Source organism: Martes martes (genome assembly GCF_963455335.1).
Source record: "Martes martes genome assembly, chromosome: 2".
Classification (NCBI taxonomy): Eukaryota; Metazoa; Chordata; class Mammalia; order Carnivora; family Mustelidae; genus Martes; species Martes martes.
This window is the reverse complement of record NC_137889.1, coordinates 18431691-18575869: the sequence shown is the minus strand read 5'-3', so window position 1 is coordinate 18575869 and position 144179 is coordinate 18431691. Positions and strand designations below refer to the sequence as shown.

General features: G+C 45.3%; 2 protein-coding genes and 1 pseudogene across 3 annotated transcripts; 2 read left to right on the top strand and 1 right to left on the bottom strand.

Moving 5' to 3' along the window:
• Positions 1-74906: 74906 nt before the first annotated feature.
• CLDN23 (claudin 23) lies at positions 74907-76337 on the top strand (the record flags this gene model as incomplete). Its single annotated transcript, XM_080797608.1, has 1 exon — positions 74907-76337. One exon carries the CDS (start codon positions 74907-74909, stop codon positions 75780-75782), a length of 876 nt encoding a protein of 291 aa, XP_080653734.1. The 3' UTR covers positions 75783-76337.
• A 4587-nt stretch (positions 76338-80924) lies between these two features.
• On the bottom strand, positions 80925-122739 carry LOC308338221 (prolow-density lipoprotein receptor-related protein 1-like; the record flags this gene model as incomplete). Its single annotated transcript, XM_080796278.1, has 34 exons — positions 80925-81092; positions 83693-83801; positions 84870-85347; positions 87184-87420; positions 88280-88390; positions 89503-89628; positions 90028-90577; positions 91584-91784; positions 92175-92339; positions 92426-92627; positions 93816-93999; positions 94365-94583; positions 95149-95335; positions 96061-96278; positions 96485-96614; positions 97930-98168; positions 99716-99931; positions 100480-100674; positions 101823-102035; positions 102723-103034; positions 107917-108141; positions 110108-110233; positions 110757-110982; positions 112156-112324; positions 112633-112801; positions 113518-113721; positions 114435-114560; positions 115495-115614; positions 116878-116991; positions 118036-118275; positions 118675-118794; positions 120039-120290; positions 121552-121609; positions 122674-122739. 34 exons carry the CDS (start codon positions 122737-122739, stop codon positions 80925-80927), a joined length of 6675 nt encoding a protein of 2224 aa, XP_080652404.1.
• Positions 122740-127144: 4405 nt separating this feature from the next.
• Positions 127145-132107, top strand: LOC308338220 (large ribosomal subunit protein eL30-like; annotated as a pseudogene). The gene is made up of 2 exons: positions 127145-127490; positions 131954-132107. The product of its transcript is annotated as a large ribosomal subunit protein eL30-like (transcript).
• Positions 132108-144179: the final 12072 nt, after the last annotated feature.

Below are 144179 nucleotides of genomic sequence, written 5' to 3'. Positions count from 1 at the left end.
TTCTTCTCCCCCTCCAACTCCCCCCCTCATTTTTCCTTTCTTCTCCTAATGTCCTCCATGCTATTCCTTATGTTCCCCAAATAAGTGAAATCATATGATAATTGACTTTCTCTGCTTGACTTGTTTCACTCAGCATAATCTCCTCCGGTCCCATCCATGTTGATGCAAAAGCTGGGTATTCATCCTTTCTGATGGCTGAGTAATATTCCATGGTATATATGGACCACATCTTCTTTACCTATCTGTCTGTTGAAAGGCATCTCAACTCCTTCCACAGTTTGGCTATTGTGGACATTACTGCTATGAACATTGCGGTATATGTGGCTCTTCTTCTCACTACTTCTGTATCTTTGGGGTAAATACCCAGTAGTGCAATTGCTGGGTCCTAGGGTAGCTCTATTTTTAATTTTTCGAGGAACCTCCATATTGTTTTCCGAAGTGACTGTACCAGCTTGCATTCTCACCAACAGTGTAAGAGGGTCCCCCCTTCTCCACATCCTCTACAACATTTGTTGTTTTTTACCTTGTCAATTTCTGCCATTCTAACTGGTGTAAGGTGGTATCTCAATGTGGTTTTTTTTATAATTTTTTTTAACAAATCAATGTGGTTTTGATTTGCATTTCCCTGATGGCTAATGATGACGAACATTTTTTCATTTATTGGTTAGCTATTTATAGATCTTCCTTGAAGAATTGTCTGTTCATGTTTTCTGCCCATTTTTTGACTTGATTATTTCGTTTTTTGGGTGTTGAGTTTGAGAAGTTCTTTATAGATCTTGGTTACCAGCCCTCTATCTATAGTGTCATTTGGAAACCACCTTCTCCCATTCTGTGAGTTGCCTCTTTGTTTTGTTGACTATTTCTTTTGCTGTGCAGAAGCTTTTTATCTTGATGAAATCCTAAAAGTTAATTTTCACTTTTGTTTCCCTTGCCTTTGGAGACCTGTCTTGAAAGAAGTTGCTGTGGCGGATGTCGAAGAGGTTACTGTCTATGTTTTCCTCTAGGATTTTGATGGATTCCTATCTCACATTGAGGTTTTTCATTCATTTAGAGTTTATCTTTGTATATGGTGTAAGCAAATGGTCGAGTTTCATTCTTCTGTATATAGTTGTCCAGTGTTCCCAATAGCATTTATTGAAGAGACTGTCTTTTTTCCACTGTATATTTTTTCCTGCTTTGTCGAAGATTATTTGACCATAGAGTTGAGGATCCATATCTGGGCTCTCTATTCTGTTCCATTGGTCTATGTGTCTGTTTTTGTTGTGGTCATATTTTTTAAGGACATGGGAATTTTCACAATGGGTCAGATCCAAGTTCAAAAGTCCGAGGAGGCTGCAGGCCTCATTTCAGGAGGACAGAATTGTCCTCCTTAACTGATGTCTTCCAAACAGTTTAGGTTTTTGACAACAGCCAAACAACTTCTTATTCATGTGAAGCTCTTTCAGTTTACAGAATTTTTCAAATATATTTTCCCCTCTGGATTCCCAAAGCAGTCCTTTGAGAATGGCCATATTGTATTACCTCCAGTTTGTAGATGGAAAGACGGAGGCTCAGAAAGTTGCAGGGCTGACAAGTGACAGAGTTCCCAGCTTTACCATTACCCCTCCCTGTTCTACCATTAGCCACTTCCTCCAGGGATGTGATTCATAAATACCTTCCATTTCCAGTGTGTACTGCCTCTTGAGAGGGTGCATTGTTCATATACAATCTTCCCTATTTGTTCTCAGATTGCCTAGTTACAGTGTCAGTGGGTAGAGAATAGTTATATAACTGTATAATATATAGTTAGACATAAAGCATGATAAGGGTAAGCCCGATCACACCAAATACCACCACCAGCAAACATGTCTGTAACCCCCTTTCTCAGGAAAGTAAGATAGGTGTCAGGAAAAGCACCATTCAGGGGATATCCCTGTGGTCAGGAGAATTTCTAAGACAGCTCTGAGAATCAACAGTCATGAGGAAATGCCAGCTAAAAGAGTTAGAAGCAAAAGCTGAACTTGGCCTCTGTCTGAGGCCTCGAGGAGGTATTTCCCACCTGTACTTATTCTGCTCCACCCTGTGGCTACCTAGGTCAGGCTTCTCAAGCCTCTCTGTGCAGATGAATCATTTAGGGATTTGGTTGAAACATAGACTGGCTCAGTAGGCCTGGGGTGGGGGCTGAGATCTTGCATTTCTAGCAAACTCCCAGGTGACTGATCCTGCTGGTCCAATCCACGCTTTAAGCAGCAGGATCTAGAAAACCACCAACTATTGTGTTGGGACAGAGGTTTCACTTGGTTCTCATTCCATAGGTTGCTCTTCTGTAGCTAAGTCAGTGACGACTCACTTCTGTGTTTCTTCATCAGCATTCGTTCTGGATGATCATGAATATCATTCTTTTATATGACTCTTGATCTTGGCTCTGTATTACAATCACCTGGAGGCTTTTAAAAACTTGATTCCCAGGTCACACATGAGTAAAACTAAATCAAAATCTCTGCGGGTATGATCAGAATATTTAACTTCTCACTAGGAGGGTGAGGGAGGCTGAGAAGATCCCCATAAATCTGGGTCCAAGCTATGCCGCTGATGTTTTTGTCTGGGCCTTTCCTTTGCCTTTGTTAACCTGAAAGTTGGCTGGAAATAATTCTCCCAGAAGCCTATTTGCAAAGAAGTCACCTTCTCTGGAAACAGAGAAGATAATTTCAAGGAGACAACAATGGAAGAAAGTCTGTACAGTAGCTAAAGACTGAATTTTTCCATGATTTGCCTGAGATGTAATTGTATCATAAATTCATTCAGGATTTATCTTTCATTTCTGTATCTTATAGATCTCTTCTTATTTTTTTTTTTTTCTTTAAGAAGGTACAACACTTGAAGACAAAAATCCAACTGATCATCCAGGTAATTAAATAATCACAGCCCTTAGAGGTTCTGGGAGTTGATGGCACCATGAGACAGGAGTTTCAAATACGTGAACCATTAAAAAGAGAAAACCCTTTTTTTTTCTCTGAAGTTGGCTCATTCAAGCAAAACTAAAACAACTGAAACCACCTTATTTTAAAAGAGAAACTGAGATGAAGACAAGTTTTTAAAAATACAAAACATGATATTCAGGGTGCCTGGGTGGGTCAGTAAGTTTAGAGTCTGACTCTTGATTTGGCTCAGGTCATGATCTCAGGGTCATGAGATCAAGCCCCATATGGGGCCCCATACTCAGCATGGAGTCTGCTTTAGATCCTCTCTCTCCCTCTCAGCTTCTTCCCCTGATCCTGCTCTCTCTCTCTTTCTCTCAAAAAAATAAAAATAAAGGGACAACTAGGTAGCTTAGTCGGTTAAGGGCCTGCCTTCGGCTTAGGTCGTGATCCCAGGGTCCTGGGATGGAGTCCCACATTGGGCTCCTTGCTCCGCTGGGAGCCTGCTTCTCCCTCTGCCTGCCTCTCCCCCTGCTTGTGCTCTCTCTCTCTCTCCCTCTCTGACAAATAAATAAATAAAATCTCTAAGTAAATAAATAAATAAAAATAAAATCTTTGGGGAAAAATTATATTCATTCCAGTTTTTTAGTTATTCATTCATCATTTCAAATATCTGTGATTACTGTGATTATAATGCCTTGCAAAAAAACCAATAACAAAAACAAAAAAAAAACAAAAACGAAAAGCTCCTTTTCTACAAATCAATCCATATGTGATACATATTTTAAATCCCTGTAATTCATTTAGAACTTTTTTTTCTTATGATCCTCTAATTTTTTTCATAATGTTCTCATGATATAGGTTGCCAGTTCATTTGTCCTCCTTCAACAGGAAAAAAGCACAAGACATTGACAGGGAAACAGCCACACCCAAGCTGAATAAAATAGCCTCGTCTCAGGAAATTAGAGGAAGGTTCACAGTTCTGAGCCAATGTATTGTTGAGCCCATTGAGCATGTCTAGCAATGACATTCACTTGGTACCTGAAAATTAAGTTTTCGGGATTGCTCCAGAACATGCGCATGCATTTATCCACACAGCCATTCAGAGGGTATTTATTGAGGACCTAATATGTTCCAGACACTGTTCTTAGGTGCAAAATATGGAAGTCATGGCCCTTGGCCTCAAGAACTTAGAGGCCATTGGGAGAATTCAACTTTATAAACAAAGAGCCAGCGTGACACAAAGATGAACTCAGAGGCAGGAGTCAGACAGACGGAGATTTGCATTCCAGCTCTGCCACTTTCTTTCTTAGCTGTGTGATCTTAAGTTATTTACAGCCTCAGTTTCCTCATCTGTATAATCAGGATAATAGTACCTATGTCAGAAGGTTGTTGTGAAGGGTCAGTGATATCTTCCACGTAAGGCTGCTTAGCCCAGCACCAGACATAGACTGAGCAAGCCAGGAGTGTGAAGCCATATACAGCTCAGTGGTAGCTCAAAGAGAACAGATGGGTCTGTCTGGGTGGACAGAGGCACTTCTGTTTCAAGGCCTTAATGAATATAAGTAATACTGTGTTAAAGTCAATTAGCCAAGAACAGAGAGGGGATATATCTAGAGTAGCTCTGTAGCCACAGAACATTCAACTTATGAAGCACAGAGATAGCCAGTTATCTGAGGTGCTGAAATCAGACTCCTGATTAGCCTCAATGTGCAGTCTACATGCAATAAGATTGGATTCGTCCTGTCTCCTTGTCAATATCCTGATGGTATATATTTTCTGACATGCATAACCTGTTAGAAAATAGATATCATAATAAGGGTCTCATCAGAGTGTCATTACTGTCAAATCAGAAAATGCATGTGAAATTCTAAACAGTGAAGCATTGTACAAAATATATGACTGCACTAATTATGGAAGACAAGACAAAGTACTCTCTCCAAGAAGCATGCCAGGCAATCCTGATAGTGGTGGCTAGGAGAGCTTTTCCAGAGCCATCCGGCTGACCTCTGCTCTTCCCTGCCTCCAGTTCCCTACCCCATCCAAATCTGAGTGAAAAAAAATCAGTCTTCCCATCTAGGGGAACTGGGCACAGCTGATGAAGAGAGGCCCTGAGAATAATGAGAAAATTGAGTAAGAAAGAATGAGTCAAGCAAATTCTACAGACTGGTCAGATGTTAGAAACGTCTTAGTATGCTAGGACCCATCCCCCTGGAGAGAATGGGAAAACATGCAAGGCAGATGGCACCTCCATTTGTCTAAGGAAGATGCGTCAAAGATTAGATTAAAAATACACTTGCCCAGGGTCACCTGGGTGACTCAGTTCGTTATGCGTCTGACTCTTAATTTCAGCGCAGGTCCAGATTTCAGGATCCGGAGATGGATCCCCACGTTGGGCTTCCTTTTGGGTGTGGAACATGCTTAAGATTCTCTCTCCTTCTCCTTCTGTCCCTTTCCCTCCCAGTGCACACTCTCTCTCTAAAAAAAAAAAAAAAAGTTAATGAATAAAAATAAAAATATAATTGCCTGAAACTGTAAAATGGGTAAACAATAGACAGAGTAACAGTGAGCTAGGGCAGATGGGAACCCAAACCAAAGACAATATGTTAAAAAGCTCGTACCATGCCCAGACTCAAACACAGATGGAAACCAGAGTATTGACAGCCCCCATGCATGGGCACTGTCACGTTTGCCTGCCCGCCATCTGAATACCTGTGAGGAATCCACCACCATTCAGTGAGTCTTGGTAGGAAGGGAGATCCTAAGATTTGGAGTTTGGAGCAAGGGAAATAAAGCAACAGGAATCTGTTCCCTGCCCCAGTACAGGGATGTCCAGTGGCCAGTGGCGATAACAGCATGTCCTAACCAGCCTACTTCTTTGACTTGGCCTGCACAGACCTTCTGGATGCCAGCTGTCATCTTATCTGACCTGGGGATCTAGCCTGCTGATGGACTCAGATTCCAGGAGCCGCCTGCTTCCTCAGCCTTTCACCAGCACCCCTTCACCTCTAAGGTCCTTTTTAGGCTTTTTTTGTCCTGATCATTACCCTGACCCCATGAAATTTTAATACCACAGGTACTCAGTGTATCTCTTTCTGGTAAACCCAGATGCATAAAGTTGATGTTATTCTCATGTGACCTACATCAGAGCTTTATAGAATTCTGTTAAAATTCAAAAATTTGGAAGAAATTAGTATTTAGAAAATGCCCATAATAGCTACCCTTTCTGTATCTATGCCAAGTATTTTACACATTAGCTAGTTCACTACCCACACCACTCTCTGTACATGTCATTAGCTCTGCTCTACAGATCAGAACCCTCGAGTTCAGGCAGGTCAATAACTGGGACAAGGTTATCCTACTGGTCAGTGGCCAAGAGAGAAGGTAGGTCTTAAACTGCAGTGCAGAGTAAGGCACACTCCCTGCTCACCTCGCCTCAAGGGAAGTTTGCTTTGGAGCTTGAAATGGAGATCTGTTTGCAGAGCAGATAGTTGTTTTAAAAATACTCATTTGTGAGGCGCCTGGGTGGCTCGGTGGGTTGAGCCTCCGACTCTTGATTTTGGCTCAGGTCATGATCTCAGGGACGTGGGATCTAACCTTTGCCGGTTTCTCGCTCCATGGGGCATCTGCTTCTCTCCCTCCCTCTCCCTCTGCCCCTCCTTCCTCTTTCTCTCTTCCTCTCTAATAAATAAATAAATCTTTAAAAAATATTCAGTTGCCTTCCCGTTTACAGTCCCGAGTGTCTTATCTTCCCTTCCAGTCAGCGTGAGATAGGGAAATAGGGTAGGGATGAAATTTCATTCACTAAAGTAGTAGTGCTTGTACCAGCCAAACAGAACAGATCAGGCAGCAGCCAACCACAATAGACCAGCCATCAGCCAATCACAACACTCCAGGCATCAACCAATCACAACGGATGACATCAGCCAATCATAACAATCCAGAGGAGGCATTCAGAAAGAAGAGTACTGGTGGCGCCTGCTGTGCCCTCTCCTACCTTTGCCCCTTCTCCTGAGGGAAAGGCCTGTGTGGAGCACATTTCGGGGGGTTAGGGCAGCAGTTAGTCAGCTACCATTGTGGAAGCATTTTAATATTTACCAGCTGATAGAGTCATACCTGGTGTAAGTGGATGTAGCATTTATATGAGAGTGCTAGGAAAGTTATAGAAGAATGCAAAGAAACTTAAGAGAAAGAAAGTAAATATTCAGGCTCTAACACTCAAAATGGCATTTTGAAGTAAGAAGATAGACTTGAAAACCAAAATCTGTTGGGGGAGATAAGATTTTCTAAATGTCTTCCTCACAAATATGGAGAACCAAGTCTACAGGACTCAGTGGGACTTTGTTTCCTAGTGTAGACAATATCTGGGTTGAAGGACGTCCCCCTAGGGTAGAATGACAGTAAAACTTATTGAGAGGAAAAGAGCCTGCAACCCAACCCCTCTAGAAGGGTTTGAGGAGGAAACAGGAGACAAAAGGAACGCAAGGAAGTCAGGAACCAGAAAATTCATCCACACTTTATTCTTTTCACTTAACCTGGATGGGAGGGGGGCAGATTTAAAAATATTAGTCTGAGTAAAGTGACTCCCAAAAGGAAAGGAGGCTTTCTCTGTTTCCCTCTGCCTTAGCTTTGGCACCTCCAAAACAGTGCAAGAGTCATGCTCAGAAGGCGGCAGTGGAAGAAAGGTAGATAAATAGTTTTGACTCATTGCTTCTGCCTCTTCCCATGGTATAAGGTGACCCATAGGGATCCAGAAATCCCGGGGCTAGAGGACTGGCAGAGGCCTGGCATGAAGGCAGAGAAGATGGTAAAGGCAGCATCTTTTAAGATGTGGAGCAAATATTCAGAAGCGTGGGTGGTGGGTGCAGCTTCTTGTGGAAATGGATGAAGACCGCCCAAAGGAGAACAAGCAGAGGCTGTTTATCAGAGCTTGCTGTCACAGGAAGTCAGTCACCGTCACTTGCTTTTTTGCGGAGCCTGGAAGACAAGTAGATGAATGGGGAGGTTTAATAGTGAGAAGAAAGGGGAAGGCTTCAGGCAGGAAGCATTGGAAGCTGTGAGCATGGAGAAGCTGTGTACAGACTAATCAGAAGGCAGGCATCCTATGCGATTGGCTAAGGGTATGTGTTCGGCTTTCTCTGGTTGGTCCCGAGTTGGAAGCAGAGACAAAAATTAGAGAATCTGTCAGTTATTAATCAAGCTCTGGCCATTTGGGGCTGATTCTTTAGGAATCGTTTTTGGCTTCCTGGATTGTTGTTAGAGATAGCGGTCTGACCTCCTTCAAGTCTGACTCAGAGGGGGCTGGCTTCCTGGGCTGGTGATTGTTTATTGGGGGTTTCCCAGGCAGATCATTCCAGGTGGTGGCTCAGAACTCCTTTTCTCTATAGCCTGGCCTTTGTCCATTTGTGTGTTCTGTTTCTCAACCTCAACCCTAATGGCCGCATAGGACCAGTTATGTCTTATGGTCACGAGTTTGGATGAGGAATAAGCCACCTCTCCCCAGCAGAGATCAGTGAAGATCTAGTGGGACTGGGTAAAACAGAGAACACCCCTCTTCAGCCAATATGCAGACTACAGTGTGGAACAGTGCCTTTTCAGAGAGGTAAGTGCCATAGGGTTAGCAAAATTGTTACAGACTCTGCCCCCCTTCTCTGTGTCCATCCACCTCTGCTCACCACCCCTTTTTAGCCCTCAGGGTCCTGCTGCTTGCCTGCTTCTTTTAGCTCAAAGGAAAGACCCTGATGTTGGCCATTTGTCCTTTATTTCAAATTAGGGTAGTCATTGTCCTTAATTTTTTGTTATCTATGTACTGTTTACAATTTAGTATTTTATAATTATTATTTCATTTAGTTATGAAACAGGAGGTTTTATATAATTTTAAGGCTATGGGTCTTTTTTTTTCAGAGCTCCTGAAATCATAATACACAGGCTCTTAGCTGATTTATTAGGTTGATCCCTATGAAATTGCTGATATTCATTGTTTTTGTTGTGCAGAAGAACAATTTCATAGAGTCCGACCAAAAAATAAACTAGTGTCATGAGTTTTACTCCTAGGAACCAGCTGGGTGGCTACAAAATGCTTTTAAAAAAATTACAAGAACGACTTGAAATTCTTGCCTTTATTTAGGAAAACTGCTGAGATGTTGCGTCCTTCCCCACTTCAAAAATACACCCAGTGGTAACTGATGGTCCCTATTATTTGTTTGAAGTGTGGAGGGAGAAACTAAGAGCACATCCCTCTCTAACGCAGCGTTAAGGACTTAATGATTACAGGGGAACAGTTTTCTGAACCATATTTCACTTCTTTCATTTATCCACTCTGGAGTAGAGACCTTATTTTCGGCCTCAGAGTGATACATTTGAATTTCTCTCCAGGAGGTGATAATGAATAAAATTAAATGTAATCTCCTCTGCAGAGAGTTGGAGAAGGGAAGGCGGAGGGAGACTGGAAACCGTGTTGTTAGCTGGTAAAGAAATATAGACGCCAATATTAAGTAAACCACAAGCAGTTACACGTTCCTCCCTGGCTATCAATTAAGGGGAAGCCAGCACAACTCCCTGAGGTTGAAAAGTGGGCTTGTCATTGATTTTCTAATGTGCTGGTGGAAATTTTGTCAGCCACTGTCAATTTAAAGCCCCATGTAATTACACTTTGTGCAAGAGAGATTCTGATTGTATTTTCTGTGCCGAAGCCTTGTCCCCAAATACCATTTCATGGTAAATCAAAAGAGAGACGGCAGCAGTTGGTATCACAAGGACCACATAAAGCTCCCTGAAGAATTTCCCTTTAATTAATGAATTAGACACTATATCCCTCCGATGGCGGCCATCCGAGTCATTTCTCTTTCCTACTGGAGAGAAAACCTTTCACATGTGGGACAAGTTCAAGGCCGGGGAGTACTGTCAGTGAAATTCCCGAAGCAAAAGAGCTGTCTACGGGGTCACATCACAATTTTTGCTTATAGATAGAGGGGTACTCCACTGACATGATGCTAAAGTTTTGATTCCTCTAGGCTCTGATTATTTTAGAGACGCCACGTAGCACATACGACTATTTCTTACCCTCCCTTGATACTTAAAAGCAGCCTCTGTTGTTAGCTTTTCTTATTTCTCTTATGTTGTAAATCCAGTGGGAGAAGAAGCCACGTGCTCTACCCCAGGGCCCCCATTTTAGTGCTCGCCACAAATACGTATCTGCTGAGTGGTAAGGGGACCTTCATTCACACAAGTGGGCCGCCGAGCAACTCTGAGAACCCAGGAGATACAGCAAGCTAGCCCTGTTGCTGAAAGGTATTGATTTGAACCCTGGATTCAAATTCTAGGCGTTAAAGTTTGATAGTTTTCTCACGATAATGGGGGATTTTGAGAAGCAAGTGGAAAGAAAGCTATTCTATGCGTGGACATTAAAGAGAAGCACGCGGGGGCCAAGGTTAGATGATTTTCAAGTGCAAGAGCCAAAGGAAAGCAGATACCTAACACAGTCTCCTGTGTCCTCCCTCAGAAAGGAGCCCTGGGCTGCTGGCCTTTCCACATCTCTCCCACTCACAATGCCTGCTGTGTACTACAAAACGGATTTTGCTCTGGCCCTTTGGCAAGATCTCTTCTCTCTGAATTCTCTAATAATGTCTCGACAAGGTTTCTGTACACCAAAGAAATATAAAACCAAAGATATCACAGGAAAAGTCAGAAAAACCTCACCCTCAGCTTCACCCCTGGGGGCCAGACATTCAATGTGAGAGTTTGGCCCTAAAAGAAAGAAAGAAAGAAAGAAAGAAAGAAAGAAAGAAAGAAAGAAAGAAAGAAAGAAAGAAAGAAAGAAAGAACATGTAAAGAGAAACAAAACAAACAAAAACAGTCCCTTGATTCTTTGTATTCTTTGTTCCTGTTTGTTCTCTCTTTTTTTGAAATGAAAATTTCACCTTGGAAATTAAGAACAAAGAAAATGGCCAGAAAATGTGAAATTCTCCCTGATTTGCTTCCGGCTCGGGGGCTCCCTGCCCTGCCCATTGCTGCATTTGCCAGATAACCCATTACAGGCATAAAAACCTCCAAACCCTGGCAAATACATCATTCTGAAAGCTGGGGCTTCCCAAGGGTAACATCAGAGATTATCAGTCAGGCAGAAATGTTAACATCCATTTTCCCACCGTTGTGAAGGCTTTTGTTGATGCGTTTTTTTTTTTTTTCCTAATTCTTTGCAGAAAAGGCACAATGCCCTGCATTATGGGAACATTTTATGCAAAGCAGTTAGACTCTGCGAGGCTGCTCTGTGTCAGTCACTGTCCCCCAAGCAAACACCCATTACGGAGGGATTTTCATCTCAGTGCAAAGTCACCGCACAGGGCCCCCACATGAAAGGGTTGACACGGCTTGTTTCCACTCCCAGGTGAAAGGATCAGGCTTTGAGCTGACTGAGCTCTCAGTGGTGGCCCAGCCAAGGGGAGGCTCTCTCCCACAGCAGGAAAGGGAATCTTCCTCCCTCCATTCCTGAGGCTGAAAAGCGGGTCAAGCCCTGGGTCAGTCTAACACTAGGAATCATGGGATTTCTGAGCTGAGAGCAACATCTCATTTTATCTACTTACATCCACAGAAAAGCTGAAGGCTGGAAAGGGGATGGGGCTTGCCCAAGGCCAGGGAACCCATTCATAGTGAATCAGAATCTCTATTTACTGGGCCACATATTGTCTATCTTCATTCATTTCCTTAATAAGTAGAAATACCAGGGCGCCTGAGTGGCTCAGTAGGTTAGGCCTCTGCTTTTGGCTTGGGTAGTGATCTCAGGGTCCTGGGATCAAGCCCCACATCAGGCTCACTGAGCAGGGTTCTGAAGAGCTAATAATGGATAAGATACAACCTATGCCCACAAAAGACACTCACAGTTCAGAAGAGGAGGCAGAAATAAAGAGATAGACACAATGGCAGATGATTGAACAACCTCGGTGCCTCTTGTCAGGGAACTGGTTAAATCAATTGTGGTATATCCATAAAGTAGAGTAATAGGCTGTTGTGAAAACAGTCCTAGGCAGGTCTTTAGTACCGATGTGGAAAGATCTCCAAGTTGTATTGCTGGGTGAAAAAAGCAAAGTCTGTGTTTTTCCAGTGTAAAATGATAGATTCGGATTTTTTTAAAGAAAGATTTATTTACTTATTTGAGAAAGAGCAAGAGTGAGAAAGATCACAGAGGGAAAGGTAGAGAGAGAAGCAGTCTCCCTGCTGAGCAGAGAGCTTGACACAGGGCTCGAGCCCACGACCCTGAGGTCATGACCTGAGCCAAAGATTGACGCTTGACCAGCTGAGCCACCCAGGCGCCCCAATAGGCTTGGATTTTATCAGTGGTTTTCCGAGCCTTTTTTAAAATTATGGTAGGGGCACCTGGGTGGCTCAGTGGGTTAAGCCTCTGCCTTTGGCTCAGGTCATGATCTCAGGGTCCTGGGATCGAGCCCCACATAGGGCTCTCTGCTCAGCAGGGAGCCTGCTTCCCTCTCTCTTTCTCTGCCTGCCTCTCTGCCTACTTATGATCTGTCAAATAAATAAATAAAGTCTTTAAAAAAATTATGGTAAAATAAACATAACATAAATTCACCATTTGAGCCAATTCTAAGTGTACAATTCAGTGGTATGAAGTATATTCACATTATTGTACAACCAACACCACTAGCCATCTCCAGAACTATTTTCATCTTCAAACGAAAACTCTGTACCCATTTAACTTTAATACCCCATTTCCCCTCATTCCAGCCCCTGGTAACCACTGTTCTAGTTTCTGCCTCTATGAATTTTTTTTAAGATTTTATTTATTTATTTATTTATTTAAGAGAAAGAGAAAGAAATTCAAGTGGCAGAGGCCAAGGGGAAGAATTTCAAGCAGACTCTCCAGTGAGTCAGAGCCCAACTCAGAGCTCGATCTCACGACCCTGAGATCATGACCTGAGCTGAAATCAAGAGTCCAGTGCCCTACCAACTGAGCCACCCAGACATCCCTGTCTTTCTGCATGTGGCTACTCTAGGGGCCGTACAGTATGTGTCCTTTTTGACTGGCTTATTTCACTCAACATAATGTCTTCAAGGTTCATCCAAGGTTCGTTGTAGCCTGTGTCAGAACTTCATTCCTTTTTAAGGCTGAGTACTATCTATCGTACACACATACCATGTGTTGCCTACTTATCTGTCAACACTTTGAGTTGCTTCTACCTCTTGACCATTGTGAATAATGCTGTTATGAACACAGATGCACAAATATCTCTTCAAGCCCCTACTCCAGTTTTTTTGGTCATATACCCAGAAGTGGAATTTCTGGATCATATAGTAATTCTATTTTTAACTTTTTGAGGAACCATTATACTGTTTTCCAGAGTGGCTGCACCATTTTACATTCCCACCAACAGTGCACGGGGGTTCCAGTGTCTCTATGTCCTTGCCGACACTTCTTATTCTCTGTGTTTTGTTTTGTCATAGCCACTCTGTGAGGTGATGTTTGTTTGTTTGTTTGTTTGTTTCTTAAAGATTTTATTTATTTGACAGACAGAGATCACAAGTAGGCAGAGAGGCAGGCAGAGAGAGAGAGGGAGGAAGCAGGCTCCCCACGGAGCAGAGAGCCCAATGTGGGACTCAATCCCAGGACCCTGAGACCATGACCTGAGCCGAAAGCAGAGGCTTTAACCCACTGAGCCACCCAGGCGCCCCGTGAGGTGATGTTTTATTGTGGTTTTGATTTGCATTTCCCTAGTGATTAGTGATGTTCAGCATCTTCTCATGTGCTAATTGGCAATTCGTATATCTTCTTTGGTGAAATGTCTGTTCAGGGCCTTTGTCCATATTTTATTTATTTATTATTTTGTTGTTGAACTCCAACCTTTTAAAAATCTGTGGGAGGGGTGCCTGGGTGGCTCAGTCATTGAGGATCTGCCTTTGGCTCAGGTCATGATCCCGGGGTCCTGGGATCGAGCCCCGCATCTGGCTCCCTGCTCAGCGGGAAGCCTGCTTCTTCCTCGCCCACTCCCCCTGCTTATGTTCCATTTCTTTCTGTCTCTCTGTCAAATAAATAGATTAAGTCTTTAAAAATAAGTAAATAAATACATAAAAATAAAAACAAAAAAAATAAAAATCTGTGGAAACTGTTGTCATTAATGAAATTGTTTTTCTAAGCCCAATATACAAAACAGGAAAAGGCAGTGCAACTCTTATTGATTTGGTTACATGCGGAGGGCCTGGAGCTCTGGCCCAGAACTTCCCAAGGGATTCTCATCCCAAGTCTGTCCCTTCTATCCCTCTCGTGCCTGCCTCCAGCAGGATGTGGCCTCTGGGACACCTCCATGCAAAACCTCAGTGCTCACAGAACTGAAAAGGTTTGAAAACCACTAGACTAGATAACCTCTAGGTTATCTCTCAGGTAACAGGCTGTATTTATGTGGAAAACGGCCAAAGTTTAATTAGCATAAAAGGAGAAGCTATTTAAAGTAAGGAAACTTTCACCAATACTTAATTTCAGTGGGGTTGCTGTGATGTTCACTTCCTTCCAGGAAAGCCCTTTAGTTTAACGTGTAGGCCAGACTTATGCAACATGTTTATGAAACTCTCTGGTTGTATTCATGTGTTACCATTCTTGTGGTGAATCTGAATGCTCCTCATGTCCTTTGGAGCACATTGCTTGAGTAAGTCTGTTTGCAAAGTTTTTAAAAAATAAAATGCTACTAGAAATATCCCTGCAGTATGTGGATCACAAATTTTCCTAAATTTCTTCTCCCTTCCCTATATCTACCCTTTCTCCCCTTGCAACGCGACTTTGTGACTCCCTCCATTAAGAAGTAGAGTCTGTTCTTCCATTCCCTATGTCTGGGCTGGCTTTGTCATTTGCTTTGATCAACAGAAAGCGTGGAGACTGTGTTGGATCAGTTCTGAACACCGTTTCTACTCTCATTCTTAGAATCCTATCCAGGGACAGTGAAAACAAGCCTGGCCTTGTCTTTCTGATCATGAAAAACAAGGGGTTATATCACCTGCTGGCCCATGTCACAGCCAGCCAATAGCCACACATGTCACTAAGGCCATCCTAACCAATCCAGCCCCAACGACCCCTCTCACTGACCACAGATATATGAGGGAGCCCAGTAGAGATCAGTAGAATTGCCCAATTGGCCCATGGCCCCATGAGTAAAGATGAATGCTTCTTTTTCTGGGTTGCCAAGATCTTGGGTGTTTTAACACGTCGTGATACCCCACTGATGTTATCACCAACTGTTTCTTACAATAAAACCCAAAGTGACAAAGAAGGTGGTACAAAAGAGATAGCCGTTCTGAGATCCTTTTGGATCCTCTACAACTTAAATCTTTCTCTTAGTACCTTATTCTCCAACAGGTACTTTGCCTTTCACCATGAGAAAGAAAACAACTCTGCAAATCGAGTTCAAGGGCATTTGCACAAACCACAAAAAGGCCTGAAGAAAATGTCTCATTTCAAAATTCTCAGAGGTGGATAGAAGCAAGTAGTCACGGCCACCAAGGAAACATGCGTGGAGGGCCTTGGTCCCCTACCACCCCATGCTTGCACCGGATAAGCCATATTTGTATATGATATCCTTAAGTTTCATCAATGTCATCTGAAGTCATTTCAGAAATGACATGAGTTTGTTTCTGTTTGATTATAAAATGTTAAAAACAAAGCCAAAAAGCAAGCAGAGATGACATTATACCGAATGCCCTTTCCCCATCCTCTAGCAGAAGGCCACAGTTGAATCCCAAAAGCAAAAGGGAGGTGAATCCTGAAATATGTTCTCTCTGTAAGCAAACAAGGGGCTAGCCTTCTTTGCGTCAGGCGTCGCCCTGCAATCATTTCCATAGTTAATTACAGGCCAGCCTTCCCCAGTGTCAGATGGTCACCACAGCTCAGCCTTCTGGCTCCCACCTTCCTAAAGGCTGGGAGGTCTTTTGAGGGAGTAAAGCAGGAAGAAGGAAAATGAGACTAATTTATGCAAATGTATGCCACATAAATCAGATTGTGTCTGCCGGATAGCACAAATCACAGCCTTTCTCACTCTGCACAGAGAGTCCCAGACACCCGTTCTTCCGTTTGGTGGCAGTGTACCTGGGTCACCACCTAGGTTTTGCCACAGTCATTTGTTTCTTTACCTTCAAAGAATAAACAGGCACAATTCAGTCTGACATACAACTTGAATAAGTAAATGCACAAAGGGAGTTTCAGTGCCTGGAATTCATCAGGGCTGCAGAAAGTTAGAACATTTTCAACTTAAGATAAAATGGAATAAGAAGGAATTTTAAAAGGGAAAAGGAGATGAGAGCTTGGCCAACATTGACAAATATCTCAGGGACATGGGAGATCAGGGAAACTCCAAAGAAGTGATCGTGTTTTTGTGAACTTCGCAAGCTCCGCGGCGGCAGAGTAACGGTGATGGAAGCCAAATGAGAAACGCTTTAGGAAGGAGCAGGAATTGAGTGAGTAAAGATAGTGGGCGTGTTTATAGGAAGTTGAGGTAGGAGAGATAAGAAATACAGATGGTAGCTTCAGGGGCAGGAGAGGTCAAGGAAAGGATTGTTCTTGGTGAGCAGAGTAATGAAACGCAGAAGCGTGACTAACCCGGAGTAGCTAGCAGACAGAGATTAGCTGCACCGGAGAGAAAGGAGGCAAAAATACTGTCCCAAAATAGGCAAGAGGAGACAGGATTCAGACTATGTTTAAGATAGAACAGGTAAAACGTATCCTTCAGGGGTTTACATGTGCAACTTTATCTCCACCTTGTCTGCCATAGAACCTAATTGAGCGTATTAGCCATTTCAGCTCAGATCTCTGTCTCTTCGGTTTTAGAGGAGGGCCGATTCAAGATCTCAGCTCAGGTAATTGAATATTAAAGAGTGTCCTTCCTCATCTTCTTCTCTCTTGTCCAGAAGGGATCTGGCTTTCCACTGTCTTGGCACTTCGGCTCCCGCCGCAGGGTAGGTGGGTGTGCCTGGTCCTGGGCATCATCGTGACCTGACACATGCTGCTCGTCCATTCTCCCACATTCCCACAGTTTCTGCTCCTGAGTTCCATCTCCTCCACATTCTCCTTAGCAGGACCTCACGGGGACGTCCGTGCTCAACCACATCCTGGCAGACAGGGGCCACTTATCTGCTACAGTGCATGCCGAAGGGCTATTTTAGGGCCCAGCCACCTCTTCACCACACCTCCAACCACCGTCCGGCCATCGCACACCTATACACATGGAACTCCTCTCTGAGTCTTCTAGAGCTCCCAGCTAATTCCCAGTAAGCTAAGCATTGGACCCTTCTGTCTGGAACCCTTTAAACTTTTCTGGGGTACTCCCCCATCAGCCAGCAGAGTGTTGGGCCACCACTTCTCAGGCAACCTCTAGCTATTAAACCCCAACCATTTCCCTTTCCTCCTCCCTGTTGGGCCAGCTGTGGGCACTTTCATGGCCATTCCCAGTGGAGCAGATGCTGCTGTTTGGGTTTGAGGGAAGATAGAGTCTTAATGCTTTTATTATTTAAAAATATTGAAAATAACTAACTATGAGTTCCACTCAAGAATCTACAGCAGAAACTACTAAATAAACTAAAAGCAGGCTGGAAATAGGCACTGTTTGTTTTTTGTTTTTTTGTTTTTTAAAAAAAGCAGCCAGTATGCTCACTATTGATTCAGTAATCCTGGAGGCCCTCATCCTCTTCTAGAAAGTCATGTCTCTGAGGCATCTCATCCTGTCAACAACTGTAGAGGGTCTGAAATTTTGCTCTCCTTGCAAACTAACAAATTAACCCATCACAGTTTTAGGGATGTTGCAGAAGACATGAGACTTGTGGGTCGGAGACAGAGAACTTTATTACAGCAATACCTGTAATGCTAGAACATTAACATTTTCTTGCTCTGATTTTCTTGCTTTGATTCTCTAAAACTCAAAATCCAGAGTGACATAAAGAGAGCCAGGTATCTCCTTCACATGCAGTGGATTGAGTTACAAGAGAGGAACCCTGAGTTTAGGAAATCGAAATCTTTTATCATAGGCAGTAAGCATGCCTGCGCTTTGTCCTGTAGAGGGACATTATCTCTATCTTTCAAAACTGTTTGCTATACAAACAGCCTAGAAAAGATATTCCAGGACAAATGCAGCCAGTGCCTCTGCTCAGAAACTGTACAGAAAGGCAAGAAACCCATGGTGAGTGTCTCCATGGTGAGTCCCTTCTCTAGTTTTCAGTAACCTATAGAATGTTTACAATTACATAGTTTCATCATTTCACTGAGAACTTGGGAGAAAGAAAGGGCTAAGTATGTATTTGGAATGTCATCTTTATCTCTGAAATCCTGAAATTTGCCTGAATTTTGTTATGAGCATGTTTTGTTCTTATTACAGAAAAGATAAACTTAATTTATTTTAAAAAGAAATTTTTTTTCTTTATGTATATGATAGAGTTTAACATGTTAGGCAGTTTTTACCATTTCTTTCATTCTGTGTACTTATGATTGCATTTTATCCACATGGCCCTAGTGAACATCACCCACCATGTCTATTGCTGTAGATGGAGGGAGAGGATGACAGAAGCTGCCTTTGAGATTAGAAATGTCGAATGAAAATACAGTAGCCTTGCCTCCGTCATACTCATGCTTTGGGAACTAATATGTCAGATATCCCCATTTGGACCAAAGTTCTACAGGAGGAGAAAAGTTTCCTTCAGATAGTAGAAGAGCTGCACTGATTTCCGGAGCCAGAGAAAGACAAATCTCTGCTTTGCTCAAGCTGCCTGAGGCACCTGGGTGGCTCAGTCAGTTAAGCATCTGCCTTTGGCTCCAGTCATGATCCCAGAGTCCAGGGAATGAGCCCGGAGTTGGGTTTCCTGCCCAGTGGGGAGTCTGCTTGTCCCTCTCCCTCTGCTCCTCCCCCAACTTGTGTGCAGTCTCTCTCTCTCTCTCTCTCTCTGTGTGTGTGTCTCTAGCTCACTTTCTCTCTCAAATAAATAAAGTAAATAAATAAATAAGTAAAATCTTTAAAAAAACACTTAAAGAGAAAAAGTGGTTATGTCTCCATCATTTCTGCTGCAACCATCATCAATGACTTCTCCTCCAACATCCTGTTAATGTTAGGTTCTCATAGTTCCCATATCCAGCCCTCTTTTCTTTTCACTCTTTCTTGTTTTAGTTGGCCTTATCTATTCCCAGGAAAACAATTACCTTAAAGATTGCTAGTATACCAATGTAGCTGCTCCCAGAACAAAAGACCCGTATATTGACTTTCCCAAGTCACTCCTAGATCAGGTGATCTATCAGGGTTTAGGTCAGTTTTATGATTTGCTAAAGGTTGTGTCATATAGTCCTCTCTTAGATAAGAGGAATTAACCTTGCATGTATGAACTTTGGCACACAATGGGCCTTTCATAAATATTTATTGAATGAGTGAATGAGCTAGGTAAGAAATAAGGTATGTAGACTGATAATGGTTAATGATCCTGTCTTTATTTGTAGATAGTGCTTTGTTATAATATAATTTGCAATGAACTGTCCTTCATACACAAAAATATCACTGCTCCACTGTTAATGCAGTTCTTTCCTCCCATGCTGGTGATGATTTGTAGTGAGTGATCTACTATCACTCTTTTGGTCTGGTCCTGCTTATAAAATGAATGGCACATACTAGTGGCCCAATAACAGAAGCTTCTACCTCCACGCTTCTTCCTTTCCAAGGTCTCCTTATACCTCTCACTCTCACTCTCCTCACACACACCAGTTCAGTAGAGGATAAGGTAGTCTGGTTAAACAGAATGAAATAACTGTGTCATACAAGGACTGGAATCAGGACCTCATGGGTATAACACTTGTAACCAGTGAAGAGATGACAAATCTTTGTATTTATAAGAGTTAGCTAAATGTTTGGCTTTACATTATGTACAATAACCAAATTATGGAAACAGCCCAAGTGTCTATTGACTGATGAATGGATAAAGAAGATGTGGCTTATATTTACAAAGGAATATTACTCAGCCATAAAAAGAGTGAAATCTTGCCATTTGCGATGACATGGATGGCGCTAGAGAGTATTATGTTAAGCGAAGTAAGTCAGAGAAAGACAAATACCGTGTGATTTCACTCATATGTGGAATTGAAGAAATAAAACAAAGAGCAAAGGGGAAAAAAAGAGAAGTAAACCAAGAAACAAACTCTTAACTATTTATCGACTATAAATTGATAGTTATCAGAGGTGGGTAGGGGGATGAGTGAAATAGGTGTTGGGGATGAAGGAGAGCACTTGCTGTGATGAGCACAGGGGGACATATAAAAGTGCTGAATCACTATATTGTACACCTGAAACTAAGATTACATTTTATGTTAACTAACTGGAATTTAAATAAAAACTTAAAAAGAAAAAAGAAAAGGAAAATTTAAAAAACCAAACTCTATAGACCTGGAGAATAATGGTAGTGGCCAGGGACTTGGGGTGGGGGAAATTGAGAGCTTTGGTCAACGGCTAAAACTTTCAGATTGGAGATGAATGACTTCTGGAGTTCTAACGTACAAAGTGATGGCTGTAGCTAACAATGCTTATAATAAACTTGAAAGCTGTTGAGAGTTTAGATCTGAAATGTTTTCACCAATAAAATAATGGTAAACTATAGAAAAAAGTTCAACTTGAAGGAACATGACTTGGGAAGGGGCTCCCAGAGCTAGACAGGTAAATATTCTAACTTTCTTACTTATAGCATAATTTCTGAGCTTTATACACGTATCAGTTGTAAGGAAAATCTTGAAATATCTCTGCAATCGGCCTCGATTTCCTTAATGTGTATATCATGTAGCACATGGCCGGTGGAGTGGGGTTGGGGGTGGGTTGCGGAGTGCGGAGAATGTAATGAAACTGAACCATGTATGCAATGTTTGCATCTTCTGCCTCAGAGGTCTTTGTCTCTTTTGGCCAAAATTACTTTCAGAAAATATGAGTACCCTGTAGTCAGCTTAAAGTCTTCCTGGAATGTCATGGCTAAAAATGAATTAAATTCCTGGCTAATTTCCTTCAAGACAAGACAATACAAGATGCTATTACACTGCTTGCTTCTGCCTAGAGTTCCTCCTATCTAAAAATAAATAAGCATATTTAACATGAAAGAAATCCTAAGCCTTAAAAAAAAATATTGATTTCACTGGTTACATGAAACTCTCATGTGCATACAACTGGCTATATTTGTCCTCCCGTTGTTGTGGTTTTAGGCACTTCTAGGCATACCAAAGAGACATCTTGCTTAAATTACCCAGGTTCTGTGCTTTTAGGAGACACTGGATTAGGAACAAGGCGCCTGGGCCAGACTCTCCCCTGTCCCTCTGAGCATGTTCCCAGCCTCCAGACAAGCCAGCCACTCCAAATAAATTTCAAGTATTTGAGAAACTAAGTTGGGTTGATCACCGCCTCGTCACTGTTTTGTGCTTAAGCCTTAATTATGAAGTTTATTTTTTCCCACTCCATTTTTCTATATTTTATAGAATAAAAATATAGAAAACATTTTCTGTGTATTTCTACATATTTTTCTACAGTTATATATATTAATGGATTCTCCATTCAATTAATTTGTCATGCATTTTGGGAAGCAAGTTGGTAAATGTATCAAAAGTCATAAACTGTTCATAGGTTTCCTCCCCATAAATCCATGTGTGGAATCTTTCCTCAACAAAGCACCCTAAACATTTAAAACTTCATTACAGTTTTATAGCATTGAAAAGGATCCAAATGTTCAGCAGGAGGGTGCTGATTAAATAAGGCATAATCATATTGACAAAGGGTTTTTAATAATATTGGCAAATGTCTGTTATTCTATTAACTCAAAAGCTGGATGTAAAATCGTATTTTCTGTATAATCATAGTTTTCACAATGCAAGCACAGTCCTGACACGTAGTAAGCACTTTATAAATATTTATGAAATGAATTAAAGAATGAATCAAATTATGTTAAAAAGAAAAGATCCTTGCATAGAGAAAGACTGAAGCAATATTTATACCTTGAAATGGTTGTCTCTAGATGATGGAGTTAGGCATGATTTTTTTTTTCTGTATTTTAAAAGTTACTATAATTTTTTTTAAAGTTAGGATAATTAACACCCAATAGTTTCCTAACAGAAAAAATAAAATTTGTTTTGTAAAAGAAATATGTTCAGGAGCATATTCTGAAAAGTTTAACATATAAGAGGAATTCAACGGTATAATTAGGCTTTCATTATCTAATAACATTTTAGAAATATGGTCTAAAACTTTTCCATCTAAAGTAGTTTTTCAGGGGTGCCTGGGTGGCTCAGTGTGTTAAGCCTCTGCCTTTGGCTCTGGTCATGATCTCAGGGTCCTGGGATCGAGCCCCGATTGGGCTCTCTGCTCAGCGGGGAGCCTGCTTCCCTTCCTCTCTCTCTCTGCCTGCTTCTCTGCCTACTTGTGACCTCTGTCAAAAAAAAAAAAAAAAAATGCTATAATAAAGTAGTATTTCAGATACTAGTTGAGAAATGTCATGCATGACATGACGTCATTTATTTTTTACCATCGTAATCAAACTACCTTTATTGAGTACCTAATTTATCTCAGGTGCCAAGATAACATTGTATACCATTGTTGTGTTGGTCTCAGCCTATTGCTAGCAATGCTGTCAGCTGGGAAGGCCTGAGACACTCCCCTGGGCCCCGTACTACCTGTAGTATAGCAGCACCAACAGACATTCCCTACCAGAGCCAATGTCGTGGCTGGAGTGGCTCTTGTGGTTCTTATCATGATCACAGACACACCTGAGAAAAACCGTCAGGGAACTTTGAAGAACAAGATTTATTACACACAGCCCCTGGAGGGTGGATGGCACACCCAAGGGCCACACAACAAGGTCACAGGTAGAAGAGAACACAGAGCGGGGTTCTGCCTTTATTAGGGTCAAGGGTGAGGTGCTTAGAGTTTCTAGGGTTCACTCTTTATTTGCAAATTTAAAGCAGAAGAGCAGGAATTAGGGAGACGTGGGGGTCACTCAGGTGATCATTTATGCAGGTTACCCAGGGCTTTGAAGCAGGGGGGTTTCATGGAGGCTGAGGGGTTGGGATGACCTGGTTAGTTATCTAGATGTTTTGCTAGTAGCTGTGGCCTACAGCTGGGTGCCTTGGAAATGGATCCTATGGCAATCGCAGTTGTCAGGCATTTATACTACAACCATTTAATTTTAGTTTTATTTTACTCCTTCACTTAAAACATTTTTTAAGCACCTGCTAAATACAAGACACTGTTTTAAACACAGGAATATAAAGATGAATAACAAAGAGTCTTTACCATGAAGGAAACAATAAGGAAGTTTGGCCTTATTCAAGGACAGCAGTGCTGTGCCTGCCAACAGACATTTGTGGGGGCACAAAGGAGGGGTGATCACATCCGGGTCAGCGGTGAGGGTCACAGGAAAGGCTAATGATTGAGCTGAAACTGTAGAATTAAAGCAAAGGCCCCGTTGCCTGCAGGCTGCAGGGAGAGAAGGCAAGCCTGGGACACAGGTCAAGGCTATACGAGGAACGGCCTGGGTTCTTCTTAGAAACCACTGGTCAGGTTTCCCCAGGTTCCCAAAGTTCCTTAATGCAGACATTCTAGACATTTTCCATTTTTCTAATGTATAGATGTTTTTGTATTTTCATGCCATTTTACCAGCAACCTGGTTTTTTACAATCTTTGCTTCTCTCCTAGTAATCCTCTAAGCTTCAAGGCATATTCTTAAATGGCTACAAACACCTGATCTTTTTCAGAATAAAAAGGCCCATAGACACTTGCTTCCATAATGATGGAAAATCTTGACTTTAGGTCTTGCTGACAGGTCGCTGTTAGATATTTAAACCAAGTGGCTTCCTTAAATTAAAGGCCTAGGAGAGAAAAGGGTGGAAGACAAGTGTTTCTGTATATTCTGTCAAACACTAGAGTAGAGCAGACCATCATAACTTCTTGAGACCTGAGTTTATATTGACTACAGAATCTACCTAGCATTCATCCTAGACTCAAGTTCATTTATTAGTGATGAAACCACGCTACCTAACATTTTAAAGAACTATCTGAATGCCAGGCACCCTCCAAAGTTCTTTATACAAATTGCCTCCATTGAACCATCATGCCAACCCCACACAGCAGAAAGGTCTTCCGATCCTCATTTTTTAACCAATGGCTAACTGTGAAAATTCCACTCATGTCAACTATTTTTATTAGTCATTTGCTATCTGCAGTAAACAAAACCAGACATACTGTAACAGTTCTAAAGAAGTGATCTTGTTGTAGTCAGCTCCAATCTTCTGTTTAAATCCTACAGATTCTCCTCAAATTATCAGAATGCACTAACTCTAAGTTAAGCACTTACACAAATATTCTGCCTCCAAATGCACTGTAATAAAAATATTCTTCAATGATCTTTTTAAAATTACTTTTATTAACATATCATGTATTATTTGCCCCGTGCCTGTGCTCATCAGGCTTACACATTTCACAGCACTCCCCATAGCACATACCCTCCCCAATGTCCTTCACCCAATCAATGATCTATCTTAAAAAGACATGGTTCTAAGGAAGTGACTTGAATTTATTTAAGTAAGTGAAAAATGAGGCAGAGGCCATTGCAGAGGGGGTCCCACCGCTCCCGTTTGCAGGGATCTTACCTGGAGGTCATCCAGTCACCAACTCTGGGCTATTTTCAGGAACTGCCAGGTACACAGAGTTCAGGGATCTCCTTCCTATTAACTTGATTATAATGGTTTCCAGGATGACTAAACACACCCAGAATTTAGCTCAGGAAGCAGCTATCGTATTATAAATCATAATACCCACAAGTTTGCCATCTAAATAGACAATGTGTCTAAGTCAAGTATTTCTATGGGATGAATTTTAATAGTACTAAGCAGAATGGAATTTTCAAGGAGTAGAATTCCCTTCTTCTCAGGGTATTACAAACCCTTGAGACCTCCCCCAGCTTTTCCTACAGGTAGATGAAAAAATATACAGCTCTAAGGGTGCTTAAGCCTTATCTGGAGAATTGCAAGTTCAACAGAGAGATAGGAAATTGAGACCCAGGACTGTAGGAGATAGGCTGCTATGGAGTGACTAGCTAACCAACTTTGCTTCTTCTTGATTCTCTTCACAAAACAGTCGTTAACAAAGGAGAATCAGAATCCCTTACTCCTGTAGCAGTGTCCCTCTGGGATACCACACTAACTGGTAGGAGACAGCAGGTGAAAAGCAGGTGTGCAGGCTTCAAACTTGGGCCTGAGAAGGACTTCAAGCAGTTGTCTATTCAAAATCAGAAGCCATTTTTGATGGGCAGGTGGGAAAAAAGAAAAAAGATACTGGTCTTATTTTTTTGGCTTTTTTTAAAAATAGGATATGTGTTCTTGAAGAAGGGGTAAAAAATAATAAAACCCACATGTGTCAGTGAGTGCTTCTTCTCTCCACTTTACCTGCAAGAGAGTCTTTAAAGATGTGTCTGCCATACCTCTAATCAATGAAAACCGAAGACGTTCAATAAAATCTAATTGTGAACTCCTAATAGAACTTTAAAAACATCTTTCCTCTGGGGTGTCTGGGTGGGTCAGTCAGTTGAGCATCCTGCTCTTGATTTCAGCTCAGGTCATGATCTCAGGGTTGTGGGATCAAGCCTCAAGTCAGGCTCTGTGCTCAGTGTGGAGTCTGCTTGAGATTCGCTCCCTCTGCTCCTCCCCCATGCACACATGCACACACACTCTCTCTCTCTCTCTCTCACAAATACATAAATAATTCTTCAAAAATATCTTCCTTTGTATAATTCCATGTAGTAGGCCTATGTTGAATACCAGGCTGATACATTTGCTAGTCAATAATTCATCAATAAAATAATGATCATAGGGGTGCCTGGGTGGCTCAGTGGGTTAAGCCTCTGCCTTCAGCTCAGGTCATGATCTCGGGGTCCTGGGATCGAGCCCCACATCAGGCTCTCTGCTCAGCGGGGAGCCTGCTTCCCCCTCTCTCTCTGCCTGCCTCTCTGCCTACTTGTGGTCTCTGTCTGTCAAATAAATAAATAAAATCTTTAAAAAAATAATAATAATGATCATAGGACTTAAGCTGTCCCTTGATACAGGAGCCGGATGCCTCTTCAGAGCCTGAGGGATTTATTGGTTGATTAGTGAGTTAAGAAAACTGTGGTCAATTCTTCTCTGACTTTTTCACTAAAACATTAAAATGAAGAAAAGTAAATTGGCATTAAAATAAGGCATTTAAAAAAAAAATAAGGCATTTAGGGGCACCTGGGTGGCTCAGTGGGTTAAGCCTCTGCCTTTGGCTCAGGTCATGATCTCAGGGTCCTGGGATCGAGCCCCACATCGGGCTCTCTGCTCGGCGGGGAGCCTGCTTCCCCCTCTCTCTCTGCCTGCCTCCTGTCTACTTGTGATCTCTCTCTCTCTGTCAAATAAACAAAATCTTAAAAAAAAAAAAATAAGACATTTATTTTCTCATCTATTCACTTTGAAAAGGGTTATTTGCATGCTGCATGCCCCTCACAATGAACTTTTATTGAGTAACTATGAGCGAGACATCGCTGGCCTGGGGCCATTAGACGGATCGTGTCAAGGCCCAGTGTGGGAGAGAGCCGGCCAACCACATAGTGATGAGAGAACAGAACAAAGATGCCATGATGAAGGCAAGTGGCAGAGACCATCTTCTACCACAGGGAGCTACGGGACAGCAGGGGCATCACAATGAGGAGGCTTATTCTTACCCCCCAGTTGCTTGTGAGACTTAAGTGATCTGAGAGAGTTTGGGTCAGCTTCCTAGCATCACAGGAAAGGAAAACAGATCTAAGTCTGAAACTCACTGTCGCAAAACTACTCTAGCTTTAATGGCATCTGCAGGTGGTCAGTTTGAGAAAGGAAATGGCTAACTTCCCTCATCAGGAAATGTAAGGGGGCAGTTGCTAGTGCATATATTATAATAAAGCAGGTAGCTGTTGGAAGGTAGGAGAGGGTCAGTAACGTATGTTCCCAACTGAAAAGGCACTTGGAGATGGAAAAACAAAGCGAGCCACTCTACACTGTTAACAGAGTTTTATTCGGTGTCACTGTTGGGTGGACAGAAGATCTATGGCAACTGATTCTCTGCCCAACCAGGACCTCAAGCCACAACTTTTATGGAGCGAGGAGCATAGTGGTGAGGTCACAGGGTAATTATCTAACGTGGCACTGTCTGTGTATCAGTCATTTCTCCTACTAACTTAAAGTGGGCCCTTCTGGGCGCCACTTTAGGGAAGATCAGAACAAGCCTTCCTGTATTCCAGGCAGGGCATATGCTTACCTCCATGGAGCCAGAACACGTAGCCCCGAGGGAGGTCATTGCGTGGGCAGGAACAAGATGGAGGGCCAAAGATGGAGTCTGTGTAGTCAACACTCCCACAGTAGCTTTTTTGGAGACCTTACCTTGTGCTGTATATAATGCTAAACTCTTTACATGAGTTACTTTATTTAACCCCCATAGCAATCCCACAAGGTAGGTACTGTTGTCATTTCCATGGCAGAGATAAGGCAACAGAGCCACAGAGATGTTAATTAATATATCACAACTGGCAGGGTCTCCTTCAGCATCTGCTCTCTAGACCCTCCTGCTGCTCAGCATATTACTAAGAATAATGAATACCTAACGTGATTAAACTAATGGTATCACAAAGCATCTTATATAACCCAAGGGCTTCTAAGCCTCCTCATAGGACTATATTAAGGAGTATTAAATAAAAGAATGTTCTAGTACGATCAGAAAAGGATCTTCAGATGTTCCTAATAATGGAATTTGAATGATGGTCATACTACTAATAATATGTGAAAATATCCAGAGGAAGAAGTCAAGGATTGAGGTGTGATTTACTTTTTCCTTAGACAGCCAAAGTAATCTGACAAAACAAAACCATCCAAACTACAAGTCAAGAGGTCTGACAAGCTCTTCCTGGCTCCTCTAAAATACAATTTTGGCAGCAACTTTTGACAGGACATCAATTCAAATTCATAAATAGAAGGACATGGATTATTACAAAGAGGACGGGGTTGAGCTCAGACATTTCCTACTTACATCTAAAATAACTAAAAAATTGTGATCACTCTTTGAAAAGAGTGGGCTTTTAATTTGTCTCTGTAGGTCCCTCTGCAAGAAAGCAATAGCTAGGGGACTCAACCTGGTTCGGTGCAGAAGTGTTCCCGGTGGAAGGAACGAGGGCACAAGAGGCTGAAGGCAAGAGCGTGCACGAGACTAGAAGCTTCGATCTTAGGGTGAAGCTGGAGGTTAGTGACTGAGAAGGGGCATGGAGAATGCGGGCAGAGGTGGCTGTGCGGGACTTTATCCCTAGGGCAATAAGAAGCTATTGAAGGCTTTCAATCAATGATAAGTGAATCTACTCTTTCCCAGCCGGGCTTAAAAGATTCGTGAAATCATATTTGTAATTTAAACATGAGTATGAAGGAAAAGCAAGGTGTTTCTATCTCTTCTCCCAGATGGTAAGTAACAAAACATCATCCATAAGTTCTTGAGGAAAGAAACACCCGGATCTCCTTTTAATTGTGAAAGTATTCCCGGACGTTTCCTCACAGCAAATCCCAAGAAGCTCAAGTCGCAGATCAAAACTCCACATGCGTTTAACGGCAAATCTCGACATATTTATAAACAGCTCTGGAAGAATTACACTTCCAAACACACTGGTGTTCATAATTCTCCGTAAAGGGGCAAAACCATCACCAGCCTGTGAACTAATTCTTCCAGAACACCTCGAGTCTCCCCAGGTAACAACCACCAAAGGTTCGTGAACCACCCCAAGTGGCGGACTTCCGAGGCACGTGGCAAAAGAGGAACCACAGCCTTGATCCAGGGAAAACTGTAGAAGATACTGAGCTCCTGAGAGAAAAGTGAGAAAATCCACTGTTGGAAAAGACAGAAGATTAAAACCCAGTTCCAGGACCTAGTGGGTCAAGCCACAACATGCCTAGGTAGTCACTACTTTGCCAACAGGGACACACAATAGGTACACATGAATCTTCATCTTTCTTTAATCCCTTTCTAGCCTAAGGACAAAGATGGATGATTATGACCATCTCTCTCTGGAACTTCTAATCACTATGCCTATTCATCCATTCAACAAAATTTATTGAGCTTCTGCTCTGTTCTGGGCGCTCTGTTGGGCACCAGAAAAGAGAAATCAATAAAACCTAATCCCTGCCTTTGAATTGCTCACAGTGAGATGGAAGAAGTAGGCAGGTTTAAAATATACCCATATTTGTACCATAGAGTCAGACCTAACAAGCGCTGGAATATACAAGGCTTTATTTGAAACTCTGAGATCTATGGTATCCCCAGAACCAGGGTCAGAATAAAAAATAAACAGGAATTCCCAGCTGCAAAGTCCTACCAAACAATCCCTTTTACCCAGGACAACAGTTAATCTCGAATAGGAAAACAGGAAGCATCCTATTCAAAAATCCTGGCTGAAGGATGTAGGCTGAATATTCATTAGGATGGGGGGCGGTGGGGGCGGGGAGCAGGAGTGAAAAAACAGCAGGAAGCCAGGAACACCCAGGGCAGGAGAATTTCTCCAACTGCTGAGATGTGTTTCCTAGACAGCCTCCCCCCCGGAGGGATGTTGAAATTCTCCTATTGTGAAACTAAATACTGCAATATAACCAGTTTAGATAATAAACTGTTCTTTAGTCCTTGAATGGTCAGTTCACAAACTCTAGATCCATTTTCACATGAAGGCATGTGACAATAAAAACATCGATTGCTTTCTGTGCTGTCCCCTGAAGTCAGATTAAAGGAGTTTAGAAGCCATATGAAATGATAATTATGATGTCGTGCAGCCAGAGAAGCTAACAAAAAAGAATATACTTTCTTTTTGCCCGGTCTGTTGCTATTATTAAGCTACTGCTTTCCTGCTATTGATAAATGCATCTGGCTCTGCTGAATGGTTGGCGGACAGGTCAGCCTCTGGGGCCAGCTGCCAGAGCGGGGATCATATATGTACAGTAGTGCTATAAACGCCAGACAACGAACAGCTCAAGAAGAATGAATGGTTTTCTTTTTCTCTCTCCTCTCGAAAAAGGAAGGAAGAAATGCATATTGGCTGTGTAATTAACAGTCAGCCTTCTTTCTTCCTTTTTTTTAAGGTTTTATTTATTTATTTGACAGAGATAGAGATCCACAAGTAGGCAGAGAGGCAGGCAGAGAAGGAGGGGAAAGCAGGCTCCCCGCTGAGCAGAGAGCCCCACATGGGGCTCCATCCCAGGACCCTGAGATCATGACCCGAAGGCAGAGGCCCAATCCACTGAGCCACCCAGGCGCCCCTCAGCCTCCTTTCTGAATTGAGAGACCTCATCACTGAATGCAGCTCCTCAAAGGAACAGCTTGGGAAATTTTTAAGGTGACCTAAAAAGGGGGGTTTTAGTTTAAGAACTGAAAAATACTTGCTGGCAACATCTGAGTAGAAGCGAAATGCATTTGGCTGCGCCGCATAAAAGAAATCAATGTTCTCTATTAGCTAAATCTGAGGTCATTTGCGTTTGCTTTCCCAGCCCCTGAGAATTTATAAAATCAGACAACCCAATTCTTTGAGAATGAGTCACCACCTTCTCACCTTCCTACCCCACCTCCCTCCTGCTGCCCGCTCCACCTCCGGCCCACATCCTTTCAGGAGTATGGGAGCTTGGCAGGATGGGCCCTTTGTGTTCCTGCTCTTTCTCCCACATCTTCCTGGGGGAAGGGGCTGGGGCGGGGTGGAGCCAGCTGGTTCCTCAGACTGCCGCTCTCACACCAGAGCCTCTTGTGGGTGTGCAGAGAACACCAGCTCGAGTAAGGGGGCGGAGGGGGGGGAGCGGGGGTGGGGGGGGGAGGAATCCTTAGGGGGCAAATGGCACCTCCCCTTTCTCCCTCCCCCACCCCCCCAACAGCAGCCTGCTGGAGGGCATGGTGGGGGGGTTCTGTAAGATGGGCAAGGCTGGAAAAGGCAATTTTGATTCAGGTTGCAGGAATCCGATTTGACTTGAGAATATAGGTCTTCATGGTTTGTTATTTGCTTGTCTTTCAAGTTGCCCCAGCGTCTTTCCTCCCTACCACTCCACCCGAGCTCCCCACCACCACACACAAGCCCTTCCTTCCCTTTTTTAAAGATTTTATTCATCCATTAGAGAGAGAGACAGAGACAGAGCACAAGCAGGGGGAGTGGCAGGCAGAGGGAGAGACAGGCTCCCCAGACCCTGGGATCATGACCTGAGCCGGAGGCAGATGGCTTAACTGACTGAGCCACCCAGATGCCCCATGTGCCCTTCCTAAAGAAGAAGGGAGGAAGCCTTTAGGAGGAACGGTCAGTGGTCACCTACCCTTATAGCCCAGGGTTCTCTCCCCAGAAAATGAACACACACACAACATGTTTGCAAAAAAACTTCAGCTTTGGGTCTCCCCCAGTCCTTCCCGTGGTCTGCTTCTTCAAGTCAGAAATCTACCTCAGAGCTTCCGGGAGGAGCCGCCAGCCAGCCCCTTCTTTGTGTGACCCTGGCAGGTGACAACCAGGATGTTCCCTGGGGCAGGGCCACCTCCAAAATCTGAACTGCCCTCTCTCCCCACCTCAGACCCAACCGCTTGTGCTGCAGCATGACTTTGCCCTTTATAAAGCACGGCCATATACCTTGTTCCATTGGAACCCTCTGGAACTTGCTGTGGTTTGTCGTTCCATTTAGAGGTGAGACACGGGGGCGTGAATGCATCTTGTCTGAGGTCGTACCCCCAGGGAGAGGGAGCTGGAACTCCCTCTTGACTCCAGGGCTCCCCCCACACCTCACAGCTTATTGTTAGTGTCTCCTATGTTAAACCCCTCATGACCGGGCACTTAAAATGAGAGTCAGATCCAGATACTTGCCTAAGAATTTGGGAACCCAGGAAGTTCCACAATCAGAGTGAAAATCTTTTTTTTTTTTTTTTTAATTTAAAACATTCTTTGGCATTGCAGAGCATGAAAACAAATACTTCAGCATACACTCCCTTCTCTATTGGCAGATTTTCCACAAAGGGGTCCTTCAACATTCTTGTGAGACAGGGCTCAGTATTGCCCTTCAGGGCTCCCCGATTTGCTCCCCATTTGCACTCCATCTCCAAGAACAGGGCATCCAAAATGCCAGAAGCTTAAGGTGGTGGTGAGGAGCATGGGTTGTGAGGTTAGCAGTTGGCAGACAATTAGTATGTTCCCAGAGTTAACTTTTCCCAGCTTCTTAAAAAAAAAAAAAGATTTCACAAGAAAGCCATTTCAAATAAATCATCTCATCTCTCTGAGAGAGTCTGTCCATCTATAAAATAGGCACGACCTACTTGGCCTTTCTGTATAAAGCAGAGGCATAAGGAAGACAAGGAGCTCTCCTGAGGTCAGAAGGCTTCTGAGTTGCTCAGTGATGGCGAGTGCATTAGTGTCGGAAGTCAGCCTTAACCAAAGACCACACACTGAGGGCCCTAAACAAGCAAAATGTATTGTTTCACAGCTCTGTGGAGGCTAGAATTAGAGATCAAGGTTATCAACAAGACCAAGCTCCCTCTGAAGGCACTAGGGAAGGATCCGTTCCAGGCTTTTCTTCTGGCTTCTGGTAGCTCCTTGGCTTACGGCAACGTAACTCCAGTCTTCACGGGGTGTTCTCTGTGTGTGTGTATGTGTGTGTGTGTCTGTCTTCTCACGCGGCACCCTTTTTATAAGGACACTAGTCATACGGGATCAGGGGTCCACCCTGCTCCAGTGTGACCTCCTCTTAACTGATGACATCAACAATGACTCTATTTCCAAATAAGGTCACCAAATAGGTGCTGGGGATCAGGACTTCAACCTATGAATCTGGAGGGTGTACAGCGAACCCTGTGACAGCGAGCGATAGCGCAGTTGCCCGGAGAGGGCAGTCCCCTGTTGAGTGCCCGAGTCTGCTATCAGTAATGGTTCTCATTCGGAGGCTAGAGGAGGGGAAGGAAAAAACAAACAACTTGCACCTGCTCGAAGACTGTATGGCTGTGGACCTGCCAGTGTTGGAGTGAGAGTCCGAGAACTGCCGTGCTGCTTCCCAGTAACCAAGGGGAGGTAACCAAATGCCGCTGTGGGGCCTTACGAGACAGCTGGCTGCGTGGGCTGGTGGCTGCGACGAAGGCGGGACAGAGCGTGACACCAGGAGGGTTGCAGGTCCCGGTGAGAATGTGACACGGGACTTCTGAGGCTCAGGCAGATGGCCCTAGCTCGCTGCCTTCACCACGTGCAGGGGCTGCCCCTCCCCGCACCGGTGCCCTTCGGACGGATTCCCCGAGGCTGACTCACCTCGCTTGCTCGCAAGCCCGCACACTGAAATGTCAGCTTTTTATATCTGCCGAAGGTTCTTGCTTTCCAGCAACAGAAACGCTCCCATTCCTGTCAGGAGCCCAGAAGCTTCACGTGTTAACATGAATCAGAAGGATGCTGAATGAGCTCGGAGTGAAGTCCGGCGAACCCGAAGGATCGCCCTCACCTGACCCACCACGGTCAAGGCCTTCCTGGTGGGGAGCCCCGGGGAGGGTGTCCCCTCTCTCCCTGACGTTCTGGGTGAACGCTGCCGAGCTCTGCCCCTGCTGTCCTCTCTCTGCGCCCCAGGCCGACCCCTCCCTGACGCTCACACGGTCTTTCTCCACCAAGCCTGCAGGAGAGTCTTGTGAGGGTTCCTCCAGGTGTCCCCAGGGGAGCCCAGGGAGGGAAAGGGGACAGGGGGTCCTCAGTAGTCTCCACGGGACTAGTGAGATCCTCTCTCTGTATGCCTGAGAAAATGAAGAAAGCTTCCTCTCTCCCCACCTTCCCCGGACCCCAGTAATACTAGCTCTTTCCAGCAAACCTGCCTCAGTGGGTCATGTACCTGAGGATGAACACAGCTGGCTGGGGGTCTCCTTCAATATCCAGGCAGGCCAGAGGTCAGAGACACTCGAGGGACCACCTCAAACACGGAAATGACAGTTCAGCTGCACCCTCTTCTCCCCCCTAACACACACACACTCTCTCTCTCTCTCTCTCTCTCTCTCTCTCTCTCTCGGCTGGCCTCCAGAAAGGACCTTCAGTATACCAGTTGCCATCTGTTGCAAAGCAGAGGTGTTGGAGCCCCCTACGTGTAACTCGTCACTAAGACTATTCTCCAGAAAGTTTCTGCCTGCCAGGATTTGGAGGAACATCAAGAATTAACTAGGTAATTCTACTCCTAAGAACATACTTATTGAAAATAATTCCATATGCCCACACCACACACACACACATGCACACACACATACACACACACACACACTAAAGTGTTCACTGGAGCTTTTCTTATATAATAGGAAAAATTAAAAACCTAAGTGCTAGCATTAGGAAATGATTTTAAAACATTTGTTTTATCCCCACAATGAAATATGAATTGGCTGATTTAAAAAAAAAAATTCTTGCAGATGTTGCAATGTCTTCGGAAGATGCCCACGAAGTAATTATTAAAAGAAAAGGGTAGGCTATGAGACTGTATTAAAATAACATTCTCTAAAAGGCTAGTGGTATTTATCCTTAAGTTCTGGTATATGAGTATTTTAGTGTCCTTCTTAAGGATCTTTTTTTTTTTCCTTTTTCTTTTTTCTTTTCCTTTAGGCTCTTCTGTATTTTCTAAGTCTTCTATTATAAATAAGTGTTATATTTATAAACAGAGAAAAACAACAATAATGGATGCATAAGAACCTATGTCTTGTTCTTTCCCCGAGACCTTCCCACCCGGTCCCTGGGCCTTGTGTGGTGGAATTTCTCCACTTCTTCCTGTGGCTCCCTAAGAAGTAAACAGGCTGGATCCAATACCTAGCCAAGGTCAACCTTGCTTTTCTTCACTAAGACAAGTCGCTCTGGCTAAATTCCTCTCCTCATTTCTCCTCCCGATACCCTTGACACTCCTGGCTCCAACACAAATGCGGCAAGCAGCAACCTGGTCTTTGCCCCTTAGCCCTGCAAGGTTCCCTTTGTCCTAGCCAGAGCGAAATTTCCCCAGAGAGAGCAAGCAAAGGAGGGAGGGAGAAACAGAGACAAAGAGAAAGGGGGTGGGGGGACAGAAGTTGACTGATCTGGCCTTTGGCCATCTTGGATGGATTTTGTCCAGTTCAGACAGGACGAATGAGGAACACAGGCCCATTCCTTCCCACATGTTTGGAACCCTGGCCCTGAGCCCTGATCCAGCATTCCATTTATCCTTTTTGTGGGCTGAACAGATGAAATTGCTTTAGCTGAAGAAAGTGGCATGAATTTACGTATGTATTAGATTCACAGGATGCATCCATCATACCGACCCTTGGACCAACTGGAATCATGAGCCAAGTACACATTCAAGCAGACATCTGAGTGCCGGGCACTCCTGTCTCGGGGCCAACAGGGTGGGCAGTGCAGCCCCCTCTCCGTGCACATGGGTAGGGGGCTGCAGCACTGGGCCGCTCCCCTTCCTTCCTGTAGCAACGCTCCCGAGATCCCACAGCTGGCAAGAGGAAAGGCTGGTCCCTGGAAACTCCACTTGCCATCTTGCCGCCTCTGTGAGACCCAGGCCCGAGGCTCGTCTCAGAGCTTGGTCATCCCCACATCTCCAGCCAAGCGGACAGTGTGAGACTCGTTAAAATAACCCATCCCAAAGGCAGGTCTTTACGTTCTTCTTTCCTCTCTGCCCACAAACCCTGCACTCCCCGAGCCCTACCCATTTAACAAAGAGCTCGGCCTTGTTTCGTCTCTCACCTGTTCTAAGACATCTTAGGCTGTAATGCCACAGGGTCCTTCTCTGATGAATATTAATATTAAACCTCTCTCCCTCCCAGCACCAGGCTCTCCCCCAGACCTCAGAAGGGAGCCCCCCGCCCCCCGCCACGCAGCCCTTCAATTCCCCATTTTCATACCCCCTCGTCGAAGGCTGCATTCCTCCCTTACCAGACAGAGGCAATGCGTTAACGTGTCCCCACCTGAGACAAAGAAAGGAGCCTTTGTTATACCTGCAAGACCCGAAATATTATCACCATTTAATTACTGCCGTTCTCCCAAGCCAGCTTCTTGGCAGCAGGCACTCCTTCAGTTAAATAGGCTTTTAAGTTTTCCCAGGGAGGCTGCATCAGAGGTAATTTGTGAATAGAGACTAATTTGGGGTGTTGCTGCTGGTATAAGAAGGTGGCTCCAAGGTAACAGAGCCTTACAAGACAAACAGGTGAGAGGTCAGGCATTTCCCTTGGGCACAGATCATCTTTTGGAAAGGGCCACTCCTCTCAGATTCAAGGTCTAGGGCACAAACCGGTGGACTGTATTATTAACTGGCCCAGATTCCAGTTCTTTTTCTTTTTCTTTTCTGTATCCTTCCCTCCCTCTCTCTCTTTGCTCCCAACCCGAGGAGAGCTGGGTCACATTCATTATGCCTGGGGTTGCCGGGAATTGTCTCTGGGTTGTGTGCTGAGGCAGAAGGACAACTTGACTTCAGTCTTCTGGTATGTGCATCAACCAGGAGTGTCTGCTTGACCCTGAAAGGTGTCAGAAGCTGTCAGATTCTAAAACGTCGCTCCGTCTGCAAATAGTATCAAGTGTGCCATACCTGAAAGGACGACATTCCAGGCAAAAATGGCCCAGACTTTGGAAATGGGAACCCTGATTGCGGCGAGCGTTAATGGGACCGTGGGAACTCAGACGCAGCTCACACTGCCAGGACGCTTCTAACTGTATGTGGTTAGGTCGCAGCCCTGCCGTTTCCTTACGACATTCTCTTGGAACATTTCGATTGTGGGTTGCTTTAATGCTCCCAGCTGGAGCAATTCCCCAGTAGTACACAGTTTTGGCCACCTAGATTGGGAAGAAAATCAGCTCAATCAAGTCAATGAGATCACTGACCGTTCCTGAAGTCAGCGGAGTGGGGCTAACACCCATGTGTCCCGTTTTTCTCTCTCCATCTTAATATTATTATTATAATTGGGACATAAACGACATATAACATTGTATAAATGTAAGGTGTACAATGTGTTGACTTCATACATTTGTATATTGCAGTGTGATTAACTACACCCCTTGTACATCACAAAATTATTTTTTGTGGTGAGAACAATTAAGATTTAGAGTCTTAGCAACTTTGAAGTTTATGAAACGGTAATTGACCACTGTAATCCCCATGCCACGCATTAGCGCTTCAGTAATTATTTATTTAAGATTTTATTTATTTATTTGACAGAAAGAGATCACAAGTAGGCAGAGAGGCAGGCGGAGCGGGGAGCAGGCTCCCCGCTGAGCAGAGAGCCCGATGTAGGAATCGATCCCAGGACCCTGGGATCATGACCTGAGCTGAAGGCAGAGGCTTTAACCCACTGAGCCACCCAGGTGCCCCAATTATTTATTAATTGCAAGCTTGTACCCTTAAATGATATCCCCTGGATTCCCCCAACCCCAACCCCACTAACCACCCTTCTGCTCTTTGTTTTTACCAAGTTTACCTTTTTAAAATTCCCCATATAAGTGATATCATATGGTATTTGTGTTTCTCTGTCTGACTTATCTTACTTAACATTATGCCCTCATGGTCCATCCATGTTGTGGCAAATGGCAACATTTCTTTCTTTGTCACGACTGAATAATATTCCATTATGCGTCTTCCAATGAAATATACAGCATCCTAATCTCAAAGTTAAGGATAATTGTAGCTTGCAAGTTCTATCATTAGAAGTCATTCTTAGAGGGGCACCTGAGTGGCTCAACTGGTCAAGCGTCTGCCTTCGGCTCAGGTCATGATCCAAGGGTCTTGGGATCGAGCCCCACATCGGGCTCCCTGCTCAGTGGAGAGCCTGCTTCTCCCTCTCCCTCTGCTGCTCCCCTACTTGTTCTCTCTCCCTCTCTCTCAAATAAATGAATCTTTAAAAAAAGAAGAAGAAATCATTCTTAGAGCACCATTTGCTTCAAAATTCTAGAAAAGCTAATGAAATTATAAAAACAACGAAGAAAACATATGGTGAGGTCAGGGGAAAGCGATCAAATGTGAACTGGGTGAACTCTGCAGACAGAAATTAATGATGATATGACCATAAAAGAAAAAAAAAAAGAGGGAGAAAGAGAATACACATCACCATGATGGCAAAACTTTATTTTTTAAAAAAATGAGATAGGTAGTTATCTCACTATTTTTGCCTCCTTAAAATGCATACATCAAGATTATCTGTCACATGCATTCTTCCATTGTTAGACCCAAAGTGACCATGCTTTGTGAATGCATGTGTTAAATACAGAATAGTGTCCTTTGGAAAGCGTTCAGGTGTAGGTGAGGGTGTGAGCGGATAGACGTAAAGAGACATAGTTTGAGTCAAGAAGGTGATTTAGGCGTGTATGGGACCTTACCAGGAATCGCACCCTGACAGGCTCTGAGGAGAAAAGTGAAGTGGGAGGTTTGGGGCCCCTCTGCTTAGAGAATTGCCCTACTCAGAATCCTGAACGTTTCATTTATTTCGCCCTGACGTCGCCTTCTTGGTTCTGGTGTCGAAAACACCGTGTGGTGGAGGGACTCTCCACGCACCGCCTGGAGAGGGCTCGTGTGTGTTTGTGCTCAGTGGGACGTTCTGATCCCAGCATGTCTGTGTCAGCGTCAGGAGCTTTGCTGGGATCCTGCAGTGTCTACGTGGTCATTCTGTTTTTGAAGAGACGGGCAGCTGCTGGACAACGGTGCCACACCCTGTCATCTCTGGGCAATGCAGGGAACTGTTCTCTAAAGGAAAAACCGGTGCCCTTCTCTGCGTCCCTCTCCTCACACGGAGAACATTGGTTATTGGACCACTCACTCCTTGCCAAAATCTGGGAGAAGTATCTCACACTTACTGTCGTAGATCAGTATCATTGAGCGTGTTCAGCCCACCTTGACAGTTGCTTGTTAGTAACACCTAACCACTTAGGTGTTACCGTCCACATTTTACAAACATAGAATGAGTCTCTAAAAGTTAAACAAAACAGAAAAAAACTTTGTTCCAGGTCACTGGTAAGTAGTGTCAGACCTGAGATTTGGAGCTGTTTTTTTAAGTTTAAAACTCTTTTTTTTTTTTTTAGTTCTTGGGAGAGCAGACAACTTCCTTTTGGCGGTGGCTTGCATCCCTTCTGTTTCAAATGAGGTTGAATGATCTGCGTGTGGATTTAGACATTTACCCACAGATGCCTTTGTGGGGGGCATCCTTGCATCTGCCTGGCCACACGGGGCCTCTAAACACCTTTGCTGAAAGTTTTTATTATTTTCTTCAAATACCCTTTTATAGCACAGCAAAATAGCTGTGCCCTCTCTGAGGCTCGAACTCAGGACCTTCAGATTATGAGACTGACGCGCTGCCCACTGCGCTAAGAGGGCTGTGGGGGTAGCCTTCAACATGAGGAATAATCCCTCTTCAAGTGGTAAACTCCTTAAAGAGAAAGGTATCCACTCATCTATGTAGTTCAATACAATGATTGAGTGGATTTATAAAAGCGTCAAAAATGTTCTTTTCCCACATCTCCTCCCACAGCAGTAGATTCCTAAGTAATCTGGAAGATAACTCAGCAAATGATGCATGTACTTTGGAAAAACAAAAAGACCTCATTATGTTAATTGTAGTCCATAAGCAAAAGAACCAAAATGTGATTCGGCCCATCTAAAAGAGTAGGTGTATAAACATATAAATATTAACAAAAATTAAGCAGTTGTCTACTTTGGTACAACTATCACTTCTTCCTTGGGTATTGGAAACTTATCCATTCTAGAAAAGCCAGAGTCAAGGTGTAGACAGTTGAGTTGAAAAATTATTGAACAAGACTTCTGAGTAAAATAGAGTAACGAATGTACCTATCTGTGGCCACTCCTTCCTGAAGCCTCCTGAAATAACAATAAAAAGATCTTGAAAGGCATAAATGCACAGGACAAAGGGAGAAAGAGAAAGGACAATAGCAATAAACTTGGAAGGTGGAAAATAATGTCATGGAAACTGTGTCTTACTTTGTAGAACCTTCCAGAAACTCAGGAGCTGGTAGCACCAGATACTTCTGAAAGTGGAGGTAAACATGGAGCTAAAGACAGAAAACTGGTCTAGTAAGTTTGTTGAAAAACTAGGGAGGCCCTCGGGTGGCCTTCCCAAAGCCGAACACCAGGCAGAGTCTCCTGCCCTCACCAGGAAAAGACAGGAAGTATATTCTCTAAAGGGTAAAACGAAAAGTCTCTGGACAAGAGACACCAGGTCCACTGAGGGTGGGGAGCCACTCTGGAAATGCAACCACATACCAGGGTAGAACTTCTCTAGCCTTTTCCCCTAGTTGGCTCCCCAAATACAGGAAGTCACGATTGGACTTCTGCTTAAAAGTTCATACTCTGTGGGATATGACCAGCTCAAGAGAGGGAGGAAGAAACAAAGGGTACGAACATCAGGAATCTCCTCCAAGAAAATAGCGCAGCAAAATCACCCTACGAGGAAGACCACCCGTGAGCACAGAGCTCTAGCAATCAGCTGTTTAGTTCCTCATGCATAAACATGAGCAGAAAGTCGAGGATCACCAGACATTTGAGGAAATCATATAAAATAAAATACAAAGACCAAAACAACCTGTATTTTAAAAGAACTTGGAAGAAACAAAGATTTTTTTGGGGTAAGAAAAAAGTATTTAATTAAGATCAATATTCTTGGAGAGATAAGATACATTTGGATCCATAAAGCAAGAATAGATGATATACAAAGTGAACATTTGGGATACATAAATTGCATTTTATTCATACAGTAGAGTTACCTAAGGCAATGAGACTGAATAATTATTGCCATGTGTCATGATGAATCCCACAAACATGATACAGAAATTTAAAAAGCCAGACACACACAAAATATATATTCTGTGATTCCACCTATATAACATTACCACAAAAGGCCACAGGGTTGAGATTCAGCATGATGGTTACTCTAGAGAGAGGGTGCAGAGAAAATCTTTTCAGTTTCCCATACAAAAATAAAAATGAAACAGGTTTTGTACAAAAAACCGGGAGTCAGAGTAATATTGAATTTCTCAACAGCAACTGGAAGCTACAAGATAGTAAGGAAATTCCTTCACATTTCTGAAGGAAAGTGATGTCCATATCCTGCAAATTATCAATTACTTGTGAAGTTACACTGACAATACTTCCAAACATCCAAGGTCTTTCAAGATTTACATTCTTTTACCTTTGTTCAGGCAAGCAACCAGAAGCTCTCAGGAGCTACATACACCAGAAATATACACACAGAAAGAGACAGAAGGGATCCAGGAAATAGATGCGCCAATGGAAGAAAGAAGCAATGAGAAGTCCCAAGATGGTGGCCAAGGGGGAGCGAGCCCAAGGTGACAGGTAAACAGCAAGCCTAGAGAGTCACAGTACAGTGATGTCCTCGAGATTCATTGACCCACCACACAGAAGAGATTTACACAACTAGGGAAAGTTTAAGATTAAACACGTACTAGTGTGTGTATAATTAAATTGCATATGTGTAGTATTGTAACTAATATATTATGCACATTATGAAACAAAATGTAAATAAGAAAGGATGAAATAAAAAGTACAAATAAGAATTCTGTCGTGTTCTTCCCTTGCCCTGGTTAATATCAGACACCCCTCTTGCTTGTACCCCACAGTGCACCCCTCATATAAGTGATAACTTCCTTGTGGTGGGTGATCAGATTAGCCAGGGAAGATGGTGCCTTGAGGAAATGGGCCACAGAGAAGGTAAATGTGGACACCTGGGAGAGAAGACCAAACACTGGCAAATGCCAGCCTCCACTCACTCCAACATGAGGCCCTAGAGCCTCAAAAGACCTGGAACAGAGAATCATAAACTCCCAGAGAAAGCAAATGCTTTTAAGACCATCTCAGTTACAGTGCTCAGTTTACCAAAGAGAACAATCTAACACTTCATAATCTTGCCTAAATCTAGTTCTAAATCCATTTAACATATCTACATTTTATGGATGCCCAAATGAATGTATGAAAAACAAGTAGAAAGAAAAAAAATTTTTTTTTTTTAATTTTCAAGTAATCTCTACACCCAACATGGGGCTTGAACTTATGATCCCGAGATCAAGAGTCATGTGCTCTACCTACTAGGCCAGCCAGGCACCCTGCAAACCTAAAGAAATCTTACGTGTGTTTAATTTCTTGTCCTCATTGTCTTCCACTGCCTAACTGGGCTGCCAACTCTCTTGTTTGCCAGGATCCAGAATATGTGCTTTCTGGATCAATGCCTCTGCAGTTCCTGTACAGGCTCTGAGCTGGAGCTGGGCAGTTTCTTCAGAAAATACCCTCAGGGCTCCTGGGTGGCTCAGTCAGTTAAGTGGCTGCCTTCTGCTTGGGTCATGATACCAGGGTCCTGGGATTGAGCCCCCCATCGGGCTCCTTTCTCTTTGGAAAGCCTGCTTCTCCCTCTCCCCCTGCCTGCTGCTCTGCCTACATGACCTTTCTCCCTCTCTCTCTCTCTGTCAAATAAATAAGTAAAATCTTAAAAAGAGACAAAACATCCCCTGAAATATTTTGAAGAGCTTCACAGAGCCCTTGTTATCTAATAAATAGACCAAAAATCTGACTGCAGGCATGTTTTCCTTTTCTGTTCCATCAAAGGAAAATAAAGATGAAAAGACTTTTTCTAAGTGCTTATGTCTTATTAGGACATTTTTAAAGTAAATAGCTTTAGTCATAAATGTTAGAGGCAATCTGCCTAAAACAGAAGTATATTTAATCGGCTAGATTTAATAAATTCCAATTTACAAATTGAACTCATTGGCCATAATTGCTTGCAACAGTTGGCTGTAAACAGAGAGATTAGCATAATTGTGATTGCCACTCCTATTAGCATTTATAAATATAATTAGAGCCAAGTATTGGGCTGTGCTGGAAAGATGCCACTGAAATTTCTCTTGTGAGGATGTGAGAAGCCCATGTTCCTCCACCAGGAGGCAGCATCATGATTAAGGGATGGATTGGTTCTTTGACCTTTAACCTCTCAGTGTCTCATTTTCCATCAGCAAAACACTGTGTTTAAATACGCATTCAATATGCATTCAGTGTGCATGAAAAGGGGACTGGTTAAGGCATTCCACTCAAGATGGAATAAAAAGGAGAGATTTTGCCTGCTGCCTGAAAGAAACAGACACACAAACAAAAAACAAATTTGGAGAGCTCTACTATTGCCCCAGCTTACTACCTCCAGAGGCTTTCCAAGCTGTGGCATAGGAAGGGGGGCCCAGGCAGAGCCTGGTGGACTCCCCAAGGTGAGGAGATGCAGGTGGGAAGCCAGGGAGACCAGGCAACTGGAGTGCACAGACAGAACACCAGACCAGAGACAGTGGCACCAAGAGAGCATGCTGGTGATCTGGAGGGGGTCCTATCGAGCTTTCAGCAGAGTTCTCATCCTTATGCACATGTGAACCTACTACCTAATGCCCAAGGAAGAAACAATCTGATAGGATCAGGTAAAAGCACCCGGCACTCTCACAGGGCCAAGAACATAGCCTGTTCTTACAGTCAGCCTGGAAAAAATTCAGATTTTTCAGGACACTGGACAGAATACTCATGAAGGTTGTGCCTCAGTAGTGGCAAATATTTAGATCCAAACCAAACACTGACCCAGCTCCACCTCATAAATCAGAAAATAGAGCTCAAACTATTTCCAAGTAATTTAATGACATCCCAAAGCAAAACTCAAGAATGGCTACAGAAAAACCAAATATCATGTATCCAACAAAGGTAATAACACAATGACTGGCATCCAATCAAGGATTACCAGACATTCAAAGTATAAGGAAAATGTAACCCATAGTGAGGAGAACAATCAGTCAATCAAAACTACTCAGAACTGAAATAGATATTAGAATATTAGCTATTAGACAAGAATATTAAACTGTTGTTATAACTGTATTTCAGATATTAAGAAGGTTAAGTATAAACATAAGAATGTTTCCGGATAAGCATACCCAAATTGAACTTCTATGGATGAAGACTGCAGCATCTGAAATGAAAAATAAGCAGACAGGATTAATAGTAGATTAGACTTCGCATAAGAAGACACTTGTAAATTTGAGGGGCACCTGAGTGGCTCAGTCAGGTAAGCATCCAACTCTTGATCTCAACTCAGGTCTTGATCACATGGTTGTGAATTCAAGCCCTGCATTGAAAAAAGAAAGAAGGAAGGAAGAAAAGAAGGAAGGAGGGAGGGGACAGAAGGAAGGAAAGAGGAAAGGGATGGATGGAGGGAGGAAGGAAGGAAAGAAAAAGAGAAATGAAGAAAGAAAAGAAGAAAGGAAGAAAGAATGGGGATGTCAGTAAACTTGAAAATGTGACAATAGAAACTATGCAAAATAAAACCCAAAGAGAAAAAAAAATCTGGAAAAAATGAAGAGTATCAAGTGGCCTAATGTATGTGTAAGTGGAGTTGCCAAAAGAGAGATGATGAAACAAATATTTGAAGAAAAGTCCAAAAATATTCCTAATTTAATTAAAATTATAAACCCACAGATCCAAGTTCAACCAATCCCCAAGCAAAATAAGCATGAAGAAAATTACATCAAGACCTGCCATAATCAAATTGCTGAAGAAACCAGTGATAAATGGAAAATTTAAAGGCATCTAGAGAAAGGGATAAGATAGTACATAAAGAGACACAAAGATAAGGGTGGGAGCAGAGTTTTATCAGAAACAATGTAGGCAAGAAGATATCTTTAAAATATTGAAGGACAAAACTGCCAAAAAAAAGTTTATGCCCAGGGACACCTGGGTGGCTCAGTCAGTTAAGCGTCTGCCTTTGGCCCAGGTCATGATCCTGGGGTCCCTGCTTGGTGGGGGGCCTGTTTCTCCCTCTACCTGCTGTTCCCTCTGCTTGTGCTCTCTCGCTCTCATTCTCTCTTTCTCTCTCTGACAAATAAATAAATAAAACTTTTTTTTTAAAGTTTATGCCCAGCAAGAACATCTTTCAAAAATGAAGGTAAAATAAAGATGTTTTTAGACAGACAAAAACTGAAAGAATTTACCAGCAAACCCACACTACAGAAAATTTTAAAGAAAGTCTTTTGGGCAGAAGCAAAAGAAGACCAGATGAAATCAGTACAGATCTACATAAATGAACAAAAAGCTCCAGAAATGATAAATATATTATTTTTTTCTTATTAAATCTTTTTATATGATTGTTGTTTGTTTAAACAAAAATTCAAACAATGTATTGTGGGGTTTATAATATATGTATAGGTAAAATATATGAGAGCAATAGCATAATAACCAGGAGAGGGAGCTGGAAATTTTCTATTCTAAGGTTTTTACATGCACAAAGTGGTAGATAATCATTTAAAGAAAGACAGTGATAAGTCAGAGTTGTGTACTGTCTTATACACTGTATACACCGTATTTTAGCAGCCATTAAAATAACAAAGCAAATACTTATAGTTAAGAAGCCAACAAAGGAGGGCAGATGGAAGCACAAAAAATCAGTTAATCCAAAAGATGGCCAAAAATAGGACAAAGTGGATGAAGAAGACATCGAACATATAAAAACAAATAACAAGATAATAAACTAAACCTAACTATATCAGTAATCACATTAAATGTAAATTATCTAAACAACTCTAATTAAAAGACAGAGATTGATACATTGAATGAAAAAAACCAAGTTGCAAATGAATGTTATCCATAAGAAATGTGCTTTAAGTATAAAGTATTAAGTGTAAAGATACAGGTCAAAAGTGAAAGGATATGAGATGATACACTATGCTAACACAAGTCAAATGAGATCTGGAGTGGCGATATAAATAACAGAAGCACATAATAATAGAACGACAACTACATGAAACCAAAACTGACAGAAGTACAAAGAGAAATAAACCCAAAATTATAGTCAGAAATTTCAATAATTATCTCTCAATAATTGATAGCACAAGTAAAAAGAAAACCAGCAAGCATATAGAAGATTTAAAAGTCCCTCTTAACTAATTTGATATAATTGACATTTATAAAACACTCCACCTAACAATAGCAAGATCCACATTATTTTTAAGTGTGCATAGATCACTTACTAAAATAGACCATATTCTGGACTATAAAACAAATTACAATAAATTTTTAAATGTTCAAGTTATATAAAGTATATAAATGTTAAAGTTATATAAAGAGTATAAAGTATTCTCCAGTCACAGTGGAATTAAATTTAAAATAACCTGTGGGACGCCTGGGTGGCTCAGTTGGTTAAGCAGCTGCCTTCGGCTCAGGTCATGATCCCAGCGTCCTGGGATCGAGTCCCACATCAGGCTCCTTGCTTGGCGGGGAGCCTGCTTCTACCTCTGCCTCTGCCTGTGCTTGCTCTCTCTCTCTTCCTCTCTCTCTGACAAATAAATAAATAAAATCTTTAAAAAAAAAATTTAAAATAACCTGTGGAAATAATCTCTGGAAAATCACAAATTTTTGTCTAATGGAAACTCAATAGTACACTAACAAATACTAAATGAATTAAAGAAGAAATAAAAAAATATTAGGAAATATTTTCAGTGAAATGAAAAATTTGTGAAATGCTCTTAAAGCAGTTCTTGTGGGAAATTTATGGTACTAAATGCTATATACTTAAATCAATTACCTCAACTTCTACCTTAAAAAACTAGAAAAAAGAAGACCAAATTAAATGCCAATGTATAAGAATCTTTGAGTTTGCTTAACACTTACGGATTTTTTATGATAGCTTCTTTAAAGTCCTTATCAGAAAATTCCAATATTATATCATCTTATCATTGGTGTCTGTTGATTGTCTTTTCCCATGAGTGGAGGTTTCTGTAGTTCTTTATATGTCAAGTAATTTGGGTTCATGTCCTTGGCATTTTGACTATTATGCTATAAGACGCTCTTACTTATATCTGCTAGTTTCATAGTACTTAGAATTCTGGGTTCCTCCCCAGTCTGCCTGCTGATTCATTTTTCAGAGTTCTCAAAGTGCTGTTCTTGCATTCTGTCCAAGTTTTATAATTGATTTCAATAGGAAATAGAGAGATGTGTGTTAATTTCACATGATCGACAGACTTCTAAGATTAGTCCCAAGATCCTTGCCCCTCGTGTAGATGCCCTTCATAATCCCTCCCATCCCCTTGCGTGTGAGCAGAATTCATAAATACGATGGAAGATCACTCCATGATTATGTGACTTTTTTAAAAAATTATTTTGATGTAGTCCTATAGTTCTTTGCATTTTTTTTTTTAAGTAAGCTCTAGGCCCAGCTTGGGGCTTGACCTCACAACCCCAAGATCAAGAGTTTCATGCTCTACCAGCTGAGCTAGGCAAGCTCCCAGATTATGTTATTTTATATAGCAGTAGGGATCTTACAAATGTAATTAAGGTCCCTAATCAGTTGACTTTGAATTCATCAAAAGAGGTGATTAGATCAAAATGTTCCTGATCTAATTAGATGAGCCCTTAAAAGCAGTCAAAGAGGTTCAAAGCCAGGCAGGCTCTCTGGCTAACCTTGAAGATGCAGCTAGAATGCAGCTGAATTCGGCAAAGCTGCAAGGAAATGAATCCTGTCGGCAGCATATGAGCTGAAAAGAAGCCCTCAAGCCTCAGATGAGACCACAACCCCTGCTGTCACTTTATTTTTTTTTTAAGATTTTTTTTTATTTGACAGACAGAGATCACAAGTAGGCAGAGAGGCAGGCAGAGAGAGAGGAGGAAGCAGGATCCCTGCTGAGCAGAGAGCCCGATGTGGGACTCAATCCCAGGACCCCAAGATCATGACCTGAGCCGAAGGCAGAGGCTTAACCCACCGAGCCACCCAGGCACCCCCAGCTGTCACTTTAATTGCAGACTTGTAAGATCCTGAGCAGAGGGCTCAGGTGAACCTTGCCTGGACTTCTGACTTAGAAGAAACTGGGAAATTAACCCAGTCAGCAGCATTGCTTTGAGTCTCTGTGTCGGTGATAATCTGTTACACTACAAAAATCTAATGTACTTTTTCCTACCTGCAGCAGTGTTGGAAACAACGTGCCTGTTCTCTATGAGCAAATGTTATTCCAAAAGCATTGATTACTTCTCAATATGTTTTTAGCTAAGTTCTTTGTTGGGTTTTCTTCCTCTGAATTCCCAGGATAGTATTAGAGAAATATCTCAATATTTCAGATCTGCTCCTTATCAACTTTCTGGCAGAGTTCAGTGCAACAACCCATCTGTGCATGACCATAATCTGCTTTGTTTCTTGCCTTTCCTTTGCTCCTCTTGGCTCATCAAGCTCAATGAGTTTTAGGGAAGATAAGCTAATCTTACTAGATTATTGTATTAATTATTACGACATGAATTACCCAACAGGGACGAATCACAAGCCTGGTATAATTAGTAAACTAGAAGTAGCCACTCCCAGCCACGCATCAGCGGAGTTGTCATGCCAAGTTAAGATCACCATGATCTGACAGATTTTTCCCCCTAAATTTAATAGTTGTCAAAAGAAAAGCATGATCTCCCGGTGATAGATGAGAGGAGTCATACCCATCTAATCCACATACGCGGGGGACATGGGGCACATAGAAACAAGACAGCATTATCTTTTGGGACATTCCTTGAGAAAAAAATCTCTAATCAAATATTTGGAAAATACTAAATACAAACAGACACCTCTTCTAGATTCACAACACTTAGTAAAGACAATCCAAGACTGGTTTAACTTGGTCAATGCCAGCATTTCCCAAATTTATGAATTATGTATTCTGCCCAGGTTTTATAGTTGAGCTCAGTGGGAGGCAAACAGAGGTGTGCATTTAATTCACCTGCTAGGTAGGATCATTTCTTTGGCGCACCAATTAGTCCCTAGAAACTCAAACATTTTTGCATGGAAAATATTTTGGGAAATGTGGACCTATAGATTTAAGTTGATTGTGTTCATTTATCCTGTCCCCTCTTCCTGATGATATTCCACTCTAGGCCAAGTGTTGATAACATGTGAATTGGCGGGAAAAATTCCTAGCGTAACTACTCTCAAATAGAAATTGCTGTCCCCACCTCACTTCAAGCTGCTGTAAAGCACTGATGCTCCAGAGATAAAATGCATCCTCATGGGATGCCTGGGTGGCTCAGTTGTTAAGCGTCTGCCTTCAGCTCAGGTCATGATCCCAGGGCCCTAGGTTGAGCCCCACGTCGGGCTCCCTGATCAGCGGGGATCCTGCTTCTCCCTCTGCCTCCCGCTCCCCCTGCTTGTGTTCATGATCTCTCTCTCTCTCTGACAAATAAGTAAATAAAATCTTAAATTTAAAAAAAAAAAAAGTCGGTTAAAATGCATTCTGTGAAACTCAACACTGTCCCACCAAAGCATTCACCAGACATTTGCTAGGAACGGACTTTGTGCCAGGCTCAGTGCGTTCCTACTACGCCAGCAGGACCCTGGCTTTGCAGGTTCACAGAGGTGTGGCCCCAACTCCCAGAACCCCCAGAGGCTCGGGGGCGGGGGTGGGCAGAGGATGAGCAGTGTGGCTGGAAAGTGACATTCAGCCCCAGTACAGAGACCCTCACAGGAGGTGGTGGGGTGAGAGCTTCCCTGACTCTCAGGCAGGGCCTTGGAGGGGACTGGGTGGGGTAGAGAACCACCCCGCAAAAAAGCAAAGCCAATTTACAACACACACGAGGTTAAATCAACCCCTGAAGGAAATTTCTTCAAATTAAGAGAGAGAGACAAAAAAAAAAAAAAAAAGTCTAGGAAAGAGAGGAATGTCAGAATGGGAAAGAAGGAGTTACTTTGCACACATCTGTTATTTGTGATGTGAATATTCATTAGAGGAGATGGGCTTGCGATTCCATTGTTTTCTGTGAAACAAACCAAGTGCTTTGCCCGCGCTGCTCAAGTTGTGGTCCCCAGACCGGGGACCGGGGTGCTGCTGAGCATGAGCCCTGCACACTGCCATGGCTGTGGGTTCCAGGCTGTGGACCATGCTCCCACTAATCACAAAAATGGCATTTGACTCCTTATCCTTTCAAGTGATGTTTACATGCATTGTTTTGTATTTTTTTCTTTAACAACTCTTATTGTGTCTTAATCCTTATCATCTCCTTGAGTCCAACAGCCATCCCTGGCGAGTGGCAGCATGAGCTGGGAGTGGGAACTTTGGGTGATATTTGTCCTTTCCAGGGTAGAGGTGAAGAAAATGGGTCCAAGATGGCCCTGTTGGTGAATAGCGGAATTGCGATTAGAGCCTCAGGCTTCTGAAAGTTGTAACTGGAAAGCAGGTGTTGTTGGCATTCTGTGCAAGACAGATCGGCTCGGGAAGTTCAAGTGAGTCACCCATGCATGAAACTGTCACCATTGGGGTATCCGGGCAGTTTCTTCTATTCCCGACTCCTTGGCAAAATCTGCTTAGTTGTTCACGATTTGAAGAGCTTCCTGTTACGGCTATAAAGTAAAGAGCTGAATGGTCATGCTAACTTCACCGAAGAGCATGGGTATTATTTGAAAATACTGAAGTTAGTCACCAGGGAGCTGTAGCCCTCACGTGTATCTTTTAGAGCACTTGAGGCAAGGAGTGTCACTGGGGCAGAGCCCACACCTGCCACAACTTTGATCCACAGCTTTTATGCCAAAGCCCCATCTCTTCCCGTCTGATCACAGATAACAGCGGAGCAAGGCAGGGTCCCAGAGCCAGGGCGTCCCTGCCCAATGTAGGAATCCTTTAATGGTCAGGCTTTGCGCTGGGACTCCCCGGCAGCCTGGCCAACACTTTCTCAGGGAGGCGATGCGGACCGAGTGTCCTACCTCCTCCTCTCCTAGTTTCAGAATAATTTTTGTTATCTACAAAAGTTTCACCTTGCTAGGACTTTGTTAGAATTGGTGTTGAACTTGTAAATCAGTTTGGAGATAGTCACATGTTTCCCATATTTGGTCTTCCAATCCATGAATCTGGTATATCTCTCCATTTATTTATACCTTCTTTGCTTTTTTTTTTTTTTTTTTTAAGTAGTTTGCACACCCAGTTTGGGGCCCAACACGGGGCTTGAACTCATGACCCTGAGATCAAGAGTTGCATGCCCAACCAGTTGAACCATCCAGGCACCCCTACTTTCTTTGCTTTTTTATTAGCACTTGTTGTTTTTAGCATACAACTCTTGTACACGTTTTGCTAGATTTCTACCTATTTTTCTGTGTCTTCTTTTTTAGCAAATGATAAATAGTATTGTGTTTTTAATATCAGTGTCCACCTGTTCACGTTTAGTACACAGAAATACGATTGCTTTTCGTTTTGGGGGGGGTTGGTTTTTTTTTATTTTTTTTAAGATTTTATTTATTTGTCAGAGAGAGAGAGAGCGCAAGCACACAAGCAGGCAGAGAGGCAGGCAGAGGTAGAGAGAGAAGCAGGCTCCCCGCCGAGCAAGGAGCCTGATGCAGGACTCGATCCCAGACCCTGAGATCATGACCTGAGCCAAAGGCAGCAGCTTAACCTACTGAGCCACCTAGGCATCCCTACAATTGCTTTTTGTATCATGATCTTCTATCTTGTAACCTTGCCAAATTCACTCATTAGTTGTAGGAGTATTTTGTAGATATGGGGAGATATTCTGTGCTAGACTTTCTAGCAGTATGTTGAATCAGAGTCATGAAAACTAACATTCTTGCTTTGTTGTCTCTTTCTTCCTGGTTTTCCAAATTTTATCATTTTACGATTTCTTTCTTGTCTGGAGAACTTCTTTTAGCTGTTCTTTGCGGGGAAGTCTGAATTTATTTTACAAAAATCAGAGCAGAGCCTTGGCCGTTTCTTCATCGGTTGTCCGTAGCTCCCTCCCTCCTGGAACGGCAGGGATGAATGGTTGGAGGCAATGTTCCAATCCATGAGTCTCCCCAAACCGCAGATGTTTTGAGGTCCTTGATGTAAGGCTTTCTAATTCTTCACAGAAATCTTCCCTACCCCTAACACTTCTGCCCTTCCCCCATCTGCCAAGCCAGAAAATTTCTTGCAACTCCCTGAACACCTGTGGTGGAATGGAGGAGAGAAAGATTACTGGGGAATCTCAGCTCAGGTTACCCCACTGCCAGCATCCTGGGTGTCACGCCCAGCGGCAAACGGCCTCTTGAATCCCCTCTGAAAGCTGGTTGCCCAAAGACGTCAGATCCTAATCTCTGGAGCCCACAAAAGTTCCCTTATATGGCAAGGCTTTGTAGATGCAGTTAAGGATCTTGAGATGGAGAGATGACCGTGGATTATCTGGGTGGGTCTTACATACAAACGCACGTTTCCTTATTAGAGGCGGAGGCAGATTCCACATGCAGGGAGGAAAAGATAATGTGACCATGAGGCAAAGACTGTAGCCATGTGGCCACAGGCCACAAAACACCCCAGAATGGAGGACAATCCTGCCAGACTTCCAGCTGTCTGAACACAAGAGAATCAGCCTCTGTGGGAGCTTTTTGCGGGGGAGCTACGAGGAACTAATAAAGCCTTCCTTTACTTACTGTGCAGAGTCTAGAAGTCCAGTTTGTTTTGTTTGGTTTGGTTTTTTTGTTTGTTTTGTTAAAGATTTTATCTATTTATTTGAGAGAGAGAGCAGGGAGAGGGGCAGAGAGGGAAAAGCAGACTCCGCGCGAAGCACAGATCCCATGCAGGGCTCGATCCCTCAACCCTGAGATCAGGACCTGAGCCGAAATCAAGAGTCAGACACCAGCTGAGCCACCCAGGCGCCCCTAGAAGTCAAGTTGTGAATATAAAAGGAGCTATTGTCAGCTGAAGAAGGAATGATGAGGGGAGGCCTTTGGTGATGTCTCTCACCAAATTTTTTCTTAATACTCTACTTCTAGGGTATATTGCACTATAGCAATAGATAAGTAGAGAAAGCTAAGGCATTCTGGGGCACCTTATCCTGAAAGATAGGTGGGGTTTTGTTTTCATCTTCACAGACAAGTTAGTGGTGGCTTAGAGAGTTTAAGTCACGGAAGCACCCTGATATTTACACCCCCCCCCCCGCGCCCCCACAAGCCATTTCTCAAGCATGATACTCTGTCTCTTTTAAGGAAGCCACAGCAAACTGATAGAGACCCTACTGGTAAATGTCTACCCATTTGCTTTATCCCTTTCCCCCTGCCCCCAATTTGGGGACAAAAGACAGCATCTTGAGATTGTGTATTTTACTCCGTGATATTTGCTGCCACCTGCTGACCGAGGGAAGAATGGCACAGAGTAAAGAAGTGAAAAAGACCCCTGCGCAGCCCTGCCAAGCCACTCTGTGGCCCGTGAGGTGGTCGGAGGCCAAGTCTCAGCGTGTCTGGGCCCTGTGCAGTGTGTAATTAATACTTGCAAGGCAAGTACTGAACTCACGGAGTCACCGTGGGCAGATCCCTGCAGTTCCTTGCCTCTGCTTTCCTGCGGCAACCATATGAGACACACTCGATCCTCACTAACTCTTACTGACACAGGTATGTTCAGATAAATAACCACCATAAACACGAACACACAAAGGCCATCCCATTTACAACTGGGTCTAGGGACAACCACCGCGGCTGGGTTTTTGAGACAACAAAATACCACTTTATTCCAATAGGTGGAGCTACAAGACCATACGAAGCTTTTCCTGGGCCTTGACAAGTATTTCCCAACCCTGGGCAGTTTTCAATCTGGTGGGATCTGGGAACAAGGTTCTAGGGAACCCATCCATCCTCATTTACATGTTCCCCGCATCAGCCGTCCTTTTATGCAGAACTTACTCTTCCACCAAAACCACCCCACTGTGTGTGGATGGGACCTCGGAGTACCAGGCCTTGCCTCCCTCCTGGTTACCCTCACCTTGTACATCTCCCTCTAATCTCAGCCCTAAAATCAGCAGATCATGCTATCAAAATACCAAGACGTTCTACTTCACAGACGCAACTTCTTCCTCAACTCTACTGACCATGACAAACAGACAAATGAAAACAAGGAAAGAAACTAATTTTTATTGAGGACCTGTTGTATTTCTGGCATTTCCACGTGCCATCCACAGACAAATGGATAAACCAAATGAGCTGTATACATATAAGAATACTATTCACAAAAAGGGATGAAATTTTAGGGGTGCCTGGGTGGCTCAGTAGGTGAAGCATCTGCCTTCGGCTCAGGTCATGATCCCAGGGTGCTGGGATCGAGTCCCACGTCGGGCTCCCTGTTCACAGAGGGGCCTGCTTCTCCTCTCCCTCTGCCTGCTGTTCTGTCTACTTGTGCTCTCTCTCTCTTCCTGAGATGACAGACCAAGAGTCATTGACATATGCGTGAGATGGCCTGATGGCCTAGGCAGGGAGGGGAGAGAAGTTTGTCCCAGAGCAGGGTCCTGGAGCACCCTCACACTTAGAAACCCACAAAGAGAAGGAAACTACAGAGACATGAAAAAAGGACTGTGCTGTGAGAGGAATTCCAGACAGCTGGAAGTCTTGGCAGCCTGGAGAAACGTGTTGTCAGAAGGACAGAGGGCTCAGCTCTGAAACACTGCTCTGAGGACAGAAGACTGAACTGAAGATAGCAGATGGAAGTCACTGGTGAACTTCACAGAAGCCATTCTTGTAGAATTCCAGGGACAGAGGACTGACTGGAGTTGGGTGGGGAGGACAGGGATGAGAGAGCAGGCGCAGCAGCAACTCCTTTGAGACTTACCTTGGTGGGAATCCAAGTCCTGGGCCAGTCTCTGAAAGGACATGTAGGAATCAGGGATGAAAGACAGCATGGTAATTGCACGACTGGGTATTTACCCCAAAGATACAGATGTAGTGAAAAGAAGGGCCACCTGTACCCCAATGTTCATAGCAGCAATGGCCACGGTCGCCAAACTGTGGAAAGAACCAAGATGTCCTTCAATGGATGAATGGATAAAGAAGATATGGCCCATATACACTATGGAGTATTATGCCTCCATCAGAAAGGATGAATACCCAACTTTTGTATCAACATGGATGGGACTGGAAAAGATTATGCTGAGTGAAATAAGTCAAGCAGAGAGAGTCAATTATCATATGGTTTCACTTACTTGTGGAGCATAAGGAATAACATGGAGGACATGGGGAGATGGAGAGGAGAAGTGAGATGGGGGAAATCGGACGGGGAGATGAAGCATGAGAGACAAACTGAGGGTTTTGGAGGGTAGGGGGTGGGGGGACAGGTGAGCCTGGTGGTGGGTATTGTGGAGGGCACGTATTGCATGGAGCACTGGGTGTGGTGCATAAACAATGAATTTTGAAACACTGAAAAGAAATAAAATAAAATTAAAAAAAAGAAGAAGAAGAAAAGAAAGACCGCATGGTGCACTATACTATCTCCATTCTTCTCATCAAGTTATACTACAGATATTGTTGTCTTCATTTCAGGCGTGAGAAAACAGAAAGAAAAGTTCATTTCCCACCCGCCAAAATTTTAAAACTAACACACAGCAAATGCTACTGTTATAAAAGACCCGAATTATTTCCGCTAAACCCTGTCACATCCCATCAAAACAGAAAAAAGTAAAGGTTAAGAACCGCTGTTTTCCTGCTCAACACAATGACCCAGTTGAATGCCAAGCAGCACAAATGGCTCTATTTTTTTATCTTCCTGTTATTTGTTGACTTGAAGTCATTCATTAAATACAGAAAGGTTTTGTCACATTTTAATCTCTCTCCGGTGTTTGCCTTGATCAAGCCTGAATTCGGTTTCCAAGCTGGCAGTCCTCCTCCTCATTTCACCTCTCAGATCTGTTGCTGCCGAATACACGGGGGATTCAGAAACGTCACAGTTAACGTCGTCTACAGAAGCATGAAATGAGTTGGTGTGAGCTCAGGGTTTTGCCCCATGCGCCGCCCGCCGCCAGAAGATACAAGCCACTATTGTTTCATTATGAAAGATACATGATCTCAATTTTATACTCAGCAGAAGAGTTGCTGAACTTGGCCAAAGTCTTGAAGTGTACCCATGATGGGGAATTCCACTTCCCGAATTATAAAGCTTTCATGTATCCCACTGTTTCAAGGCTCAATGAGTGGGAAAGAAACTGCTAGCATTCTGAGTTTCCCAATGCTTCAAGGAGACATTCAGAGAAGGACTGAGTTCATTTCCTCTCTTCGCACCGCAACCCTGCAGAGCACAGACCAGAGAGACGACCCAGTGTCTGTGACTTCCCTCTATATGGGAAGATGGGAACAGAATATTGAGAAAGTGGATAAGTACAAACTATGGGTATAAAGGTAAAAACAGAATGTGGAAGATAAGAAAACTGATAGCTCTATACTCTTCAAAATATATATATATATATATATTGTGATGTTAGTAACGTTTATTTTCAAATGGGTTGACGTGTTCTATTCAATTTCATGCTAAATATTGGAACAGTCTATTTCAGCCTTTAAAAATGCATAATTTCTATACATAAAGCAACGCTAAAAATCTAGGGGACTAGAACTTGACAGCAAAATCACCCAAACAGGTGAAAAGAGTCAAAATGTTGGCAGACCCAACCCCAAGGAGACGTTGAGCTAGCTTAAACAAAAGGACCTTTCACCATGAGCCCTATCAGAGCTCTGGGTCATCTATGGAATCTTTTTTTAATTCCTTTTTATTCATTTTACTTTTTAAATTTTAGTTCTAAAATTCAAAAAGTTATGGAGCGCCTGGGTGTCTCAGTGGGTTAAAGCCTCTGCCTTCGGCTCAGGTCACAATCCCAGGGTCCTGGGATCGAACCCCCCATCGGGCTCTCTGCTCAGCAGGGAGCCTGCTTCCTCTTCCTCTCTCTCTGCCTACTTGTGATCTCTGTCTGACAAATAAATAAATAAAATCTTTTAAAAAATTTTTAAAAATTTAGAAGTTAACATACAGTGTTATTAGTTTCAAGTGTACACAATAGTGATCCAGCAATGCTCTACATTACTCAAGTGCTCGTCATGGTATGTGTGCTCTTAATCTCCTTCCCCTAATTAATTCATCCCCCTCACCCACCTCCCCTCTGGTAACCAGCAGTTTGCTTTCCATAGTTAAGAGTCTGTTTCTTGGTTTGTCTCTTTTTTTCTTCATTTGGTTTCTTAAATTCCACATATGAGGGAGATCGTATGGTATTTGCCTTTCTCTGACCGACTTATTTCACTTACCATCATACTCTCTGGATTCACCCATGTCCCTGCAAATGGGAAGGTTTTATTCTTTTTTATGGCTGAATAATATTCCATTGTATATGTGTCTCTTCTTCCGGAGGTGCTATATATTCATCTGTCAGCGGCCATGAGTTTGCATCCCTGTCAACAGTGCAAGAGGCTTCTTTTTTCTCCACATCCTCACCAACACTTGTGGTTTCTTGGTTTGGGGGGGGGGGGTGTTGCTTTTTGTTTTTTTATTTTAGCCATTCTGACAAGTGTGAGGTGATAGCTCATTGTGGTTTTGGTTTGCATTTCCCTGCTGATAAGTGATGTTAAGCATATATATTTTTTTTAATTCCAAAGTACCCAAAAGCAAATTCACCCACTCTCACATCCACAAGCCCTAGCCCTCTACTTTCCCCAACACGCAAGAGTTAGGAGCCCCCACCTTAACTCCTGGTTGTGGTTTTCACCATTCATCCAGACACCAGGCTAAACACCACTCCTACCCTTCCCTCCCCATGTTAATCTTGCTTTTCTCTTCTCCAGTAGGATCGCTTCTGTCCAAGTCTGCCATCTGTCACCTGAAGCATTACAATAAACAGCCTCCTGGCCAGTCTCCCTGACTCCTACTTTTCTCTGTTCTGTTTGAGGTGCCTCAAAACCAACGGGGGCATTTCCCTTGTCTGCAGGTTGAGGGCGCTCCTGAGCATGCGTTAGCCGTCTCCTGGTGCTGCTGGGGCTGCTGCTGCCCATGACATCGCCCACGCACACATTTACACAAACACACATTTGCTGTTTCTCAAGAACCCCTCCGTGGTTTTGCTCCTACCGGTTCCTCTGGCTGACCCCATTTCCCCTTTATCAGCCTGGTGAAGTCGCATCTTCAAAGGACCAGTTCACCCAGCGTCCTCTAGCTGGCTTTCCTCAAACCACCCCCTGCCGCATCCCATCCAGGCAGGGGGCTCGCCGCCCTGTCTGATAGCTGGACATTGTTCCTCCTGAGGACTCCGCAGAATCAATGCGGGCACCTAGGTTGGTGGGGGCGGGGCATGATGGCACTCAAGAAAATCAAAACAACAAGGGGACATCAGTTCTAAATGACAAATATGCAAGCACACTAAACGAAAAGGAAAGGGTCGCTGAAATGAGAAGAATGAAGCGTGTGTCCATACTTATAACTCAGAAATTAGACAAGATGATTTCAGGTCCTTCTTTATTTTCAAGTGGCTCAATGTGACATTTTGTCCAAGTGTACTTTAAGCACTGGAATTGTCCAATGCAGTTTCTTAAAAAGAAAAAAACAAACAAACAAACAAAAAAACCCAGCCATTTATTTCCACATTCACCAGCAACAAGTAATTTGTCAGGTGCTCAGAAAAGAATCTGATTTCCTTAACAGTGTCAACAGTGCAACTTGTGAATGAGGATGTGAGTAAGGCAAGATAAAAAACAATGCTTGAAATATTTTTTTCCCTTTTATCTACAGGGATAAACAGATTAGCTAGACAACAGACTAGAATTTTAAAACTCCCAGGAAACGCATTTCCTTAGTTACATAATGAGACAATGAGAAACACTTGAGTCTGGGCCACATTCCAAAAAATGATACTCAGATACACTGCATCAGGAAGTTCAAGGGCATGTTTTGATGACAGAGGGGAGTGTGCTGAAGCAGATCAGGGTGAATTCATAAGGTCTCCTCTTCCATCTTCTGCCCAGAAGGAAACCAGCTATTCTTGTCAGAAATGCAGATTATCTCCAAAAGCCAAAAGTCACGTTGGGAATTATGTTCACCTGTCCGTTAGGATAAAACTAAGCAGCAGTGTCATATTGAAAAGAAAACAGCAGAAAGGAGAGAACGTGTCAATCCTGAACCCCCTAGTAAAATATTACAAGAGTTGTCCTTTTAACCTAACAGACCTTAGATGGAGTTTCTTGTCAAAAGGATGGTGAAGAATTAGATTGGGGGAAGTCAATTCGAAATGGATTGGAAGATGGGGCGCCTGGGTGGCTCCCTCTGTTAAGTGTCTGAATCTTGATCTCAGCTCCGGTCTTGATCTCAAGGTTGTGAGTTTAGGCCCTGGGTTGGGCTCCATGTGGAGCCTACTTAAAATAAATGAATCAAGTAAATAAAAACAAAACAAAATGGATCAGAAGAAAGGGGTCTACCATAGGCAAAAGTCAAACCAAATCTAGTCTTACTACGGGGCTGGAGAGTGTTCACCATTTTCGAAAACAGGCTTGTGCTTAGCCATTTCTGGTCTTTGGTCCCTCTGTCTCTGCCTGGAATGTCCTTTTCCAACTTTCTCTGGCTCACCTGTCTTATTAACCCTTTATGACCCGGAGCAAAGGCACTCCTGTCATCCTTCCATGCTTACTCCGTGTCCCCAGAAATGGCACTCTTTGCAGACCTTTCTTATACTGTTTCTCTTTCTGTCTCCATAACTGTTTGTGTGTCTCTCTATCCCTCTAAACTGAGCCAGTGTGGTCTGTCACCAGGAATGAATGCTCCGTGAGTGAGCTCAGTGAGCACTCACGAATGTGTGGTGGAAGAGAGAATAAATTAATGCACTAACGGAAACTAAATTTCTGACCCCAAGCCTGCTCACGTCACCCCTCATTTGCCTCCCTAATCCTAGCTTCCAGGAGCCCTCTGTCATAAGGAAATACAATGAAATGATTTCTAAAGTGACTACCACTCTCGGATTCTATGCGCATGTCCTTTGATATCCGTGAACGATTGCCGCGTAATAAACCACCCCGAGAATGAATGATTTGCCCCTTATTCTTTCTCTGCAGTTGCATTGGCTGAGCTCTCTCATGCCAGGGCATTCAGCAGGCTGGATGGAAGCGTGAAGCGAGACTCACATGTCCAGGGTCTTGGTGCAAGCTGGGGGCCTTGGTTCCCTCCCAAGCCGCTCAGCCGCCATCCACTTACTTGGACTCGCTCCTCTGAACACGCGCTGATCAAGCCTCTCTTATGCCCTCCATGCGGGTGTCCATGGGCCTGGGCAAGTCACATGACCAAGCAAGTCACATGACATGAAAGGGCGCTTGTACTTCCCCGCTTGTGGACAAAGTGGCAAAGCTTTGTAGTCACCTTTTTTGGTTGTTTTTTTAGGGATTTTATTTCTAGGTAATCTCTACACCCAACGTGGGACTCGAACTTACAACCTGGAGATCGAGAGTCACAGGCCCCACCCACTGAGCCAGCCAGGCACCCCTGTATATCATTTTTAACACACTGCAACATCACAGAAATACTCATAAGTTAATTTTGTTGCCCCACTATTGCAAATGGAGAATAGGACCTTTTTTCTTTGCTTTCCTTTCTTTCCTTTTTTTGGGGGGGGGCGGTGGGTGTGGGTTGGGGCAGCAAAGCAAGGTTTATTGAGTGATAGCAAAGTGATAGTACACAACTCCCAAGGACAGAGGGGACCCAAGAGGTTTACCCCCGCAGTTTCTAAGTCTAAGGGTTTTATGGGTTTGTTGGTGGGCTGTCTTCATCTGATCAACCCTCCTCCCTGTGCCTGTCATCCAATCAGTTTTTTGTCACCCACCTATCCTATGGCGTAGGGTGGACGGCTCCTTGCAGGGTGGTGTAAAATCCTTTTAAGGGTGGTTTCCTCTTCGGAGGATATAAAGCAGGTTAGAGCATTTAGGAGACAAGGCCCAAAACACAGTGCAAGACCGAGGACAGCCAGGGGTCCTGCGAGAGATAGAGGCCGTCTTAGTGCACTCCCCACCTACTGCGAGGAGGAGAGGTCTGGCCCAAAGGAATGCAATAAGGATCATGATTTTGATGGATATAGAGAAAGTAACATTTAAGAAGACTTCTCTGTATCTTGTCACTTGAAGACTAGTTTGAAGTCCTCTCTGGGTTCAGAGGGAGTTTGGTTCCTTGTTGTTAGGCGCCGTTGGGGATCAGGGTTTGACTCTGGAATGGTGGGTCCAGGCTTCAAATGTAGGCAATTTGATGCTGTGGGAGTGACTAAAATCCCTTTTGCGGGCCTTTGCAGACCAGCTCTCGCAGGTGCTGGCTGACTATCCCACTTGCTGTTGCGCTGGCCCCCAGGCCAAGGGCATTCCCTTTAAAGCTGGGCCACTGAGCAAGGCCCTCTTGAGATTTTTAAAAGCTTTTTCTGACTCTGGATCCCACATGACTAGATGGGTACTGGCTGTCAGGATGTCCTTGATTAACCGATAGAGGAGCCATGCTCTTTCTCCAAATCCCAGGATCCACAAGCGACTGTGTCCTGTTAAACCCAAAAAACCTTTCCGACAAGGGGAAGTTGTGGGGTCCTTAAGGAGTATGGGAACAGGCACGGACCCACCTCGGCCTGATCTGCCCAGACCTGGGACAGAGTATCAGCCTCTACTAAGGGGAGGCCCTTGCTAGTCTGCCCAGGGGCTACCAGGAGGAGAGTGAAGAGCTCTACCCCAGAGAGGGGTGGGGCTCTCAGCATTAGGAAAGGGTGAGAGATAATTGGATCTCCCCAGGTGCATCCCAAAAGGTGAGAAAAAAATGTGACTATCGGGTCCCCCAGTGAAACCCTTAATGACAGCCCTGCGGATGGACAGTTGGCCCAGGGTGGAGCAGAACAGAAAAGGTGGTTCCAGTATCGAGAAGGAAATTGACTGGTTTTCCTTCTATGTCCAGAATTACCTGCCGCCCCCGGTTCCCTGGGGTGAACTGTTTCAAAGAGGCCACCACAGAGAGCCCCGGACCCCATCAGTCCCTACTGGAGGCACTGGCTACCTGAACCCTCACAGCTTGAGGTCCCCAAGGCATTCAGATTTCCAGTGTCCCCCTCCTCAAGCGGGACAAGGGTTACTGGGCCTTGGCTTTTGCCACTGGGGGCATTCTCACTTCGGGTGTCCTGGGTGGCCACAGAGATGGCATTTGGTGGCCGAGCCTTGGGAGGCTAAACTGATGACGGTTTGCAAGACCACAAGCAAACCCTCAGCCTCTGGTCCTCACTCTCCTCTTGGTCCCAACTGCAGAAAACTCACTGGCAGCTCTTTAGAGCTCTTCTAGGGTCCCCTTGGGGCCAAACAGCCAACTTTTGCAGTTTTCTTCCAAATATCTGGGGCCCATTGGGTCTTAGAGAATGATCTTGACCTTGGAAGAACCGGGGAGGTAGCTGTGTATTAATGAGAGCCTCTCTCAATCTTTCTAAGAAAACCGTTGGCTTGTCTTCCTGAGTTTGTGTGGGCAGTTACCATGTTTACCAACAGACCCAAACATCCTTTAACAGCACAAACCAGGGGCGCCTGGGTGTCTCAGTGGGTTAAGCCTCTGCCTTCGGCTCAGGAGGGTCGAGGGTCCTGGGATTGAGTCCCGCATCTGGGCTCTCTGCTCAGTGGGGAGCCTGCTTCCTCTTCTCTCTCCCTCTGCCTGCCCCTCCCCTTACTTGAGATCTCTGTTTGTCAAATAAATAAATAAGATCTTTTTAAAAATAAAAAAAAATGAATAAAAGCACAAACCTGTGTCTTGTTATCAATGCTTTTCCCACTTACTCCTATTTGGAAAAGACCTGGATGTAATCCCGTTGATCACCCAAGCAAAACTTTCTTAACGATTACCCAAGAAAACTTGGAGCTAGACAAGATTAACTGCCATTTTTAAAAAAGATTTTATTTCTTTATTTGACACAGAGAGAGCACAAGCAGGGGGCAGCGGCAGAGGGAGAGGGAGAAGCAGGCTTCCGCTGAGCAAGGAGCCCAATGCAGGGCTGGACGCCACGACCCCAGGATCATGACCTGAGCTGAAGGCAGACAATTAACAACTGAGCCCCCCAGGCACCCCAATTAACTGCCATTTTAACTCGAGTTTATTTGACCTTCAGCTAACTTAGGTAGAATCATTCCTGGTCCGAACCCTAATCAGCTTGGACAGATGAACGGACACTTCGTTTTTTTCTACCAAAGTGGAACTATGCAGTCCATGTCGGGCTGGAGAAGACAGGGAACTTCCCCAAAACAAAGGGAGTTTTGGGAGTTTTGTGGGGTTTTTTTGTTTTTGTTTTTGTTCTTGTTTGTTTGTTTGTTTTTGCTTCCTTCTTCCAACACATCTACCCTCAAATTTAGGTTCTCATCTCATCTCATTGCTTAGCCCTTTCAGGTCAACGTGGAAAACCGACTCTGAATTTATTGGGAATTTACCACTTTTCTGTTGGCTCCTGACTTAAGTACATATTCTTTACCACTGAGGGAAACCTCTTTTTTATTTCACTAAGGGTGTTTGTTGGTATTCGTTTTAGTTATAGTAATACATACTGAACGTGAACAACAAAGAAAGAATCTTTTAGGATGATTATTTCTTTGGGTTCATTAATACAGTGGATTGTATTAGTAGGTTTCCTGCTGTTGAGCGCTCATTCCTTTTTTTATATGGGGCCTCTCTCCCGGCCCCACGGCCTTGGCCGCCAGGGATGTGGGCGGGGCTGGGAGGAGCGACTGTTCTGAGTCTGGAGGGACTGTGGGGTAATCTCAGCCTTCCTCATCTGTTAACGGCCACATCTGTGCTGCCCCAAAGCACAGGGTACGTGCTGAGCTGCCTTGTGCCTTAAGTGTAAAACACATTAGATTTTGAATGCTTAGCACACAAAAAAAGTAGACCCTCATTAATAATGTTATATTGAGTTATCGTATGATCTCCCTAATATGAGAAAGTTGAGAGGCAATGTGGGGAGTTTGGGGGATAGGAAAGGAAAAAATGAAACAAGACGGGATTGGGAGGGAGACAAACCATAAGAGACTCTTAATCTCACAAAACAAATGGAGGGTTGGGGGTGGGGGGGTGAGGGGGGAGGTGTAGGGAGAGGGTGGTTGGGTTATGGACATTGGAGAAGGTATGTGATATGTGAGTGCTGTGAATTGTGTAAACCTGGTGATTCACAGACCTGTACCCCTGGGGCTAATAATACATTGTATGCTAATAAAAAAATTAAAAATTAAAAAAAATAACGTTATATTGAGTATATGTTGAAATGATACTACTTTGAATATATTGGGTTAAATAAAACATGGTATTAAGATTAATTTCACTTGTTTCTGTTTACTTGTGTTTTTTTTGTTTTTTGTTTGTTTTTTAAAGATTTTATTTATTTATTTGACAGAGAGAAAGATCACAAGTAGGCAGAGAGAGGCAGAGAGAGGAAGGGAAGCAGGCTCCCTGCCTAGCAGAGAGCCCGATGTGGGGCTCGATCCCAGGACCCTGGAATCATGACCTGAGCCAAAGGCAGAGGCTTTAACCCACTGAGCCACCCAGGTGCCCCTGTTTACTTGTTTTTAATGTGGCTACTAGAACATTTAAAATTACTTTAACATGTTTAGATACCTTTATACATATATGATCACATATACCTCTCTTATACCGCACCAATCCAGATGAAGACTACTCTTTGGTTACAAATATTTCTAAAAGATTTTGATAGTCTTATTCAAAGATGATTGGACATACCTGTGATAAAAGGTTGCAGGATTGGCCCCAATTTGTTCTCATCTCCACGCCCTGGAAAATCCCTTCCCACGCTCACTCTGGCCTTGGCAGTGTGACTTGGCAAGAGTGAGCAGAGCTTTGCCGAGAGCTGGTGCATTAAGGGCAAAATTCATGCGGTTCAAAATTCACGTACTTTATAGATCTCTCTCTCAAGAAACTTCCTCTTCTTCTAACCATTTATAGATAAGCACCCTTGCCTCCAGGACGTGACTTTTATTGCCCCGGCAATACTCGACTTTTTACAGGTGGTGTGACTAACAAGTAGCCCAGCCAGGATTTGTGAATCCTAGGTCATTCCTTCTCTTGGGAGACTTCCCGCTGACTCACCCTCGGAAGCCAGACTCCTCCCACCAGGATCAGCAGGTGTTCCCCCAGCAAAAGAGGGAGCACATTTCCAGTTAATTAAATCTGTTATTTATGGCAGAGCCAGCCCCCAAGTAACCTCACGACTAGAATTGTTTGTGAATGGCACTCTAGTAAAATCAATTGCCCAAGAAATTTAAAACATATTTATTAAATTTTTAAAAATACTTTATTTATTTATTTATTTATTTATGAGAGAGACAACACAAGTCGGGGGAAGGGGCAAAGGGAGAGGGAGAAGCTCGTTCCCTATGGAGCTGGGAGGCTGACGTGGGGTTTGATCCCAGGACCCTGGGATTACACCTGAGCTGAAGGCAGATGCTAAACCGACTGAGCCACCCAGGCTCAGCCACTTAAAACATATTTAAATCAAAACCATGAATAGCATGTGGCTGGGGTCTGATAATAGCATAGGGTACCAACTGGCCATCCTTCTAAGTATCAAGCAGAAAGTTTCCAGTTCTGATGTGGTCACTTTCTTTTGATCCACTGTCTTCCTCGTTATACGATGATATTTTGTATATCCTGAACAAAGTGTTACTCCAATCTAGATTTTACATTTGTAGAGAAAAAAAAGAATTTACATTTGTAGGGGGGAAAAAGGAATTTACATTGGTATTGTCCAATTATACATAAGCATTCTACTTTCAGACATGTTCTGCTACATTTTCAGTGACTGAGAGAAAATATTTTTAATCCGTTTTAGAGTTTTGTATCAACACTGGCCCGAGCCAACTTCTAAGATTTTTATGCTTCTCCTTCTGCGAAATGAACTGAACTTTTAAAGTCTGTGGGTTTTCAACACTTGAATTTGCTTTACAAAATGACTGACTAAAAACTAAAGATCAATGAAGCAGGAGTTAAGGACTCGGGTGGTCGCTAATGCTGCCTGGGTCTGGAGACTGGATGCACTGGTTTAATGGCCATGGTCACGTGCTGGCTCTTGATCTTATGGCTACGGAACCCTGCATCTACCTAAACGTTGCCTTTTATTTCAAGTCCCACCACATCGTCGTCAACCTGAGCACCTGCTCTCTGCTATGCCCTTGAGACTTACAGCTTCCCATCTTTATTATATTTTGGAAACCCTGCAAAGGCTAATTCGTTCATCTCTGTAACCATCTGGTTGGGTAGAAACTAACTGCTCGGCTTTATAGGTTAAGATTCCGGAAACTGAACCCGCCCAGAGGCAAACAAAGCGGCGGTGCTAGTCTTACACTCACATCAATCAGTCAAAGCAGGACCCAAGTACCTTCCCTCCACAGGTCTGAAAGTCACTTCCCTCCGCACCCCTGAATCCACATCGGGACAGTAAGGAGGCTGAAGCACCTTCTCACGGTCCTGCCAGCCCCCTAGTGTGTTTCCTGCACACACCCTGCGGGGCCTGCCCGGTTCTCTGTGGCTGGTTTTCGTCTGGGTCTTTCTGGTGTGGAGCAGGGTCAGGAGCTGGAGGGCGCCTGGCCAGTCGTTAACATCATGTGCGGATATTGATCCAGTGGAACCGAAAACCTGATAAAATGCCTGGCTGATGGCATCAAGCTTCGCAAACAACTGACGAGTTCTACGAGTTGAACAGGTTCCGCCTCGACTTGCTTCTACAACCCGGAGGTGGAGAAGAAGGCTGGGCTGGGGAGAAAGGGGTCTTTCTCGAAAGCTTCTGCTGAGAAACGGTGCTATGGTACGGCATTCGTCTGCCAGCTACCGGACTAGCCAAATCCCGCACCAGCCGGGAAGGGAGTAATAAGCCCTGTCTGCAGGTTTCCCGGTGATGTGCTTGTGAAATCACTCTCCGGCGGCAGGAAAATAAAACCCCTCTGTGTCTCATCCTCAGGTTGTTTCAGTGAAATCCCCCCTCAGCCTCTATCTGTTGATGGGAAACGGAACTGTGAACAGAGCAAGACGGGACAGAGAACTTTCCAGCACAGTCTACACTGCTTTCTCCTCTTAGTGATGAGGGGCAGGGGTGGAAAATCTACAACCATCCAGACAAGGGGGGTTATCTTCGCTCTGGAAATAAGGAGGACGGTATGTTTTCTTATACTCCTTTTTCATTACCAAGTCCAAAGGATCCATGAGGCAAAACAACTGCTTGCTACATTGAGTACCCTTTACTTTGCCCTGATAAATCCTATGGATTTAGTTCCCTTTAAAGGCACAATACTTTTTATCTTTAGACTAAAATTTCCCCTTTAATCTAACTTAAACTCCCTAATTGAAGCCTATGGACTCGCAGTATAGCCTTTTCGCCTCTTACTGGGTTCAGTGCATTTCCCACACGTATTCGGACGTAGCACAATATGGTAAACACAACATTGGGTCATTCAGAGAATTGTATTACCTGCTTAGCAACCGCAAGAAATTGTATTCAGAGTTCCAGGAAGAAAAGGAGAGAACATGTTTCTTAATATTCATGAGTATAAGCGTTCACCACAATTACGAACATGGTATTATTTTTTTTAAAGATTTTATTTACTTATTTGACAGACAGAGATCACAAGTAGGCAGAGAGGCAGGCAGAGAGAGAGGAAGGGAAGCAGGCTCCCTGCCAAGCAGAGAGCCCGATGCGGGGCTCGATCCCAGGACCCCGAGATCATGACCTGAGCCGAAGGCAGACGCTTAACCCACTGAGCCACCGAGGCGCCCCAAGAATACCATTCTCAAACGGAAAACTATCTCAGTGACCTAGAGAAACCCACCCGTGGCTGGGCAACTGTTTTTGCTCCGCGGTAGGCAGGAATAGACGGGGCTGGAGAGAAGCGGGCTACGGTGGGAGGCAGCCGGAGACTCCTCTCCCCGCCCATACCGTGCAGCCCCATGTTTGCACAGCAGCAGCCTGAGGCTAAGGCAAGAAGGGTTTAAGATTTTATTTATTTGAGAGAGAGAGAGAGAGAGAATGAGCCAGGGGGAGGGGCAGAAGCTGACTTCTCACCGAGCCTGACGCGGGACTCCATCTCAGGACCCTGGGATCATGACCTGAACTGAAAGGCAAACGCTTAACCGACTGAGCCACCCAGGTGCCCGGGTTTGAAGCGTTTAGAAGATAAAAGCTAAGCAAGTTTTGCGGGGTTTTTTGTTGTTGTTGTCTTTGCTTGTTTGTTCATTTTAATGGCATGATCCCTTCTGATATGTATGAGAGGGACGGCAAAGAGGATCTTGCTTTGGATAGGCAACCACCATACAGAACGAAATGGAATAAATTAGGAGCCATACACCATCATATGCACAAAAGGCAAAAGGTGGAAACAAACCAAGTGCCCCCCGACAGATGACCGGATAAGCAAAATGTGGTAACACATACGATGAAATCTTTTTCAGCTTTAAAAAAAGAAAGAAGGGGCACCTGGGTGGCTCAGTGGATTAAGCCTCTGCCTTCAGCTCGGGTCATGATCCCAGGGTCCTGGGATCGAGCCCCACATCGGGCTCTCTGCTCAGCAGGGAGCCTGCTTCCCCCTCTCTCTCTGCCTGCCTCTCTGTCTACTTGATCTCTCTCTCTGTCAAATAAATAAATAAAATCTTTTAAAAAATAAAAATTAAAAAAATTAAAAAAGAAAGAAAATTGTGACAGGTGCTACCATAGGGACTAACAAGGAGGGTATTATGGTAGAAGAAGTCAGTCATGAAAAGACAAATAGTGTATAATTCCACTTACATAAGTTGCACAGAGTAGTCAAATTCAGATTTTTTTTTTTTTTTTTAAGATATATGGTGTGGGGCACCTGGGCGGCTCAGTCAGTTAAGTGTCTCACACTTGATTTCGGCTGAGGTTATGAGCTCTGGGTGGTGTCAGGCTCTGCACTCTGTGAGGAGTCTCTTTCTGTCCCTCTGTCCCTTCCCACCTCTAAAATAAATAAATGAATCTTTTTTTTTTTTTTTAAGATTTTATGTATCTATTCGAGAGTGAGAGAGAGTAAGCACATGCAGGAAGGAGAGGGAGAAGCAGACTCCCCACTGAGGAGGGAGCTTGATGCGGGACTTGATCCCGCTTAACTGACTGAGCCACCCAGGTGCCCCATAAATGACTCTTTGAAAAAATAAAGTGATGTATGCTGTAACTTCATTATGTGTTATTGTGTGGAAATTTTACAGAACTTCTTTAATCAACTTAGTACATATTTACGTACTGCAATGATTGAGTAACTACTATGAGCTAGGAATAGTCTAGGTGCCAAAATACAGCCACAAACAAGACCAGCAAGGTCCCTAGTGTTTGGAATTTAACTATGCAGTGGGAGAAATGGACTATAAATAGGTCAGTACATAATTAATAAAAAATAATTTTTGGTAGTGATAAGTTCCATAAAGGAAATAAATTAGGGTGATGTGATACTGAGCTGACTGAGTGCTCCTTTAAATTAGATATCAAAAGTTATTTTTTATAATGATAAAAAAGTTATTTTTTAAAATAATGTAATACAAAGGCTAGCAAAAACGCTGTCAGGCTCTTTGCCAACGAGGAAAGCTAATGCTATATTGAAGGGACTTAGTTCTAGCTGTTTTAAAATAGAGAAGGAGGGGTGCCTGGGTGGCTCAGTGGGTTAAGCCTCTGCCTTCTGCTCGGGTCATGATCTCAGGGTCCTGGGATTGAGCCCCGCATCTGGCTCTCTGCTCAGCAGGGAGCCTGCCCGCCCCCTGTCCCCCACCCCCAACGGCCTGCCTCTCTGCCTACTTGTGATCTCTGTCAAATAAATAAATAAAATCTTTAAAAAAAAAAAAACAGAGAAGGAAACAAAGAATGATCATAGTTTAATTTTTTATAATCTATTTTTTATTCTATAACCTACTGAATTTGCCATTGAAAGCCTAGCGACAGTGTTTAGGGCCTTCTCTGTGGGGAGTAAAATGTAAGCACCTTGCGGAAGGACACTGAGGACACCTCACAAGAGCGCACTGATGGGGTGGGTCCCTCTGGGCCCCCGGAAGTTTGTCACATGACTTCCAGGATGACGTCAGTGCAGAAGATTGGAACTCTGTGCTCAGTGTTATCTGTGACCAGCCTGTGAGGGCTAACAGGGGACGGAGACTTCGTCCCTTTAGAACTAGCGGCTGCGAGCTCACTATTCATCTGGAAACCCAGGGCACTGTGAATAGGACCTGTCTTCAGAAAAGCAAGCTAGTCCAGGGCCCTGGGATCAGTTTTCACTGACAGGTACGATCTCAGCAACAATCCCTTCCTGCCGCACTAGGATTTGTGCTGTTTCTCACTGAGCCTTACAATGAACTTGGAAGTCCGTGGAACAGGGACAGGGTGATGCAGGTCTGCGGTCAGACGCTACAGAGCGCAATCTTCTCTTTCTCTTGCTACCGTAGAAAGTGACCCCCCCAGGGCTACCCTGCTCTGTCAGAAACGCCTGGAGCTGGCCTATATTTCACTGGTTTCCATGCTGAGAAAAGCAAGCGCTCGTACAACAAACAAACCCGTTCGCAGAGATGCGGTCACCACCTGGTTTGGCCGGGCGGCCGTCTGGGAGACAGGCCTGTGGGTACCGTGTGGAAGAACGCGGCAGAAGGAGACAATCGGGTTGCTAAGTGGCTACTGTGGTCAGGCCCTGAGATGGATTTCGGGCCAGAGCAGAACAAGACAAACATCACCCCTGCCCTCGAAGGCTTTACAGCCTTGCGGGACAACTAGGTGGTTCAAGTAATGAGGAACTGCGGCCGGGGCTGCAGTGAAAGAGAGTGTGCGGCAGGACCTAAGGGGAAACGTGAACTCAGTGCGGGAGACCAAGAAGCCTCCCAGAGAAGAGAGTATTTAAAGCAAAGATGCTTGGGGTCCGGAAAAGGAAGGCAGGATTCCGGAAAAAGAAACAGCATGTCAAAGATCTAGGGATAAAAGGGAGCGCGACACTTTGGGGGGGAAAAAATGAGAAAAAAAAATCCAGGTTTTTGGGGTAATGGTGTGAAAAAGAGGTGGGGGAGGGGAGGTGGGCAGGAGTGGGTAGCTGGGGCTGGGCTGTAGGCAGCCTGAAAAGAGATTAGTGTAAGAGCGCCTGGGTGGCTTGGTTAAGTGTCTGACTCTTAATTTCAGCTCAGGTCATGATCTCAGGGTCTTGAGATCGAGTCCCAAGTCAGGATGCACACTGGGCGTGGAGCCCGTTTCATATTCTCTCTCTCTCTCTGCTCTGCCCACTGCACGTGCTCTCTTTCTCAAAAAAAAAAAAAAAAAATTTTTTTAAGGCAGAGGTTAATGTAAGCACAAGATTCAGTTTCAGTTTTACAACTTCAGTTCTGAGTGCTAATAGAAAGGTACAGAGAACGTGTGGGTATAGGAAGTCACTTAGAAACCAGTCTAGGGGGAAGACGATAGGATGCCCTGGGTTGAGGGAGAGGCGAAAGGGAAGAAGGAGACAGTGCAAGGGCAGGAGACAGATTTAGGAGACAGAACAGAGAGGATTCCCTTCCTCCTCCTCCCAGATCACACCGCCTGGGATTCCTTCATTCCGCACAGGAATCCACCTGGGGAGAGGACTCAGATCCTGTAAAGTCTTCCCCAAGTCTCTCTGGGTTCTAAACCACAGTAAATTAGAGATAATCTGTGAAATGCTGTTCAAAAGCAAAAATGTCCTCTTAGAGCTGAGGGGGGTTTCAAATGTTTTTTGCTACACTGGCTTTGTGTTGCAGACTTCCCTAAACCTAGGAATCCCCTGAGGGCTTGCAAACCCACAGATGCCATCACACTACCCTGGGGAATCCCATTCAGTGGGAATCTGTGTTTTCCCTAAGTGATGGCCCCAGGTCATCTTGAGTTCAGACCAATGAGGGGGCTGCATGAGGGGAAAGCATGCTGATAGTCTCTTGTGGGTGATGTATATTGTGTGATTGCACTCCTACAAAATTCTAGAAAATGCAAACCAATCTATACTGACAGAAAGCAGATCAGTGATTGCCTGGGGATGGGGGGATGGTGGCAGGGGGAGAGGAGAGGGAGGATTACCAAGGGTGGAAAGAAACTTCTGTAGGTGATGGGTGTGGTTACCATCCTGACTGTGGTGATCACTTCGCAGGTGTTATGTATATATCAAAACTTGAATACGTAAGGTGTGCACTGCGTTGTATGTCATTTATACCTCATTAAAAATATAAAGGTCAGTAACTTCCAATATGCAGTCTTAGAGTGTCTTAGATCAAATTTCAGAACACATTCACCAACAACATATTAGCAAGCAGGGACAAAAACCGTCTTTCGATCATCGGTTTCGTAAGTTTGATGAAGTCTCAGTTCTCTCTGTCCATTGAGGGGCTCCAAGAGCATCTGTCAGGAAAGTTCCCTGGAGGCAATATTCTAGAGCAGGATTAGCTAACCCTCTGGCTGGGGTCAAGAGAGATGGGCTTCTCCGAGACAGCCGCTACACACAGGGTAATTTATAAATCACGGCTGGGGCAGCATTCCTGTGGGTATTGGGTATCTAGATTCTAACACTCTGTTCCTGGAGGGCCGGGAATGCCTTGCTCCTATTTCTGGCCAAGTCACAAATCTCAGACAGGAATGACTGCCGCCAGCGAAAGAGCATTAGTAACCGGTACTGTGTTCATTATCAAAGTCTCTGGTAGTGAGTGGAGACAAAGATGGCTGAAGCTTGTAGATTCTGCTTAGGGAGCATGACTTTTTTTTTTTTTTTTTGAAGATTTTATTTATTTATTTGACAGAGAGAGAGATCACAAGCAGGCAGAGAGGCAGGCAGAGAGAGGGGGGAAGCAGGCTCCCCACTGAGCAGAGAGCCCGACACAGGGCTTGATCCCAAGACCCGAGACCATGACCTGAGCCGCAGGCAGAGGCTTAATCCACTGAGCCACCCAGGTGCCCCAAGGAGCATGACTTTTTGACTCAAGGCTCTTGACATGTCATCTACTCACCTATACAGCAACTCAAAAGGGGGGAAGCAATCAAAGGGTGCATCAAAGGATGAATGGATAAACAAAGGAAGGACATTCTGATACATAGTAGAACACAGAGGAACCTTGGGAAGATTATCTAAGTGAAATAAGCCTCATAAATACTATATTATTTCACTTAGATGAAGTATCTCGAGGACCCAAGTTCACAGAGACAGAAAAGGGGGTGGTGGTCGCCAGGGGCTGGAAGCATGAGGGGTGGTGGCGGAATGGGGAGTTATTGGTCAATGGGTTGAGTTTCAGTTTATGAAGATATAAAACTTTGAGAGATGGACATTGGTGATGGTAGCACAACAGCATGGATGTGCTTAATGCCAATGGGCTGTATACTTAAAAATGGCTAAGACAGTAAATTCCATGCCATGTGCATTTTACTACAATTTAAAAAAAAAGTTTTTGATGACAAAGGTATTCCTTTGATTCCTATACCTGGTTATTATTCACTCTAGAATGTTTAAAATTATTTCAAATCAACACTTAACTTTGATTTTTAGAAATAGTTTTCATCTTAACCAATTATAAAGGTAATACACTTCCACTGTAAGAAGTATGGAAAATGAGAAAAATATCGTTAAGAATAATTTTTAGGGACGCCTGGGTGGCTCAGTTGGTTAAGCGGCTGCCGTCTGCTCAGGTCATGATCCCAGCGTGGGATCGAGTCCCACATCGGGCTCCGTGAGTGGCAGGGAGCCTGCTTCTCCCTCTGCCTCTGTCTGCCACTCTGTCTGCCTGTGCTCTCTCTCTCTGACAAATAAATAAAATCTTTATTAAAAAAAAGAATAATTTTTAGAAAAATGTAAAATCATGACTCATTATTAATAAGGGAAGGAGTATGATGTTAGGACCAGTTCAAAGAAGAATGCACATTTACAGGTATACAGCTGAGAAATTTACAAATCAATGTCGAATTGGTCAATATCCATTGGGCAATCATCATTTGGGTTCTACTGACACAAGCTCATTTGCATTTTTTTTTAAAGATTTATTTATTTCTTTTAGAGAGAGAGGGAGGAGAACGTAAGGGGTCAGGGCAGAGGGGGAGAGAGAGAGAAAGAGAGAGACCCAAGCAGACACCCCGCTGAGCGCAGAGCCCCAGGCTGGGCTTGATCCCACAACAGGACATCAGCACCCCAGCGGGAATCCTGAGTCAGAGGCCCAACCCACTGAGCCACCCAGGTGCCCCCCTCATCTGTATCTTTATGAACAAAAGTCACCGACAGTACTATAGGCTTACTATAACTGACGGGTATAAAGCAGCTACAGGACGAGAAACGGACACAGGACCCTATATGGTTAGACACAAGTGAAAAGTGTGCCACACAGGACGCCCAGTAACACTCCTCCTCCTTTTTTTGGCCTCTTCAAACTTTTCCATGGGAATAATAATAATAATAATTAGAATCCTCTGAAACCCTTCATCCCAGAAAAATACTCCCTTTGATTCTTTTGAGCAGGACTGAAACTGCAGTGTGGGGCTTTTGCTCAGCACGCTGAACACGGTTTCTTAGGCCACCGAAGCGCCGCATCCCGGGACGCGCCGCCGGACGGGGGCCCTCGGCGCACACCTGCCCGGCGCATCCCCGGCGGCCCACGGAGGAGCGCTGGCGCCGCCCGCTCAGCCGCCGGTGGCCGAAAGTCAACAGCCCAGAACTGCGAGCGGCCGTCGGACCCGCCGGGAGTGGAGCGGGGAGAGGCGGTTCCTTCCCGGCGGACGGGCGGGGACCGCAGGGACCGCGGCGAACCCGGGTCCGCCGCGCGGGAGGGCGGTGGCGCGGCCCCCGAGCCAGGTGCGGCGGTCCGGGCGGCGCCGCCCACGGGTCCGCCTCCTCCCCCAGCCCAGGGCCGGCCGGGCCGCGGGGCCGCGCGACGAGCAGGGGCGGGGCGACCTTTGCTCGGTCCCGGAGAGCCCGGCGGCGCGGCGGGGTGTGGACGCGGCCCGGAGCCCGCCGCGCGCGAGCTGCCCCTCCGCCTTCGGCTCGCACCCCCCGCCCCTCCCACCCGGGCGGGCTGGGCCCCGCCGGCCGCCCCCGGGCGCCCGCACCTCGGGCCGCAGTCTCGGCCAGACGCGCCAGCGAACCGGTTTCGATTGGGGCCGGCGGCCGCGCGGGAGGCCGGAGCGGCGGGGACGCGCGGAGGGCCGGCGGAGGCGAGCGGCCGAGAGGGGACGGTCCCGCCGACTGGGGCGCGGGCGGCAGGTGCGCGGCCCCCGGGATGCGGACGCCGGCGGTGATGACGCTGGGCATGGTGCTGGCGCCCTGCGGGCTGCTGCTCAACCTGACGGCCACGCTGGCGCCCGGCTGGCGGCTGGTGAAGGGCTTCCTCAACCAGCCGGTGGACGTGGAGCTGTACCAGGGCCTGTGGGACATGTGCCGCGAGCAGAGCAGCCGCGAGCGCCAGTGCAACCAGCCGGACTCGTGGGGCTACTTCGACGCCGAGCCGGTGCGCGTGGCGCGGGCCCTCATGGTCACGTCGCTGGCCACCACGGCCCTGGGGCTGCTGCTGGCGTCGCTGGGCGTGCGCTGCTGGCAGGAGGAGCCGCGCTTCGCGCTGGCCGGCCTCTCCGGCGCGGTGCTCTTCGCCGCGGGCCTGCTCAGCCTCATCCCGGTCTCCTGGTACAACCACTTCTTGGCGGACCGCAGCGTCCTGCCCGCCGACGCCAGCCCGGTCACGCTGCACGTCAGCTACAGCCTGGTGCTGGGCTACCTGGGCAGCTGCCTGCTGCTGCTGGGCGGCTTCTCCCTGGCGCTCAGCTTCGCGCCCTGGTGCGAGGAGCGCTGCCGCCGCCGCCGCAAGGAGCCCGCGGGCGGCCCGCGCCGGCCCAGCATCAGCACGGTGCACGTCGACTGGCCCGAGCCCGCGCTGCCGCCCGCCATCAAGTACTACAGCGACGGCCAGCACCGACCGCGGCCGGCCAACCCCGGCGCCGCCCGCCAGCCCAAGGCCGGCTTCCCCATGCCGCGGCCGCAGCCCGGCGCCTACAGCAACCAGATAGACGTGCTCCGCGGGGAGGACGCCCACTCGCCCCGCGACTCCTTGGGCAGCACCCGGTCCTGCCACGCCTCGCTGCCCTGCGACTCCGACCTGTAGACGGCGCCCCCCTCCTCTCCCAGGCCTGCTCTGGGCCGGTGCTGCGGACACGGAGGACTCGCCCCCGCCACGCCCAGCCTTGAACTTGCCCGGTACCCTGCGGCTGGAAACACCTGACTCGGCGTCCGAAACCCCGGACAGGTTCCCGGAACTGGTTTGGAGGGTGATCTTTCTTTCTTGTGACTTAACCAGACTCTGGGCGATTAGGTCAGCTTGGCTTTGCTTTTCTTTCTGTAAAATTTAGTTTTCCTCCCCAGAGGGATGAGGATCTTCTTCCGGAGTGACGGGATTTTCATACGTGAAGCTGAGGGACATCTAGAAAGGCGCCTTTGCATCGTGTTGACACAGGACCGTGACAAAAAGCCAAAATCAGCAAAGAGAGGCTCAAAAACCATGTTAACACCTTGAAACAGTATCCGGAAATGCCACTGAACTTTACATCAATATAATTTTGTTTGTTTGTTTTTTTCCGTTGTATAACTTATTCTCCTTCAGACTCTCAAGAGACCAATACACTGGTTATGTTTGATTGAAGCTCTTAAAATAAACTTAGAGCCATGCAAACACCAGGGGCTCTTGTGGCTTTTATGGAATAACTTGATTAACTCTTATTTACATTTCTTCAGGTGTACATGGGATTTGTCTTTATTACTTATTTTTGGTGTGAAAGTTGAGGTCACTGCAGTTTCTCTCCTAGAAGCCAGGTGGGATTGAACAGACTTATTGCTCCATTCCTGGGCTACCTCACACTGGACATAGGGGATCATAAATTACATATTTGGTACAGAATAGAACCTGTTAATCACATTAGGTAAAGAACATGGGCATATATCTCTTATTTATAAATAAAAGCTGAACACACGCGTTTCAGTAGACACACAAAAGCTTTTTTGTCTCCAGTACAAACTCGGGGAGTTTGCTCATCATTACTAACGATTTCCTGGCTGCTTGGGCACTGTTTCTGAAATCTAGCACTCAGATCTTTGCCCCTCTTGGCATAAGATTACTAAAAGGAGCCAATGGGCCCCACTCAAATCCCTGATCGCTTTATTTTCAAGTTGGTGCTGTTTTCTGAGCAAAGACACTTCTATTGTTTGAAAAAACTAGAAGCACCAGTTTCCAACATGAAGTGAGACTAGAAATCCTTTCCTCTTGTAAACAGTGGTGCCTAAAATCACAGGTAGGCAGCTCTGCGTTCCACGAAAGGGACTAAATCTCAGGCAGGGCCCACTCTCATTTCAAGCAGTTGATTTTAAGGGTGCCTTTCACTGAGTTGAATTTCATCTTTAAAACCGGCCGGTGGCAGCCCATTCAGTTGAGGGAACGTTCAGTTCAGTAAGCACAGATAACAGCGAGCTACAGCAGAACTAAACAGCACACTCTACTCATTAGCAGTGGAAAGGATAGTACAGATACACTTATATTTTACATCTTTTGGGGACCAAACCTTAAAGTGCAGGCCTATGACTGGGCTATCTCTTTCAAATGCAAATTCTCATTGAGTAGGTCTGGAGCCAGGTCGGAAACTGATTTCTGTATCAGCTCCCAGGAGGGAGCCACAACTGTGATGCCTGTGGTCCCCCCAACTTGGGGCTGCGAGGCTTTCCTGGGAGGGTGCTTCACCCAAATTGCAACCCCAACTGGCGACAGAGAATCAGACCTTTGAGAGCTTGCCGCTCCAGGGAACAGAGCCGGAGGGAGAAGAGGCAAGCTGCTTTCTCAGGGAACACCTCCAAAGGCAGGCATGAGGGCTCTGGGAAGCCAGGACCTAGCCGATTATAAACAAAGATACCGAGTTCCTAGCAAGTACCGAATCTACTGATCTTGCCTGCATAATAATTCCAGATACTTCTCAGGGAGGCCTGGGTAAAAACAAAACTAGGGCTTTGTACGTTTTCACTTTTCCTCCCTGCCCAGCCATTCTGCGGCTTATATCCAGAACACACCCCCTCTGCTGATTGAGGATTTGTTGTCAGGAATGAGAGCTGTGTTGGCCCTAGCAACAGAAATGAAACCGAAACTCCCTTTAGAAAAATGCAAACTGCTTTTTGCTGTGAAAAAAGTCAAGACAGCACGGAAAGGCACTCCTGAGTCAGGCTGGGATCTGTTATGGGCACACGGGTCATTCTGTGCCCAGCAGCACACAGAGACAATGGCTTTGACATTCAAGACCCTGGACCAGGCAGGAGCCTCCAGAGCTGCTGCTGTGGGCGTGAACTTGGCCTAAACTGAAAACCCATGAGCCAGGCAACCTCCCCACAGGGAAGACACTGCGGGGGAACAGCACTGCCCCCTTGCCTCATACCCATCTCCGCCCCTCCTTGCGCCATCACGACCTGTTCGTAACCATCCTGATCACATACGAAGTATGTGTCCCCAATTAATGGGCGAAGTCTTCTCGAGATCACTCAGCTTGTGCCTGCCTGCAGGGACGGAGAAATGTGCGAACACAGAGCAGACACTGTTCACAGGGCTCCTGCTCTGCCTGTTGGCCAGGCTGGCTCTGACTAGCAGCATGCCTTCAATGAGGAGGGGTGAAGATCTGAGCACAGAAGCTGTTGAACATTTGCAGATGCTGTAGGAGGCGCTGTCAAGATGCTTCTAGACCATGCTCTTCTTCACTGCATAGACCATCCAACCAGTGGGTGCGGGGGCACCTGTCGTTTTGTCGGCACATCTGTGGGCACCTTGGAAGACCACTCCAGGCTCTGCCTTTGGGGAATTTACACAATCTAGCATAGCCTGAGAGACACGTACTAGGAAAATGAGGAGAAACAGACCAGCGACAAGGGCTCGAGAAGAGGGTGGTATTTTAGGGAAGGTGGTCAGGAAGGAGGTGATGCTTGAGCAGAGAATGGAAAGAAGGGAGAAGGGCACATTCCAGGCCCAGAGAATATGCAGTGGGCGTGGCACCAGTGTGTTTTGCTTCTACTTGGCTCTAGAACTGGCTGCTAAGGATGGGAAGAAGCTGGCGGTGTCTTTGAATGAGGCTGGGAAAATCCTGCCCTCTGCCCTTTAACAGGCTAAGAGCTTGAGGAGGGAATACAGTCTGGTCTGGCACAAACTCAGTCAATCATGTCTTTAAAAGCCCTGGGATCTTCCTTAGGTGTTATCCTCTTTGGGCTTAAACTCCATTCATGGCTTGGCCAAGGCCTACGTTATCACCATCCCCCCACACACCCTAAATGGCTACTTTCCCCCATCAGCTTCGAGGGGTCCTGTTGGAACATATCACTTACCTGTTCAAGCGTGTCATTTTCTTGATGTACTTTCCTGTTTTACCTCTAAATTGAAAGTAAGGGTATGATGGTTTCTATGTGTATTTGTAGTCCCAGAATGGGTGTTAACACTTGTTTGGGAACCTTTAGAAATTTAATAAGTTACCTCTAAAATCTGTTTCTGTACCCTAAGTGCCTCTTAGCCTTATACACAACTTGTCTTGTACAGAGAGTCATTTGTGACCCGAGGCCACAGGCCCACAGGGTGTGGAGAAGCACGGACGCTGGCGGGGAATGGGTCACAGGACCAACTTTGCGCACTGGGTTACCATTGGCTTGCGAGGACCAGGCCAACACAACCGGTGCCTCCTCTGGTCCTGACATGTCATGGATGAGATTTTCTCCATGTGAGGGGAACAAAATAAGGGACAACATCACGACGTCAAATACAAACTTGTGTGAGGGGCCAGAGAGGGGGAAAAAACACAAACTTGTATGCAATTCTCATCCAATCTTCCCAGTGACCTCCGCGTACATTCCTCTCTCTCCTCACTGCACGCAGTTCAATGACCCCCTCCAGCAAATCTCCATTACAGAGGACTGAACACTGGAAAGCAAGGACCTTTGTCTGAATCAAGGAAAACACAGACAAGGCTTTTGAGGTGGAGTGCGTGAGGGAGACAATGCTGACGAGGGGACTTGCTTCTCCAGGGTTGGCATATGGAGAGGAGGGCTTGAAACAAACAGTAACGACAACTCTACCACCCTCCCTCAGGTCCCCCTGGGCTGTCCAGCACCTCCTCCCTCTGACAGGCAGGTGGACGGAGCCGTGCTCATAAACCAGCCTGAGGTCCACAGAGCCTTTCCAAATGTACTGTCTTGAGAGTGAAGGTTAAGAATTAGATGAGGCTGAGAGGAGAGAAGTAAATGTGAACAGAGAAGGCTGAGGAAGTAGACTGATCTGTAAATTTGGTAAACGATGGCAACAAACTCCGTGTTCTAGTTCCTGGTTTCTCTGGATTTCAAAAAGCCTTCCAGCAGTTAAAATAGTAGGAACCTGGTGCATCCCTCCCAACATCAATGATCTCTCCACCATTGGTTTCCTAAAACGAGTAAGTATCAAGAGTTTAACTGAATTGTTAGCTAGAGACCTAAAAGGTCAAGTTTTACACAGGGCTCTCTGAACCTAAAGCATGAAACTATGAGTTTTTCTAAAGCTCCTTGTCCCTCTCCAGAAGGAAACCCAAACCTACCACCAGGTTACAGATGTTGAGTTTCTACAAAGAAATTCAAATTTGGGGGCACCTGGGTGGCTCAGTGGGTTAAAGCCTCTGCTTTCGGCTCAGATCATGATTTCAGGGTCCTGGGATCAAGCCCCGCATCAGGCTCTCTGCTCAGTGGGGAGCCTGCTTCCTCCTCTCTCTCTCCCTGCCTCTCTGCCTACTTGTGATCTCTGTCAAATAAATGAAATCTTAACAAAAAAAAAAAAATTCAAATTTCACATCTGCTATGGAGTTTACTACTTCATCTATTTAGGTGGAGAGAAATTAAGAAATTAACACCTAATACGGAGATCATCAGTATTACCTTACAGTTAATATGCCTTTGCTCCAAACAGCTAAGTTTAGGTAACTGACATATGAAAGCCAGTTTTGGGCATAGCAGTGGTTAGGGATTGTTATTCTTATGAATGGGTACTTAACATTTATATTTAAGTCTGTCAGTGAAAAGGAGTTCAGAGGTGTCTTGTAAATTCTTGAATTGGGGATGCATAACGATGCATTAAACTGCATTCCAGTGGGATAATACTTAAGCACACATTCCTAGGAGACCAGATAGGAGAAGACATGACTAAGCCCGGGCAGGAGGCAGAGGGAAGGGGTACCTGCGTGACACACAGATTGGGCTACTGTCAGCCACCCTTTCACCTGGAAAAGGAAACGGTGGAGGGGCTGGGGTCTAGCCAGGAGGCGGAGCTTGTGGAGTAGAAGGCGGGGCCGGTGGTACCATACCAGCGCACAGCCTGCGGAAGTTCAAGGTCAACGGAGCTGGCCAGAACTCTAGTCTTGGAAGTCTGCTGGAGGCTTAGGGTCTGCAGGGGGTGAGGCCGACAGCTAAAGTGTGTCCAGACAAAGTGATAATGCCGCTGCATGTCATTCATGCATGTTTTCCAGCCAGACTCTTGTTCGCGTCTTTTTTACTCACTTTTCCACAGATGGAGGCAGAGCCTTGCCAAGGGCCAACTTGGCAGGGAGATGGTTCTTGGGAGCGGTGGCAAGAGAAACCGAAGAGTCACTCCGTGGTGGCGAGGGGTCTTGGGCGCTTCGGTGTGGAAATGGTTTCTCTCAAATACAGCTAAGCGCCCCCAGGAAACTGAATGCTGCTGCGGGCGTCTCCCAGCCTCGGGAAGGGTGGAACCCCCAGCATTTGTTTTTCCTGTCAAGTTGATCTGTACTTGGGAATGTTTATACTTGACTGCAAAGCACAGTCAATTGTATGTTCCATACCCACAGCAACAAGCTTAGGACTGCTCTTTACGCCTTGTAGCCTACACAAACGCGTGCTGCAAGAAACTAACTTAACTATGAATAGTCCAGACAAACAGCCAAGCAAGGAAAGATTTCCAAGACAAGTCATGACTATCATTTGGACTTAGGTTCTCAGCCTCTGGTACTACGCACTAAGCAGTGCACAGGCATTTTTATATCTTCATGTGATGATTCATTGGCTGATGTAGGTTCTCTTAACCCCCTTGTTATCATTGGAGAAACAGTTTCATAATTAAGTGATTAGCCAAGGTTGCCACTGAATTTTAGACAACACTCCTGTTATCCGTCTCCCGTCACAGATTCAGTGCCCTTGATTCCTTACATAAGAGTGTAAAGGAAGATACCATCTAGAGGGCCAAAGGGAGTCTGGGATCTAAGTAGCATCTGAGTTTCCCAGCAGGCTAGAGCTCATTAAGATGAGCCCCAGTCCACACTGATAACACTATGTTGAGGCCCCCAGTTTCTATCTACTTTACTTCAAGCCTTAGACAAATCACTGTCCGAGTTTCTATATCAGTAGAGTAAATCCACCTGCACAGTTGATCCTGGGGCAGACAGGGGTTGGGACACCCACCCACTGTGGTAGAAAATCCACACACGCCTTGACTCCCCCGAAACTTAACAGCTTACTGTTGACCAGAAGCCTTACCCATAACAGTCGGTTAACACATATTTTGTATATTATATGTATTATATACTGTATTCTAATAAAGCTAGAGAAAAGAAAATACTACTAAGAAAATCATGAGAAAACGCATTCACAGTATTATACATACTGATGGAAACCACCTGCGCGTAAGTGGGCCCGTGCAGTTCAAACCTGTGTTGTTCAAGGGTCCACTGTACTTAGTTTTAGAATCAAATGAGAGCATTAAAAAACATTTTTTATAAATTTTCAACAAAAGCGACTACTAACTTTGTAGTAAAACATGTGAGAGGGAATGTTAAAGAACTAATACTTGAACACTTGCTACACTGCAGAAACTTGACCTTTACCTGAGAGGTAAAGATTTAAGAGAGATCATTCCCTTCTGTAAGACAAAGAAGCCAGTTCAGAGCAATTAAGTACCCATCAAAGTTAGTGACAGGACCAGGATTCAAATCCGGAACCTCTGACCAGCACTGGGCCAGTCCCGCTGGGATCAGTCTCCGCAGATGAGCCCTCACCTAAATTACATGGAGCTTGTGCAGAAATCCTACCCCGCCTGTGACTATGCAGTCCTCCAACCTCCACCAACAAAACCAATCCTCCAATTTAAAAAGCAGTTATGTTAATAAGTTGCCATTTTCGCACATAGTTACAGTACGTTACTTACAGACGTTAAAACAGTACACAGTGCAGTGTCTAAACAATTTTTACTGAAATGTTCAGCTCCTTTTTCAGCAGGTTAGTCACTTTGTAAAGTTAACAGTTCCTGTAGGAAAGGAGACCTGAAGTTAGAGAATACACACTATGATAGTTTTTTCTCGGTTTGCTTTGTTTTTAAAGATTTTACTTTTAAGTAATCTCTACACCCAACTTGGGGCTCAAACTCACAAACTTTAGATCAAGAGTCCCGTGCTGCACTGACTGAGCCCGCCAGGTGCCCCTTAATATATAGACACATATGTATTTTAAAAAATTTTTATTTATTGTTTTTTTTTTCTTTAAAGTAAGCTCTATGCCCAATCTGGGCCTTGAATTTATGACTCCGAGATCGGGAGTCACATGCTCCACTGACTGATGTAGGCACCCATGAACACACACTACGTTAAAACAAAGCAAAACACAGAGGTGGCTGAGTGACTGAGAGGTTAGGAGAGATCGCAGAGGGGCATAACTTTAGGGGTAACTCCAACTAGCCCTAATAACATCCCACCCCACCATAGGACTGAGCCCCTGGTGGAAGTTCACCGAAAGCTGAATGTCTTGATTACTATTTCATGCACATTTCACTTTGGTCTGAACTAGAGATTGAACAGAGTCTACAGATAAACCAGTTACTGAACACTCGTTGGATACACATAATAGCATCATTCACAAACCATGAAAAGCGCCGTAAGTTAACGCTGCCTACTCTCACCCAGCTCGGACTTTTCAGAAGGGGCATTCTTTAGCTGTATCTCACAATCTGTTCTCCTCAAAGACACTTCCCAGGCATACCTGCTCATCGTAGGCTTCGTTGACAAAAGTCTCACTGTTCATTAGATTCTCCTCCTCTTGGCCATTGTCTTTATGGCGGGTCGAATTTCTTGATGCTGCTGCACTATTTCTAAGAATCGGAAAAAAAAAAAAAAAAACCAGAGTCAAAAGAGTTGTTCCTTGAGGTTGAAGCTGGGATGGGTCAATGGTTGGAAAGGGCTGACTCATCCCCTATGAAAGGCTATTGTTATGGGTACTATGTTCTGTTTTGTCTTTTGAGTCAATCAAATGGCCCAGAATGGGTGATACTTGAGTCAATTATGTTTTGTTAATAGGCATTCACTTAACTTCCAAAAGAATACAGCTTCTCAATTGGGGGACTCTACTAATTGGGGTCAAGCAGAACGGAATCCAAGGACAAGTTAGTGGCTAGTGGATATTGGAGGAGGTGAGCTAAGAAAGCAGATTAATGTGGTAGAAAGACCTTCGGTGACCATCAAAACCCCACGGGTAGCATTTCAGTCAGTCTTAACATTGGTAATCTGTTAACCAGGGTTCCCTTGGGCAAAGATACACCATTTCTCTCTCCTGGCCTTTTCTTCAATCTGTGAGTGCTGGACAGAGACATAACTTCTCAAACTTCCTTATCTCTGTATTTCTTGATATATAGGCTGCTTAATGTCCCTTCCCAGCATATAAGTGGACCCTAACCAGCACATGTGACCTAATCAGTGTCTTCAGTCCGTGATATTTGTTATAGCAGCCCTGGCGAACTAACCCACCCCCACCTTTTTTCTCCAGTCATTGGCATGAACTTGGCCTTGTTGGCAAAGAACCTCATCATTTCATCCCTGAGATTGTGCCTCTGGGGCTGAGGCAGATTCTAGCTGCATGAATGCCTCCTACCCCTTACAATATCATTTGCCTCAGGTCCCAAAGAGGTGACCTCTGTTGTCTCTCCAGGTCATCTAACAAGTGAGGGCTGCCTCATCCCCGAGATCCTTCCTCAGAGGATCTTAGGGAAAGATCCATACCTCCAACCCCATGAATCCTAGAAGGATCTTAGGGAAAGATCCATACCTCCAACCCCATGAATCCTAGAAGGATCTTAGGGAAAGATCCATACCTCTAACCCCATGAATCCTATAAGCCTTCTTTGGAATGAACTCTCCCATGAGGACATTTGAGAGCTGCTCACCTTTTGAATTTGTGTTCTCTTCTGAAACAGACAAATGCTCCCAGAGCGACTAGCGCGACTGCTAAGACAATGGTTAAGCTGAGGGCGAAGTAGCCAGGGGCAGGTCCACGTGCTGGCTCTTCACACAACTCTCCGCCATATTCCATCGGACAGCGGCACTTTCTCAGCTGGCCTACCATTGTACAGATTCCCCTTCCACTACAGAAATCTGTGCTACAGTGCAGATGTTTTGCTCTCTGTAAGTTCTTGGGCTGGACAAGTTCGCCTTTTTCCTTGGTTTCTGAGTTCTTCCTTTCTCTAGCAGAAACTGGAGGGATTAGTGTTTTTCTGACAGGATAACTCATCCCCTCTGGACCCGGATATCTAGCCTTGGTGGACTTGGGAGCTTGAAAAGGTAGGGAAGCTTCTGGAGTCAACCTTTTTCCAGCCTCTGCATTTTTAGATGTTGGTGTTGAATGGGTTTTATCTGGATACGTACCTACAAAAACAGGTGTGAGTGTGAGTATATACACATATTTGTCAGAAAGGATTTCAGAAGAAGAATTCTAGAAGACTTAACCAGATAAGTTTGAATCTGTGAAGTCACCAAATCATTACCATTACCTTTTGGCCAACCAAAAAACAATTAAAAACATATAAAAAACTGCATATCCTAAGGCACTTAAACTGTTTGGTTCCAGGACCAGTATTTCATACCAATCTATTTTTAAAGGATGACATGTCCAGTTTTAGCCAAGGCAGATTCCCTCAATTACAAAAAAGGTTTTATTCTATAAAGAATAGTATGGTAGATCTAAGTGGTAAATATCTAGAAAGATTTTTAAGATATCTGTAAATATGATAATATGATTTTTTTTTTTTTTTTTTTGTCTAAGTAAACTGTTGGTTTTGCAAGATCTACAAGCTGCAAATCTTCGACCAGATTTGGTGGCAGTAGTGGGCAGGAGGGAGTAGGCAACAGGGTATTTTTTTTTTTTTTTTAAAGATTTTATTTATTTATTTGACAGAGAGAGAGAGAGATCACAAGTAGGTGGAGAGGCAGGCAGAGAGAGAGGAGGAAGCAAGCTCCCTGCTGAGCAGAGAGCCCGATGTGGGCCTTGATCCCAGGACCCCGAGATCATGACCTGAGCTGAAGGCAGAGGATTATCCCACTGAGCCACCCAGGCGCCCCAACAGGGTATTTCTAACCACCAATCTGAAAGTCAGGTTTGCCTGTAAGGTATTTCACCTTATCCTCCATCATTGTTGGCACAAGCATCGTTCCGTGTACAAATCAACATGAGATGCTTGTTGAGGAGTGGAGCTAATTCCTGGTCATCAGGGTGAGAGTGCAAGTGAGGGTACGTTAGGCTTCTGGTGTAGTTCTCAAACCAGATGGGGAAGACAATCCATTTCTTGCTCACTGACCTGCCTCTTAGAGTCACTGTAATGTGAGGTTTTTGAGAAAACCGCCCTCATTCGTGAGACCGTAGAATCAGCTCTGGGAATCAAAATCCATTAACTTTCCTATTTAAGATTGAAATGGAGAGGTCAGTAAGAACTCTTCATCCTAAGATTCCTTTTCCAGTTTGTTCTCTTACTAGTTAGGACAAGTTTCAGTGCTGAGCCCACTGTTGCTTCAGCTCTACAGCCCCCATGACTTGGCTACCACTGGAGTGGTGTAGAATTGGAGCATAGTGGCTACCACAGAATTAGCTACCAAAGAATTAGCTACCACAGTTGCTCAGCTGACCGGACATGACACCTTTCCATGAAGCCCGTATTTGACAGTAAGATTTCTGTAACAACCATCTACTAGCTAGAGTTTAAGAAGTAACCTGACAATGGTATGTACTCATATGGCAGCTTTAGTCACACACTCCTGTATTCCGTAACTCTTTGAGGCAGAAAGTGCTACTTCCACATTAAAAGGGGGGACCCAGACTAAGGTCGAATCATTTCCCCCGCCTCCTCCTCCTGGACCACGCTCACAATGTGATCCATTTAAATGGACAGAATCAGATGTAGTTAAATAGTGTCCTTTCAGACAGCATACAAACTTTGAGCCCTACGGAGCTATCACATCGCCCATACTGAAACTTTCCAGAAGGCATCCATGTAATCTATATCTAACTGCCCATAGTTAGAAGTTTTACGTTGTTCCGTTTAAAAGCGCCGGTGATAAAAGGCAGTGATTGAGAGGATAAAACCTTCAGGGATACTATAGAAGTAGATATTAAGAATTAGGTTGAGATATTAAGGATTATTTTATTAAATATCCAAAGTATGTCATGTATGGTGATAAACAGTGGGGTCCTGGATAGGAATTACTCACAGCGCATCTCGTCAGATCCATCCAGACAGTCAGCATGACCATCACAAACTTGCTCCGTGGAAATGCACTCCCGACCATCCTCACAGGCCCGGGACGGCTCAGAGCACGGGACAGCTTCAACACATTTGCTTTCGTTAGCCAAGTAGTGCCCACTGGGGCATTTACAAGTCGCTCCTTCAGGGTTTGGTAGACACATATGGCTGCACCCTCCATTGTCTTTGGAGCAGCTGTTACTACCTGCGGACCACCCCCCGCCCAAAATAAACCACTTTGATTTAGATGGTTTCATAAGGGTCTTCTGCCAATGTTCTACAAATACACTATCAGAGTTACAGGACCCAGATGTTTTTTCCAGAGTGGACAGCTTTTCAGTTTAACTCCGCTTGGCCAAGCAGGTGCCAAGTGATCAGTGATTCTTCACTGTGAATCACACTGGAGAATTCTAAGAAGGTTCTCTCCGCAAAGCCAAGACTTCAGAAGTTTAAGCTTGACTAGCATTAGTTTACAGAGTTTAGCTTTCCAGAACAAAGCAATGGAGTAGCGTTCGCTTAAGACCAATGTAGTGGTAGGTGTGGTGAACCATTTGAGCTCACATTGTTGGTGTTCCTCTCGCCTAGGAAAAGACTGTATCTATGACTACTTTAACTAAGCCCACCATCGCTCCACTCAAACACTGGAGAAAAGCATCTGAGCACCCCCAAACTGGACTTGCAAGGATGAGTCAACATCACAAGCAGATACACATGACAATAAGTAGAATAAAGATGAGTTCTAGTGCAGAGCTAAAAGATAATTTCAATTATACCACAGTTGTAATTCCACCTACAAGGGAACATAAAATCATACTAAACTCCAGCCCAATATATATACCACTATTTTGTCTCCTAGGAAAGTAACGTGACCAATCTTATACCAGAACTATACTATATATAACTGCATGAAGACAAGAGAGCTACGCAGATCTATAAGAACTTGCCAGAGAAGTACCTTAGTGGGAAACACAAAGCCATTTCAAGGAGATACTGCAGGGCAGAGGATCCCCTTCAAAGGGAAATTCAACAGGCTTCTGTGTTCTCATCACTGCAAAGTTGCTTACCCTGTTGACTAAGTTTACTGTAAACTTTTAAATCCACAATCTTCTGGTCTATTTGGAACCACTGGTCTTCTGAAAGTTCTGCCTTGCTGTACCAAACTTTAGTGATTTGTGCTGAAACAAAAGCCAGTGAACAATCATTAAGAAAAGCAAATTTTAAATTCTTTCGAGAAAAGCGAATTTTAATTTTAAGAAAACTTCTTGTGCAAAGAAAATTGCTCACTGTGAAAACCATCACCCATCCACATATACTCCAGTTGAATAACAAGAGTTTTACAGAAGAGACATGTGTTTTTCTAAATTTTTTTTTCTGGGAAGAAATTTCAAGACAAATAAAAATAGTGCTATGATTTCCTCCAAAATAAAATCAAATGTAAGTTATGTTGAGCATTCATATATGTCCAGAAATACAAAGATGGGTAATTAGGATATGAGACACTTAAATGTAGTCCACGCAAATGATGGGTAATGATTTTAAACATTGTTTTAGAACATATCTGAAAATGGCTTTCTGCAATAAGTGTCACCAGTGGATCTCAAAACAGAGAGCAAAAGTCTCACCACATAGCTAATAAATTAGCACCTCTCGGGGGTAGGATCTACCCAACCTATTTTTGCGATTGTAACGTGGCCAGCCCAACTGGTTAATGGACCAGCATTCGGAAATATTAAAGAGATAGATTTTAAATAAAGTTTTCCGGTTTAACCAAATCTAGACTCTAGCCAGGAACAACATACTAGAACCCTGTTGTTTAGGAAAAACCTCTTTAGATACCAGTAATACCCTGCAAGGACAGAATATTCCGTAGTTCACCTCGTGCTTTCCTATGTATGAGTCAAGTGAGACACGTACTCATTTTATAGGCAAGGTATTCTAGCTACTAAATGAATGAGTAGTTATCCCACCTGGTTCCGATTCCTGGCCCAGTTCTCTCTGTACTCTATCAGAAGGCCCTCTAAAGCAGAGAGCCTCAGATCAAAGCCAGCCATGTCAGGCAGAACAGGATTAAGCACCTTCACATATAAAGAATGACCAAATAAGTCAAAGCTTCCCCAAGTCATAGAATCCCTGTTACACATACATGTTAGATTAGGGAAGTTGCTTAATTAGTCCTTCCAGAAGAACGACCTTGCCAACGATCAGTGCGAGACATTAGCAAATTTGCTTTAGAGACCCAGGAGTAAATTCAGATCACAAAGACAATCAGACATTGAGTAAGACATACCATCATCAGTTGTCATCCAGAACATCATTCCTTGGCCAATGGTAAAGAGGGTAAGGCCCTCAATGCCTCTGCGGTCTACTCTGTAGCCAGAGCCATCTTGTTGAATACTCTCTATGAGGCCTCGCCCTGGAGAGAAAGGCTCAGTTAATCTCACTCAGCCCGCGCAGCTCTACTTCATCCTGCAGCTCTTTGTGTCTTGTCTTGCCTCCCACCAGGAGGACACTGTCTTCTCTGCATTTTCTGAAGGACAGTTCTTCATTTACTCTACTCTAACAGTGATACACCAAAGATTGGGTCATGCACGTTGGTTAAGGTCTCGATTTTATGCCTTCACAAAGGGACAACTGCGTGACTTTGTGGGCTTATATCCTACTCAGAATGGGGTTTATCTGGAAGGTGGTGCCGAATATGTAAACTCAGGCCTAAAACTGTTTGGAGTCATGGCTGAAGAGCAGAAAGCAGAACGTCACTCTTTCTCTCTGGCCGAAGTCCTTTAGGGTGTTAGGGTGTGTTATAATTGCTTACCAGTATCAGCCCAGTAAACTCGGGTTCCTGAATCCGACAAGGTCAGGCCCACAGGGACCTGGGATTTCTGCCACAGCACCTTCCTCCTGCGGCCGTCCATGGAGGCACATTCAATGCTGGACCCACGCCTGCCGTCATCCTGGGCACCCAGGTCCGCAAAGCACATGACTGCAGAGGGCGGGTGGAGCACAATGGAGGCTGGCCGGTAGAGATTTTCACTGACCAGGACAGTGGGATACTGGCCTTTTGAAGAAGCCACATTGATGTGAGGATTCTCACTGTCAATCCAATATATGTTTCCACTCAACCAGTCCACAGCAAGGTTGGTCACTGTTCCCTCCACAGTTAGGATTTTCCTCCAAGAGAGTTTTCCAGATTCTTTGAGCCTCAGTAGCCTGATATCACCGTTATCCAACTCTGAAAGGTAGAGAGCCTTTTCCTGGACTATGTAATCCAGGGATGCAAGCTGGTTCACATTGGTAAAGGGAAGTATCCTACGTTCTGGTAAAGTTGGTTGTCCTAGTAAAGCTTCTAGATTTTTCAGGTAAATCTATGGGAAAAAAATTACATGGATGGCACCAGCGGAATCTAGCATAATTCTTCATCTTGATTTTGCAATAACATCGTAATATTTAGAATAAAGGGAAATCTGAGCTTATCATCTAAAAACAGATAGCCATTATTTCTCTCCCTTCCTGGAGCTTTAAGCACTTAAAAGTCCTTGAATCCACGTGTTTCAAAGATCGACCCCTTTGTTAAATGCCCTCCCCTTTATTTTGTAAATGTTTGAGCTATAATTGACATACAACATTTGTCTAAGTTTACCAGGTTTGTCTAGTTTACTAAGTTTTTCGAAGGTGTACAATGTGTTGCTTGGATACATTTGTATATATGAAAGGCCCTCCCCTTTAAATGAGACTCTATTATTGATATCTTACTTAAACTGAAGTCAACCCTCCATCCCAACATTTGTCATTTTAAAATGCCCAAGTTGTAAATCCTCTACATGGTAGAAGTTATTAGAAATAACTTGTTTGTTGGTATCTCCTAGGACTTAAGAAAGGTTCCCTCATAACTTGTACTTCCCCCTCACCAGGCTAAAACCCAGCTGAGCTGCTGGGACTAGAATTGCTTTATATCATCAGCAAGATGCCTGGACAACTACGCCAGACGAACCACACTCTCAGATCCCTGCCCCGCGCGCTGGCGTACTAGTTCTCAAGGAGTGTCCACATTTCATAGCCACTTCATTTTTGGTCGTGATAGCTCCCAGGACACAGTGAGTACTAAAATTTAAGTTGTATGTGCAGAATATTCCAAAGGGGAGTGGGGCTGGCTGGCTTGGTCAGTAGAACATGTGACTCTTGATCTTGGGGTCGTGAGTTTGAGCCCCACATTGGCTGTAGAGATTACTTAAAAAATAAAAAAAAATTTAAAAAAGAATATTCCAAGGACCAGGACCCCTACTATTATAACTGTTGCCTGGAGAATTCGAATTAGTCTGAAACAGACTGCAGCCCAGGCACAGACATGTGAGTGAGGCTGCGGACCAGTACCTGCATGATAGCTGTGGGCAACGCAAGGAACAGAAATGCAGAATCCTCGAGCGAAATGCAGGTGATGCCGTCGTCTGCGAGCAGGAGGCCAACTGGGCAATGACAGCTTGCCTTGGATCTCGGGCTCAGAAGGCACAAGTGAGAACAGCGGGCGTCCAGACAGGGATTAGGAGCCTTGGGCTGGAGTACTTCATGCATTATCTGCAAGAGAGCAGCTGGATGTCACCAGGCCTTATTTAATCCTCACAAACAGCAAGTGAATAAACCTTGCTTTTTAATCACGATCGAAGGAGGTCACTACAGTCTGTACTTGGGAAGGTCATACAGGTAGCCTTTTCGGGGAGAATTAGGGGGATTTTTTTTTTTTTTTAAGATTTTATTTATGTATTTGACAGAGAAAGACACAGCAAGAGAGGGAACACAAGCAGGGGGAGTGGGAGAGGGAGAAGCAGGCTTCCCGCCGAGCAGGGAGCCTGATGTGGGGCTCGATCCCAACACCCTGAGATCATGACCTGAGCCGAAGGCAGACGCTTAAGGGCTGACACTTAAGGGTGCCCCCAGGGGAGTATTTCTGAAGAGTACACTGGAGACCTTGAGTCCATGAGGCTGTTGGGAACGCTTGATGAGAACAGCCCTGTTCTTGCCTGTCGTCTTCTTCATGCGCTGTACTGTTCTCGTCTTCATCTCAGACCAGTAGACTTCATCTTCAAACACAGCGACCGAAAAGGGGCTCCTGATTTGTGTTAGCTGCAACATCTGAAATGGGGATGATGAGGTTTCTGGGGGGAGTTTTATACAAGGCATAAGACATCTCACACAGCCTGATACCAAGGAATACTTACGCTAACACCAGTACCATCGAGATTAGCAGAGCCAATGCAGTGAAATTTGTCATCAGACCAGAATATCTTCCAGCTCAGCCGGTCGAGAGCTATGCTGGTTGGCCAGCCAAGACCTTGACTGATGAGGACTTTCCTGCCACTACCGTCCATCCCCGCTCGTTCTATTTGAGGTTCTCCTCCGATTTCAGACCAGTACATTAACCTGTGTGGACAAAAGTCAGCTTTAAAGTATTACTTCACAGACAATATCGATTCATTCCTTGAAACACTGATTTCTAGCCCAATTATTTTTTCCTCAAAATTGGTCTATGCCGTAAGTGAAATTGTGAAGTAAAAGAGTTTCCCTGGAAATCTTAGGGTGCACATTCGTCATCATGTGGGGATAAAATATCACGACGGTTATAAGCAGCCAAGGAACATAGTAGTTCCTGGACCTGGAAAATAGGGAAGCAGCCTTTTTCTCCTGGGCTGGAGAGCAGGCTGATTCTATGGGAAGAGGTGTACCTCGGACTTCATTGGTCACAGTCAAGGCCAATAGACGCCTCAGTAACTATTGCCAGTTTCCTGAGGACCATGGTAACAGATTCCTGGTTGAAGGTATTGAAAAGGGGAGAAAGCAGATAGAGGGTACCCAGTCTGGATCGCCATTCAGTCCTAAGTTTTGTTCCATCTTGCTCTTACATTCAGTACACACATGGCCACCCCAATGACGGCTGGGATCTGACAATTAGGAAATGTTGTTTCCAAGTTTCTGGACTTTTCCAGAGAGAAAGGACTCTGGATGGAAGATCCTTGATCCACCCTCACAAGCAATTATTTTCCCCACTACTACCAAGCCCATTAATGTAAATTAAACACTATTCTTGGGTGCCTGGGTGGCTCATTCGGTTAGGCATCTGACTCCTGATTTCAGCTCAGGTCCTGATCCCCAGGTCCTAGGGTCGAGCCCCATGTCAGGCTCTGCACTCTGCTGAAGGATTCTTTCTCTGCTCTTCCCCCACTTGCCCTGTCTCTCTCCCTCTCGCAAATAAATAAATAAATCTTAAAAATAAATAAATAAATAAACACTATCCCTAATTCCATTCTTTTTCCTCCTGCCATTTAAAGCCATAAAAAAAATATACCTCTGAAGGGAGAATTATGTTCACAGAAGAAAGTTTAGGTGAGCCACCAAGTGCAAACACCTATACCTCACTTCACTGAAATAAAGAACTTTTATCAGAAGCTTTTAAGATTACTATACATATGGTTGACCCACATCACCATAAGATTTAAAGTCAAGTCAGATAGGTTTTTTAGTCCTTCTGTGTTGAGTGAACAGCACCAAAGTAGAACTAAAGAGGAATAATGCACGTGAACGACTTGACTGGCGTTTTGAACCTGGACTCACCCATTTAGCGGATCTAAAGCCAAAGACCGTGGCTGAGCCAAGTCATCGCCCAGGACAATCGTGTGCTCGCATCTTCCTCTCCACACAGCAGTCAGCTGAATGGCCGAAATCTGGCCTGCCGTCCCATCCACCCAGTAGAGGTTCCTCCCAATCCAGTCGACCGCTACACAGTCTGACCTCATCCCTGAAGAGAGAGCGGAAACCGTGCCGCATGTGAATCCAGGCTGAATCACGGCTCTTACTAGGTTTCAGATCGTAAGCATCAGACTCGAAAACCATGTTAAGTCATCCTACAACTGGTGCATGCGTCTCCATCAGAGCAATTTCTATTTGCAGAGGAGGCTGACCATTAGAAATAGAGGCCACTGGCTGACTCGCATGGTCTACTGAGGTGACAATGCAGCTTTCCATCTCTAGCCCGCTAGCAGGCCTCAGTCCCTTTTAGTGGAGAAGATTTCACTGAATCAATGTTTAGACTGTTAACGACCATTTCATTCTGCGTGTTATATGTAACTCGTAAGGGCAGGATGAAGTCCACACGGGACATACCCTTCACCACGGTCCCTTTCCTCTTTGTGTCCATACTAATCCACTTAATGCTTTCTGCACCAGGATCCATCCAGAAGACCTTCTGCCCCACTAAGTCATAGTCAATAGCGAAGATCATCACGTTCTTGTCCACAGTGGTCAGAATGTCCTCCTTCAAGCTCCTCAAGCCGTAGAGGAGGAGGTTGAACTCAATCGCCACCAGCAGGATGGGTTCGGTACCTGGCAGATAAGAACTGCGTTCAGCGTGTGGCCTTACGGAGCCTGAACGCTGAGCTCAGCCCTGGCTAAGGAACCAGAGAGCAAAGGAGCCTTTGCCTTCTCGCTGCCAGGGCTGGGGGAGGCCCGGTAGTTCTCCCCTCGATGTGCTGCTTCTGCTAATACCCACCGTTTAAAGACACTTAGAATAAAGGCATGATTAGCATAAACTAGGAAAAAAAGACATTTCTAACTAAGTATTTAGGCTCAGGTGGGCAGGAAAGAACGACTTGTCAAGACTTTTGACACTTATTCTAACTTGAGGTAAGGCTGACCTGTGGCTAGAGGGGCCCGAGTCATGGTTCTGTCATCACCACGGCTTATCTGTAGACACCTTCCTAGATCTAATTCCATCTGAAATACTGCATTTAAAAAGGGGATCTGGAGAATGTTCTAGGCTTGCTCAGCAGACGGGAGCAGGCAGGAGCGTTTAAGACTTGAGAAACAAGGTCTGCATTTGTATTCCTGGGAGAGTCAGGACTTGAAGTTCCTGACCCAGGGCTCAGGAGACGTCAGGGCTCTGGCGTACCTGCTGCTTTACAGGTGTGGCCATCGGGCTCCAGCGAGTAGCCAGGGTGACAGGTGCAGCGGTAGGAGCCCTGGGTGTTGACACAGGTCTGACTGCAAGGCTGACCAGCCGGCTTCTGGCACTCGTCCACATCCTTGCAGACCTGGCCACTGCTCCCCAGCTCGAAGCCTTGCTCACAAGCACATACCTGAAGGGATTTCAAGAACATTGAGACTTCCTGAAGATACTGACACAGAACCTTGATGAAAACGCCTGACTTTGCTATTAAAAGCACATGGCAATGTACTTGATTTCAGCAGCTCGAAATGAAAAGTTCTGAAAACCAACTTTGCTTTAAAGTGTCATTCTCTCGGTCTTATCAATGCCAGTGCACACCTCACACCCTTACTACCACGGTGGGTCCTGAGTTAACGTAGGGGTCCAAGTTCAGCCCAGGACACCTAGAATCCCAGCAGAACCAGTAAGAGGCACGGAGACTGAACTGAACGGGCTGCCTGCCAGTGGAGAGGTTACCATGATCAGACATCAGAACACTGTTTTCTTCTACTTGCCCATCAGAGTCAAGGTCACAAAGTTCAGCCAGCTATTAATGTTAGACCAGAACATGGGCAGTCCTCGATTTAAGGGCAGGTCGCATTCCAAATACACATACGGAAGACAAGTCCATAAAAATGTCGGGCTTAGTCCCAAGTGTCACCCCGAGCTCACACAGCAGAGTTTCTGGAGGCTGGGTGGTCAAGTTCTAGGAGACGTGACACAGGGGAGGAACCTGACAGGACTCAGCAGGAGCCAGGAGGGGCTCGGTGGACACGAGAGGACAGGTCAGGACAGCTCAGCCACGTAAGACTGAGGGTTTCACGAGCAGTCAGGGACCGACCGATGAGCATCCCCCCGTCACTAGACTCAGTTTACGGCTGCCGGCGAGCAGTAGCGGCATGAACTCACAGGCCCTTGCGGGGACCGGTAGCAGGCGTGGGAACACCGCGCCCGGCTGCATGCTGACGACAGGCACATTCCACCTTCATCGGAGCCGTCCGCACAGTCCTCCTTCCCGTCACACAGCAGGCGGAGGTCGAGGCAGCCGAGGGAGCGGCACTGGAACTCAGAGCCCGGGCACTTCTCGGGGCGGCCTCAAGAGGATGATTTTCTACTGTTATATCATCTGCTCCCTGCCGCCCCGAACATCCCTTCCACGGCAAGGATGTGCCAATCAAGACACCCCCGTCCTGTCAGGGCCAGTGGCACTTGCTGGCTGAGCTGGCCTCTCGTGCCAAGAGGAAGCAAGCGGTCGGTGCCCCTGGAAGCCCCCTCCCTCAGGGGGAGCCCCCGCACTTACACCCGGCCTCGTCGCTGCCGTCCTCACAATCGCTCTGCCCGTCACAGCGCCACGCGTCGGGCACACACTGGTCTCCGCTGGCGCAGGACCACTGCCTGGAGCCACAGTGAAGCTTCTCGGGTTCACAGTCCTGAGGAGACAGTGACTTGGTCAGCGACACCAGCGCTCAGAGCCCAGGACGGGGTTCTTGGAGGGAGAACGAGCCTGGCTTATAAGACAATGCCTGAGTCCCTTTTGCAAGGAGGCCAGAGAAGCCCCAAGACTCCGAAAAACATTTTCAGCAGGTATTTAAGTGAAGAGATCTAGGTAAAGCGAACCTGGCTGTGAAGAGAAAAGAAAGGTCTTACTTTGTCAAATCGGGGCATCTTCATGTAAGAAATCTAAGAATAAGGGCACCTGGGTGGCTCAGTGGGTTAAGCCTTTGCCTTCAGCTCAGGTCATGATCTCAGGGTCCTGGGATCGAGCCCCGCATCGGGCTCTCTGCTCAGTGGGGAGCCTGCTTCCCCCTCCCCCTCTGCCTGCCTCTCTGCCTACTTGTGATCTCTCTTGCTCTCTGTCAAATAAATAAAAAAATCTTAAAAAAAAAAGAAAGAAAGAAAAGAAATTGAGGAATAAGAATGTGCTCTAGAAACTTTTCTTTAGAATTCCTTTGCCATTTGGGGTCACCTGGGTGGCTCAGCTGGTGAAGCGTCTCCCTTCAGCTCAGATCCTGATCTCAGGGTCCTGGGATCAAGTCCCGCTTCATGCTCCCTGCTCAGTGGTGAGTCTGCTTCTCCCTCTGCCTCTCCCTTTTCCCCTGCTCTTGCTTTCAAATAAATAAATAAGATCTTTAAGAAAAAAAAAAGAAGAAGAATTCCTTCACCATTTCCAAAACCACCCCTAGCCCATTGACATCCCGGCCTCCCTTGCACCTCCCCTGACGTGGACACTGGGCTTTGGGGCAGCACATGCTAGAAGAGGGGAGGGGACATCTGTGCCTCTGCTAACAGCCCTGAACCTTTACAGGCATTCTCACCCTCTCAGGAGCCATGAGGCCTATCTCCTACCCATTTGACAGATAAGGAAGTAGAACATGAGGGAGTAAGTGCTTTCTTCGGGTCAAACGCAAGCAGCAGGATTCAAGCCAGAGTGCACCTCCCACAACGTGGCAGGGTTGTGGCTGCTCAGTGACGGGGAGGCAGAGCCTTGGAGCAGGTCTCTGGGGGGACATTCATACCACAGCCATGAAGACCCAACACTTGCAAACCTACAATAAAAACCTCTTAAACATCTGCCTTTCGACAAGAGATCTTCTCACTCCAGACACCCTGATGTCATGATGAGTGGCTCTCTGGGCAGGAGGGATGAGAGCCTTCTTTGTTCTTGGGTTTTCTCACATTTTCTATGGGAAGACACATGTTCCGGTTGTGAGAGGAAATCAGTTTTTCTGGAGAAGGGTGCCCTACCTTCTCGTCGGTCCCATCTTCACAGTCAAAGTCACGGTCACAGAGCCATGCCACGGGCACACACTCTCCACTGCCCCGGCACTTCACCTCCCCTGATGGACACTGCAGCGGCCAGGCCACAGAGCAGCCGTCCTCATCCGAGTGGTCCAGGCAGTCTCGGTTCCCGTCGCAGTGCAGAGAGTGTGAGATGCACTGGCCGTTCTCGCATTGATATTCAAAGGCGCTGCACTTCACCTGAACTGGAAAACAAAGCTTTGGGTAAGAAGTCAGCCAGATGTGGAAGCCATTTGAGGGCACGTGGAGTGGTTTGAAGACTCCCCAGTTTTCTGCTGTCACCTGGGGAACTAACCCCAGCCCTCAAGCTGGTTGAATAGTCTTAGGCTAGAAAAGTCCTACTAAATAGCTCAGAAGAACCCTGTCTCGGAAAATGAGGGCTGGGGGCCAGGCGGGGGACACATACGGAAGGACACTAGGATAGGTTGAGGAACAGGACTCTTCTCCGGGACCTAACTGTCATCCATGAGGAGAGAAAGTCTCTCATGACACCCAACATACCCTACATGTTATGCTCTCGGGCCCAGCTCTTACAGATAGAAGTTGCTTGACTTGGCTCAAGAAAAAAGCTTAGGTCCTAAGCAAAACCATAAATATGCATTGAAAAGTAAATTATACCTGGTGTTCCTTCCTGCCTCTCCTGATGTTCTCATAAACCCAAGTGCACTCATATTGTCCAGCTTCTCCACGGCCTCCGCATTCAAATCTGTCATGATACCTCACCCAGCTTCCTCTCCTGCTCATTTTGATTCTCCAAATTCTCTCTTCTACCCCATTCCCACAATGTGATTAAGGGCCTTGAAACAGGCCATTGGGAAGACTAAAAAGAAAGATGGTGTATCCTAATGGAAAGAGGGGAAAGCAATCACACCTAAAGATAAGGACGGCCCACCACATGAGAAGACCTAGGATCAAAATTAAAATCTTCAAGATGGTTGATTCCAACTCAAGAAACATTGCGTTAAGTAGACTGGTTTTCCAGTAATGGGAATCTTGTCACAAAGAGGGAAGTGTTGTACTATGATCTCCAACATCCTTCCAACTCAGATCCTTTCAACCCAGTCTGCTAACTTTGTGGTAAGGTCTGTCCCTCTTCGTTATTTGTAGATTCCTTATTTACACATTCACCTACTTGCCAAAATTCATACCCCTGCCCTCAAATCCATGCTCCCACACTTCCACGGTCATCTGAAGATACGCATACACAAAGCAGAAAAACACTTGTGTCACCTAGCACACGTTTCCAGCTGAGATGGAACGAGGTGACGCTCTCCCTTCTCGTTTCCGTCCCCACACTAGAAACAAGTGTCCTTTCCAAAGTCTCTTTAGAGCCATAGTTCCCACATTTTTGTACTCTGGGGGAATTCTGCTGTTGAAAAGCTCCCCCCAAGGGCAGAATGGAAATGCTGTCTGGCGTTCCTAGTGCGAGACGTCGAGAGCCGCCTCACGGAGCAAACGCATGTGTCAAGCTTTGTTGGGGCAGGTGTTACTGTTGCTGGGGCTGCGGCTTCAGTGTCAATGAGCCGACAATGTGCATATCAGGTGGTCTCTAAACAGCCTGCACTAAAGCAAGGTTATATGTTGGTCAGTCGACAGAAGTACTGTCACGAGAGAGTCTCGGAAACGTCGGCCTGTGTCTCTTCTATGAGCAGCGATGTGGGGTCTGTGCATTCGGGGTCGGTGGCAACCTCGTAGAACGCAAGCTCCCCCACGTGACCTGCACGGCACTTACCGCATCCTTGTTCATCGCTCCTGTCAGAACAGTCCGGGTGGCCGTCACACAGCCAGCTCTTAGGGACACAGCGGGTCTCGTTGTCACAACGCAGAGAACAATCTTCCGTGGGCTTCCAGCAGCCCAGCTCGTCAGACCCATCCGAGCACTGCTGAGCCCCATCACAGCGGAACGTCTCCTCGACGCACTGGTTTCTGTTCAGACACTGGAAGAGCCCTGGGACGGGAAGGACCGAGGGTTTGCACCGTCTGCTCGGTCCTGCTGAAGGCTGAAAGTTAGAGGAACGCCCCCTCATCCTGGGGCTTAAGGGGTAGACTGCATCCTATCTGATCAAGCTCTATAGCTTATCTAATCCCTAAGCAAGCTTTAATAAAGCGCTCAGGTCAGTTAAACTAGCCCGCTGAACGAGGCTGTTTCAATAATAAGGGCTCATATTGGTTTGGTTACTTGAACAACTTGTGGAAAATCGCTGCCAGATCTGTTCTAAGTGGTCCATTCTGGTTGGCTTATGGCTCAGCCTTTATAAAGGCAAACCCTGGAACACTTAAGCAAATTTAAGGAGGCAAGGAAGCAATACTTAAAAGTTACACCCGGTAAAACGTCTGACTTAACTGTGATACCACGGACACTGGCAGAGTCCGTATTCTGACAGACGAGGACCTTTAGCTACGACACTTTACTGAGGGGAGGCAAGGGTGCTTGTGATCAACGCTGGTCACTCCTACCACGTGGCATTCCTCGGCACTCCTGGCACAGAGACAGACCTGGTCTGCTGCAGAACCGGGCGCAGTCCCCTTCATCTGAGCCGTCCTGACAGTCCCGCTTGCCATCGCAGAGGTACTCCTGAGAAACGCATTCCTCCCCGTTCCGACAGGGGACAGAAGACGGGGTACAGAGCAACGGGGGTGCGAGAGGAAGCATGGGAGGACCATCTGTGGGCACCCCTTTGAGCTCAGGATCTGTAATAAACAGTGGCGTCAGTGAGGCTGGCCCTGGGCTCTGGGCACCGGAGATGTGCTTCTGCTGCCCCCTCCTCCCAGAGCCAGGTTGGGGCCGGGAAGCTACATGTGTCTCCCTCGTAAGAAGGAAAAAGTGAAATGGCCTCAAAGCCTAGATCCTTAGGTCAGATGTGATCCATTGGCCCATCATCATCTAATGGCTTCACATTTGAGCAAATCATTTTCTCCTTCACGCCTAGTAACTTCTTCTCCTGCCTGATGCTAGCTGCTAGGAATGAAAAATAAAGTTTCGGGCGCCGGCGGCGGGGGGGGGGGGGTGCTCAGTGTTAAGCCTCAGTCTGCTTTTGGCTCAGGACATGATCCCAGGGTTCTAGGATTGAGGCCCCCATCGGGCTCCCTGCTTGGTAGGAAGCCTGCTTTTCCCTCTCCCACTTGCCCTACTTGTGTTCCCTCTTTCGCTGTCTCTCTATGTCAAATAAATAAAATCTTTAAAAAAAAAAAAAAATCAGGTTTCTGTAGACAGGGCTGGTTCTGGCTCACTCCCTGCTACAGCCCTATAATAAAGCCCCCTGAGTCCTGTGATAGGATTTCTGCTTTGTCTGCCTCAAGGTCCAGGAACCAACTTTTCGGCCCTGGGCCAAAGGCTTATGTGAAGAGGAAAGCAGCAGCCGTCAGCAGGGTGATCTGAACTACGGGGGCAGCTTCAACAGCCGGGAGGACCTGCTTGTCCCAGGTCCACCGCCCCAGGATGGTTCCTCAAAGGGTTCTCGGCGAGATGCTGCTGCTGGGGGCAGGGGGTAACACGGTAAAATCTGTTCGGGAAAGTGCTTCAGAACAAATTAAATGGATCTCTTTACCGCCAGATGAAGAGGTTTAAGATGCTAACGTACGAGAGGACTTCCCAAAGGGGTTATGGTGGGCAAACGTCTGGAAGTTTTGCTGGGGGTCTTGTCAATGTAACAACTTTGAGAAACGTGTGTGACTCTTATTCCTCCAGGATAAGACCGAGTGAGGGGGAGGGCCTGCTGTGCTGTGAGTCGGGACAACGGCCAATACAAAGACTCCCCCGGGATTTTACCCTCCGCAAACACACAGACCAGAGGCAAAGAAAGTGATTTCAAAGAAGAACCCCACGGAGGAAGACTCGCCTGGGACTTGCTGGTTCTCAGCCAGGATGATCATTGTCCTCACATACGGCTCTTTTGACACGGCGAAGGGCTCCAGGGTCCTCCTGTCCCACAGCAGGAGGGCTCCCCTGTGCACGGTCACCAGGTAGGGCGCGTGAGCCGCAAGAATGCCGTCACTCCAGGTCTTGTTCAAAGTGTATGTTCTATTTTTTAGGAGACTCAGACTTTGCAAGCCTAAGGAAGAGTCAAGTGCTTACAGGCTGGCAGAGAATGAGTAACCTGTGACAGGGCAGGGGTGGGGGTGGGGACGGATACATGGGCAGCCCTCGATTGAGGGTCAATGAGCCCCACTGAAAAGAAGCCCAGATTCTTCCTATGGAGTTTTGTAGGTTTTAGTTTTGTAGTTAAAGATAGTCCCAGAAAGTGTTTAAAGCTCCAGGAACTTGAGATCTGCCACGTGCGAGCGTCAGGCAAGCCCGACCCTGTCTTTGGGCAGTATGCTAACACTCGGTCGCCCGCACGAAGCCAGCAGCCCTCAGGGGCGGCTCCTGGCGGAGAAGACCATCGGAGTCGGCAGCCAGGCAGAAGTTGTATCTGGTACCCAGCGGACCTAGCACCTCTGCTTCATTTGCAAGGCAGGTTTGGGTTTGTTACGTCTGCTCATGGTGGCAGAAACCCATTCCGAACCAAAAACGACTAAGTATGTTGCTCTGCAGTTTTCTGTCTTTCAAATCAAAAACCTAGACTTACCAAGAAAACCAAGTCTGAGCTGAGGGACATGTGCCCAAGCTGTAACTACGAGAACCCAATTCAAGCACAGGTCTAGCTAGTTCTCGGAATCAGTGCAATCCTCGTGCAGGAACGAGCCTTACCACCACCGCTCCCCTGCTTCTTCCAACTGCTGCTCTACGTGGTGCTCACCTGACCCTTTGGCCGTCCAGAGGATGCTAGACGCGCCAAGGTCCAAGGTCATGTGGGTGTCCGCCGTCCAGGTGCCCGTCCAGACTTGCTGTCTGGTTTTGCCATCAAGGGTCATACTTTGCAAGTGTTTCCCACTCTCCACCCAGTACAGCACTCTCTCTGGCCAGTCGAGAAGAAGATGCAGTATAATGAGGCCTGTCGTGTAGAGGGTCCGGGTGTCTGGGCCAGGGAGTCCAGTCTTCTGGATAGCACGTCGGTCACATGGCAGCCAATATAAGTTCCCCGTGGATATGTCCACCTTTGCTGAGCAGACTGTGAGGGCGGGAAAGGAACTCCCATTAGGACATTCAAATACATTCGTGCACACCCTTAATGTTTTGGAAGGGAGACGCTCGGAGGGATGTGAAGCCTGGTCCCTAACGAGCCCACAATACCTCGTTCACATGAGGAGTCCCATCAGGCCTACTCTGGTTCCAGGCCCTTATCTGTCACACGAGCTCATGTGATCCTCACAACCTGCTGGTAAGGGAGACAGCCACCGCCTTTTAGGAGTTGGATATCTAAGCGGCAACACTTACGTTTGAACGCAGACCTGCAACTCTGCATTCACCTCCCTCTTTGTCGGTTAAGTAGGAACATCAATCAATTACATGCCAAGTGCCTGGAACTGACATGGCTACGGGAAAGCAGAGACTGGGGGAAGGGTCACCACAGCAGTGGTATGAAAGGTCACCGGGAGAGTGGGCGGGTAGTGAGGAGACCTAGAGCTTGACAACAGAGATAGGACAGGGACCAAGTATATAAAAGCCACAAAGTGGTAGCTTTTAAGCGTAACAGACGTGGGCACTAGCCCACCAAGCACTCCCTACTCCCATCCTGCCCACTAGACCTGCGTAAGTGGATCTCAGCTAGGCAGTACCTACCCTAGGGTGAGTACAGCTTTAAAGTTAAGAGCAGCATTGGGCTAGCAAGTCAGACTGCCATTTTTGAAGCACATTCCAAGATAAGGTGTCAGCTAATTTCTGTGCCTCAGTTCCTGCAAATGCGGGATAGGGACAGGGCTTCTCCCAGTTTTGAGGATTCGAGTCAGTACCTATGAAAAGCATAGGAGAGCATCCGTTCTTTGCACAAGTTTGGAATGGCCAGTTGTTGAATTCAGGAACACTGCAAGCTTGCTGTCCAATATAGCCATTTTTAAAATTAAATTACATCAACTTAACTGCACTTGAAACAAAAATACTCCGGTCCTCGCTTTGCTGCACTTTGCTACCCCACGCTCCTTCCGAACCCTACGATAAGTCACCTTACATTGTGAGCCTGAAACCTGCCACTGTGGGAGTATTTTTCACCAGAGGCATTGGCAAATCCTCCAAATCAGGGCTTGATTTGTTTTCAGTTTCATTTTCTAGACCAGGGATTGACAAAGAACGGCCCTTGGGCCAATTCCAACCTTTGGCGTGTTTTTGTAAATTCCAGGGGAACACACCATGGTCCTTAACGCACATATGGTGGTCGGCTCCTTTGCAGACAGAACGGCACAGTGCCCGACCAGCCTGAAATAGTTGCTGTCTGGCCTTTTGTAGAAGGAGGCTGACACTGGTCTGGACTTAAGTGGCAGAGGAAAGTGTTCATATTGCCAATTAAACTCACATGCGTCACACCCATGCCCACAACATTTTAGAGACCACAGAAGTTGGGAAAACATTTTCCTAGATTTTGGAAACTATTATCCAAATCCACAAATCAGTCCCTTCGGTCAATAAACTAATTTCAATTAGTCTTCACTGCTACACTTCCCACTAGTTTATGGAAACAACTGTTAAATTACGTTACAGTAGGACTGTATTTGCTCGGTGATGGCAGCGACTGCGTGCCAAATCGGATCACAATCGAGCATTTATTCATAGTTGGATTTTGTTAAATTTTGATTGAACTGCAGCTATAAACTCCTTTTTTTATTCTGAATTCTTTGATCTGTAACCAATCTGAAAATCATGTAGCTATATGAAATTTACAACAAAGAACGTTGTATAGTTTGTTATTTGTAAATTGTGTTACAACCTTTAAATAGGCAAGCTTTATTGCAAACCTATATAATGCATCTATGTGCACATTCCCCACCCCCCCCCCCACCTCACAGAGCTGGGTCTTAGTAGAACACTCTGTGGTGTGCAGGAATGTGTTTCAGAACTCCAGTGTTGGTGCGCCTGGGTGGCTCAGTCGTGAAGCGTCTGCCTCTGGCTCAGGTCATGATCCCAGGGTCCTGGGAATGAGCCCTGCACTGGGCTCCCTGCTCAGCAGGAAGCCTGCTTTTCTCTCTCTGCTTGCGTTCCCGCTCTCACTATCTCTCTCTCTGTCAAATAAATAAATAAAATCTTAAAAAAAAAAAAAAAGAACTCAAATGTTAACTACGAGGGAGACTGACAAACAGATGAGGCACGAAGCTGGGGCGTGGGTAGCAGAAGGGAGAAGCCTGTACACACAGGGTTCCCGAGTTCTAGTTCTTCCCACTTCCTGGCTGTTAGGGTGGGAGGTTTTACTATTCCTCGTGTTTTGACGTGGAGGAACTTGCACAGAGTTGTCCCCCACATTCCTTAAGTCACCCCAGGAAAGAAGGGATTTAAGGCTGGCCGGTTAGTAAGAAGAGACTAGCCACACCCAGATCAGCTTCTCTCTTCTCCTATGGGCTCTGCCTTCTGCACAGAAGACACATTCTGTCTGGTATCAGCTTTAACTGGTGCTATCTGCATGGTTGCCAGGGCCACAGAAAGTTCTTTGAGCAATTCTGTACAGGTTTCTTTAGGCACTCTTGGCTAAAACAGAATTCTGGAGCCCTCCCATTTTTTCTTTTAAAGCAATCTCCTCTGTATTTCCCAGCCTACACTTTCCAATGAGGACAAGATTCACTCATTCAAGAGAAAACACTGGGGCACCTGGGTGACAGAGTCGGTTAAGCATCTGACTCGTGATTTTGGCTCGGATCGTGGATCTCAGGGTCAACAGATCAAGCCCCACATTGGGCTTGATACTTCATACTCATCAGTATGTGTGTATTTAAGCATTTTTCTCCCTCTGGCCCTCCCCACCATGTGCTCTCTTTCCCATTCTCAAATAAATCTCCTAAAAAAAAAAAAAAAGAGAGAGAGAGAGAGACAACACTGATATTAGCACCCTCTGATGCAAGGGTAAGCTGAAAGCTGCATGCTCACAGGGGTTGTAAGGAGACCCTGGGCTCTGCAAACAGGTCCCCATAGGTAGTAACCAGCCTGACCCCTGCTCTGAAGGGCCTGCCTGGCTTTGTCGTGCTTTCAGCCACTTTATAGGAAGAAATGTACCTGTGTGGCTGGCTCCTTTACGCCTCCAACACTTCTGACACCAGATGTGGGGATTCCCGGGGGGTTCCCCATACCAAACAATTCTGCAACACTAGCTGAATGTCCTACAACCCAGTTCTGACCCTGTCCTCCTGGAGTTGGCATCAGAGCCCACAGGTTAAGGGCTCTGTGCCAAGACTGCCCCTGCTTCTGATGCCAGTCACCAGTCTCGGTTACCACCAGCACTCTGGTCCGCTGGATCTAAATCAGGGTTCCCACAACCTCCTTGAGTTTGATAATCTGCTGCTCACAGAACTGAGGGAAACACATTTACCGGTTTATTTCATAAGAGATACAGATGAACGGCCGGACAAAGAGAGCCACAGGGCCACATCCAAAGGGCCCAGAAGTAGGAGCTTCTGTTCCCATGGAGATGGGCTACACCACCCTCCCGGCACACGGATGTGTTCACCAACGCGGAAGCTCACTGAAGCCCCCACTTTGGGATTTTCATGGGGGCTTCATCACACAGGCGTGATTGATCCCCGATTCCATTTCCAGCCCCTCTCCCCTCTCCAGAGAACAGGGAGTGGAGCTGAAAGTTCTAAGCTTGTAGTTATGGCTTGGTCTTTCTGGTAAACAGCCTCCCAGGGCCAGTGGTAAGGTTTTTAAATTTTTTCTGACCTTAAGTCTGGGTAACGTAGAAATGGACCTTAAATTCAATGCTACATTGCACTGCAGACCCCACCAAACTTGCCTCATTCCACTTAAGCTCTTCCTATCACCTAGAAAATTCCAAAGAGCTTAGGGGAGCTCTGTGTCTGGTGCTTTCACTCAGGAAGTTACAAAGGTCTTAGGAAGTCTGCGCCAGTAACCAGGGGACAGAGACGTACATATTTTATTTCAGAGCTACCTACACAGGGACTCCACATTCCACACTAGAAGTCAGCTCAAATGAAACTGCCAGTCCCCTACAAACCCTCGATGGGATCATTGTAACATGGAAGCCTATTAGCTAAGATCAGCCAGTGGAGTGAAGGTGGCATTTTAATTGGTGGGGGAAATAGGAAGAAATTCAAGATCACGACTTTCCTCAGACAGCTACCAGATGTATCTCAAGAATACTGTCCGTTCCACTCTTTCCTGAAAGTTCTCTGGGGCAGGTACCGGAAGTTCCTAGGTGCCAGGCGTTGTGCTTGTCCACAGGACTCAGCAGAGCCTACTGCTCAGAAGCGTGTGGGAGGGACACGCATTTCAATATGGCGCTTCCGGTAGTAAAGCCTATCATTGGTGCTTAGAGTACCAGCAGCCCAGACATTCAGAAATCAAATCATTCACCCTAGAGCTCTACCCCAGATCTCTTTTACAAAGTAGATGTTTGCCTTTAGGTGGAATACACAGTGCTAAGGATGGGCCGTGCCATGCAGGAGTGTGGGAGAGGAGAGAAAGGATCTATTACCACATCAAGAAAATATCTCACTAGTTGTCTCAGAAATCTGCATTGCAAATCACTTCTAAATTAGTGCAAGAAAAATCTGCAATGCAAAACTGAAATATTTAAGGTCTATTTCTATCCTACCCAAACTTAAGGCCAGAAAAATAGAATTTCAAAAAACTTACTACTGACCCTAGGATTTCCCAAATCACGGTAGCCTTTTAACAGTCCGTATTCCTCTCAAAAGTATAAGGGTAAGTCAGACAGTCCATGTTTAAATTACCTTAAAACCATCCTTTGGCATTAAGGTTGATTCAGATCAGGTAAGGTTTTTTTGTTGTTTTTTGGGTTTGGGTTTTGTTTTTGTTTTTTTGTTTTGTTTTGTTTTGGTTAATTTTAGAGCCAGGAAATAAAGGGGAAAATCCAAAATAGCCATCCAGCTTACCTGTATGCTCTGTCCAAATCTCTTGCTTTTCTCCTGAATAGCCAGCTGAGCAGAACAGCTGTCCCTGGGCATTTGTCCAGTAGACAAGGTTCCTTTTCCAGTCAATATCCAGTAAATAGATGTCTCTGGGATGCTCTTGAACTAGGGTTCTGTCTATAGCAGTTCCCATAAAACCAACTTTCAACAAGTAGAGACGTTTGCCAGACGAAAATACTATCTTTAACTCTACCAAGAGAAAGGAGATATTTACAGTTTGGCCATTCGTCAGATAAGCCCCCTGCTCCCTTCTTGAGTAACCTCTCCAGCTGAGGAACACCTAGAAAGGAGTCTTAGCAAGTTCGCTTCTGAGGCACGTATACAGCCCAAAGCCTGAGCTTCCTTGGAGAAGGGACTCATTTGAGCAAATGAAGTATCGCCCTGCTTTCCCAAAGCACCAAAGCTTTCGAATTTCTGCTGAAAAGTTAACACAGAGCCACAAAGATTAGGGTTGGGCGGTGCCCCATGTGTTTCAGTAATGTCCTCAAACCCTTGCTCAAGGTGCACAAGTCTCAGTAGAAAGAATTTTAAATTCGATTGCCCATTTAAAGAAAAGTTACTCGGGTATTTAGCTGTATATATAATGTTCAAGATACAATTTTTTTAAATTTTTTAAAGATTTATTTATTTATTTGAGAGAGGAAGAGAGCATGAGCAAGGGGAGGGGTAGAGGGAGAAGCAAGCTCCCTGCTGAGCAGGGAGCCTGACACAGGGCTGGATCCCAGGACCCCAGGATCATGACCTGAGCCGAAGGCAGACGCTGAACTGACTGAGCCATTCAGGTGCCCCTCAAGATACAAGTTAAAGTGAAGTCCTGAGTTTGGCACAACAGAGTATTACATGCACCATAATCGCATCCAGCAGCTACCCCTGAGAATTATGTTCTTTAAAGGTGGTTAGAGCATGAAGATATTTATATCATTTATCCTGCTTAAAATCTGAGTGTTCTTTAGCAAAAAAGTAATGTGGGAGGTACCTGGGTGACTCGGTTGGTTAAACGTTGGACTCTCAGTTTCAGTTCAGGTTATAATCTCTGGATTGTAAGACCAAGCGCTGCACTGGGTTCTGCACCCAGAGGGCTCTGCTTGAGATTCTCTCTCTCTCTCCTTTTACCCCTCCCCTTACTTATGTGCCTGCGTGCACGCTCTCTCTCTCTCTCTAAAATAAATAAATAAAATCTTTCCCAAAAAAAGTAATTTGGATAGAGATGTTCAAAGGAGCTTGTAAGCCTTAATATTTCAAAGACAAAACAAAAAGAATTTATGTTAACAATACCGCAGGAGACCCTGCTTACAAACCTAGGTGAGAATACACAAGCCATAAGACCATTAAGGATTTCTTTCTTGTACCAACTTAATTTTTGGGTAAAGCTGAGTGGTGTAACCTAGTTTTCCTGCTTTAAAATCAAACAAACCCTAGTATTCATTGACAGATGAATGGAGAAACCAAAATATAAAGTAATTGATTATTCAAGAAAGGCAATTCTGACACATATTACAACATGAACCTTAAAGATAACAAAGGAAAATAAGCCAGCAGCCGAAGGACAAATGCTGTAGGATTCCACTTCTATGACGTTCCTAGAGTTGTCACGTTCATATAGAAAGTAGAATGGTGGTCTAGGGGTGGGGCTGGGGGCAGAGGAATGGGGAGTTATTGTTTAGTGGGTACAAAATTTCAGTTTAGGAAGATGAAAACATTCTGGAGAGGGAAGCCTGAGTGACTCAGTCAGTTAGACAGCCAACTCTTGATCTCGGCTCAGGGCCTGATCTCAGCGTCATGAGATCAAGCTCCGAGTTGGGCTCTGCGCTCAGTGCAGAACCTACTTGGGACTCTCTCCCTCTCCCTCTTCTCCTCCCTCCTGCTCTTGCTCTCTCTCTAAACAAAAATATTTTTTTAAAAAAAGAAAAAGTTCTGGAGATGGATGGTAGCAATAGTTGCATAAAAATGTGGATGCACTCGATGCCACTATACGCTTGAAAGTGGTTAAAATAGTAAGCTTTATGTTCTATACTTTTAACACAATAATAAAAGAACATAATCAAGTTCTTTGGATAACAAAACTTATCAAGGTAAGGCTGTCCGTATACAAGTGATTGATCCCAAAATGGAATGAGTCTCCCTGAGCCAAGCCCATTTGCCCCAGCATACTTACCGCTACATGTACCGGAAGGCAAAAGGAACATTCCCTCTGGACAAACACACTTATAGCCCTTGGGATGGACGGGGGACAGGAGACAGAGGTGGCTGCATGAGCCTGGAGCACATGCTGGGGGTCTGCCTGTTTTCAAATAGAAATAGGTTAGGTACGATTTCAGAATTCTCCATACCAGTTCCAAACTCAATACTCAAGGGGAGTTCAGTTGGTTTTGCCTTAAGAGAAATCCCAGGATACTCGTTACCTTCTAGGTTAGGCATGCTGACCCTTAAACTCCCATGACCCCTTTCGGATAGTGGCAATTGCTTATCCATATTAAGCTCAGGCCAATAAGTCTTCAACCAATAGCATCTTCGGCCCTAGAGTTAAGGCAAAAAGACTGCCTGGCTTGCTGACAGGAAGACTCCTTTAGAAGTAAATAGTGATCGCAACTCTCTACTTCGGGGAGTCTCTCCGACCCACTTAAGCAGCATTATCTGAGTTGAATCTGACATATAGTTTCTGATTAACAAAAGCCTTTAACTCCTAGTCAATGAATATTTGGCTTCCTCCCATAAACAGGATGTTGGGCTTTCTTCAGTTTTCTGTCAAGAGCAGAAAAGTTTTACATCAACCACAATTAACAACGAACATGTCAGGGACATACCCTTGGGCTGTTGGGATTTGTGGAGGACGGAGAAAGCAGATATGGAAGCATTGAGCAACACCGCTCTCTCCTTGGGGGTGTGGGGTGAAGTGTGATACAGATGTATTTTATTTGCCCAGAAGAAGGAGTTCTCGAATACAGCTAGTCCTATAGGGTTGTCGTCTTCCAAGAAGATCTCAGGAAAGGTGTGCCTCCCACTGCCATCCGCGTTGACCGTCTCTATGGACTGAAGGGTAGAGTCATGAGAGTCGGGCGCCACTAGCATGAGACTCCAGCGTCAGGGCACCTCTTGCGTGGATGCCGATTAAACATCTTCACGTGCTATCAACTTGATAAAGAGGAGAGTGTCTTAGAATTCATGGAGGTTAATGCCAAAGCCAGTGGCTGGACTGCTTCTTGCGTAAACTGGGGTCACAGGTGCATTGTACAAGTAGATACCCTAACTTATTGTCTGCGTCCAGATGTGGTATACCAAGTCCTTCCCTACGTTCTCCAGCTGCTTTCTGAGGTGAATGATCTATCTCTCTTCAGAGAGGGTGATGGGAGTTCAAAGAGGGGCTATAAGTTGCCAAAGTCACAGCTGAAGTAACAGACTTAAAAACACAACTCCCAGGGCCCCCGGCTGGCTCAGCCAGTAGAGCAGGCAATGCCTGATCTCAGGGCTGTGAGTTTGAGCCCCACATTGGGTGTGTAAAGATGACTTTAAAAAGAGTTGGGGCGCCTGGCTGGCTCAGTCGGTTAAGCCTCTGCCTTCAGCTCAGATGATCCTAGGACCCTGGGATGGAGTAGGGCTCCCAGCTCAGCGGGGAGTCTGTCTCTGTCTCTCCCTCTCCCTCCCCCTCTCCCCCCATGCATCCTCACACATGCTCTCTCTCTCTCAAATAAATAAAATCTTAAAAAAAGAAAAATAAACCCTAAAGTCTTAGGAAGAAACCTGTGCTCCCAAGCCTATGTTTTCAGCCACTGTGTCATATTTGTCTGTCAATTTGAGGTTTCCAAAAATATGATAAAAGCAACCGTAATATTAAGACCTAGAAATAAGAGTCCAAGTAAGTACTAAGTAAGAAGTACTAATGACATGCTTTCGAGGAGGTGGTCCATCATTATAAAAGGTTTTATGTTCTAGGTACAACATACAGTATGACCTATACTACCAGGAAATTTCAGGGCTAGGTGTGACCGCAGCGTTGGAGAAAGTCACACACAAAGTCTCCCAGCCTGTGTTGATCTGGTCGGGCTCTCCCCAAGACCCTGGCCCAGCCCAGCTCGCTTTCCTCGGTCCTCGTGGCCAGAAGACCACATGCGGGGTTGATGTAAGACTTAGGGAGGTCTCTGCAGTTACCCACGGGCCTACCAAGCCCCCACTAAAACGTTTTCCTTCCTGACCTCTCTCCAGTACCTCTTTATACTCGCTGATCCAGTAGAGGCGGCCGGCCACGGGGTCAAGCGTCAGTCCCACAGGCTCCTCCATGTGGACGGCTGCGAGCACCTTCCGATCCGAGCCGTCCATCCCCGCAACCTCGAGAGTTCTCATGCCTTTCTTACCACGATTTATCCAATACAAGGACCTGAGGAAAGCAAAAGCACAGTGTTAACCATCCCCCCCACCCGCCACCCTGAACACACGCTCTTCTGAACAGCCAGGCCCCCGGAGCGTTCTTGTTCAGGCCCCCGGTCATTGTGCAGCTAAGAATGCAGGAGATCTCTGCCCTCAGACTCCGTGGACTGAAAAGGGGCTCTCCCTAGGATTCAATTTAGAAGATATTTTTGGAGCAAATGAAGACCTATGTTGAAAATGTGGAAAGGTCCTCTTATCAACTTAAATGTCTAAGATAACCAGTGATTTGGGATATATTCTCAAAGAAATGCTGCTTACTTCTTCGGGGGAAACACGATGAGCTGCTCTGGCACCAGATCCTTCTCCAAGATTTTGACGTAGCCTCTGCCATCACTCAAGCCAGCACCAATGACCCTGGTGAAGCTGCTAGCCCAATACAGCAGCCCCGTGAGCCAGTCCAAAGAGATACTGTCCACGGCCTGAAGTTCTGGGGATACACAAGACAGTATTACTGTGCTCCTGTATTCTCCTACCTTCTCCTTACCTTGAAAAAAAGATCTGGACTAAACTTTTCTACATCTTCTGATTTCAACCTGTACAAGGCAGCCAGTGGGACACAGGGAAGGAGGACCAGAGATGAGCTCTGTGCAATATGATGTGGGAGGCAGGAAAAGAGAAGGACCTTAGCAGAAGCAGAACCAAGAAATCCAAGAGAATGCAGCCTCAGTCTAGGGCAGCATCTGTTACAGAAGTCTCAGGGGAGTTGGTAACAGAGGGTTTCTGCGTGCCCGGGACAACTAAGCACTTCCTCCTCCCATGGACCGTTCTTCTTCAATCCGCCAACCCCCACTCCCACTTACCCAGTGAGACAAGGGCTATCCCTTTTGTCTTACTGAGCGCGGTTCAAAGGAGTTAACGACTTGCTCTACGTCACATACCCAGGGATGAAGCGGAGATTAACCCTGGCCTGAGCCCATATGCCCAACTTTCTGTACCTCTTTAGAGCAAACTCATTCGCCGGTTATGCTCCAGCAAAGCTTCTGTTGAGCCAAATTACATGGCCTTATCTCAAATCAGGGTTGCACACACTCTGGGGAGTCACAACAAGCAAGTCCCAGATGAGGTCCAGATGAATACACAGGTCGCTTATACTCTGCTGAAGGCGCTTTAAGAAGCCAGGGCTCTGGACGTCAAGAAATATACCTGGATAGAGAGGAACCGGCTTTGGCCTCCCAAGGACAAACACGTGTAAGGCTTCATCCACCCAAAAGTACATGCTTCTGTCGAGATCACAGGCGACAGAAGTCGGCCTCGAGTTTACAGGAACCAGAGGCTCGTAGATGCCTGTTCTCCGATCCAGGACCCCAAGTTCTCTCTCTGCCGCTATAAGAATTTTAACAGCATCATCTGCAATAAAGGGGAAAAGGAACAGTGACACACTCCTTGGACACTTTCTTTCAGGCCATTTTCTTTCACCAAAGATGCTGTCCCATCTCCCGTGCTGAAATCCGCCGACGGCTCAGGTCTGGACTGAGGCGTGTCCAGAGGCGATCTAGCCTACCACCCTAAGCCCCAATTCCTCCTCTGAACTCCAGCATATTCCAGCTCATCTTTGGAACTCTGGGCCTGTTTGATTTCAGATTCTGCCCTGCCCTCCAGCTAGACAGAGCTCCTCTCCCTGTCTCGTACACAGCAGCCGAATGGAATTCACCGTTCCCTCATTAAAGCAGCACAGGCCAAGTTAACACTACATCAGTGTGGTCTCCGGGGCACGCAGGTGTACAGCCTGCAGGGCAGCTAAGTCATTTTAAAGATACTTAATAGGGGCGCCCGGCTGGCTCAGTCAGGAGAGCATGCAACTCTTGATCTTGGGGTCGTAAGATCTAAGCCCATGTTGGGTGTAGAGATTTAACAGATAAACTTAAAGAAACATAAAGACACCTAATAGCAACTGATACTTGATTTGGCCAAGGAATGTTGTTAATAGCAGCTTCTTTATGGAACGAATAACATCACCTCTCATACCAGACCTTTAAGTAAACCATGGATAGCACTTTTATCTGTAATGACCGCTAAGGACAGAGTAAGGGCTAGGCTTTGCTCTGGGTCGTGAAACTCACCTGTAACTCGACAACTAGTCCCATTGTAGAGCTGATGACCTTGAACACACGCACAGGAGTAGGAGCCCGGGACGTTACGGCACAGCTGGCCACAGGGACTGTAGTCCCGGGAGCACTCATCTATATCTGATGACAGAGAGCCGGAAATTAGAGATGACCACGGAGCCATCTCCTGAGTATTTCTGGGCCTCTGGGCCCTCTTTCAGATGCTCGCTGGACACATACTATGTGGAAATCCCTGTGCTGGTGCCGGCACAGACAGTCCCTGCCTCTGTGGCGCTATCATATGAGCAATTCAGCGGGAACGTCAGTGTGGAGGCCCCAGACGTGCGGCTGGCACAGAATCCAGGTGGAGCAACACTCGGGGGCGTTGCTGATTTGGAATGAATGGTAACACGTGGAGAATCGGAAACACTTGTGCCCTGCGGGGGGGGGGGGGATGTCAAGTGGGGCAGCCACTGTGGAAAACAGCTTGAAGTTTTCTCAAGTTAAACGTAGAAGTTGCTGCAGGATACGACAATCCCACTTCTGGTGTATGCCCCAGAGTGTGGAAAGCTGGGATTCGGGCATGTGTATACCAGTTGCTCATAGCATCACCCATGAGAGCCAAACCGTGGAAACTACCCAAATGCCCATCAATGGATAAATAAAATGGGGTATATTTATGCAATGAGGTCTTTGGCCTTAGAAAGGGAGGGAGAGTCTGACCTTGCTATTACATGGATGAAACTTAATGACAGGCTAAGTGAAAAAAGCCTGGCCCAGAGGGACAGATCCCAGATCCCTGCACTCGGATGCAAGACTAGAACAGGCAAATTCAGAGAGGAAGTGAATGGAGTTTCTTGGGGACTGGGGACAGAGTTCTTGTTTAATGGAGACAGAGTTTCTGTCGGGGAGGATAAGAGAGTTCTGGAGATGGATCCTGGTGATGTTCACATGCGTCGTGGATGTGGTGGAGGCCACTGAATTACATCCTTAACGTGATTAAGGTGGTAAGCTGTATGGCATGGCTATCCCACTGCCATGAAAACTTTGGAAGACGTGCCCGATGAACTCTGACCTGCACAGCTCTGGCCGTCCGGCTGTAACTGCCACCCAGCTCCACACGAACACTGGACTCCCCAGGCGGTGTCACTGCACTGTCCCTCACAGCCCCCGTTGGCCACGGAGCAGTTCCTGCCTGGTAGAGACAGGGCAGTGGTCAGGAGAGTTGAACACGGTACAGATCAAACATCTTCTAAACCGTGGTGTTACAAGCCCCTACTTGGTGTGAGGGCTATAGAGGCTTCTGAAGAATAACCTTTGACCCTGCCCTCTGACCTAGGAATGTGGACGCTTCGGGGAAAGACCACAGAACAGGGAAAGTGAAGAATCATGGAGCAGGGGAAAGGACTTTTCTAGGCAGACAGTCTGGACAATTTCAAATGCTGGTGTATTGCTCACCCACAGAAGGCCCAGCAACCTCTTCCCTATTTCCTCTAGAAAATTTGAGGGGCCAGGACCCTTGCCCCAGAAAGTGATACAGTAATTTCTTAATCCCAGTGAATTACCTCTATAGCACCAGAAACCTGTGTGTTGTCCCACTGTTCATGCTTCCTGTGTCTTATGTGCTCCCTCAGTAGAAAGTGGCCTTCAGGGGCACCTGGGTGGCTCAGTGGGTTAAAGCCTCTGCCTTTGGCTCAGGTCATGATCCCAGGGTCCTGGGATCGAGCCCCGCAACAGGCTCTCTGCTCAGCACGGAGCCTGCTTCCCTTCCTCTCTCTCTGCCTGCCTCTCTCCTACTTGTGATCTCTCTTTGTCAAATAAATTTAATAAATAAATAAATAAATAAATAAAAGTGGCCTGCACAGTCCTTAGCACTAACAAAGGTCTCGTCATACACAGCTAAGCCCAGATATAAGGAGGAAATGAGACAGATGACAAAGTGACCTGGGGACACCTGCCCCGTCCCCACCCCCCCCCCAACCTGAACCAACAGTGATTTTTAGAGTGAGAATCACAAGGTTTTAAATTTTCAGACACTTGCTCAGGAGCTCCCTCCTCACTGGGAAATAGTCTTCCTCAGTCCTTCCTCAGTTAAATCCTTAGAGAATTCACCGTACGGTCTTGAACACGGGATTCGGTTCTCAGTGCATCTATTCTTTATTCTAGAATTTTCGGAGCAGTGTGGTGTGAGGCAGTTAGTCTCTTTCCCTAGAGCCGTAGCGTGAGGCGAACTCACTGAGTTTTCCAGCTCAGGTAAGCTCTGCGCACACTCGGGAGACCAGAGCCAAGTCTCAGAACTTGTAAGACGTGAGGGACCCACCATGGGAGGATGATTGCTGACGTAGGGGTCTGGTCCGAGCATTCTCTGAGAGCGTGGACCCCCATGATAACTGAGGCATTGGCTGATGTAATCGGATTCTGCCCACCCCCACGTGACACCTGGCAGTTGGGTCCTTACCACATGTAGCCGGTTCATCAGCACCGTCTACGCAGTCAAGTTTCCCGTCACACATCAGGGATTCTAGGACACATTTCCCTTCATCACATCTCACCATGCCTTCTAGACAGGAGGCTGCATAGGAAGGAGAGTTTTCTTTTCCAACAGCACGTGGGGGAAGGGGGAGTCAAAACAGACTGTTATAAATTACAGTAAGGTGGCAGGGTTTCCAGAACCCAAGGCAAGTTGAGGTAGGAAAGAGAGTTTTATCATTTTAAGCAGAGTTTTCAGGGAATTGGGACTTAAGACTTGATAATGATGAAGCCAAGCAGGCCATGTGGGCACTTGGTTGAAATAATATTGATCAAATTGAATTAGTATTAAGTAGTTCTAACTGAGATGGTGTTAAAGTCAGTGAACATGAGCCCTAAAAGAAGACCCTCTTAAGAAACCAGTTTATAGGGGCACCTGGGTGGCTCAGTGGGTTAAGCCTCTGCCTTCAGCTCAGGTCATGATCTCAGGGTTCTGGGATCGAGCCCCGAATTGGGCTCTCTGCTCAGCAGGGAGCCTGCTTCCTCCTCTCTCTCTGCCTGCCTCTCTGCCTACTTGTGATCTCTGTCAATAAATAAATAAAATCTTTAAAAAAAGAAAAGAAAAGAAACCAGTTTATACATGATAAAAATATTAGAATCTGAATATTGCAGATTTAATTCTACAAAGATCGAGTGGAATTGTGGTTTACTGACAAGCTGGAGGTTCCACTGCACTGTGTATGTGGAATCAAGAAAAGGAACATTGTACTCAAATGAGTTCGTTGCAGGGCTTGGGGGAGCGAAGCAGGGGGTCCTCTTTTAATGAGGAATTTCCCCATCATGGACCCCACAAGGACATGAGGCATCCGTTAGGAGGCTCCTTCAAATACGGACACTCCGGTATTCTGTGCCGTGGCCACGTTGCCTAGAGTGTCCAGTACGGAGTTACTATTCAAGCACTGCTCGATGTTTCCATGGATAACTACATCTTGGTTACTGCTAGGAGACGTCCTGTTTTTAGATCTAGGATGGCGTCTCAGTCCTAGGAATTAAAATGCAACCTGCAGAAAGCGGCCCACATGGTACCTTTACAGGTACCTTCCTCTTTACAGGACAGGCCAGGAGGGGGTGGGGGAGGGGCACTCACCACAGGCGTCCTCGTCCGAGGAGTCCCCACAGTCGTTGACCCCGTTGCACCTCCAGCTCTCCGGGACACATAGCTTGTTCCCACACAGCCACTGGCCCTCCAGGCAGTGGTTCGGGGAGCAGCGTGCTTCGTCGAGCCCATCTTCACAGTCCCGGGGGACGCCACAGAGTTCCCAAGGCTCGCGACACTGAGACTGTCCCGGACACTGGATTTTCTGGCCAGGGCACGCCGCAGAAGTCTCTGTAAACGGCAGGCGTTGGCCCAGTGAGGTGGAAGGCCGGACCTGCCGGCTTGTGCCCTCGGGTATTCACGGTTTGCTCACGGCTTTGGTCTCCAGAATACCAAGAACTGAGCAGGAGGCCAGCCACCGGAGAGGTGGCCCCGACTCGGCACCCCAAAGTGTCAGCCCAAAGGAGTATAAAAAGCCAACAGAAGCGAGAATCTTTTAGGTGATTTTGCAAAATGCAGAAGTGGATAAAAGGTCACCTGTCATCCTGGCAGCAACTGCACATGGGCATTTAGCCCCCGTCCAGCAGAAGGCTACCTAGGGACTTGCTGGTGTCACTTAATACCGTGGAGGTTCATCAAGGCGGCTAACACGGACAGAACATGTCCGAAGAGAAAGTAGATTGTACCTACCGCAGTTAGCCTCATCGGAGCCGTCCAGGCAGTCCCCGGTACCATCACAAAGCCGGCTACTAGAAATACACTTCCCGTCGTCACACTGCCAGGCCTGTGGATGTCCGCGACACGCTTCCTCTGCGGGCCAAGGGGAATGTTCGCGGGGCAGAGAGGAAGAGCCGTTTGCCAGGGCATTGATAACTTTTCAGCTGGGGTTTTATATGAAGTATTTTCATTAGCAGAACAACAATTACGTCCCCATCTGCCACAGAATCCATCCTAAATTGGCCTGTCCTTTCCATGTCACCCTAACCACACACCATACCCTGCCTTAGGGACAATCACCTAGCAGCCCAACATCGCTTACACTCCCAGTCATGCTGCTAGAATGATGTTGTCCAATAAAAATTTCTGTGACAATGAAGGCATTGTCCAAAGGGGCCGTCACTAGTCACGTGTGGCTACTGATCATCTGAAGCGTGGTGAGTAGGATAGAAGACCTGTATTTATTATTTAAATACATGTAAATCTTCACACATGGCTAATGGCCACTGTATGGGCCAGTACAGCCTTATAGCTTCACTTCTTGGAACCCCTTTGGTGTCTGAGACCATACCGAGATCGAAGGCAACTGGGCACTGTCAGTCTGGGGTCTAATGGGAGCTTCGAATATTTCCACCTAAGTATGCCTCCTGGCAGACACAAGTAAACCTGGACAGCTGGGACGAAGTGTAGGGGGGAGCACAGCACAAGGCACTTCTGCAACAAAAATGTAATTTGAACCTGTAATAGTATAGGTTTTAATATCAAAGTTTTCATATTAAATTAATTACAGTAAATGGCCAGCCCAGGAGTGTGCAATCAGGGTAGAGAAAAGGAGTGGAGCACTCCCCAAGTTTTTCGGGGGGGGGTTCCTCTTTTACTCAGGAATTTTCTCCTTCCATATTCACCGCTCAAGGATGTGAAGCATCGGTTAAAAGACTTTCCTCATCCCCAGGGGGTCAGGTGCCCCTTCTGGGGCTGGGAGCACTCAGCATGGAGGTGTTTCAGCTGGATTTCAGGAAGACATTTACCAAATGGCTAACCTGTCTTCTATTGGTCTTATAGTTTTCTTTTGTCCTCCATTTGAAAAACTGTCTTCTCCTTGTACAAAAGATCGAAGCAAAGCTGAAGGAGTTGATTGTATATATTTACAAGTGTGTGCTGCGGACGGTGAGGGTAGCCCATGGAGCAATCTGTGTTATTCCAATTTCAGGACCCGCCACGTGTTGAAGCTAGACTTGAAGGTGAGAAGCCAGACTCGTGCTGGATTTTCTATCCCAACTAGCCCACCACACTTGTCTTGACAACAGTGCTACCAACACCTACCTCCCTAAACTTACGAGCTGAAAGCCTGCCACTACCCAGAACACCTCCTATTTCCGAATACCCGCTAAGAGTGAAAACCACAGGACCTGACGCTGTCGGCCAGGCACACGGCCGTTCGTGGATGAGGACACGAAACGGCGAGGAGTGCTCACCACACTGCTCGTCGGTCCCATCAGGGCACTCTTGCTGTCCATCGCAGAGCCAGGCCACGGGAATGCACCTGTCCCCACACGCAGCTTGCCTTGTCATGTTACACCTTGCTTCATCTGCATTGGATGGACAAAAAGCAAATCCATGCGAGCACCTTTTCATGAGAAGCTGCAGTGAAAAGGTCATTCAGAGGAAGGTCCTTCAACGAATACCCAGGAGAACATTAGGGGGATTCAGTACCCTAAAAATCCATAGGACTTCTGCAGTAATGATCCTTGGATACTGTTCTTTCTGGTGGTGTGGGGTTGGGAAATCGCCACTCGCCTCCGTTTTCCCATTGGAATGGAACCGACGTGCACTGTGCTCCAAGAGACCCAGCTACTTCTGGTTTGATCTTAAAGACTCTGAACGGTTGCACGTTTAGAAGTCTAAGCTCAAAGTCTGGACTCTAGTTTACTTTTAAGCATGTGCAGACACATCTAAAAATTAGATTCGGATTTTAGATCCTACACACGATCTTCATAAGAATGCCTCTAATAGGCTGGTTATAAATATTTAAGTTCTCAATGATTTGCCTAAGATTGATTTACTGTGTCTTATTCAAGTCATGAACTTGTGTTTATCAACCTTGAATGACCAATGGTCAAAATTAAGCCTGTTTTGGATTGTGGTCCTCAGAAGGAAGCACCAGGAAGGCCTGACTAGCGAATTTACTATACTGTCCTAACTTTCAAAGAGAAAAAGCCAATCTTTAGTTCCTAGAAAAGATAAACCACATGGCCTATACTGGAAGTCTCTGTAAGATCCAGTAAAGACTTCTCCCCACCCCACGGTCCTATTCCCAAGAACAATCTGTACATGGAATGGAAAACGCTATGCAAAGTTGTGTAATGGAAGTTGATAATGGAAGGCCACTGTGTAGACCATACCTTCTTCGCTAAGAGATCATTTCTTAGTCTTACTTGTATCCTTCTAAGATAATATTTTAGCTTAGCTACTTGAGGTTTGATTTTTCTTTTTTTTTTTTTTGAGGCTGGTGTATAAAAAACAGTTTAAATATTCGGAAAGTATTGGTGACTAATGGGTACCTAACGACTCTCCCATCTACTCACATGCCATCCAAGCAGTCTCACTTAGCTTGACCAAAACCACCGAGAGCAGGTGATGTTACCAGCCACTAATACGGAAGCACAGACTTAGCTGTCAGGCTGCGTAGGTTGGCATTTTAGTGAGACCACTTACTAACGATGTGACCTTGAGAGAGTTACTTCCTCTCTCGGGATCTCAGTTTTCTGTCTATAAAATGAGACTAATAAATAAGTGATCAGAAGAGAAAGATTCAAAGGATAAATGGGCACAAAGCCACTGGTGCCCTACATCCGCCATAGAAATCTTCATAAAGCATTAACTCTTTTGCTACCACTTCCAGCAGATCCTTCCAGAAGAATCCCAATTAGAGGTCCAGTCAGCCCTCAAAGACTCACACTTCCAGGTGAGTCACACCTTGAATAATATTTTGCCCTGCTGATTCCCAGTCTGGAGACCAAGTGTGCATGCAGATTCTACACGTCTGCAGATGGATCTCAAACCATTATTTTTCACTTATGTAGATGCTTGCTGTGAATAAATAAGAAATGTATTAACACATTTACTTAAATGTTAAGTATAAGGTAGCTTTCTCAGAGTCTGTTAATATGCAAAGTAGGGTGATCACATGCTATTCTAGAACAGACATCCGAAAGAGGGCTACATGCAAGAAGGCTTTGGTAACCATTGCTTAATAAAAAATGCAAGCAACTGTAAAGATGCTTCAGGAATGATGCAAAAAGACCACACAGAGCAAGGACTTCTCATCACGGCAGAGAGGCCCCACCACCTGTGGCAAAAATCCTGTGGGTTAGAATCCCTCCTGGAAGACGAACAACTCAAGTGGCACACCCTCCGACCTAGTTAACACCCCCTTGGATCAAGAGTCTGCTAAGTGAAAATGATTTAAAACCAGACTTCAATCTATGAGTGCTACTGACAACATCTGTGGGGAGAGACTGCAGGCCAGTTTGACCAACGTTAGGCACCTCCTAAACATGGCTAAGCCACCAACCACACTTGGGAAATGTGGATGTCTTGGTCACTCTGGGGCATCAACTCAGCTCTCCTCTGCCCTGAGGTCCGCCTAAACCTGAGTGGCATCAACAAGTGCCACAGAGAGTTGCTTCCCAACTGCACCTCTGACCCAAGCCCCATTTCCCCGTGCTGTTTCCGGAGTGAGGTCATGTGTTCCGGAGGCCCCCGGCCTCCACCCAGGCTAAATCTGCTGCCTGGGGAACCCTGAGCTGGGGGTCCCCTCGGAGACCAGGGCTAGAAAGCGAATCCCACTAGGCCAGGCCGTTGGGGGAACAAAGAGAGTGAACCTGCCGTCAGGAGTGCAGAGAGCTCCCTCCTACACGCTTGGGGCAGGATGAAGGAAAGACCCCGAGGGTGTCCGCAGAGCCCACCTACCTTTCCACCCACTGAGCAGGACGGGAAGGAGTCAAGCGCAGAGAAGCAGGGGACCACGCGACTCATCTGGCGGCCCCCCAGAAGGCCGATGTCACCCTCCTCTATGGAAAGTCACTCCAGAACGTGCGGTGGGGGGCGTCGCGCTCGCCGGCCAGGATGCCCCAAGCTCCCTTCCCGCCCCGCGCAGCGCCCCCAACCCCAGCCCGCCACCCCTGCACCTTGCGAGGCGGGCTGCGGTCCCTTCCCGGGCGCCTCGCCCGCGGCCCCACTCACCGGTCCCGGAGCCTGCGAGGCCGCCCAGCGCTGCCAGCACCCGCGGCAAGAGCAGAAGGAGCGCCCGGCGCCCCATGGCGGGGAACGGACTGTGCGCCCGCGGCAGGCGTCGCGCCGGCAGGAGGAGCGCGGGCGCTGCCGGGGGCGGGCTTTCCTCCGCTCGCGCCGCTCATTGGGTCTGGCTGGGGCCGTGGGCGGGGCGTGGGAGCACCTGAGCCTCCCGCTCCCGGGGCCGCGCTGCCCGAGACCCAGCCCGGCTGCCGGCTACCGGGAGCACTGAGCCCGCCTCTGGGCTGGTCTCCCCACAAGCCGTGGGACAGCACACCCTCGCCTAACTCGGGGCCTGGCCCTTGCCACGCTGAGGGGCAAAGTAGGAGCGCTCAGCCATGCTTAACCAGAGGATTCCCAAACTTAAATGAGCACAGGAATCACCTGGAACTCTCCTTAATAGGCAGACTCTGATCCTGCAAGTCTGAAGCGGGGCCCGAGAGTCTCTAACAAAATCATCATCAGGTAATGCCTTTGTTGCTGGCCCTCAGACCTCACACTGAAACGCCAGGGCTTAATAGCTTCCAAACTAGGGCAGCACTGGGACCCCAGGTGCCCCTCTCTGCCTCCGGTCTTCACAGCGACCTTGGCAGAAGCCGGCCTTCCTGACCTGGGTCTGGGCGGATGGCTCTGAGGCCTCAGCGCTCTTTGGCTGGCGGCCCCCATACTGTAAATACAAAGAGTATGAAAAGCGCTGAAAAACACCATTCCTCTTTCAGTCTGGGTCGCAGGAATGGGATGCTCTCATAAACAAGGGCGCCGAGCCCATTTGCTGGGTCTAAACCAGAGTCAAACCTAATCCCTGGAGGGTCGCAGACTTCTGGGACTGAAAGAATTTGAAGGTCATTTTATGCAAAAACTGACATTCCGGGATGAGGTGATGGATAAAAATGAGAGTTGGTGACACATTACCAAGGACATAGACTAGCCTCCCATCCCCTTATTTAGCTAAGCTGTGGCATTCCTTCTTTCCAGTACGCTGGGAGATGTGAGTGTCAGATTCTTGGAGAGAACTGCGACTGAGTTCGAATTTTAGAATGTAAAACTGGCAAGGAACATTTATAGTGTTGGGGAGTGCAAGGCAGCAGTAAAACACCAGGAAAAAAAAAATAGAAACAGAAAACTGAATTGCAAAGTGCCTTCTTAGAATTTATTTGCAACACAGTACTCCAACAGCTTTCTTTAAATCATACCTCCTCTTCATGTTCACTGCTGGTCCCATCAAACCACACTTTGAAGATACCAGAATGCCATATGCTCTAAAGTTTTCTTCAAATTCGTTGTATGCTCTGATTGCATAAGCCACTTAAAAGGACCCCTCCGCTTTTAACAAAAATCTCCGAGTGTAGCATATTGATTTCTGCTGAAAGGTTGTTGCTTTAGAACCAGATTATTTCAGATGCTTAATGGTCTTGAGTGACATAAGAGAGCACTCAGAGTTTTAAGAATATAGACTAGTTTTCCTCCCAGAAAGGCACTGAAGCTGGGGGTGAGTTCCTAGAATTGAAGTATAGGAGTCCTGGGTTCAGTCTCAGCTAAATGAAGTGACGTGTGGATGCAAATGGCAGCTATGTTGTTATGAACAGCCCGTGTCGGCTCTTAATAACCCACACCAGGGGCGCCTGGGTGGCTCAGTGGGTTAAGCCTCTGCCTTCAGCTCAGGTCATGATCCCAGGGTCCTGGGATTGAGCCCCGCATCGGGCTCTCTGCTCAGCAGGGAGGCTGCTTCCTCCTCTCTCTCTGCCTGGCTCTCTGCCTACTTGCAATCTCTGTCAAATAAATAAAATCTTAAAAAAAAAAAAAACGCTTTTAATAACCCACGCTGGCTGAAAAAAGCCACAGACGTGTGATGTAAGTAAGAATTTCAATAACATTTGTATTTGTCTTTAAATCCTTATATTCTGACTCATTCTTAGTGATGTGTTGTCCTCTCCTAGGTCTGTCCCCACATTTCGCCTTTTTGATCGCCTTGTCAGCCTGTGGTGAGCAGAAAAATGTCCTACCACCACCGCCACCTGAAAAAAGGTAACGTTCTAATCCCCAGACCCTGTAAAAAATGTGATTTATTGTTGTTCTGGTTGCAGGATATGAAGAAAATCTGGCCTCACCCAGGTGAGTGTTGGCTACAGAAGAAGTAACAGCCTTTCCAGTGAAGCTGTAGATACTCTTCGATGCTGTTATTGGTTTGATTTTCTGCCTCCCAAAGATTATGTCGATGTCCTAACTCCCAGTACCTCAGAACGTGACCTTATTTGGACAAAGGTCTGTGCAGATTTACTCGAGCTCAGGGGAGAGCATTAGAGTGGGACCGTATCCGATGTGACTGGTGTCCTTAGGGAAATATGGACACAGATATATACAGAAGGAAGACAGTGTGAAGAGACACAGGGAGAAGGCCATGTGAAGATGGAGGCAGGGCGCCTGGGTGGCTCAATGGGTTAAAGCCTCTGCTTTCGACTCAGGTCATGATCCCAGGATCTTGGGATCGAGCCCCGCATCGGGCTCTCTGCTCAGCGGGGAGCCTGCTTCCTCCTCTCTCTCTGCCTGCCTCTCTGCCTACTTGGGATCTCTGTCTGTCAAATAAATAAATAAAATCTTTAAAAAAAAAAAAAGATGAAAGCAGAGATAGGAATTATGCTTCTACAAGCTGGGGAGCATCTGAAGCTCCCAGAATATGGAAGGGGCCAGGAGGATCTTTCTGCTAGAGCTTTCAGAGAGAACATGGACACCTTGATTCCAGACGTCTGGCCTCCAGAACTGTGGGCAGTACGTTTCTGTTTTAAGCCACCCAGTTGCTGGTAGTTTGTTATGTCATTCCTATGAGCTTAACATAGATACAAAGACCAAAACTGAAGAAGTGATCATTTCTTAAAGGTTAACTGCAGTGCAGAATCTAAAACCGCATCAATGAGCATTTCATACTGTTCTTATTAAAATCCATCACCCTAAGGGCACATGAGTGGTTCAGTCAGTTAAGGATCTGCCTTCAGCTTGGGTCATGATCCCCAGGGTCCAAGGATTGAGCCTCACATTGGGCTCCCTGCTTGGCAGGGAATCTGCTTCTCCCTCTCCCTCTGCCCCTCCCCTGGCCCATGCAGGTGTACACGCTCTCTCTCTCTCTCAAATAAATAAATAAAATATTTAAAATAAAATAAAACCCATCAACTTATTTTGTACTTTGGGTGGATCTTTCACCCACCCATGATCTTGTAACATCATGCATTGATCATTTCGAAAACAGGGGTTCACTAAGTTATGCTGATACTCCAAATGTTGACACCTTCTATCGTACAATATTTTGTAGGTCACCTTTGTGACCATCCCTACTGATATCATCAGAAGAGGTTTTGACTTTTGGAAAGCTGGTAAGCTCATGAGGGTGGCCTCCAGTTTCCAAAAACTATAATTTTCCCTCGAAAGCTTGAATTGTATCATTGGCAACAAATACTGCCAGTTGTTTTCCTTGAAGTGAGGCATATGCACCACTCATTTTTGAGGATTGTGTCTGCCAAGTACCTGAGTCTGAATAACCAGATGTCTATCAGTCATTCTTTCCTGTAAAAATGGTATCTGGTGAGAAGTGGGTCTCATTATGCTTGCAAGTCAGACGGTGGTACAGGTGGTTTCCTCCACCAATGCTGGTACGCCGCGGAAGGGCTTAATGCAAACACCCCAGTTAGTAGCAGAGAACATTAAAAAGCTATATACTATCAGGCTAAAATTTAATAAAATTAATCATTTGTGCTGCATGAAGTACATTCTTAAGTTTTTGTTTTTTTTTTAAAAAGACACATTTTAAAGCTACAAGGATATGGTAGTATAGAATATATGCTGATGGCTAGGACAGTTTGGTGCCACTACCTTGATTCATGGTAAGAAGGCAACAGTTTTACCCACCATTAGTGTTTGTTTGTTTGTTTACCGTCAGGGCAAATGTCAATGTAATGAAAAAGGCAAATATTATTTTGAAAATAGTTTTGGCTTTGCAGACCCGCAGGTATACATAGACCATCTCAGAAAGGCCTCATATCCACCATATATAAAGAACTTTTACAACTCAATAATAAGAAGCCAGCTGACCCCTTTCTTGCTCCCAGCCACCTTGGCAGCTGCTCCAGGTTGGGGCTGTCCCTACACCTAACACAGGAAGATGGTGGGCGCAAATAAAACCAAAGTCTCTGGGTTCAATCAACTCTAGGCTCCACCTCGCTACGAGACGTGGAAAGTACGTGCTGGGGTACGAGCAGACTCCAACAATGACCAAGCAAGACAAAGCAAAACTAGTCATCCTTGCCAACAACTGCTCACCCAGCCTTGAGGAAATCTGAGGTAGAATCTATACCATGTTGGCCAGGACTGGTGTCCACCATTAACAGTGGCAATAATATTGAATTGCGTCCAGCGTATGGGAAATAGTACAGGGTACGTGCACTGTCTCTCATTGATCCAGGTGATTCTGGTATCATTGGAAGCATGCCAGAACAGCTGGATGAAATGCAAATCACACAAAAGTTTTCTTTAATAAAATTGGCCAGAGCTTTTTGTTTTAAAAAAAAGCTAAATGGCCAAAATTTTTAGCTGTTAAAGATTAATAATAATTCCTAACAGGCATATATGAAAATGGAGGCAAAAAGTCTAAACACAATAAAGTAAATTGTATCAAGTAGTTTAAAATATATAATACTGAATAACAAGTATGGTTTATTTTGGTAAGGCAAAGTTCATTTATCATTAGGAAATCTTTAATATAATTAATTATCTCAAAAATTAAAGGATTAGTGTTCTATTATCCCTATGTTTTATAAATATATGCTCAAAACTTTTGATGAAATTCAGCAGCTATTCCTATAAGACAGGGAAACAAAGTAGGCAGTACAGGGGCACCTGGGTGGCTCAGTGGGTTAAAGCCTCTGCCTTTGGCTCAGGTCATGATCCCAGGGTCCTGGGATCGAGCCCCGCATTGGGCTCTCTGCTCAGCAGGGAGCCTGCTTCCTCCTCTCTCTGCTTGCCTCTCTGCCTACTTGTGATCTCTGTCTGTCAAATAAATAAAATCTTTAAAAAAAAATAGGCAGTACAATCAAATGTATTATAAAAGAAAGAAATATTTTATTTACCAATGGTGCTACATAGAGAAAACTTAACAAACCCTTAGTTAAACTAAAATTCGTAAGAGAATTTGCTAACATGGGTGGAAACAATATAACAGTACCTTCTCTGAAGCAAAAAAGCAGTGGAAATGGAAATGCAAAAAATAAATAAATAAATAAAATCTATAAAATACTTGAAATATAAAAGATACAAGACATAGATTGAAACTATAAAAACTTACCAGATTTTATTAATATTAAATATAATATATGATAAATATAACATATTTCTATTAATAATAAAATAGTATATTAGAATATTTCTTATTAATATTAATACAAAGATATATATGTTTCTAGATATAAAGACATTTCTTTTTTTAATTTTTTTTAAGACTTTATTTATTTGACAGAGAGAGATCACAAGTAGGCAGAGCGGTAGGCAGAGAAAGAGGGAGAAACAGGCTCCCCTCTGAGCAGAAAGCCAGATGTGGGGCTCGATCCCAGGACCCCGGGATCATGACCTGAGCCGAATGCAGATGCTTAGCCAACTGAGCGGCCCAGGCACCCTTCTTCATCATCTTCAAGCTCCACCAACCAGCTAGAACACATTTTTGGTATAAGAGAAGAATCTGTGGTTGGTGCAGGGGTGAATGACGTCTAAAGAAGAGGACCCAGCCATTCTGTTCCCTGCTGAGGACGTGTCCTTCTATAATCATGCTCCAGAACTTGGTAGTCAAATGCTTAACTACCTTTTGATGTGGCCCCACAAGACACATCCCGCAGCCATCTACAGGGGTGAACTGAACCGGTCATGATCGTTAATTCCATGTGTTAACTTGAGATGCTAAGCGATGCCCAGGTTGCCGGTCAACATTATTTCTGGGCATGTCTGTGAGGATGTGTCTGGAAGAGATTAGCATTTGAATCAGTACATGGAGTGAAGAAGAGCCACCCTCCCCTAGGTGGGCTGGCATCATCCAATCCATTGAGGACCCTGATAAGAACAAAAATATGGAGGAAGTTGAGAATCCTTTCATTCGTCTTGAGCTGAGACATCCATCTTCTCCTGAGCTCCCACATCAGAACTCCTGGTTCGCCCGTCTTTGGACTCTAGGACTTACACCAGCAGTCCCCCTGGCTTCCCGATTCCCCGGCTTTCAGTGGTATATATAAACCCCCATAATCATGTGAGCCAATTCCCACAATAAATCTCCTCTTATTATTTATCTACATCAATGTCTTTATTTATATATCCTATTGGTTCTGTTGCTTTGGAGAACCCTGACGAACCCATCGGTGTCATGAAATTTGAATGAATATCACCGTAAATTTGAACCATATATACAACCAAAATCTAGACTTCAACCCCTGGGCCTCTAGAGTTCTATTAGGTAATTTTTTGGCATGTTCAAGGTTCTGTCTAGAAAAATCTTATATTAGTTCTCCTATTTTTATACATATCTTAACAGGAGATTTGCATATATGGTTATGCCCCAAAATTTCAACCCATATAAGGAAAACAAGACAGAAAAATTATGCAATATAATCTGCAATGCTGAACTCTCACAATTGGAATGTAGCACACAGGTATTCTGAAACTTTATATTTTTACTTTTTTTCCCGGAGTTCCACATCTAGTGAAGATGAACCGATATCCTAGTAACTAACCAGTGTCCTGTCTGCGGGATATACATGACAAATGTTAAAACAAGTTGAACTGCTCTTAATGATTGTTCTTCTGTTAAGGTTTTTTTTTCCTTATTTTTCGCTTTTTAATTTAATGCCGCAGCCTTCTGATCCAATCTAGAAAATACAGGTTGTTTTATCAAAACTAAAGTGTTTTATGGATTTAGTTGATTGTTATTAATAAAATTGCCCTCCCTCTCAGATCTGGTTGATTTAAAGAAAAAAAAAAATGCCAGGAAGTGAAACTCTGCCCTCCAAGGCAATAGACACTTACAGAATTTTACAGAGCACCGAGAACTGAAGATTCAAAATAATTTCGGATGTGTGTCCTACAACTTACAGCAATGGTAACAGACCAGACCACCAAGGACTATAATATAAATATATATGAATATAAATATAATATAGTATAATATAAATATGGTATAAATATAACAGCGGGAACACACAGGTATGTCGTGGACGCAGAGAGGACATAGGGGTTGACCTGGGAGACACACCATCAGGGCAGGCTTCAGAGAGGTCATGATGCTGAGCTAATTTTTGAAAGACATGTTATCTGTGTAAAGAACATTCCAGGCAGACAGGGTAGAATATATGAAGGCACCAAGGCGTGTTCTAAGGAATTCCCATTTATCCTGAATTGCCGGAGTGAAGGGTTCTCACGAGGTGGTAGCAGGCAAGGAAGCTGGACAGACAGGCGGATCCCAGAGCACGAGATGGCTGATGAGCTAACCTGCAGAAAGTTCTGGATATCCACATAGGAGTACAGAGAGTCAAGCCAGACCCAGGTTGAGGCTTCAAGAGGTGAAGAGGAGATCAGTGGGGAGGGAACGTGTTGGTAAAGGGATTGCAGGTACAGCCATTCTAGAAGTTCTAACTGGATGATGCCTGGTCCAGCAACTAGAAGTAAGAAACCAGACACATACCGCCGGCTTCCCACCCCCTGGCGCCAGGAGAAGGGTAGAGTCACCAGACATGGAATCTGACAGGGAAGGAATGGTCTGGAGGCAAGGATGGACAACAACCTTTACTTCAAAAGCCATTGGCCATAGATTCTTTAATAACATTGAAGTTCAGAATTAGGATCTCAAAAAATCTTTTGAACCATCAAAGTTATACTTCAGTGTGGTGACATAGCAAAGAACTTGGAGTGAAGAGACCTGAATATTACCAAACAGCAACACTTTCCACAAAGCCAATGGACTTTGTGGGATTCCCTCCTCCCTGCTGTGAGGGCATCCTGGTGGGAGCCTCGTCCCTGCCTCCCACAAATGGCCAGGGTCAGACTCCTTCTCTGTCCTCCCCAGTAGGGTAAGGGAGCAGGTAGGTGACCCAAATGTGGCTGATTCATCTCCCCTGGGACTGAATTTTGAGCCAGCAACATTCCCAATCTCAAGGGAATGCATTCAGGCTTTCTCCATTATATAAGATGTTCACTATGGGTTTTTTATAGACGCCCTTTAACAGGTTGAGAAAGTTCTTTCTATTCCCAGTTTGTTCAGTATTTTTATCATGAAAGGAGTTAAATTTTGTCAAGTGGTTTTTTTTTTTCCTGAGTCTATTGAGGTAGTCACGTGGTTTTTAAAATCCTATGTCCTACTAGTATGATAGATTATTGTATTGATCTATTTGCAGATGTTAAACCAATATTTTGGGCTGGCCTCAGCCTGTCAAGTAGAAAGGCCTGAGGGGTCCCTCTGCTCCCTACAGCCCCCACGGACATTTCTCAGCCAATGCTGTGACCAGATCGGCCCTTGTGGTTCTTATTATAATAATTGCTGTTCTTATTTTATTAATAATAAAATGATGGGATAAGCTGCTCCAAAGCTTTATACCAATGATTGATACTAAAGTTATTAATCTAGCGTCGCATGTATTTTATCTCCTAACTGTGGGATTTGCCAATTTGTATATGTTGAAGCATCTTGAATCTGCGTCAGTGAGCTGACTTCCCCCGCAAAGCTGGGTAGCAGAGAGCCGTGTGGGTGTCCACGTTAAGTCAAGCAGCCAAAAGGAATAAATGTTAAATGATGACATGCCAAGAGATATTAGCCTGGAGAGATTTCATGAAAGAGGTGGAATTTAAGCAGCCGTTTGAAAGAAAAAAAATACATGCTACGGAGGATCATTTATACAGGACGTCAGATCTGTGTTAATCTCCTTGGCTGTTAATTTGGCAGCAGCGGGAAGCTGAAGCACGTTGGACGCACCCGTCTGCTGGAGTATAAATACCAGAGAATCACCTTTTCCCAGCCTCCCTTGCGGGTGTCCATCTGGGCCATCTGGTGTGACATGAGACGTTTCCAACGCGGCGACCTGCTTTCCCGCCGATGACTGTAACCGCGACTCTGGGTGAGGTCTCTCCGTTCCAAGGGTCCTTTGATTTCGCTCCTCACCCAAACGTGTGTCATGGATTATTTCCATTTAAAACGTCACACTTTCCATTTCCAAAGAGTCATTCAAATGCTATTGTCCCTGGTAAAAATGAGTCTTCTTAACTCCTTTTGCTGTGTTTCTCCAAAGAGTATGCCCCGGGGCACTCAACCTGAAACACAGAGAGTAAAAGACCTTGAAGTTGTAGAGCAGGAAAAAATAGTAAGTCCCGTACTGGCATTTCATTTATAGCATTATTAGTCTTTCTCTTAAAAATAGTGGCAAATGTCAGCATGGAATCATCGCAAAAAGTACAGATATAACAAGACTTCCGAGCTGCAGCCGCACGTTTGGGGACAGTGTGTGTGCCAACGTGTTCTGTTTACATATTAAGTTTCTAACAGGAAAAGCATTCGTGGGGGCGCCCGGGTGGCTCAGTCCACTAAGGGTCTGCCTTTGGCTGCGATCATGATCCTGGGGTCCTAGGATCGAGCCCCACATCGGGCTCCTTGCTCAGTGGGGATCCTGCTTCTCCCTCTCCCTTTACCCCTATGCCCCACTCATGCTCTCTCATGCTCTATCTCTCAAATAAATAAAATCTTTAAAAAAAAGAAGAAGAAAAGCATTTGTTAGTGACCTTTGTCTATACCCTACTAACAGTTGACTTGCTGGTTCAATCAAGTATTCATGAGGTCAAATAATTCTACCTATTCTACCGGCTTCTTCCGTCTCCCGTTGCCGCCCCCCAAAATGTTCCCTGGCCCCACCCCAGCTCTGGCCCCTGGGGCGTCCCTCACGTGCCCTTCTCAGAGGCTTGTGCTCAGTGTCTGCGCCGGGTGCCAGCGTGCTTGTAAGCAGCTCCTGTCCCTGCAGCAGGCTGCTCTCCAACACGGCCATAAGCGACTTGTATTCCACGCAATTAAATACAGACCCTGCTGTCTCAGAAATTTTCTTTCTCTGTTTCTTTTTTACCAAATACTGCAAGATTGTGACTAAGAGAAAGATACAGCTGTCTGATTTTATTAGACTTTTGGAAGTGTGGCTTGTTATTTAACTAGCTGGGTTTTTTTTTTCTTTTCCCTCCCCCTTCTTTCTTTCTTTTCTTTTTTATCTTTTGTGATGGTGGTGTTTTGGGGTTTTTTTTAAGATTTTGTTTATTTACTTGAGATAGAATGAGAGCAAGTAAGAGAGAGAGAGAGCACACACACACACGAGAGAGCACAAGCAGGGGGAGCAGCAGAGGCAGAGGGAGAAGTAGGCTCCCCGCTGAGCAGGGAGCCCGACTCAGGGCTCTATCCCAGGACCCTGGGATCATGACCTGAGCTGAAGGCAGACGCTTCAGCTCTGGGAGCCACCCAGGCACCCCAAGTGGTGGTGGTTTTGTTGCCTTGATTTGCTTCTAGTTTAGGTTTGTCCTAGTAATATTTGAAGATCATACTCATCTGTTGATAGAACATCGATAAAAATTACGGCCCAGGATGATCTCGGTGGTGAAGTGAGGAAAGAAAGCTATGGTCTAGAAATGAAGAGACCTGAATTCTTCCCCTTGCTCTGATGCTGATTTGCTCTATGACAGTTATTAAACTTTGGGGCCTCTTTGGACTTCATGTATAAAATCAGATGATGGAAAAGCGATTCTCTTCCTGATCTTTCTAGACTTCATTATTCTATGAATTGAAAAACGAATTGTTACAAACATCTAAAAACACTCTTGCAAACCTGTACGGATGGAATTCTGAGAAAATGTCAGGGGAAGTGTACATTTCTGGACCCTCCAGCCTCCCACCTCCTTTCCAAGGCCGCCCAACAACCAAGATGACTTTGACATTCTAGCAGGTGTCCATGGCTGGGGGCTGTGGCCCAGGGCACCGTTCTTTTATGCTTTAAAATAGAGGCAGATGATCTAGGGGTCTTGTTATTTCGTACATTCCTTTTCAGTAGATCTGAGGTGAGGCATGAGAATCTGCATTTCTAACTCCCAGGTAAGTTGGCTGCTGCTGGGCATGCGTAGGTCCCTTGAGGGATTCTTGAGCGCGACTGAGGATTAAATTCTCCAGGGGCTGGACAGGTGCAGAGACTGACTTTGGACATATTTGGTGGAAAGCAGAAAACTTTGTGTCTCCCACAGAGAAGCTTCAGGATACAGACTGCAGAAACTGAGGTGGTCTGAGAAAGCCCCACCAAGAGATTCCAATGGATCTTTCTGGCACTCCACGTGTTTGCTGCATGTGGTCACGGGGAAGACTTCAGAACCTGAGCTGAGCCACATAAGGAGTGAACTGCTCTCCACCTGACTCTCCCTGGAACTCTTCTGCCCAACATGCATGGTTTCCCCTCTCCCCAAACCACAAGCTCCCCCATCCACGATCAAACTAATTTGCCATGTCATTCAAAATGTCTTTGGGGCACCTGGGTGGCTCAGTGGGTTAAGCCTCTGCCTTCGGCTCAGGTCATGATCTCAGGGTCCTGGGATCGAGCCCCGCATCGGGCTCTCTGCTCAGCAGGGAGCCTGCTTCCCCCTCCTCCTCTGCCTGCCTCTCTGCCTACTTGTGATCTCTCTCTCTCTCTCTGTGTCAAATAAATAAAATTTAAAAACTTCAAAATGTCCTGCCAGTTCACCCCTTGCCATGGTTTTCCACAGCCTGACTTTGGTGGGGGCTGAGGGATGCCCCCCGAGCCCATGAGCAGGCGGTGAGTGAGGAGGAGTGGGCAGGCTGGTGGAGAACAGGGGGCTTCTGCTGAGGTAGAATCAGCACACGAGACAGAAGGACATTTCAGTAAATACATAAAAATAACCCTCTGGAGATAAAATTGGAGTAAACAGAAGACTTTCAGAAGTTCAAAATACGATTTATGAATTTAGAAAGTCAGCAGACAGGAGAAATACAATGGTCCCTGTCAAGAACCGAACTCAGATTTTGGGAGAAGAAATGGGAAAAAAAGAGCTGAGCCCACTGCACAAAACACAAAGAAATAGAAAAAATGAAGGAAGAGATAAGAATGGGCCTCGCCTGGAGATTTATTATGTGAGTAATAGAGTTTCTGAGGGAGAAAAAGCATTAGAAGGGGAGAAATTAATGCGTGTATAAATAGAGAAGAAAATTTCCCTAAGCTGAAGAGAAACTGTTTTCTGTCAGAAAGTGCTTGCCAATTCCCAGGCAAACTTAATGAGAACAGACTTCTATCTAGCTATACATCACTGAAGTTTCTGAACCTGGAGAATGGAGAAAATACAATGTTTCAGACAGAGAAAACACTGCTTGCATAATAAGAGAATCTAGGCTAAGAGCAAACGTTTCGTGTGCAGACTTCTGGTAGACCAGGCCTGCGACCTGGGAGCCGAGGACAGAAACGTGCCATTCGGATGCGAGGGCAGAAGAAGGAGATTTGCAGACATTCAAGAATTCAGAAATGTATCACCTTTGTTTTGTTACCAAGGAAGTCACACAATACTCCAAAAAAAAAAAAAAAAAAAAGAAAGAAAGAAAAATTAACTCGATTCCAAAACTTAATGACAAAAAAAGTGAGAATACAAAAAACTGTGACAAGCATATATATTCCTATAAAATGTATAAATTTAAAACGATAAAGCCAAATGCAAATGAGCACAAATGATATATAGTTGTGCCGTCTCTCCTTCCTTCCTTCCTTTTTTCTTCAAGCATGTATTTATATCAACAGGAACTGAGGGATTCTTACTTTACACCTTCTGTCCTAATCCAATACTACTTTTTATTTTTATTCTTTTTAGAATAACAAAAAACAATTTTACTAAAACTTAAGATTTACAGAAGTTTCCAGACACGCCATACAAAATGGTCCCAAGCTTTTTCTTGACGGAAGGATTCTAGTCACGGTGTTATTAGTGAGGGCTATGAGGTCTGTTTAGTTTCCCATTTTGGTTCAAATCAAGCTCATCCATCTACAGCATCTAAATAAAATTAGACTTGGCTAGAGAGCATATTCGAAAGAACTGGTTCCCTGCTTTTAACCAATGCAATTAGATTACCATAAAAAGGGGGAAAGGAGCCCAGAAAATTAAAATAAAACTACCTCTTCCCCTAAAAAAAAAAAAACAACAACAACAAAACACCCACACCCTGGCAGCTAACCCTGACAGCTAACTACCTTCATTCAAGTGCTTTATACTTAAACCAGGGTGGGGGACATGAATAAAAAGAGAAGTGTCACTGCCTTTAAACAGCTCACCACAATCCAGATGGTACTTCTAGCCTCTGCTCCTGCTTTCCAGCAGTGACTCAGGACAAGACAGAGATTTGCTAATGGACATTTAATCACCAAAGGGCTGAGGATGTCCGGGTTTTTATTCTGTAATGTTTCTAAGACTGTGTCCATTAAATGCAGACAAAAAAGGAAGACGTTTTGGCAGAACAGGAGCAGTGATGCCCACTTGAGGATCAGATCGATTTTAAAAATTATTCATGGCAGACAGCCTAGTCCATGCTCTAGCTCTACAGTGGGGGCTTCAGTGGTCTCCCGTGGTCTCCCGCGGCTCCACTCCATCATTTGTTAATGGATCGTCTGGATTGGGAGCATTTAACCAAGCCTGGATCGCCAGCAGAACTGGGTGAATCTGCAGGGCCGGGGAGCACTTATCTTCCAACATATCTAAACATATTCTTCCCAACTTGTCTGGATGATATGTTTTGGCCATGAAACATACTTTAGGGGCTGCTATCGGGTAATTTTTCTGGTAGGAATAGTTCAAGCTTAAAAGTCCCTCCCTCAAAGGGGGAACCCTGGTGGGGGGGGCAACAATGACCCTATGAAAATAACAGGCATTGTTCTCATCTGGTTCTGCTTTAATGCCAGGAACTGGTTCTGCCAGCAAATGCTGTTTCCCTGATAATCCTGTGGGGGCCGCCCCGCTGTCTTGTCGGATCCTGAGTTCTGCCTCTGGTCTCCATTCTCCCAATACTATTTTTTAAACATCTCTTTGCTCAAATTGTTATTATGTATGTACGTAGAGGGAGGGAAAGAAGGAAGGAAGAAAGGGAGGAAGGAAGGAAGGAAGGAAGGGAGGAATCCAAGTACCTTGTGAACATAGTATTTGCCTACATCACCTCATTCCGGGCCATTGAGGTGAAGGCAGAATTGAAGATGAATCTTGAACTCTTTTTAGTGATTTGCTTATTTTAGCGGCATGGACAAAGTAATTCTGAAACTACTTTAGCTGGATTCAAGAATGGAGCGGACTAAACGCGCTGGTTATTGGGAGCCAAGTTCTCACCATGGAAGAAGGGACACACAGATATGACTCCCACTGCCAAATCTGACACAATTTGAGTGCCAAAATAATTAAGCACAGTACTGAATTACACTCCATTGAAAACAGAGGGATTCATCAGTCCATGCTAATAGAGAGACGAAATAAGGGCTCTAGTTTGCAGCAGAATGCCAGGAGCTGATTGGTCAATGTGCGGGAAGTGATGGAGCTGGAAAAATCACTATTTTGCAAGCATCAGAAGTAATGACTGGATCAGGCAAGAGTCATCAGTGAATGATCAGTCTAGGGGGGGGATTTTGATAAGGAGCAGGACAGTTGCATGGCAATGAGGTATAGCACTCCTGACTGATTATTAGTGGCAAGGGAGAGAAAGAAAACCATAACAACAGAACAGAAAATAAGACAACGGTCTGCACCGGCGATCAAACTTCACACCAGCTCCGGAGGCCAGGTCCGTATTGTGTGAGGGCAGATGGGAGGAGCTAAGGGAGACCCAAGCTCCCTTGATGAGAGCGAGATGAGGAGGCGTAATCTGAATTAATCATGACAGAAGACTCAGACAGGCACAAAATAAGCAACCTTCTATTTTTTTAAATGTCAAGGGAAACTCTGATCCTATAAAATGTGAACGTTTTCCAAGAAGACATCCAGATAGCCAGCAGACAACTAAAAAAATGCTCAACATCACTCATCAGGGGAAATGCAGATCAGAACCACAGTGAGAGATCAACTCACGTGGGTTAGGATGGCTGAAATCAACAACACAAGAAACACCAGGTGTTGGCGAGGATGTGGATAAAAAGGACCCCTCGTGCCCTGTCGGTGGAAATGCCAACGGATGCAGCTGCCGTGGAAGACAGTATGGAGGTTCCTCAAAAAATCAAAAATAAAATTACCATATGATCCAGTAATTCCACTACTGGGTATTCACCCAAATACGATGAAAACACTAATTCCTAAAGATACAGGCACCCCTATGTTTATTGCAGCATTATTCATAATACCCAGATTTGGAAGCAACCAAAGTGTCCATCTATATGTAAGTGGATAAGAAGAGGTGGTAAACACACACACACACACACACACACACACGGATACTACTCAGCCATAAAAAGAATGAAATCTTGCCAGACATATCTAGAGGATGTAATGTTAAGTCAAATAAATCAGAGAAAGATAAATACCATAAAATCTCACACATATGTGGAATTTAAGAACCAAGACAGATGAACAAAGGAAAAAGAGCAAACAGAAACAAAAAAACAGACTTAAATACAGAGACTAATCTCATGGTTGCAGGGGCAGGAAGGGGCACCGTGAAATAGGTGAGGGGGATTCAGAGTACACTGACACTGACAAGCACTGAGTAATGTATAGAATTGTTGAATCACTATATTGTACACCTGAAACCTGCTATAACCCTGTGTGTTAATTACCCTTCAATTTAAAAAATGTGAATGTCATAAAATACCAAGAAAGACTATAGAAATTTCCAGAATAAGGAGGCTAAAGAGGCACAATCAAATGTGATACTTAACCCTGCACTGGTGGGGATGGGGAGTGGGGAATAGAAAGCATTATTGCCAGAAGTCAACTGACAAAACATGAATATTAACTATATATTAAATCAACATATTTTAACAAAATGTACAAAACCGATAACTATGCCATGGAAATTGTAAGAGACTATCACTCTTAGTAAGTACACACAAAGTGTTTAGAAATACGAGTAAATAGTAGGGTATATATGTAACTTACCCTCAAAAAATAATTATATCCCTTTCTGTGTGTGTACAGGAAAGTAAATGATAGAGGACATTGGGGTAAAAATGTTAATAAGAAGTCTGACAAAGGGCATTGCAGATGCATTTTGTACTAGCTTTCTTTTCCTTCTTTTTTTTTTTTTTTTTAAGATTTTACTTTTCAGTAATCTCTATACCCAACGTGGGGCTTGAACTCACAACCCTGAGATCAAGAGTCACATGGGCCACCAACCGAGGCAGCCAGGCACCCCTAGTTTTGTTTTTCCAATCATAAAATTGTTTTCAAAAAAAAAAAATTGGAAGGATCCACAGCTATGAATTCCAATTTTACAAACAAAATATAGAGGTCAGGAATGGTTGACGGGGGAAAAGGATGATGTTAAATCTTTAGAGCATCAAGGGGACACCGTGGTTCCAGCACACTGATGGGGACTTCCAACTTGAAAGATGATGTAAAACGTAAGAGCTATTAAGTAACAGGTGTGTTGCCTGAGATGAAGGAGGATGGGGAAGAGAATTTGAAAAATGGATGTCCCAATTAATCTGGAAAAAATGTGGAAAGGGGAAAAGCATGAACAACAATAAATATAGTAAATGACAAAGATACAGTAAGAAGGAAGAAATCAAACTACCACAAGAGATGGGAATGGAGGCAAGTCCAGGATCAGACGATAGAGACTCTCGAACTGGGTTAAGATACAACATGGTGCTCTACGCTCTCTAGGAAACACATACTGTTTGTGTTTTCACAGAAAATTTGAAAATTAAGGGAAAGGTAAATATTAATCAGACATATGCAAACTAGAGAATATCAGATGAAAGGAAATTCCAAGGCAATTGTTTTGAGATTACCTGTAGGAGAGCCACATGGGTTTATAAGCGATGAGAAATCATTGTAGGCCTCCCCATCTTCTGTCCACCCCTCAGAGGGTCTGTGTTATTTCCACAATTGAGAGCTTGTGGGGCGCCTGGAGGTGGGGGGGGCTCAGTTGGTTAAGTGACCAGCTCTTGGTTTCTGCTCAGGTTCATGTGATCGAGTCCCACATCCGTCTCCATGCTCAGCACGGAGTCTGCCTGAGTTCCTCTCTCTCCCTCTGCCCTTCCCCCCAAAATAAATAAATAAATATTTTTTTTTTTTAAAAGGGAGAACTTGTCTCACCATGAATAACATGAATGATGGCTGTCACAGGCCATAATTTGGAAGCGATCCCTCATTAAATGTTGAACCTAACTTAATAATGCTCTATTGCTGAAGGCATCCTGATTTTCTTTTTTTTTTAATTTTTAAATTTTTTTTATAAACATATAATGGATTATTAGCCCCAGGGGTACAGGTCTGTGAATCACCAGGTTTACACACTTCACAGCGCTCACCATAGCCCATACCCTCCCCAATGTCCATAACCCCACCACCCTCTCCCTACCCCCCTCCCCCCAGCCACCCTCAGTTTGATTTGTGACATTAAGAGTCTCTTATGGTTTGTCTCCCTCCCGATCCCATCTTGTTTCATTTATTCTTCTCCTACCCCCCTAACCCCCAACATTGCATCTCCACTTCCTCATATCAGGGAGATCATATGATAGTTGTCTTTCTCCGATTGACTTATTTCGCTAAGCATAATACCATCTAGTTCCATCCACGTCGATGCAAATGGCAAGATTTCATTTCCTTTGATGGCTGCATAGTATTCCATTGTATAAATATACCACCTCTTTATCCATTCATCTGTTGATGGACATCTAGGTTCTTTCCATAGTTTGGCTATTGTGGACATTGCTGTTATAAACAGTTGGGTGCACGTGGCCCTTTGGATCACTACGTTTGTATATTTAGGGTAAATACCCAGTAGAGCAATTGCTGGGTCATAAGGTAGCTCTATTTTTAACTTTTTGAGGAACCTCCATGGTGTTTTCCAGAGTGGTTGCACCAGCTTGCATTCCCACCAACAGTGTAGGAGGGTTCCCCTTTCTCCACATCCTCGCCAGCATCTGTCATTTCCTGACTTGTTAATTTTAGCCATTCTGACTGGTGTGAGGTGGTATCTCATTGTGGTTTTGATTTGTACTTCCCTGATGCTGAATGATGTGGAGCACTTTTTCATGTGTCTGTTGGCATCTGGATGTCTTCTTTGCAGAAATGTCTGTTCATGTCCTCTTGATTTTCTTTTTAACATAAAGAACCACAAATGCATGATTTGGGGGAGTTGTACTACTGATCTCAGATCTCTCCCTTCATGCTGAAGAACAGATAAGATAGCTTCAAATGGTGTGTCAGGTCTACTAAAGTTATGGCTGTTACAGGCTTCCGAGTCTTTGTTATAAATTACTAAAAGCAAGTAGCGAACCCCCTAGAGGGCAGTTCCCAGGAAGGCTTTAGGGACGTACTCCTTTTTCCATGTCTGAGTTTCTGCTGCCACCTACAGTCTAGTCTGGGCACAGCACTTTGCCTTCCCGCGCTGTTTCACAGTTGCCAAATGGTCCCTTAAACACCCGTATTGGCTGCATCTTGCGCAGTGAATATGGTGTGTATCCAGGACTTACAGACATACATCTATGTGTCAGGGAGAAAATGACACAATTAATTCATACTGGGAACATCTTCCCGTGCCAGGCACTGAGATGACCCCTGTGTAGAATCCCAGGGTCACACATTCTCAGCCTGGAAATTCCACGTAGTCCACACTAAACCCCTCCTGAGTTAGCCAGGGGTTGAGATGAGACCACACCCCGCCCACCCCGGCCCCCCAGTGGAAATAAGAATGACGAAATTCACAAGAAACACCAGCGTCTATTTCCTGCTTCCTCCGAGCCAGACCTCTCGTCCGTTCATCATCCCATCCATTCCTCACAATACAGATAGCTACTCTTACCCCTTCTTTACAAACAAGGAAACAAACCAAGGTTCAGAAAAATCAAGTTCCCTGTCCAAAAAAAATAATACAACTAGTAAATGATAAGCCTCAGGTTCAAACTCAAATTTTGGGTTTCAAAGTCAACAGCTCTTGATAGTAGGACAGGCTTGATTCCCTCATGTACATGGGAAGATCACCCCACGACTGAGCAACCAGGACAACCATCCCCCCAAGAATGGTAAAATGTCCTTTCACCATGAGGCTTTTTGATATTTTATTTTCCTGATGGTATCTATAGAGAAATGTCCCTCGAGTGGGGCGCCAGGGTGGTTCAGTGGGTTAAGTGTCTGACTCTTGGTTTCAGCTCAGGTCATGATCTCCTGAGTCCAGATATCAATCTCCCCAGGACCTCCTCGTTCAGTGGGGAGTCTGCTTGAAAACTCTCTCCCTCTACCCCCCCCCCCCCGAATAAATAAATAAATCTTAAAAAAAGAAACGGGAGCAACTGGGCGCATGAAATTGCTAAGTTCACTAATTTGAGAAGTCAGTAAGTAAAGAAAGTAAAGAAGTAAAGAAGTCCAGTAAAATGGGATACAGTGCAGTGGTTGCACCAACAGGGGTGTGTGGGGTCCCGGGGGGGGCAGCGTTATACACTATCATTCATCACCATTCATCTCGAGTCAATTACCACATTTCCTTCTTCAGATACCGTCTTCATGAAAATGGTCTGATATCTTCCTCAAACTACAAAGGTGATTGAAACCTTTCCTTTTATTGGTACGGGCTTCAAAGTTTACATTTTCATACTTTTTTCCACTTTCACGCAGTTTTCCGCCTTTTGCTTGGCTTGGCTTCACTCTATCTTCTCCCTGCCCCACGTGCCTCAGGATAGCCCCCACTTAGCAGGATGACACATACTGCAAATATTACATTTATTCCTCCATGTTTATATATTCACACGTGGACATACAGATCCTTACAACTTTGGGAGGAGAAAAGTCAAGAGAACACTACTTTCCGTATGTACCTATAAAGTGTGCAAAGCTATTATTGCTTGGTTGTTGTCTTGCACCTCTCAGGATCTGTGCACTCCTGCAGCTGGAAGGTTCCAGAAGCCACCTGCTTCAACCCCTGCCTGTGGCAAGTGACAGGCAAAGCCTCCGCCGTGGGTTATTCTCCTCTTAAAGATCTTCCTGATCAAAGGCTTAGTGAAGACCCCATGCAGGTGAACAAACACATCTGTGTTTTGCCTTTTAGGGCAGATACGATGTTTCCTTACATCTAAGTAACAACTCTCCGGCTTCATTTAAGTCCATTTTACAGAGTAAATATTTATTGGATCCTGTGTTTCTAAAATCCTTAAGAGTTATTTGAGAAAACAAAGCCTACCCTCAAGGAGAAAGTACTGATGATTCCAGGGGAAATTCAAGGAATGGAAAGAGCCCAGGCTCTGAAGTCTCAAACCCAGCCCTGCACCTGTAGGCTGTGTGGCCTTGGCCAAACCAGTTCACCTCTCTGAGCCTCTGTGTAGACGTTATAAACTCCTTATTATCTCACAATTGAGATAATATGTGCAAGTGTTTCGCAAAAGCCAAGACGCGGGCGTTAGTGATAGATTTTAGAAGAATACTGCTGACCCAGTTTTCTACCCCAGAAGAGATGCTCTCCTTGGCTTGGCAGAGAGAAGCAGAAGGGAAGCAAACAGGAAAATGCAACAGGGTGACCAGGAGAAGTGGGTTCTAAGTCCACATCCCTTGTTCCCCACATTAACCGTAGGGCTTGAAATAACAAAAGCCCTCAGAGGAGCTGAAGATCTGAAGATAGGAAGTAGCCCCTATCTTACCTCCTGGGTGGATCCTGGGAGACAGCTCGACCAGGCATCCCTTCCCCCAAATGGAGAAGATGCCAGATGAGGCACCAGATGCCCCCCACACGCACCTTGACTCTGAACCCTCGTGGGACTTAGATGCAATTCTGCGGGGGTGGGGGGGGCAGCGGTGAGAACCCTGGAATTCACAGCAGAAAACCTGACTTGGCTAACATGGCGTTCCGACTCTCCGTGGCGTGTGGGCCCAAGTATGAATTCAGATATAAAAAATAACTGATAAATTTCACGGGAAGGGCTTGTGTCTGAGACCTGAGCAATCTGTTTGTCTTTTGCAAATAAAAC